The 115137-nt window shown below is 37.5% G+C and overlaps 5 protein-coding genes and 2 long non-coding RNA genes across 10 annotated transcripts; 3 read left to right on the top strand and 4 right to left on the bottom strand.

Annotated features, from left to right (window-relative positions):
• Positions 1-1096: 1096 nt before the first annotated feature.
• On the bottom strand, positions 1097-2722 carry LOC127944559 (thyrotropin subunit beta). The gene is made up of 2 exons (XM_052540580.1): positions 2317-2722; positions 1097-1357 (listed from the first exon to the last, which is right to left on the bottom strand). The coding sequence occupies exons 1-2, from the start codon at positions 2476-2478 to the stop codon at positions 1118-1120; spliced, it is 402 nt and encodes a 133-aa protein (XP_052396540.1). The 5' UTR covers positions 2479-2722; the 3' UTR covers positions 1097-1117.
• A 14189-nt stretch (positions 2723-16911) lies between these two features.
• Positions 16912-27015, bottom strand: LOC127945053 (alpha-1,3-mannosyl-glycoprotein 4-beta-N-acetylglucosaminyltransferase C-like). Its single transcript, XM_052541578.1, has 4 exons — positions 26625-27015; positions 24895-25009; positions 23730-23847; positions 16912-18790 (listed from the first exon to the last, which is right to left on the bottom strand). Exons 2-4 carry the CDS (start codon positions 24994-24996, stop codon positions 17643-17645), a joined length of 1368 nt encoding a protein of 455 aa, XP_052397538.1. The 5' UTR covers positions 24997-25009; positions 26625-27015; the 3' UTR covers positions 16912-17642.
• Positions 27016-27710: 695 nt separating this feature from the next.
• Positions 27711-37386, bottom strand: LOC127945172 (AP-4 complex subunit beta-1). Of its 2 annotated transcripts, none has more exons than XM_052541766.1 (11): positions 37261-37386; positions 36817-36943; positions 35856-36080; positions 34052-34182; positions 32711-32858; positions 31098-31594; positions 30831-30914; positions 30518-30621; positions 29907-30114; positions 29471-29743; positions 27711-28646 (listed from the first exon to the last, which is right to left on the bottom strand). In XM_052541766.1, the coding sequence occupies exons 2-11, from the start codon at positions 36927-36929 to the stop codon at positions 28237-28239; spliced, it is 2193 nt and encodes a 730-aa protein (XP_052397726.1). In that variant the 5' UTR covers positions 36930-36943; positions 37261-37386; the 3' UTR covers positions 27711-28236. The 2 variants fall into 2 exon arrangements, with proteins under 2 accessions (XP_052397726.1, XP_052397727.1); XM_052541767.1 differs by having other exon boundaries at positions 37248-37374.
• A 691-nt stretch (positions 37387-38077) lies between these two features.
• LOC127945069 (UHRF1-binding protein 1) lies at positions 38078-69287 on the top strand. Its single transcript, XM_052541614.1, has 21 exons — positions 38078-38271; positions 50277-50439; positions 50545-50583; positions 51593-51684; positions 52198-52387; positions 53981-54121; positions 55163-55333; positions 55648-55828; positions 56211-56297; positions 56870-57040; positions 57279-57424; positions 58413-58554; positions 58698-58891; positions 59885-61113; positions 62657-62841; positions 62926-63050; positions 64452-64608; positions 64701-64975; positions 65053-65161; positions 65265-65350; positions 66248-69287. Exons 1-21 carry the CDS (start codon positions 38228-38230, stop codon positions 66356-66358), a joined length of 4038 nt encoding a protein of 1345 aa, XP_052397574.1. The 5' UTR covers positions 38078-38227; the 3' UTR covers positions 66359-69287.
• A 709-nt stretch (positions 69288-69996) lies between these two features.
• On the bottom strand, positions 69997-101870 carry LOC127945074 (NACHT, LRR and PYD domains-containing protein 12). The gene is made up of 14 exons (XM_052541629.1): positions 101687-101870; positions 100271-100361; positions 99790-99897; positions 98582-98689; positions 98348-98399; positions 95406-95592; positions 88682-90428; positions 82090-82263; positions 80849-81022; positions 79926-80099; positions 78369-78542; positions 73380-73553; positions 71496-71670; positions 69997-71345 (listed from the first exon to the last, which is right to left on the bottom strand). Exons 2-13 carry the CDS (start codon positions 100315-100317, stop codon positions 71511-71513), a joined length of 3279 nt encoding a protein of 1092 aa, XP_052397589.1. The 5' UTR covers positions 100318-100361; positions 101687-101870; the 3' UTR covers positions 69997-71345; positions 71496-71510.
• Positions 90349-99935, top strand: LOC127945102 (uncharacterized). 3 transcript variants are annotated; one of them, XR_008150515.1, is made up of 5 exons: positions 90349-90457; positions 94240-95223; positions 95452-95490; positions 95819-96022; positions 98529-99935. It is a non-coding gene; the product is annotated as an uncharacterized LOC127945102 (long non-coding RNA). The 3 variants fall into 3 exon arrangements; XR_008150514.1 differs by lacking the exon at positions 90349-90457 and adding an exon at positions 92259-92297; XR_008150513.1 differs by lacking the exon at positions 90349-90457 and adding an exon at positions 92851-93097.
• Positions 101871-106833: 4963 nt separating the features above from the next.
• Positions 106834-108552, top strand: LOC127945106 (uncharacterized). The gene is made up of 3 exons (XR_008150519.1): positions 106834-106917; positions 108161-108199; positions 108290-108552. It is a non-coding gene; the product is annotated as an uncharacterized LOC127945106 (long non-coding RNA).
• The last annotated feature ends 6585 nt before the right edge of the window (positions 108553-115137 follow it).

Below are 115137 nucleotides of genomic sequence, written 5' to 3'. Positions count from 1 at the left end.
GTAAATTATAGATTATTATAATTATTTTATTTGCAAATATAAACCCATTTTATGAAGGCTAATTACAATTATATCTAATTGTGTAAAATTATGTTTGTTTGTATTAGTTATATTTTATTTATTTATTTATTTATTAAGGAAAATTCTAAATCACAATAATTAATGCAACAGTGAATCAGTATGGGATGTTGGACAAATAAAGGAAAATCAATTATATATTTAAAATGGTAAATGTCCTAAACACAACAGAAATACACTTTCACTTGGAAACCACATTGCTATGTTATGACCATATAAATAATTGGACATTTTTTTAATGATCTGTTCTGCTTTTTAGTCAAAGCTTAATGAAGGCAAAAACTGATTGTGATAGTTGTGGAAGCGGCACTGAGAACATACATCGCACAGATCCCGAATTTGCATACATTTTTCATAATATGTCAATGCCAAACCAAATTTTATGATTCATGTTTATTTTTCAGTTTTCACGACATTATTTATATACTTTGGTAATAAAATGTGTGAGTCATCACCATCATCAATCAGTAACAGTTTAAAAATACATTGTCCTTAGACACATGCATACGTATGTAGTTGGCAAACTGTGCAATTAATATATAAATATATTTTGCAAGCCTTTCTGATGTAACCTAAGAAGTCAAATAAATTGCTCTCATACATAAAAGATCAAGGTAAGAATAGTTCATTGTTATGTGGAGATTTTAATTGTTATTTTAGTTTAGTATGTTTATTCTGGTGCTCTAGTAATGTTTTTTCTATGGAAGCATATGCTTGTTTTTTTTTTTTTGTTTTTTTTAATGTGTGAATATTATTTTTACAGAGTTACAGTAAATGAGACTTTAGTGATGAATGCAGACATTTATAGTGAAAAAGATACAGACAGGAGAACCACAATGAAAAAAGACTGTCTCTCACCTACAATATTCATCAAGACATTATAACTGAATTTGGTATGTGTGTGTATATTATATATACAGCATTGTTACAAAACCAGTCACATTGTTTACTCTCTCTATAGCTGAAATGAGAAACACTTTCTAAAAGAAGGTTATCAGAACTGAGTTTTATTGTGAGGAAAGCCCCTTGTCGACTGATGTCAGACGGCACGCAGGTGCTCGGAGCATTTGCTGGGAGTGTGTTTGGGCTTGTAAACACACTCGTTCCTGGTAGTGTTGCATTTTGTGCAGCGGCACCGGCGTGCCACCGGATAAAAGAAGAGCGGGTCGATGTGGACAGGACAGCCGGGCATCTTAGCCGAATGATAGACCACAGAACGATGCATGCATCCTCTCTGAATCAGGAAACGCTTGCCCACAAATCCTCTGAGGTTTGTGTCCTGTCACACACACAAAGTAGTACAGTATAGAATGTTTAGTATATTTATATCTGCAATATATTTAATCTAATCTACATGAATGCCAAACAGAATGTATTTATGCTTATTACTAATTATTGCCTATCGTGTATTTCTACTTGTTGTTTATTGTAATAAATAAAGTATATTTCCTCTAAAACCAATGAGATAGTGTGCAGAGAAAAAAATCCAAGATAATACAAAAGAAGAAATCAAAAGCTTTGCTCCATCTTGCCCATCGATTCTCAACATGTATTGAGATGTACTTTTATATATATTTATATAATGCAATTTATATTGAGATGTACTTTTATATAATGAAGAAAGTGTGTAACATTATTATGATCTGATTTCACATGTCGTCTTTTGATGTTTAGGTTCATAAACAACATGGACAAAATATAAAATGGCTTATGAAAGACAGCTGTTCTTATTAGTGGTGTTTCACATGTGTGTAATGTCCCCAGAACAAGTCATTTTTTATGAATACTACTCTGATTTTTCTGATTCACTTTCTCTTACTCTCTCGCATATATATATATATATATATATATATATATACACACAGACACACACACACACACACACACACACACACACACACATATATATCTTTGTTTCAATTTCCTTATGACATACAAACACACACCACATACACAAAAAGCATATGCTAGATTAACTATACTTTTAACATAAGTTATTGCTTTTTCATGTATGATTAAATATATTCAATGGTAAATTAAATATGATCTAAATATTTCTTATTCAGGACCAGATGCTCTGCACTTCATTGTCAAAGAATGAATAAAACTGAAAGCGTCGTTCATCATGAAACCTGCTTATCTCTGGTATGGAACTGGTCAGTTGTCCGAATTGTTGTACACATTATTAGATCCCAGAAGCATGCTCCATGATCGTATTGTGAAGCTGCCAGCTCTTACCTGTGTGAAGCACATTCCGCTGCACATGGTGGTGTTGACGGCCATGCAGTGACCGCACTCGTGTCTCTCCACGTACAGCGTGTAGTTCTTCAGAGAGCAGGCCAGGAGAACATCTCCTCCCAACACAAACAGCAGACTGCAAAACAACATCTTCATCCTCATTGCCTCTCCAAACACTAAATCTTCCTCTGGAGGATTGCTGGTGTCCTGGTCAATGTAGTTGAGAATCCTTCAATATAACAAGTCAGATTTGGATTGGGTCAGAGTTGCTCGTGTGCTTTTAGACTCACGCTAATCCCATATGATCTGTGTGCCTCTTATCTCGCGGTGTGGGGAGGGAGGGTCTTCAGGGTGATCCTCCAGACTGGAAATCAACGTGACACCGGGCCGAATGGCCAGCCGCGCACAGCCCCGTTCATCTCTTGATGTAACTCTTCAGGTAAAACCAAGTGTTCGGTGGAATTGGTAATTCTGCATCGCTATTTATCATTTCAAACAAACGCATCCCAGTGAGAATCAGGGAAAACATCTTGCATTTTATTTTATTAGCACCGTGGCTTTAGCATTTAAGAATAATTGTATCTTGATCAAATAAATAATAGCAAATTTTACATCTTTAGATCTCCCTTTTATATGAACATCTAAACTTCATCACAGTTGCAATTTCTAAAGATCAGTTATATACACACACACACAGATTAACCTATCTAAAAATTTTGATACCCTGTCTAAAATGTATTAAGTAGTGCAGCGGTTTCAGATATTTTGTTAATGTTACTGATCACATTTGATGAGTTTTGATCACTTTTCTAAATCGCCAACGGATGTGTTCAACTGTTAATCATTTTGAAACGTTTAAAGCAGGTAGGGTTAACCTCACGGTAGTGCTCTGATTCGTGTCAGACTAGCAAAAAGCACAGTCATCGCAAAATCAGACTTTAGCACCTCGTTTTACTTTGAGATCATTCTAACTCCAATTTAAAATGATAAGAAATAGTTGAATAGCTCTCACACTGTTGACATCAAATCTTTGCATAGCAAATAGGACAGGAAAAACAGGAATCTAACAATGCCTTGAAAAAAAAATATGAAGCATGTACATAAACCCAAATAGAAAATAAAACAGCTATCAGATAAGCATGTGTCTTATTCTTTGTCCAGAGACATTGATGTCTTATATTTTAGAGCAGTCAATGCAATTTGGGAATGAAATCAATTAAATCTGTATATGGTATGTGTGTGTTTGTGTGTGTGTGTGTGTGTGTGTGTGAGAGAGAAATCAAATAAAAATCAGTTATAAAGATGTGACTCCCATTGTAATCATTAACATCCTGTGTAAGCGTAATTTAATGACACTTTTTTTCTCTCTATAACTGTAATGGATTACAGCTACATTTAATACACATCTTACATCTTTAATATAAAATAGAAATATAATTTATTAACTCTTTTTTTTGTCTATGTTTTTATGTTACATTGGGTTTTTGCTAAGCTTTCCATGCAAACTGATTTCTCTGTATCAAGCTGACCAACTTTCAGCTACTTTCTGTATTATTACAGTCATGTTCGTGATGCGTTTCTCGCCATGTCCCAGTTCTGTTGGCTAAATGGGGCTGTGTGCGGAGACAGCAGGCATGTTTCACGTGTTTGGTTGATTACCTGGACAATGTTTTGCTGTTCTAATCCCCACTAATGCTTCCCTCTCCACTGCTGGGACATGTGCGGCCACAGCATGCTTCCAAACCTCAGCTGTAGCAATCGCACCGCACCGCACCGCACTCACGCTCAAATACACACAGAGAAATAAAACATCACAAATAGCCCAATAACTCAAAGAAAGTGTCAGGCATAAATATATGCTTAACAGGTTACACATACAAAAATGTGCTTAATGATTTCAGTCTACTGAGTTTATTAAAAACAAAAATATATTATTTATTGAATCATTTATAAGACAGAATAAACCTGACTACATAATTTTACCATTTAAATAGTTCCTTAAGACAATAACCGCACATTATTACTTTTTATAGTATTTTGGGGTGTAGTGTGACCTTATTCACAATACAGCACGCCTTGAGTGCCTTATTGCTTTTATAAAATGGTTAGCACACAATAAAAAAGTCCTTCCACTACAAAATCCTGACAGTAATAGTAAACGGCAAGAGAATGTTTAGCTAAAACATGCCTCGTCTTATAGAGATCAAACTAAAACTTTTCGTCTTTTAGTATAAAACAGACAAATTGGTACAGCGCAAGTTTTCAAGTGTACAGTGTAAATGAACACAGAATCACATCTAAACAGACATCTACACTCTAAAAAATGCTGGGGTGTATGGACTAATCCAACTTTTGGGTTAAAAATGTTATTAACAAATTCAACCCAACATTTTTTAGTGTAACAAATAGAGTAATATTTCCTCCACACTTTGGAAACTGTGGACTTTCACAAAGATGCGTGCATTGCACACGTCAACATATCTCTCACACAAGAAGAGTTTCACTGATGGGAAGAAGGCTGTGGTCTCAGAATTAAAGGCAAATTATGCAACATAACGCCAGCATTCAGCATTTTGCTGAAATACATAATTCATGGAACAGTTTTGACACTATATTATTGATTGTTTATGTTGCTCAGGGTGTTGCAGTGATACACAGAACCGTGCTTCATAGTGAAAACACAGCTGGTGACCAATCAGAATCAAGGACTGGAACTAACCGATTGAAAATATAGCTAAAAGTACTTAATGAACTGTTGAACTCGGATTCTCCTGTCATTAGATGTGTATATGATTTCATTGCATAATTCATCATGACACCTGAAAGAAAACATGTTAAATTCAATAGGGCTACCGACAATCGATCAGACTGTTAAAACCAGAATTAATCTTTTTCGTGCTCGTGATATGTATCTAGCAACTATCATGTAAAGGTCATATAAAGGTCATATGAAAAAAATATATATATATTTATAATGTTAATACATTGTGACATTTGTGTGTGTGTGTGTGTGTGTGTGTCTTATATTCAACAGTTTACCGAAACATTGAAAACTGATTCTGTTTGAGTAACCAAAATCAATGAAAAAAAAAAGGCAAAATAAATGGACAGAGAAAGTCAAACAAAAATAAAACAATATAAATGCTATACATTTTAACAGTTAAAAGTCTGTACTGAAAAATGCAAGGTTGAAAATTTTGGTTTGAATTAAGTCAATATATATAAAAATTAAGAATATATATATATATTAAGTCATTAAGTTAAAATAATAGGATACACACATTAATTTTACACATATGCTATAATGTGCATCTATGCATTTTTGCTGATGTTACTTTAAGAAATTATTCTCTGATTTGACCCTTGAAAATATTTGTGTATTTATGTGTACATGTAATCAGGTTGATTCATATTAAATATTGTAAAATATGTATTTAATAGATTTAAAAAAAAAAACAACTCTGCAAAGAAACTTTCAAACTGGTATATAAAATAAATACAAAGCTATACAGTCGGTCTTCGGTTCAAATGTTCAGGTCAACTGAGCAGTGAAATATGACAGACCGAAGGAGAAAAGCCTCACCGTGGGGTCAGGCGTGTGTTTGTCTTGACCACAGCACTGACTCCAGGTGACTGTAACTGAATCAGTCTATGTTTAGTGCACTCTCAACCTCAATAATCAGTGTCGGGGTTAGCAGACTTTATATAATTAGGATGTTATTTGAGCCCTTTAGAACTGAAAGATTCTCTGTGGTGCTCAGAAGATGCCAGGAGGATAATATATGGTTGTGCAATCAGTTACATTCACAGTATCCTGCCAACAAGTCGTCCTGGTCACGTTGTGCTAGAGACATGGAAGTAAACGCTAGAGGGCAACATGATACACACTGGTCGCTTCGGGATAAAACTAGGTCACAAGGATTCATGACCCATCCCTTTTTTTTGATGTCTCCTCCACAACTTCTGAGGGACAGACACATTTCAGCCAAGGTCAAAGGTGAAAGAAGACAATGCATTATTTATTTATTTAATATACATATAGATATTCCACTATACATAACGTCTACTGTATATAACACACATACTGGAGGTCAGAAGTTTGGAACAAGGAAAAGAAAGTCTCTGTTTTTGTTTGATAAAAAATACAGTAAAAAAAAAGTAATATTATAAAAAAGAAAATTTAGTATTAAAATAACCATTTTCTATTTTAATTTATTTCAAAATTTAATTTATTTTGATGAAAAGAAATATTTTATATTGTAACGTTTGAAATGTCCTTACTTTCACGTCTGACAAATTTCAAGCATTCCAGTGAAAAAAAAAAAAAGGAGTTAATTTCTTTTTTTAAATCTTTCTTACCCTAAACCATTTGTACAGTATTATTTAAAAAAATTAATCAATTATTATAATTGTTAACTGTATAATATTTCTGTATTTTGACTTTTTCAAAAACACCACCTGTGTACATAAATTGATTGATACTACAATATTGTGGCAGACTGCCAGTGTCCCGACATCAGTCACCCCTGGCAACACATACACAGCAGCTGGCCAGCAATCTCCTACTTAATATAAACACCATATATACACTGATGGAGAAGATTAAGACAGAGCATCTGCGTCCAGACATTTGTGACTGTCTGTATGGCTTCGGTTTGCTTTTCCACCTTACAGAAAGCGATTAATGAGAAAGAACCAGGAAGAACTGGGGAACTCTCCGCTGGTCAAGCTTGATCCCTACTGTCTGGCTGAAGTTTGCCATCTTCACTCCACCTTCTAGTGCACTTTCAAAGGAGAAGGCTAAGGGGACCATCCCTTTATTTGTTCTCACTATTGCACAAGAAATAAATCCATTCTCCAGGCTGAATGATTTGGCTGTCTGCACCTCTTTCCCCAGTGACACAAAGCCCCCCCAGAGGCAGGTCTTTCCCCAATTGTGGAAGAAATCATTTACCACCTTGCTGAGGTCTTCGTGCGGCAGCAGCTGTCAGAAGTCGATGGATGGCCAAAACCAAGTGGCTGGGGAGCTTATGTGCCTACGGATGGATCATTGCTTGGATAAAACCTCTTGAGCCAAGAGCTTCAGCACTACAAATCCTCCATAAAATGACAGATTAGTATGATGTACTTTAGAAGCCTATCTTCACACATCTGAGGTCGTCGCAGAAGGAGAAGAATGGGCAAGTGGTGAGTTGAAGTGTCTCCTGGACTTGTTGCTAATGGTGAGCCACAGTGGGTGTATTAAGCCTCTCATAAAAAAAAAAAAACCCCACACACACACACACACACACACACAACTTGACCCCAAATAACAAGTAAATTAGACCAATCTCTAGTTTTTAGATGTCCACGATACTATCTGAGGATTTCCAGTCATACTGCTGAAACTGCTCTCATTAGAGTTACAAATTACTGCTCTTATTTGATTGTGGTTGTACCTCTCTATTAGTGCTATTGGATCTTAGCTCTGCATTTGACACTATTGACCACAACCTTCTTTTGGCATCAGTGGAAGTGCATTAGCATGGTTTAAATTATACTTATCGGACTACCATCAGTTCGTAGAAGTGAATGAAGAGGTATTATATCAATGTCAAGTGAGATATGGAGTACCTCAAGGCTCAGTACTAGAGCTATTACTCTTTACATGTTACTCTTAGGAGATCTCATCAGGAAACAGGTTGTTAGCTTTCACTGTTATGCTGATGATACTCTGCTCTATTTCTTAGCGACCTGGTGAAACATCCCAATTTTGAAAAACAAACAGAATGCGCAGTCAATATATATAACAAATGGATGAGTAATCTCTTGCTGCTAAATTCTAAAAAACAGGTGTTAATTATTGGACCTAAAACCTCAGCATGTAGAACACTAAGACTTGATGGCTGCTCTGTCAGATCTTCGTCATCAGTAAGGAATCTAGGTTTGCTATTTGATGGCAGTCTTTCCTTTTTAAAGCCACGTTTCAAGCATTTGTAAAATGGCACCTTTTTTTCCAATCTTAAAAATATGTAATTTTGACCTATGCTCAAAAACAGAAATGTTAATGCATGCGTTCATGACCTCAAGTTTAGATTATTTAATGCTTTGAGTAGTTGTTCTGCAAGCTCAAACTCCAGCTGGTTTCAAAATGCTGCAGTTAGAGTTCTTACTAGAACCAGGACATATTAGCCCAATTCTGTCAACATTGCACTGGCTCCGTATTAAACATTTGTATAAATTTTAAAATATTACTACTAATAAAGGCTTATTGCATTTAAGTCCTACATGTACGCTGCAATTTGATGCCTGGAATATCAAAATCAATTGTGGCTGGCAGATCCTTTTCATATTTGACACCTAAACTGTGGAAATAACCTACGTAACATACTCTGTCAGACGCACTGTCAATTTAAATCTAGATTAAAGACCCATCTCTTTAACCTGGCTTATACTGACACATTTCTAATTCAAATTCATTAAAAGATTTTTAGCCTGCAAAAAATGCAAGCGGGAACACACTTCCCATAAAACACAATGTGCTTGATACATGGTTCAAAGAATGGCAACTACGCTAATATTAGTCTATTTATTTCTTACGCCAAGGTCACCATAGCAACCAGATCCAGTCTGTATCCAGATCAGATGGTCACTGCAGTCACTCGGATCCAGCTCAGATGGTGGCTCAGCACCTAAAGGACCTCTACAGACCAAGACAACTACAGGTGCTTCTCGAATTAGAATGTCGATGAAATTCACTTATTTTAGTAATTCAACTCAAATTGTAAAAGTCATGTATTAAATTAAATGGACACAGCCAGAAGTAGTCTAAGTCTTTGGTTCTTTTAATTGTGGTGATTTTGGCTCACATATAACAAAAACCCACTAATTTAAGATCTCAACAAATTAGAATATGATGACATGACTAATCAACTCAAAACACCTGCAATGGTTTTCTGAGCCTTCATAATAGTCTCTGACAATCATTGACACCCTTCACAAGGAGTGTAAGTCACAAAAATGCATTGCAAATAATCTGGCTGTTCACAGAGCGCTGTATCAAAGCATGTTAAGTTGAGTGGAACGAAAAATATGCACAACCAACCGAGAGAACCGCAGCCTTGTGAGAATTGTCAAGCAAACTGGATTTAAGAATTTGAGTGAACTTCACAAGGAATGCACTGAGGCTGGGGTCAAGACATCAAGAGCCACCACACACAGAATTGTCAAGCAATTTGGCTATGGTAGTCGTATTCCTCTTGTCAAGCCACCCCTGTACCACAGACAATGTCAGAGGCATCTTACCTGGGCTAAGGAGAAGAAATGGACTGTTGCCATTGGTCCAAAGTCCTTTTTTTCAGATGAGAGCAAGTTTTGTATTTCAGTTGGAAACCAAGGTCATAGAGTCTGGAGGAAGGGTGGAGAAGCTCATAGCCCAAGTCGCTTGAAGTCCAGTGTTGAGTTTCCACTGTGTGTGATGATTTAGGGTGCAATGTCATCTGCTGGTGTTGCTCCATTGTGTTTTTTGAAAACTAAAGTCACTGCAATGGTGCACCCGTTTACCCGTAATTTTGGAGCACTCCATACTTCCTTCTGCTGACCAGCTTTTTTAAGATGCTGATTTCATTTTCCAGCAGGATTTGGCACCTACCCACACTGCAAAAAGCACCAAAAGTTGGTCAAATGACCATGGTGTTGATGTGCTTGACTGGCCAGCAAAGTATCTATGGGTTATTGTCAAGAGGAAGATGAGAAACAAGAGACCAAACAATGCAGATGAGCTGAAGGCCACTGTCAAAGTGTAATGATGAGACAGAGAGGTTCGGATCCATGTGCAGAACTTTTAATGAGAATGGTCAGACAGGCAATGACCAGCAACAGCGTCAGGTATATAGGGATAACCAGAATCGAAAACAGGAACAAGCAGATGTCGGGGGCAGGCAGCAGAGAATCAGAGTCGGTATAAACAATCCAAAGGTCAGGTACACAGAGAGATCAAACACAAGGAAAATACTCGGAAATGACAGACACACCAAATCAAGAATTCACAGAGAGTGCTGCTTATATGTGTGTGTAAATGAGGTGCAGGTGTGGCAAGGAGATTGACTGAGGAATGATGTGCAGGTGTGGCAGGGTGATTGTGATGCAGAGACTCATGGGAAATGTAGTTACGGTGTGGTGCAACAGATAAGAGGTGCTAGAGTCCGAGTGACATCTGGTGGTTAATGTGGAATTGTCCTGATTGGAGTGCCCTCTACAAAAGTTCATGGGCACTCCATGTAATGATCGTGACACAAAGAAACCTGGGCTTCCAGACCACCTCAGCAGTGCCACAAACTGATCACTTCCATGCCACACTGAATTGAGGCAGTAATTACAGCAAAAGGAGCCCCTACCAAGTATTGAGTACATGTACAGTAAATGAAAATACTTTCCAGAAGGCCAACAATTCACTAAAAAATGTTTTATTGGTCTCATGAAGTACTCTAATTTGTTGAGATAATGAATTGGTGTGTTTTTGTTAAATGTGTGCCAAAATCATCACAATTAAAAGAACAAAGGACTTGAGTCTGTGTGCACTGAATTTTATTTAAATTAAATTAAATTAAATGTATGCATTTAGCAGACACTTTTATCCAAAGCGATTTACAGTGCATTCAGGCTATCAATTTTTACCTATCATGTGTTCTTGGAGAATTGAACCCCCTGCTCTACCAATTTAGCTACAGGAACACAAGTTCCTTTATTAGATTTATACACAAGTTTCACAATTTGAGCTGAATTACTGAAATAAATGAACTTTTCCATGACATTATAATCTGAGATGATATATGACAGCAAAGGAACATTTATTATATAAAATTAATAAATATCTCAGGTTCTGCAATATTTCCACTTCATTCAATTTATGATGATCTTGTATTTCAATTTATGATGATCTTGGAATGGCCGGGGAAGGGCTTCGAGCTCAGGAATGGCCCAAACCTAGAGTACCTCCCAAACAGCAATTGAATAAATGGACAGCCACCAGATTAAGAACACCCCCAAAATATAGCATTGAGTAATGGCTGGGGCTGATTTATTTTTTCTGTGGTTAGGTCTGATATGGTAGGGTTGATTTTTGGATTGGAATTTGAAGAGATCGTGAGCTCAGAGCACCTAAGAAAACCGAAGAAAAAAACTAGAATGACCATGGCGTCGAGCATGTGAGCTAGACTGAGGGGTTGGTAATTTGTGCGGAGGGTGTAGATACATTTTGTGAGGATATCTAGCATTATGGGTTTTCTAGCGTCAGGATGGGATTGCTGGATCCCTTTAATCAAAAGGGAGGTTTGTGAATCATTTATTTCAGGTGAGGGAGCACAGAACATCAGTTTGTGGAAAAAAACTGGACTCCGCTCAGGTAGCCTTTGATAGAACCAACTTGGAGACCCTTGGTGCCGTTCAGAAACGAAATGAAAGAGGTGATGAAAGTAGGGAAAAAAATATGTGAACGGAATGTTATAAGTGAGGTGAAATGCCTTGATGCATCTCCACTCATTCACGCAGGCATTGGGCCTGCCCATTAGCGGAAGTACAAAGAGGGTTAGGATGGAAATAATGGTATTGCTAGATGTTGGCTGTGGGAAAGTAGAAGGGTTTTGCTTTTTAGATAAATTCTAAGTGATCACACCAGTAAAAGATGAAATATTTCCCGAAATTAATCCTGCCAGAGGAATTGCATGAAACTTATGTCTGTATCATCTCTGCGAGGTTTAGACATGCACAGTAAGGCAAATGTAATGTCTTCAGATATTTCAGTGTGGATGACGACTCTGGAAATAATGCCTTGGCTTTGGTTAAAAAAAATGTCATCTTCATCCGACAGAATTACGTCATAATGTCGTTAAACAAATTATTGCCCCAAAACCTGTGTTTAGCGTCTTCACCTGAAAATTAATTGATTTTCAATGCATGGTCTGCTGAAATAGTGGAGGCGGCCTTAAACTGAGCGGGACACTTTGCTCCATCTGACTAGTAAGACAATTCTCAAATAACCATTATGATGAGTTTTGTTCCATCCACTTAAATGATAAAAGTACTTGCACTGTAAAAACTATTAAGACTGTGTCTGTTCCCCGAATAGTGAGGTCAAAATATAAATATAAATATAATGTAGGATCTAGAAAAAAATCTTATCGCAATTAAACCAGAAAAATGTAAAGTAAATGAACAAAAACAATTTTTTAAGTTTGGGCTCATAAATATTAGATCACTCACACCAAAAGCAGTTATTGTAAATAAAATGATCACAGAAAATAGTTTTGATGTCCTCTGCTTGACTGAAACCTGGCTAAAACCAAATGATTATTTTGGCCTAAATGAGTCTACTCCACCAAACTACTGTTATAAGCATGAGCCCCGTCAGACTGGTCGTGGCGGGGGTGTTGCAACAATATATAGTGATATTCTCAATGTTACCCAGAAAACAGGATACAGGTTTAACTCTTTTGAAATACTTCTGCTAAATGTTACTCTGTCAGACATGCAAAAGAAATCTAATGTATCTCTTGCTCTGGCTACTGTGTATAGACCACCAGGGCCGTATACAGAATTCCTAAAAGAATTTGCAGATTTCCTCTCAGACCTTCTAGTTACAGTTGATAAGGCGCTAATCATGGGAGATTTTAATATTCACGTTGATAATGCAAATGATACATTAGGACTTGGAATCGATCTTACTGCTATAGATATTGTACCTCAAAGTGATGATATTACAGACCATTTCCTTGTATCGTGCATGCTGCGTATAACTGATATTAACTATATGTCGCAGCGATACTGTCTGGGCAGAACTATTGTTCCAGCCACCAAAGAAAGATTCGCAAATAACCTGCCTGATCTATATCAACTGCTATTTGTACCCAAAAATACACATGAATTAGACGAAATTACTGACAACATGGGCACCATTTTCTCTAATACATTAGAAACTGTTGCCCCCCATCAAATTGAAAAAAGTTAGAGAAAAACGTACTGTACCATGGTATAACAGTAATACTCACTCTCTGAAGAAAGAAACTCGTAGTCTTGAACGCAAATGGAGAAAAACTAACTTAGAAGTTTTTAGAATTGCATGGAAAAACAGTATGTCCAGCTATGGACAGGCTCTAAAAACTGCTAGGGCAGAGCATATACACAAACTCATTGAAAATAACCAAAACAATCCAAGGTTTTTATTTAGCACAGTGGCTAAATTAACAAATTACCAGACGCCACCTGATTCAAATATTCCACCAACGTTAAATAGTAATGACTTTATGAATTTCTTCACTGATAAAATAGATAACATTAGAAATACAATAGCGAATGTAGATTCTACAGCATCCAACACTTCAGTTTCATCCATCGCACCCAAAGATAAACTGCAGTGCTTTACAGCCATAGGACAGGAAGAGCTAAATAAACTTATCACTGTATCTAAACCAACAACATGTTTATTAGATCCTGTACCCACTAAATTACTGAAAGAGCTGTTAACTGTAGCCGAAGAACCGCTTCTCAATATCATAAACTCGTCGTTAACTTTAGGACACGTCCCAAAACCATTCAAGCTGGCGGTTATCAAGCCTCTTATTAAGAAACCAAAACTAGATCCTAGTGTACTGGCAAATTATAGGCCTATTTCAAATCTTCCATTTATGTCAAAAAATTTTGAAAAAGTTGTGTCTGCTCAGTTGAGCACCTTCCTGCATAAAAATGATCTGTATGAAGAATTTCAGTCAGGTTTTAGGCCCCACCATAGCACAGAAACTGCACTTGTTAAAATTACAAATGACCTGCTCCTTGCGTCAGACCAAGGCTGCATCTCATTTCTAGTCTTACTTGATCTTAGTGCTGCGTTCGACACCATAGATCATGACATACTCATAGATAGATTACAAAACTATACAGGTATTCAAGGGCAGGCTCTAAGATGGTTTAGATCCTACCTGTCCGATCGCTACCATTTTGTTTACTTAAATGGGGTGTCATCTCATTTATCATCAGTAAAATATGGAGTGCCACAAGGATCCGTGCTAGGTCCCCTTCTATTTTCAATATACATGTTGCCCCTTGGTAATATTATTAGAAAATACGGAATTAGCTTCCACTGTTATGCTGATGATACTCAGCTATATATCTCAACGAGACCAGATGAAACTTCTCAATTATCTAAGCTAACAGAGTGTGTTAAAAATGTAAAAGATTGGATGACAAATAATGTTCTCCAATTAAATTCGGATAAGACGGAGATATTAATTATTGGACCAAAAAACACTACACAGAATCTTGTAGATTACAATTTGCAACTAGACGGATGTACTGTTATTTCTTCTACAGTCAGAAATCTGGGTGTTATATTAGACAGCAATTTGTCTTTTGAAAATCATATTTCCAATGTTACAAAAACTGCATTCTTCCATCTTAGAAACATTGCCAAGCTACGAAACATGTTATCTGTTTCTGATGCAGAAAAGCTAGTTCATGCATTCATGACCTCTAGACTTGACTATTGTAATGCACTGCTAGGTGGTTGTCCTGCTTCTTCAATAAACAAGCTACAGGTAGTCCAAAACACAGCAGCTAGAGTCCTTACCAGGTCAAGAAAATATGATCATATTACCCCAATTTTACAGTCTCTGCAGTGGCTACCTATTAAGTTCCGTATCAGTTACAAATTATCATTACTTACCTATAAGGCCCTAAATGGTTTAGCTCCTGCGTACCTAACTAGCCTTCTACCACGCTACAACCCATCACGCACCCTAAGGTCACAAAACGCTGGACTTTTGGTAGTTCCTAGGATAGCGAAGTCCACTAAAGGAGGTAGAGCTTTCTCACATTTGGCTCCCAAACTCTGGAATAGCCTTCCTGATAATGTTCGGGGTTCAGACACACTCTCTCTGTTTAAATCTAGATTAAAAACGCATCTCTTTCACCAAGCATTCGAATAATGCAGCTCTTAAATTGTGAGTGTAATTGCATCTGATCAAATGCACATTCTTATTCATTAGCTTGGGTTAAACTAATTTTACTTTGTTGGATCAGCAGCTATGCTAATGATGTCTCTATTTTGTTTCTATGTTTTGCCACGGATGTAACTAGGATTTACACAAGCTCCAGTCTGGATCCAGAACACCTGAGAAGAGATGATGCTGACCCTCAGGAGGACCCCAGATGATGCTAACCCTGAATCAACAAACAGAACTAACAATTATTGCTACATTTGTGACTGCATCATATAACAATTATTAATTAATAATATTAATAATGTTCATCGTCTAGCTGACTACATCTTGTATTAATTTTTTCAAAAAGTCCTGTCAGTCTTCTGATTCTGAAAATTATTGTGTGGCGCGATAAAAAATGAAACTAAACAAAAAAACTCATGGTGCCATTGCATTCTATTACACACTATGAGCATGACTAATCCCAGTGGTCCACTTCACATTGCTTCTATATGCAATTTTAACTCACACTTTCCTATTTACGATCATTCTGGTAGGACGTGAAGGCAGCATCAGTGAAAACTGAGAGACAATGGTAGCTTTAGCAACATGATGCATAATGCCTTCTTCTTCTGGAGCTGGAGCTGTTGGCACTTTTGTGCAAAACTTGCTTTATACTGACCCTTATTCACAAAGCAGTCCAGTGTAAAATTGTTCGCACAAACATAAACTAATTCCGATAGAGTTGAGAGAGCATTTTCTTCAAAAACAAAATTAATCCACCTCGTCTTCAGTGGCTCAGATTTCAGGAGTTAATGGAGAGAGCTTTGTGGGTTCATTCGTCCAGCTACAGAACACCTAAAGTGCTTGGGAGACATTCTCATCAGTGCAGCAATGGCGGACTGTGTACAACTCACTGTGAACTCACTCAGGGCAGTTCTTTGTTGAAACGGCAGTGTCTGTCAACTTTCGTGGGTGGGGCCTGTGGCTAATGTTATGTCACAACAGCAATGCTGAAAACAGGTAGTTAGGAGACACTTATTATTTATGGAGATTTAAAAAAAAAAAGGAGTGGGTGGATTAATATCATTGGTTGTTGTGTACACCTACTGCCAACACACATTTATGTCCAAGCAACATGTGAAATTGAATTTTGCATAATGGTGCCCTTTAAATTATCCAAATGCAAAGTAGAAGCATTTTCACTAGTGGTTTCAGATATGTATAATAGTATATACTATGGTGTAGATACAATAATATATATTTCACAAGGGTAACCCAGTACAGTTAGCATGTCATTATCTCAATTAAGACCCATAATGCAATGTGGAGTACCATCCTGAAGTGTTTTATTTAGCAATGATGACTGACAGACTGCAAATGATCCTGTTAATTACGAACGATAAGAACATAATTTAACATAAAATATTTGTTGAAAATTTCTGACTATTTGAGTATTCCAAGAAACATGAAACCAGTTTAATTGGCTGACACAGAAAACAGTTGAGTATACAGTTTAGCAAATTTACAGAAACATATTATAATGCAAAACAAAATGAAACAAAAAAGACAATCTAACAGACAGAGAACATATACTCATATTCACTGAGTGAAAATCAGTTTGTATGATGTGTGAGGTTTGATAAACCAAACGTGCTGATCTAATTGTCAAAAACAAGGTAAGTGTAACACAACATGATATATTGGTATAAAATGCATCATTTTCCCCAAATACTGAGCCAAGTTAATGTGTGTGTGTGTTTGTGTTGAATGTAAATTAGTATCAGCACTTTTGCCCTTAGAAGTGTTTGGGGTGATAGAACTAGGGCATTGTATTTCAAAGTCATCACCCCTAGGGGGCAGAATGATCTTTAAAAAACGTCCCTTATTTTAAAGGCTTGTAAATCTAAGTACTTTGACTGTAAAATGCTTTATTTGGGCTGGTTGTCAAGTCAACATTTCTCATTTTTGTTTAAAGCTGAAGTACTAAAATAAAAACTAAATTAACTAAAACTTAAACATTATACAGACATATTTAATAGAAAAATAATAATTGACAAAACACCCAGCAACATTACTAAACCTTTACCTTAAATGAAAACAGAAAATATGAAAATAAAGTTAATTCAAATTATTAACAAAATCTGAATACTTCAGTGTTCCTAACCCTGAACAAATAAATGTAATTTCAATTTAGCTTCCTAAAGAAAATATACTGTGCCAAATTAAATGTATCTTATTTATAATATTATTTTATGCAGTTTAACAATATCATTCCCTCACGCTTGTATCCTCACACAGAGATTACTAAACATGACTACTTTAAAGAATTCATGCCTTTGTAAGTAATGATAAGGAATTCACACCAGAAATATTTCAGAGGGTTTCGGCAGCTTTAACAGTCCAAACCTGGATCTTGCGTACAACAACCCAGCTGGTTTGGGCTGCAGTGACTCGGATTCGTAGACATGCCACGGTTGCCGGCACAAGTTTCTGGACTGCTGGTTCATTAAACTGGCCTTGCTGAAAAGCACCCAGCTTGTCAAATCCGGAACACTCCACCTCCGACTCCTTTTTCACCAGCGTTTTTCCGAGTTCCACTTCAGCATTGGCCAGCTCATCTTTCCCATCCAATCCTGTATGTATTTGGACACGTGAGATGAGAACAGGTTCATGAAAGACCACTAAAATATAGTTTTCTGGGACAATAGGGGATATACCCCAGAAATACTCTAAGCCCTGGCTGTAAGCTTTGTCGATTGTATTCGTCTGATAAGTTTCAATATTTGTGCTAATGTCTGCTGGAGGGTTATCAGCAACTTCTTCAACAAAGTCCTCATCCTTGAGACGATTGATCGTCCCCTTAAATGATGAATAAGAGCCCATGTGCTGAAACAGAGATGGGCGGAAACGAATGACTTCTTCCTGCATCAACAATTTGTGAAAATGCGACAGCAGGAAGTCGCAGGGCATCTCTTGGTAGAAGTTATAAAGGAATCGGGCCAGAATGGGCAGATCTCTGGACTGATAGAGTTTTCCGATGTAGCCCAACTTGGAGAATTCCAATGTGATCCACTTTGAGTTGCTCATCGAATGGATGTGCTCACGTATACTGGAGAGAAAGTTCTTCGAACAGCTCACGTCATCCTCCAGCATGACATAGTATTGGGAGAGATTACTGCTAAAATGGAGCAAATAGGAGTAGTCCACATTTTGCTTCGAACGGAAGGACACACGGTCAGAAGCATCATTGAAGTTCCTCTTCAGTCCTGTGAGGGGAGGATAGTTGTCTTCATTGGCATGGATGACAAGCAGTTGACCCTTGGACAGCCGCGTGTGGAATTCATTTGTAATCTTCTCCAATGTCTGCTGGATCCAGCTCACATCAAAGTCAGCAAGAAGGACAACGACGACCATATGATCCAGCTCTTCCTCTGAGGAGGCCGAGTAGATTGACTGAAGAGTGTCCTGAAGATAACTGCCCTTTTCCCTCTTCACAGATGAGATGCCCACTGTCAGGTACTCTGAAAAATGAGGAAACACAAGGGCGTGAATATAAAGTTGTTTTCTGGGATCACAGTTTCTTATTCAAGATTTTGTTTTGTTTTTCAGATAAAATATTCAAAGTAACGTTTTTTCTTGCTCCACTGGCAAATAGAGATAGATAGATAGATAGATAGATAGATAGATAGATAGATAGATAGATAGATAGATAGATAGCTAGCTAGCATTGGAATGACTTGAAAGTCACAAAATAAACAAACAACCGTGAACACGAGGACCAAGATAACAGAAACAAAAGCAAACATGAACAATGTCAACCATTACATTTAACAACTGACCAAACACGGAAAACACAAGAGCTATAGTCAAGGTCAAATATATCGGCACCCTTGGTAAATATGATCAAAGAAGGCTGTGAAAATTAATCTGCATTGTTAATCCTTTTGATCTTTTATATTATTTAAATGACAAAAAGCTAAGCTTTCATTGGACAATAACAATTTAAAATGGGGGGAAATATAGTTATGATATAAATGTTTTTCTCAAATACATGTTGGACACAATTATTGGCACCCCTAGAAATTCTTATGAGTAAAATATCTCTGAAGTATATTCCAATTCATATTCACAATTTTGAGCACTCCAGGGTGATTATGAACATGAAATTATCCAGCAATGGATAAAAAGAAATATAAATAGGAGGAAAAACGAAGCCCAAAAGCCCTTTATCACCCATCACAATGAGAAAAACCAAAGAATATATTTCTGATGTGCAGCAAAAGATAATTGAGCTTCACAAATTAGTGAATTAGTGAAGGGGCTCACCTAGCTCATCCAAAAACAATCCCCAGCAAATTCAGTTATCATACACAACGGGAACTTCAAATGGGACTGGCTTCTATGGTCAGATGAAATTAAAAAAGAAAGTTTTTTGCAGCAAACACTCAAGATGGGTAAAAGTGTACCCCATGTGTCCAATTAAATATACTGCTGTATTTTTTATGTTGTGGGCCTATATTTCAGCTGGAGGTCCTGGGCGTCTTGTTTAGACACATGGCATCTTTGACTTATATCATCAAAAAAAAAAAAAAAAAAGCGACTGACTCTGTTAGAGATCTTATAATGGCCAATGTTTGGATCTTCCAACCGTACAATAATCCAAACACAAACCTCAAAAACAACAAAGCTCAAAACCAAGCTTCTGCTAAAGTCATTCTAGTCCTCTGACCTGAACCCTACAGAAAATGAATGTGGTGAACTGAAGAGAAGAAGCTGTGAATCTGGGATCTGGAGTGATTCTGGATGAAGGAATGGTGTCTGATCTCTTGTCAGGTGTTCTCTAACCTCATCAGGCATTATAGAAGAAAACTTAGAGCTGTTAAACTGGCAAACTGAGGTATCAAAAAGCATAGAATAAAACGGTGCCATTAAATGTGGCCAATGTGTATTAGAGAAAAACATTTATTTCATAATGATATTTCCCCCATTTAAAATTCTTATTATCCATTAAAAGGTTAGAATTTTGTGATTTTTAAAAAAATTAAAGATCAGAAGGATTCACAATGCAGATACATTTTCACAGCCTTCTGTGATCCTATTTACCAAGGGTGCCGATATTTTTGGTCATGACTGTATACAGTATATACACAGGGGGCTAAAAAGCTTAACAAGATAATGATACACTTGGGGATATAACCATGGATGAACCACTTAATGAAAGGATTACAAGTGAATACAAAAGCTGACACCGGAAACTGGAACACAATTCCAATTAAAGCCGAACAATAGACAACTCTGGGAATATGTATCGTAGGCAGAGCTAGTGAAGCTGGAGACCAGGGCAGAGCTGGTGAAGCTGGAGACCAGGGCAGAGCTAGTGAAGCTGGAGACCAGGGCAGAGCTGGTGGAGCTGGAGACCAGGGCAGAGTTGGTGAAGCTGGAGACCAGGGCAGAGCAGGTGGAGCTGGAGACCAGGGCAGAGCTGGTGAAGCTGGAGACCAGGGCAGAGCTGGTGGAGCTGGAGACCAGGGCAGAGTTGGTGAAGCTGGAGACCAGGGCAGAGCTGGTGGAACTGGAGACCAGGGCAGAGCTGGTGAAGCTGGAGACCAGGGCAGAGCAGGTGGAGCTGGAGACCAGGGCAGAGCTGGTGAAGCTGGAGACCAGGGCAGAGCTGGTGGAGCTGGAGACCAGGGCAGAGCATGTGGAGCTGGAGACCAGGGCAGAGCTGGTGAAGCTGGAGACCAGGGCAGAGCTGGTGGAGCTGGAGACCAGGGCAGAGCTGGTGGAGCTGGAGACCAGGGCAGAGTTGGTGGAGCTGGAGACCAGGGCAGAGCTGGTGGAGCTGGAGACCAGGGCAGAGCTGGTGGAGCTGGAGACCAGGGCAGAGCAGGTGGAGCTGGAGACCAGGGCAGAGCTGGTGGAGCTGGAGACCAGGGCAGAGCTGGTGAAGCTGGAGACCAGGGCAGAGAAGGTGTAGCTGGAGACCAGGGCAGAGCAGGTATAGCTGGAGACCAGGGCAGAGCAGGTGGAGCTGGAGACCAGGGCAGAGCTGGTGGAGCTGGAGACCAGGGCAGAGCAGGTGGAGCTGGAGACCAGGGCAGAGCAGGTGGAGCTGGAGACCAGGGCAGAGCAGGTGTAGCTGGAGACCAGGGCAGAGCTGGTGGAGCTGGAGACCAGGGCAGAGCAGGTATAGCTGGAGACCAGGGCAGAGCAGGTGGAGCTGGAGACCAGGGCAGAGCAGGTGGAGCTGGAGACCAAGGCAGAGCTGGTGAAGCTGGAGACCAGGGCAGAGCAGGTGGAGCTGGAGACCAGGGCAGAGCAGGTATAGCTGGAGACCAGGGCAGAGCAGGTGTAGCTGGAGACCAGGGCAGAGCTGGTGGAGCTGGAGACCAGGGCAGAGCAGGTGGAGCTGGAGACCAGGGCAGAGCTGGTGAAGCTGGAGACCAGGGCAGAGCTGGTGAAGCTGGAGACCAGGGCAGAGCAGGTGGAGCTGGAGACCAGGGCAGAGCAGGTGTAGCTGGAGACCAGGGCAGAGCTGGTGAAGCTGGAGACCAGGGCAGAGCAGGTGTAGCTGGAGACCAGGGCAGAGCAGGTGTAGCTGGAGACCAGGGCAGAGCTGGTGGAGCTGGAGACCAGGGCAGAGCTGGTGAAGCTGGAGACCAGGGCAGAGCAGGTGGAGCTGGAGACCAGGGCAGAGCAGGTGTAGCTGGAGACCAGGGCAGAGCTGGTGGAGCTGGAGACCAGGGCAGAGCAGGTGGAGCTGGAGACCAGGGCAGAGCTGGTGGAGCTGGAGACCAGGGCAGAGCTGGTGAAGCTGGAGACCAGGGCAGAGCAGGTGGAGCTGGAGACCAGGGCAGAGCAGGTGTAGCTGGAGACCAGGGCAGGGCTGGTGGAGCTGGAGACCAGGGCAGAGCTGGTGGAGCTGGAGACCAGGGCAGAGCAGGTGGAGCTGGAGACCAGGGCAGAGCAGGTGGAGCTGGAGACCAGGGCAGAGCTGGTGGAGCTGGAGACCAGGGCAGAGCAGGTGGAGCTGGAGACCAGGGCAGAGCAGGTGGAGCTGGAGACCAGGGCAGAGCTGGTGGAGCTGGAGACCAGGGCAGAGCAGGTGGAGCTGGAGACCAGGGCAGAGCTGGTGGAGCTGGAGACCAGGGCAGAGCTGGTGGAGCTGGAGACCAGGGCAGAGCTGGTGGAGCTGGAGACCAGGGCAGAGCAGGTGGAGCTGGAGACCAGGGCAGAGCTGGTGGAGCTGGAGACCAGGGCAGAGCAGGTGGAGCTGGAGACCAGGGCAGAGCAGGTGTAGCTGGAGACCAGGGCAGAGCTGGTGGAGCTGGAGACCAGGGCAGAGCAGGTGGAGCTGGAGACCAGGGCAGAGCTGGTGGAGCTAGAGACCAGGATGGAACTGGAAACCAAGATAAAACTGCTGCCTACACTGACATCGGCAGAGGGCTCCTCCTCCACCTCTCTCACAGAGGAGGAGGATACGCTCAGCACAAGTGCTCACTCCACAAATTTGTTAAATGTCTCTTGAGAGCCATCAAAGGAAAGTTGTGAGCAAAGTGGTTTTTAGCAAGTCCAGAGAAAATCAGATCTGCACTTTTATTATTAATATTATTATAATTTGAGGCTCATATATGAGTCCATGTATATGTATGTTACCATAACTTACATTATACTCTTATTACTACACTGATTCAGCCGATACTGCTTGCAAAACAAGTCCCTTTAATGAGTTGATCTTGCCACATGCTTTTGTACTGTTGTATTTGTATTGTATTGTGTGGTGAGTTGGGTGGGGCCGAGGAGAGCCATGGGAGCAGAGCGAGGCCAGTGCCATGAGCAACACTCACAGAGGAACTCAGGAAAAAGAGGAGTGATGACAATGCAGGACGAGAGAGGACCAGGCCTGGACTATTCATGTCTTATATATATATATATACAATTACCTCTATTTCAAGATATGTTCTCAAGTAAATTGTTCTTGTTTTAAGAACAGCTTGTACTTTTACTGGAGAACAAATATTGCATGCGTGTGATTTTCACAGTTTCACAGAGGGGTTCAAACAGGAAGCAGTCTCACACTCAAAAACAAGTAGAGTACAAAACTTGATGCAATGACAGCTGCTCACATGTACAAAAAAAAATCAGTTTAACAAGTGTTAAATAAATAGTGTTTGGATAAATAGTATTATTTATGCAGCATTTACAAAATGGACATCGCATTTAACTGCAATTCCTTTAAGTGACATCTGAAGCATTATCTTCTAGATCTGTTTGCACCAAAAACAAAACATCTACATCAGGTACGTGGAACTCAATTCTGGGAAGGCCAAACCCTTGTAAAGTCTAGCTTAAAACCCTAAGTAAATGCAACTGATCCAGCTAAGCGAGTCCTTTAGGCTTATGTGTTTTAGACGCTGCTGATCAGATCTAAATGCATGTAGATGTAAACAGATAACTCACTCTTGGACTGCTGGAAGACTCCTGCCAGAACTTTAATGGAAACATTGAAATGCAGGTAATGGCCTTTAAGATCTTCCATCCAAGTCTCCTTATCCCAGATCCAGGTCAGTGACGACCCCTGTAGCAAACAATATATATTAATAATTAATCTGCTCAGAACTAAAAGGCAATAAAGGTCCAGAGTCTGTCACTATGTAGATTTCCCCTTCAAAAGTTACTAGTACTGTATGTACACTAGAGGTACTAATATGTAACTGTTACTATGCAACGTTTAGGGGTCAAAAAGATACAAAGGTGTGCCTTTTGTAAGGTACCACTGCAGTTTTTTTTTACAGCTTTTGTACCCTTTTTCCTGAAAGTGAAGAGAGCTACAAACATGTCAGGAAGTTCAGCATTAAGCAGTTAGTCCCTGCTGTTCTAACCACACCGTCATGTGAGTAAATGGCCTAATTTGATCACCGACAGCTAAAAGTGAGATAAACATTTTCAGAAGTAACAGGAAAAGATATATATACTGTAGGTCTTGTCTTGATACTTCATACATTTTGTTCGTTATTTCGTTATCATTTATAACCAAAAACAGAGAGAAATAAACTTTCTGTGAAATGTTTAGTTTCAAAAGTGTGCTTCTTTGTTTCAAATACAGTGTGACTTCTTTTATTATTTTGTAATCAATTTCATACCAATACTGTCACAGAGTTACAGTCTCCGCAGCATAAATAACTTAGTTCACTATTCTCTTACACTGCCTTTTAACGTTCAGCATATTACGCCACTTTCAGACCTGATGTAATGTCTTGGGAAATATTCTGTTGTGAGAGAAAAATCTTTAGCGGTGTGACTCAAATGTACCGGAAACTCCATCGAGCTACAATATGAACCGAACAAGGGCACCTTGTGGTGTGCCAAAGTCTGAGACTAACCTTGTCTGAGGACATACAACACAATGAGATTCTTAAAATGATACTTCACCCACAAATGAAAACTCTCTCATTATTTACTCAAACTAAGCTCATTCCAAACCTATTTGACATTCTCTCTTTCATTGTGGAACACCTGATTGTGGATAATCAGGTTTGGAGTGCCACAAGTGTGTGTAAATGACAAAAGAAGGTTGATTTTTTTGTATATATTTATTAATCATGCTACAGACACATTCAAATACCTCAAAGCTTCCCGATTCTGGTTTCCGCATGTGGATGTAGACCCTGGTCAAAATGAAAAGACCAGCAGCTAGGAGGAGGATGTTTTTCAGATAGCATCTCATCACACACCTTCTTCTGTTAAGAGACACAGACTCTTTAATACTGTAACACCAACATTAAACACTTCACCTGGACCTCCAAATGCTGTTTTTCCAATATGTTTGATTGTCTTTAATCAGTAGTTGCACTGTTCAATTATTCACATTGACCACGTTTGAATTATTAACGGCCGATTATGAACCATTCAGCTCACACATTCAACAGCATATTTGTTGTTAATAAGTATTGCATATCTGGTTAGAAAGGTAGCATCACCACAAGGCTGATTTAGACAGCTTTAAAGCTCCAATAATAGATTTTGTATAGAGAGCAGTTCATAAAAGCATGTTATCAAAAACAGAAGCATGCACATTTCCAGTCTGAATGCCTCTGAAATGTCTTGCTCTACAGAGTTTAACTGCAAGTGTGTTTTATTGTGTTTATCTTCCAAAACAATTTGATGTCGCGTTGACTGTAACAAGTTCATGTTTTAGGTCTGAAAGTTGATTTAAGCTAAAGGTTATGGCTGCTTTAATGCACAATTGATATCTATTATTTTAATTTGAAAAACCCAGATATAGCTATTAAGTGGAAATACTTTCAAAATCCTGAAAAGTGATTGAGAACTGGCTGTGTAGTAAAGGAATGACCGAATGTTTGATTTGTGATTATGTATTGTAACCCCAGTGATACAGGCCTTTCTTTAAACCATGACTGATCTTTCCTCGTGAGCAAAGTGAATTTTGCCTAGGCACAACTACCATTATGCACTCTATTTGCATTGAATGAAAGCACACCCAGTTACAGATGCATCATTTGTCATTATGTCTGAGGTCCCACAAGTAGAGAGTAAACCAGGCAAACTAGTTTTAGTCTTTTAGGTGAAGAATGTGTGAATCTGGACTGACACCACGTTCCTTAAAACTAGGTAAGTCTGCAGTTTAAACAAGTTATGGCAGTTGTTTTGTTTAAAAGCCTCTATCAGGTTTTACAGGAAAAGTATAATCTGACGATCCTTAAGCCTTTATAACCAAAAAAAAAAAAAAAAAGTTTACTCAACTAAGTTTAGGCATCCCATAGGCATAATGGTTTTTATAATGTACAGACTGTTTATTCTATCGCCCTAAACCAAACCCTACCTCTTAAATAAACTTAGTTTATTTTTACATTAGTTTTACAAATGAGGACGTCCCCAAATGGAGTTTTTTTTGTGTTTTTTTTTTTTAATTTAGTCAGGTTTAGCACACTTTTGGGTACAAATTTGTCCCTGAAATATGGTCAAGTAGGTACACACACACACATACACACACTATAGCTTATTCTAGTTTATTATTATTATTGTTATTATTATTATTATTATAGTAGGCTAGTAGAAATCTCTAATTTCATATAGGGTCGATTATTTCTTATTTCTACCTGCGAATAAATAAGAAAAAAACTAAACGTGACCTAATTTTAAATTCGGAATGCAAAGATGTAAAAATATAAATATTTGAAATGAGTAAAGCCCAAATTCCACATTCGAACGTATAAAAAATAAATAGAAAAATAAATATCAAATCGAAAGTATGGAAAACGGACAGGCTGTGCTTGCAAACGTCTTGCCAAGCAGTGTAGATTTTAACACTCGGTTCATATAAAGTCCACTTACCTTTATATCACCTATAGTCTTGTACAGCAGAAGTCAACATTCAAAATATGTTGTCTGTGAAGCGAGAGAATCGCGCGTGTCTGGAGGATTCACACGAGTTACTTCACTTCCTCGTGTCCTGCAGTCGCTCTCGAGCTTTGATTCGGTCTCGATTCTCTTCAGTGAGGTGTGCTGTGCGTTTATCCGGATGACGACGATCCTCGCGCGCTGCTGTCAGCTTCAAAGACAAGCGGGCAAAGGTTGAACACAACCTGTCAGGTGGGTAATTCAGTCATTTTAACATCGGGGAAATTAATGCATCGTGTATTAAAATAGTTTCAAAATCATTTTGATCTCTTGGCTTCATTCTAGACTTTGTTTAGTAATAGAGTTACATCATGACAAGACCTACCCATCTATCTAACAAACAAGTAAATACATGCAAAACTTTATTACTTCAGTTGAAACACCTCTTTCCCTGGGGACTTCAATTTAGGTTTAGTCCTATTAAGTTGATTTGTATTCAGGTTTAAGTCCACACACACACATCTCTCTTCTGCTATTTACTTCTGGTTTTTATACTGAGCTTTTGCTTTCCTTGTATCTTTGCTCTCCTATGCCTTTACACACACACACACACACACACACAAACACACACACACACACACACACACACAGTCAACAGTCAATTCTTGAACTTCATTTCTTAGAAGCATGAAGAAAAGACCTGGGTCCAGTTGCATGAACTTAGCCTCTATGTTAAGACAGTGTCCAACAGTTTTTCACATTTGATAAGACACTAAACCACAATCGCCTAAACCGGTTTCCTCTTTCTCCTGCCAAACCTTCAACTAGTTCAGGCAGATTAGACACTGTTCGCAGATCTCCAAACTCGCACCGTGACAAACTTCAGTGATGCAAGACCTTAAAAACAATAGAGTAAGAGTTAAGCACAACTGAATCACGTCTGTCATCGTTTACACACAATAACATGTGCATGTGCAAAACCGGTTGTAAGTGCACAGATGCCATGGGTGGAGGAGACGAGGAACTGTCAATTCAGATGATCTACATTTTTATGTAACCCAATAAAAAAAAATATATACACACTTTCTACAATTTATTTCATTTTGTTAATAGTCTTCTAAAAATGCATATTACAATATATTACAAGTATATTCATATTAATGTGTGGAAACAAAAGGCACCGGTTTTGTATAACAGACCATATATATTTACTATAAATAAACATTGCTTTATCTGCAAGACGTTGAAAAAGAAAATTATGCAACTAGGTGCTAGACAGAAGACAGCTGCTAGATCAGAGTAGCACAGATGTGTAATGTTTGACTGTAAGAAGCGCTCAGGATATCCAGTTCAGTTCTGCTGGGGAACCTGCATGAAATTGCAATCGTATGAACTTCCTGAAAGATAAGCTTTGGTTTACTGCACCACGTGTGTTTGATAAATTCACGTGTGTAATGTGCATGTGTCTTCCAAATCTAACTGAACAGAATACGTCTATTTTACTGGAAGGCTTTTGTATTTAGAAAGAGCGTTCGCTTAAATGTGTTAAATAAAATGCTCCAGGTTAGATACTGTAATAACTGTACATTGTCCTCAACTTCAGAAGCTATTCTAGATTGAGAGTCTGCAGCACACTCTTGAGGACTGAAACAAATCGTCTGATGCCATGCTGGTTCACGGGCTGCTGTTTGACAGAGAGCACCAGGCTTTCGTCAGTGGCCCCCTGCAGCAGTTCGGCCAGGATCAGGGTCCGGGTGCTCCTGGTGTAAATGTAGGCCTTCCAGGGCACAGTGTCTGCGGGCGTGAAGGCCAGAGTCTGGATCTTCTCCAGCTGTAAGGAAGCCTGTAACGTGTCCGGAGCCGTTCTGGGGCGAGAGACACCCAGAGCTTGTCTGTGGAGAATCTCCAAGTCCAGCCACATCTTCTCAAAGCTCTCGTGGGACAGAGGAGCACCCAGAGAGAGACTGAACTCCTCTTCTGTGTCAGCTGGGCCGGAGAGGGTCACATCTTCACTTCCTGTTAGTCACAGAAACACGGGTGAGGTGAGACCGTAACACCATGTTATATCAGTACTGCATTTATGATGCAATTATTAATGTACAATACTGTAATATTGGTAATTATAATATTTATTTATTATAAATATTGTATATTTAAATCAAAATTCAAATTATGTAAATAAAGAATATCATGATTATTATTATTATTAACTAAAATGTTTTTTTATTGAAAATTATAACCATTATAAAATAATGTTTGTTTAAAGCTGAGGTACAACAATATATAATATAGTGAACTTATAAATAAAATATAATAAGAAATTATACAGACATTAATAAAGAAAAACAGGTAGGATGAGACAGTTGTATGATGTTATATTAGTATTTTATTTATTATAAAATTAAGTGTCTAATATTACAATTTACTTATGGTTTAATTAAAATCACAATTAATTAAAATGATGTAAACAATTAAACAATTGTTATTGCCAGGATTATTATTAACTAAATATATTACTACTGAATTTATACATTTAGAAATTAAATTGATGTTATAGGTTAATTATATTAAAATAATTAAAATAAAATAAAACTAATATAAGATATAAAAGAAATAAAAAAAAAAATTACAAACTAAATATACTAAAACTTAATAAAACATAAAGACATCTTAATAAACATAATAAACATCTTAAACATAATATAAATAACACAAAACTAAATTACTAAAACCAATTAAATTAAAGAGAAAATATTAAAAATAATTCTAAAAAAATAAAACAAACCTATATAGCATATCATTAATGCTAAAATAAAACTGTTTATAGTACTCGTCTTTACCTGGCAACAGCTCCTCTCCTGCACTGTAGGACGGCTGGTCAGCGGCTGATATAGCATCAGTCTGAGGGCATGAATCACGTCCAGCCAGCGGCCTGAGGGTGTTGAAGGTAGAGGCCCACTCACTAATGGGCTCTTCCTGCCGTCCCGTGAGAACACTCATGGACGGATCAGATTTGGGTCCGGTTACAACCCTCCTGGTCTCTTCAACTCCCCTCTGAAGAAGTCTGTAGTACAGCAGAGCCCGGTCACGCACACACACGTCGCTCTCTTCCTCTGCGGCGGGCCAGAGAACATTGCAACTCAATTACAGATGCAAGAAGCTCTTGACTAAATGTGTCAAAGGACAGGAAACCTCAGTGACTGTATCTCAGAATTAAAGATGTGTGTGTGTGTACATATATACACAGATGCATGTCTGCAAACGTGCGCTACACACCGATACAGTAATGTAAAAGACGGCCCAGCATGTCTTGAGTCTCAGCGGAGCGGCACAGGAACATCTTGACCGTGGCGGTCAGCAGCTCCATCTTCACGGTCGAGGACAGCTCAGTCTTCAGCCCGTCTATATAACCCTCCATCACATAGGGGGCGCTACCCATCTGATCACCATGTGCTCCCAGGAGCCATAACAGAGCCTGCTTTCCCTGAGAAAAACAGGAAAAGGGTGTAACCTTCTCGTCTCTGTAATAGAAACGTTACCAAACCATGACATCAGCATGATCGGGAGGTCAGACATGCCTTGGCTCTCTCTTATACGGATGTGTGATAGGCTGCTCTGGGCTTTAGCTGTGTGGTCTTCTGTGAAGCTCAAGAGAGATCTTTAGCCACTGCATGCAGACTGTGAATCTGAGATGATCTGAAGGCCTGTAGTGCCAGACGGATTCCCTGATGGTGTTAAGAGTATGCTAAGATGCTTGTGATTATTTTTGTAGATAATTATACACTGGCAGTTTAATGGGATTGTGAAGAAAAGGCATCAGAAAGTGGCAGACACGGCTTGCTAGATGTAGATGGTGAATATAAAAAAAGGCAGCAGAATCGTCTCACCTCACTATCTTGAGGACGGTCAACACCGGCCTCGACGGTCTGACACACAGCCGCTGTACTCTGAGGACACAACCACACCAGATCCCTGAACGTCTGGATCACGGCTACACACACACACACACACACACACGAGGGGGAGTTGATTCTGGGAACTGATAATGGCCGTTAGCAAACAAAGCATTCATCCAGGCTGGAGAAGGTTTGTGAAAATCAAACAGTACCTCCTTTAGAAAAAAAAAAAACTTTCCTCATTAACTAGAAGATATAAAAATCACAAGCACGCAGACAGGTGTGGCTCAGATTTCTCTCGTACCTGACGTGATGTGATCTTGTTTCAGTGATAGCAGGCCGGTCAGGATATCAAGACACTTCTCACTGTATGTTCGTGCTATGCGACCTTAAAAAAATAAAATAAAATACTTATAATAAATTTAGACATAACAGTAATAGTCATTTTAGCAGAAAGTTGCCAATTTTGTACCCTATCTGTGTAAAATGCTTAAAGCAGCCAGTTTGACATTTGCTCCTCAAAATAAAGTTTCTGTGTTTTCGTGTTTTTCCGTCTCATGAGATGTGGTACCTATAGCAGCGATGGCTGCCTGGGCCAGTTCAGGAGACACATCAGTGCAGTAGCTTCTCAGCTCCTCCAAAACCAAATACACATTTTCATCATTCACCAGCTCCACCAGGATCTCCATCTTGCGAAACTTAATGTAACTTGGTTCAGAGTATCCACAAAAGAAGCGTTTGTAATGCGTGGCGAAAAGGCCCGGCTGACTCCGCATGACCTGCTGTACGTGACAGAGGCCAGTGAAGCAAAGCTCGCGTGACGCAGCGCTGCAGGTGGCCAGCAGGGGCGCACTCGTGCGCAGGAGGGCGTCGTCCTGCACAGCACGGTGGGCGGAGGCTAAATGAAGGAAGAGGCGGAGCGTGGAAACTGCAACGTGTGCGTGAGAGCTTTGGAGGAAGGAGTCTAGTAGGCTGAGGATGTCGAACAACTCGTCGTCACTACGAGGATGATAACGTAGCAGGAAGGTGAGGACTTCACTCTGAGCCCAGCTGTCCAGTTCCTTCATTCTGAAGGAGAAAACACAAGTGGTCATTAGACAATCTGTTAAAGAGCTCAAAGACAATACATGATGCTTTCCAAAACATTGCAAAAATGTTGCAAAAATGCAACTTTGAAATTGTTAACTAATTGATGTGTTGATATTGTTCACTAATACAAAAAAAACAAACAAAAAAAAAACATTAAAATAAATTTTTGGAAATGGAAATAAAAAATATTCAATGAAAGACATTTTTTACTAAAACTAAAAAAGTTGAATAAAAAAAATAAGTTTAAGCTAAAGTAATATAATTAAAACTAAAACTAATGCCGACAACAAAATAACTAAAATCTAAACTAAGATTAAAATGAAAACTGGAAATATAAAAACAGGAGCTCATTGAAAATCGATGAATAATATATTATATTTATTGTGGCCAGCCTGACGCACTCCTGTGCTATATTCATGCTGTCTGATCAGCATCTTGATATGCCACACCTGTGAGGTGGCAAAGGAGGAAGTGCTCACTAACACAGATTTAGACAGATTTGTGAACAATATTTGAGGGAAACAGGCCTTTTGTGTACATAGAAAAAAGTCGTACATCTTTGAGTTCAGCTCATTAAAAATGGGAGCAAAAACAAAACTTTTGCATTTATAATTTTGTTCAGTGCAATAATATATAAATATACAAATGCTGTTTTAGTATTGAGATATATTTGAATTGTATATTTGAATGTTACATTGAATCTTTTTATTCCAATTTTACTTTCAGTTATTTTAGTAAATCAATTCAACTACATATAAATGAGAAATGCTGCCTTGGCAACTAGCTGAAATTAAGTTTGTTTCACTAATGGAGTTTTACCGATTAAGAAGCATGAATTAACATATTCAAGGTGTAAGGAAAATATTTAATTTTTTTACTTGACAAAGTAATTAAACTAAAAATCCTCTTGAAATAAATATAAATAAATATATATTTTTTTTCTTTTCTTTTTTAAACTGTACCAAACCAAGATGGATTTAAAGTGCACATTTTTTGCACAGTACTTAACACATGCTTTAATTTTTGACATTCTTAAAACAAACACGACATGTTTGGATGAACCATTTTACATAGTATATGGCAAACACGGCAAACCTGTTGAGAAGGTGATGAGCAATGGGTTTGTTAATAACCACACCACCCTCATCTTTGAGAATTTCCTCCAAGGCACGAAGACAGTTCACTACAACCACAGGGTCTGGATCCCTCAGAAGAGCATACAGCTCATTCACTATCCTGCCATCTAAAAGACACACATCCAGAACATTTATTTACATGTATTCCTTCGGCAGACAGAGACTTAAAGGAGTAGTTAAAATTTGCTGAAAATGTAGCATTACATCACTGCCTCAGCAATGGATGCTCTGCAGTGAATGGGTGCCGTCAGAATGAGAGTCCAAACAGCTGATAAAAACATCACAATAATCCACAAGTAATCCACACCACTCCAGTCCATCAGTTAATGTCCTGTGAAGTGAAAAGCTGCTTGTTCTTAAGAAAGAAATCCATCATTAAGATGTTGTTTCTGGCTAAAACACGAGTCCTATAGTCATAATACTGTTTCCTCCGATGAAAAAGTTATCTTGTCTTAATCAGGAGAGGAATCTGCACAGATCAAGCTGTAAAACAGCTCTAAACAAATATGTAAGTGGATTTTGATGTGAGAAGACAACAGGGTATGGCCTTTTTTTCAGGAGGAAGTGTTATTATGGATTGTGATCTTATATTTCAATCAGAAGCAATGGCTTGAAGTTAAAAAATGTCTTGATGGATTTGGAGTGGTGTGGATTATTTGTGGATTATTGTGATGTTTTTATCAGCTGTGTGGACTCATTCTGACGGCACCCATTCACTGCTGAGGATTCATTGGTGAGCAAGTGATGTAATGCTACATTTCTCCAAATCTGATGAAGAACCTTACTCATCTACATCTTGGATGGCATGAGAGCGAGTAACACATTACACTAATTTTCATTTTTGCTGTGATTCAGACATTCTACATTCATTATATAAAAACATTAACTGGACCCTCACAGAAAGACAATTCAAAGCCCCTGTGTCAAAAATACACTGTGCATCTAGGAAAGACAGGAAATACTACTGAATTGTTCTGCTGTTTAGAAGCATCTTGCTAAACATTTCCTGGTTTTGCCCCGCTTTTGCTGAAAAGTAGCTGATTTCGACACAAAATGCAATCCAACGGGTTGTCTACGAGTATGTGATATGTTCTGTTGAAAATATGTTCTTTTCAGTTAAGAATCCTTGACATGCTGTCAGTCATCACAATCACCATAAACATTCCTTTAAAGGGAACGGTCTTGACCCAAAATGATGAATCTCTCTGCTTATGTCTTTTTATGCATGTGTATTAAAAAAAGCAAGCAATATTCATCATATTATCCGTACAATTTAGATACAAAGAATACTTGACTCTACCTATCTCTGTGTTGGGCTGCAGACTGTGCATTTTGGCACAACCAAGCACAGCGACTCTCCTTACGTAACTGGCCTTGTCCCGCAGAGCGGCAACAATGGGCTGCTCTATGTACTCTGTCATCCCCGGCATCCTGAAAACAAGCAAATAAAGGGAAGCGTGTCATTCAGGACAGGTAGACACAGTAGCTTAGTATTTACTGAAGAAATATTCCACTGTAGACTGTTTTACCGTGATTTTCACACAGTTAAATGGTGTGAAGAAAATGTAGGTGAGCTGCTCATGAAAAACTCTCAACCATGATTCCATGGTTCCCAGGCACGTTGTTGGAAAATTACTAGTCTGTTGTTGCTAGGTGACTGCTAGGGTGTTGCTAGGGTGTTGTTTTGTTTTGAATGGTATCCGAGTTGTTGCTAAGTGATTCCTAAGATGACTGCTAGGGTTGCTAGGGTGTTGTTTTGTTTTGAATGGTATCCGAGTTGTTGCTAAGTGATTCCTTAGATGACTGCTAGGGTTGCTAGGGTGTTGTTTTGTTTTGAATGGTATCCGAGTTGTTGCTAAGTGATTCCTAAGATGACTGCTAGGGTTGCTAGGGTGTTGTTTTGTTTTGAATGGTATCCAAGTTGTTGCTAAGTGATTCCTAAGATGACTTCTATGGTTGTTAGGGTGTTGCTTTGTTTTGAATGGTGTCCGATTTGTTGCTAAGTGATTTCTAAGAGAACTGCCAGGGTTGCTAGGGTGTTGTTTCAGAGTTTTGTTTGGTTGCAAGGTTGTTGCTTGTTAGGATGTTCTGGGGCATTGCTTGGCTATTGTAGTTTAATCACCACCACAGCGTCTTGTCTCCATTGGCAACATGCTGGATTTGTGTTGATTGCAAGTGACGTCACAGGTAGCGGAGAGTGCAAGTAGCAATTGCAAGTGACATTGTAACTTAGTTTCTTTTTTCTTGTCTTCACTACCTGGCTACTGTTGTAAAAATGTTGAGAGATTCAAACAAAAACGTATAAATAAATAGAAAAAATAAAATAAAATAAAAAAATAAAGACGGCAAGTTACGTCGCTAGCGGAAGCACAAGTGTCTGAGAGTGGAAGCGTGCAAGTCTGAGAATGCAAGTAGCAATTGCAAGTGACATTGCAATTTAGTTTCCTTTTTCTTGTCTTCACACCTGGCTACTGTTGTAAAATGTTGAAAGATTCAAACTAAAAGTTATCAATAAATAGAAGAAAATAAAATAATAATAAAGACGGCAAGTGACGTCGCTAGCGGAAGCACAAGTGTCTGAGAGTGCAAGTCTGAGAGTGCAAGTGCAAGTCTGCAGCCAGACCCTTCTCGGTTGCTAGAGTGTTGCTAGGCTGCTGTTGTTGTTGTGTTCTGAGTAGGGCTGCAACAAACGATTATTTTGATCAAACCGCTTATTGCAGGCTCTAAAACAAAAATATTTGTCGAACATTTTTTATTGCAGACGTTGTCGACAACGTCAACTAATCATTTCAGCCCTAGTTCTGAATGATTGCTAGGTGATCTTGTGTGGTTGCTATGGCGTTACTTGTAAGGGTGTTGCTATGATATTGTTGCAGTATTCTGGCAGGTTGCTAGTTTATTGTTAATGATCGCTAAAGTGTCCTGGGAGGTTGCTAGGGTGTTGAGTGTAGCAGAGCCCAAATGTTGCAGTGTTTATTGCTGGGGGAATGTTGTCGCCAAGTTATGGGTGGTTGTTAGGGGGTTTCTAAAGGGGGGTCAGGAGGTAGCCAGGATTATAGTTTGAGTGCAGACAGAAGAAAATAAATGATTTCAAACCTACAAACCTGAAGTTGCTCATGTTCCTCAGGGCCAGGCCTCGCACCATGGGATTGGGATCAGCGCAGTCCTTACGCAGCGTGTTGATGGCCAGCAGCGCCAGGTCAGGCTTGTCACTGGCGTAGGTGCACATGTACAGATAAACCAGCTTCTTCTGAACAATGTCCACTGTGGCACTGGCTTTCACCATGTCCATAAATAAAGAGGAGACATCCAGACCCTGAGTCATGTACCTACAAAGAAACAAACAACAGTCTCAGAAATCACTTTATGTCTTATTTGTCAACATTTAGTTCTGTCTAACTAACAAAAAGGGTTAAGGTGGACAGTACAATGAATAATGACTGGAATGTTATTCTGTTTCTCGTAGACTCTACAGTTGTTGCTTCCTAAGGCTTAGAATATATGGCTGCTTCATGATACTTTTTATGGTCAAAGATTTTTAACCAATGAATTTCCATGACTTTCCATGAACCTGTCATGTGCAATTACCGGATAACATTTAATGGATAAGAAATAATTCAGAATTCATTTGCTAATAAATCATTCAAACTGATTTGTGAACTAGTTCAACTGATAAATTCAGTGTCAGCTCAAAGAAACAATTTGTTCACACCACTATTTCTTGCAAACAATTTATATTCTACTACAAGCATTATCTTGCTGATTCATTATTTATTACATTTATTTATTTAAAATGATTGAATAATTTCCTATTTTAAAGTGCTGATATTTCCAGGCTTTCTGTGATTGTTTTGTGCTTTCTGTCCTTTTGGTACTTGACAACATGTCATTGTATTTCATTCATTTTCACTGTATGGAAAAGAGCAGTTTTAACATTCTGCTAAATATGTTTCTATTTCACAGGATAATATGAAGGTGAGCTGGTGATCATTTTAATTTATGGGTTAGATATTCATTTGTACTTTTAATAATTGTCTCTTTCAGTAAATAAAAAAAACCCCTGACCTGATGACTTTGGTGATGTAGTTTTTGTACCGGAGACGGTCTGATTGGACATGTGGATTGGACAGAGCTCTCTTAAGCTCTTTCACCGTCTCCTCCGAGCCAAAATAAGGCATTGTGCTTCAGGAGCCTGCAACCAAAGCAGAGGAACACAGTGTGAATAAACTGAACTCAACTCAAACCCTGTTTCCTCATTCATTTAAACCTGCTTTTATTGTGATGCAAATTAATTGTTCGCTAATTATGTTTTTTTTTTTGGTTTGTGCCTAATCATAACAAATACATAACAAGTGTCAGTCTGATAGCACAGAGACACAAACTAAATCATCTCCATCATAGCATCTAAAGTTTATACTGAAAACAAGACGAATCTTCTTCATTTCTAGAAGTACAAAATGTGTTTTCTGCACACACAAAGGGCAAGTAAGACATACGTGTGTAACATACCTCCTATATCAGTTTATAAACAGCAAAACAACATTCAACAATCATCTAAAAAAGAAAAGTAACAGCAAGAACTGAATGTTAGAAGAATCCATCAGGGCGTTTTTATGTCAATCAGGAAGCGTGAAGCCTGGAACAAAAATCAGCTGTTTACTTCCGGTCAAAACATGTTCTAACATTTTTAAATAAAAGGTATTTTTAAGAAGTGTAACCTTTTAAAGCTGTATCTATAAGCTATAAACTATAGTAACTTTTCTAATTTAGAAATTTTTAAATAATGTAATTTATGTTGTACTCAACAGCCCTTTTCTAAAATTATATATTTTTTCTTGATGAATAATTAATGTTGGATAATATGCTAAAGCAAATAAAAACCAAGATATTAAAATATTATTAATATATGTGTGTATATATATATATATATATATATATATATATATATATACATATATATATATGCGTTCACTTGACGTCATATATATATATATATATATATATATATATATATATATATATATATATATATATATATGTATGTATGTATGTATGTATGTATGTATGTATGTATATATATATATATATATATATATATATATATATATATATATATATATATATATATATATATATATATATATAATGTATATATGTATAAATATATACATATATATGCATTTAGCAGACGCTTTATCCATATATGCGTTCACTTGAAGCTTCATTACCAAGCAATATTAAATACTTAGCAATAAAGCTCTTTCTGACTCTGGGTCTCTATTTAGTAATGAGGACTTTTATTTTGACGTGCAGTCGGCGGACGTCGCGAGGCGGCGCTGCTGATGTCACGGGCGGCAGCAGCAGCAGCAGCGGGTCGTGAGCGGCGTGTGAGTGTGTGTTTGTGTCTGTCTCTCTCTGTGTGTGTGAGAGAGTGTGTGATTGCCGAAGATGCTGGAGAGGTAGCTGCTCTGACGGGATGGCCGGAATCATTAAGAAGCAGATCCTGAAGCATCTGTCCAGGTAAGACACGGCTGGAGTGTCATGTTTTGATTCATCAGTGTCAGATGAATGGCTGTCGGTCTGATCACGGGTCTCACAGCACTAATAAACAAACACACATGCGCTCGGTGTGAATGCAGAGCCTGTGCGTGATCTCACATCAGTGTGAACGCAGATTTGACAGGCAAACAGATTGCAGCATCAGTGCTGGGATAAACACACACACACACACACACACACACACACAAACCCACTGGGCCTGTGAAAGAGTAGAGTCAGGTTAAATTTGCCTTATCTCTTGAGGTTAACTTGGGAAACTCATAAACAGCATGGTAGGTAATATGCAGGTATTCTGAGCTGGTAAGTGAAGGTTGCAGGTTTGAATCCTGCTGATCAGTGGACTCATCACTGTGTCTCTTGGTGATTTTGTCAAGATGTTGGACGTCCTGAAACATTATTCATAAAAGCACTTCCATCAGTCCAATTCTGGTCATTTTCTTTGGGTTTTAGGGGTAGTTGATGGTTTATTTAGTCGCCAGTATAAAAAGATGAGTGTTGTTTTATTTATTTTTTTAATTCTCATTTTAATTATAAAGTTTGAATTAATTTAAGTATTTTTTTTTCTGTTATTATTTCTGGAAATATTTTATTTCAGTTTGTTTTTTAGCACTGCAAGTTAAACTTAATATATAATTTTAGTTATATTTCATTTTATTTCAAGTAACTCTTTTTTTAATAGTTAATAATAATAACTGTAATTTTGGTGAACTTTACCTGTGTAGTGTGTGTTGTAAGATTCTATACAGTAAAGACAGAAGAATCTGTTTGGCTGAACTGGAAGCCCTTTACCTTTTTCCTTGATTCAGTTTTAGATGAAAGATTGTCCTGAAACAGATTTGGTCCAATGAAATCTGGGCTGAATGGTTCTGTTACTCTGTAAAATGGCAACTTGGCCATAATAAAAGTTCATGGTCTCCATTTTATCCTTGGCATTTTAATGCTTGGTTTGAATTGTTGGTACATGATTAGAGAAAAGGGGCTGGGGCATTTTTTACTTGAATAAAAATCTGCTATATTGATAATATACCATATGGAAGCCCGTTTCTGCCACTAAATATAAAATAAAACAAGGTAATTGTGAATTTTTATCTCATGATTCTGACATTTTTCTCAGAATCGCTAGTGCTGAAGTCAGAATCGCAAGCTCTAAAGTGAGAATCGCGAGCCCTAGAGTCTGAGTCGCGAGTCCTAGAGTCTGAGTCGCGAGTCCTAGAGTCTGAATCGCGAGTCCTAAAGTGAGAATCGCGATTCCTAAAGTCAGAATAGCGAGTCCTAAAGTGAGAATCGCAAGCCCTAAAATGAGAATCGCGAGCCCTAAAATGAGAATCGCAAGCCCTAGAGTCTGAATCGCGAGCCCTAGAGTGAGAATCGCGAGCCCTAGAGTCTGAATCGCGAGCCCTAAAGTGAGAATCGCGAGTCCTAGAGTCTGAATCGCGAGCCCTAAAGTGAGAATCGCGAGCACTAAAATGAGAATCGCGAGCCCTAGAGTCTGAATCGCAAGTCCTAGAGTCTGAATCATGAGTCCTAAAGTGAGAATCGCGAGCCCTAGAGTGAGAATCGCGAGTCCTAAAGTGAGAATCGCGAGTCCTAAAGTGAGAATCGCGAGCCCTAAAGTGAGAATCGTGAGCCCTAAAGTCTGAATCGCGAGTCCTAAAGTGAGAATCGCGAGTCCTAGAGTCTGAATCGCGAGTCCTAAAGTGAGAATCGCGAGTCCTAAAGTGAGAATCGCGAGTCCTAAAGTGAGAATCGCGAGTCCTAAAGTGAGAATCGCGAGCCCTAGAGTGAGAATCGCGAGCCCTAGAGTCTGAATCGCGAGCCCTAAAGTGAGAATCGCGAGTCCTAGAGTCTGAATCGCGAGCCCTAAAGTGAGAATCGCGAGCACTAAAATGAGAATCGCGAGCCCTAATGTCTGAATCACGAGCCCTAGAGTCTGAATCGCAAGTCCTAGAGTCTGAATCATGAGTCCTAAAGTGAGAATCGCGAGTCCTAGAGTCTGAATCGCGAGTCCTAAAGTGAGAATCGCGAGTCCTAAAGTGAGAATCGCGAGCCCTAAAGTGAGAATCGTGAGCCCTAAAGTCTGAATCGCGAGTCCTAAAGTCTGAATCGCGAGCCCTGAAGTGAGAATCGCGAGCCCTGAAGTGAGAATCGCGAGCCCTGAAGTGAGAATCGCGAGTCCTAGAGTCTGAATCGCGAGTCCTAGAGTCTGAGTCGCGAGTCCTAGAGTGAGAATCGCGAGCCCTAATGCCTGAATCGCGAGCCCTAATGCCTGAATCGCGAGCCCTAATGTCTGAATCGCGAGTCCTAGAGTCTGAATCGCGAGTCCTAAAGTGAGAATCGCGAGCCCTAAAGTCTGAATCGCGAGCCCTAAAGTGAGAATCGCGAGTCCTAGAGTCTGAATCGCGAGCCCTAAAGTCTGAATTGTGAGATATAGGCCTAAAGTCGCAATTCAGATTTTTTTTTTCTCGGAATGGCCAGCTTTTATCTCCCAATTCTGACTTTATAGCTCACAATTCTGAGAAAAAAAGTCACAATTGCTAGATATGAAAAAAAAAAATATATATATATATAAATTCGCAATTCTGACTTTATAACTTGCAATTCTGAGATTAAAAAGTCGCAATTACCTTGTATTATTTTTTATTCAGTAGCGGAAACAGGCTTCAATAATACCAGGATAGAGATATAAAAATAACTCTTAAGTTCATGTCCACAGTAGAGAAAGACCGTCTGAGATAATTTGTCCTTCTTCAGAAGCCTGAAGTGAACTCCAGTGTTTTGGCTCTGATTACCCAGCAGGCTCTCTGTGGGTGTTAAAACACATGCTAGTTCCTGCTGTTCTCAGTCACAGCTGAAGCTCAGCCAGCTCTCCCTCATTCAGATCAGCCTCTCCACAGCTCACTGTGTCAGCTAGCCGTCAGGCGATCATGCTTGTTTAAACAAACACATACTTCCAGACCTTCTCCTTACAGGGCTTAAAGTTCTCCGGCACCTTGCCAGAAAATACTGGTTCACACCGTTCCGTGCGGCATTTACCTGCAGAAAAAAAGTCATGCTACATTTAAAAACACTTGTTAATGTCACGTTCCAGTTCATGAGTTCACCTTACAATGCAAGAGAGGAACACAGCTTTCACGCTCAACCAAACTAACATTACTAGTCAATCAGAAGTTTTTGCTCTTATGAACACGAGACTTGCATTAGCTGATGATTGGAAAAGAAGCCTGGGTCTCGAGTGCGACACACTGAAAAAGCTGCGAGGCGCAATGGTCAAAGATTTCCATTTACAAACCCCTAGTGTTTAGTATGAGCTCATAATTTTCCAAGTTTATATAGCTTTCATTCTTCAGGTAAATTATATATTCATGAAAATATATATTTGAATAAGGAAAGCGATAACTTTGCCATAGTATCCTTTCAAATGTTAAAGGGTTACTCCACCCTAAAATGAAAACGTTGTCTTTAATCACTTACCCCCATGTAGGGCTGGGCGATATATAAAAAAAAAAGATATCTCGATATTGTCAAAATTTTTACAATATTCAATATATATCTCAATATGTTTGCATTTGCATTTAAATAATAAAAAAAACATGATTTTCTTTTGCCCATAAAAAAAAACTGAAGCAGTGCAAATTAAGTACAGAAAGTGCATTCTGTCAACTTTTTAGTGCATGCAATTCACAGTTTATAAGCAACTGGGATAAGTATTTTATTTTAATTTTTTAAAAAGTTTTTAAGCTAAGAACACAAGTCTGTCAACTGTCTGCAATTTTAATAGAAGCTCTGTGGCATGAAACTGTTCCTACTGACATTAAAAACCCTCTTAGATGGGGAGCTAGTTGATGAAGCACATAGATATTTCTTATATATAAATATATATAAATGAATACCAAAGACTTTTGCATTCTCTCTGTCTATATTATGGAAACTGGTAAACATATCAGTGAAATTCCCCAATAGTAATTCCAAATGGCCATAGCCTATGTTTCTCTATTCAAACATCAGCGGTCGAGTAAGTGCATTTATTTTGCGATCACAAATGCAAACAATACAGTTGAGATCTCACGACAGAACACAGACCGGCTGAACGACGCTTTCATTAGATCGCTCAATTCCAGCTTGTTAGTGTTTTCAGATTATCGTCGGCGGCTCTTCCGCAATGAGGAGTGAGCACGTGCGCATGGTTGCCAGATTGCTTAAAATAAGCAAACACCGGGCAGAAAATGTATCCTTGTAACAGTGGAGCTCTGATTCGGAGATTTAAACTCTTGTTATCTGGCAACCGCTATCAGCTCTCGTAGTAGAGGGGCGTAGAGCAGTCAGCAGTTACAGGTTCCTTTTTTGTACATTCGGCGTGTTCTGTTGGGAAAGTATGCTTGAATTTGAAATATTCTATATTCCCAATATATTCAAATTTTACATCATCGTCAAAATTATTCCGATACTATCGCTAATATTCGATATATCGCCCAGCCCTGCCCCCATGTCATTCCAAATCCGTAAAAGCTTTGTTTGTCTTCAGAACAAGAATGTCATTCTGACAATGACTTTTCATTATTTTCTGGACCTTGAGACTATTATTTACTGGGCAGTCTATGAAATTGTGTTCCGAAGACGAACAAAGCTTTTCCGGGTTTGGAACGACATGGGGGTAAGTGATTAATGACAACATTTTCATTTTAGGGTGGAGTAACCCTTTAAAGTTGCCACAGTTATTGCATTCTTTGCATGTGCTGCACTTTATTTGTACTGTTTTGTTTTATTTGTTTATTTATTAGAATTTGAAAGATAATAACAATATTGGTTGATAAGTGAGATCTGAAAAGAGTAGTGCAAGCCCTTTGATATTTTGCAGTATCTGTACGAACTCTAAGTTAACATTTACATTTTTTTTGTTTTTGTTGTCATTTGAACTGAACTGTAGTTTTCTGTAGTATTTAATGTACCATTATATCATTTGTACAAAACAATTTCAGAAATGTTTTGTTTTAGATCGTAGGTCATCTTGTACTCTGTCAAGGACAAAGCTAACCAGCAAAACATGATATCAAAGGCATCCGAAATGTTAGATGTGTTTGCACCATATTGTAGTGAGAAACCAATTTTTTTTTTTTTTTTTTTTTTCTGTTTCAATTATCCCTCCATAATCTATAATCTGAGCCTGTCAAGGGCTAATGGTAATGACAGATACGTTACTAGTTAGTTTCAAGGAAATAATTTCTTTTATGTGTGTTTGCCAAATAACCCTGTGTATGTGGTCATATTGAGGGTTAGGGATTTTGGCAGACCTCTATCTCTAAATATGAAAATCTGACATGTAGTTCATAATTTTTGAGACACATCCCGGACAATCCCACATGAATAACCTGGGGTTAAGTGCTGTAGTCATATGACAACTCGTGGATTGAACCATCAACCTTCTGCTAATCACGCTGTAGAGAGAGACACCATAAACTCAAACCTGAAGTTGTATGGCTTTTAATGCATGCCGGTCACTTTTGAGTCTTTGAAATACATATTTTAAGCAGTTATCCTCCCAGAAAACAGAATTTAATACTGATGACTCGTCTTGCACTTAGGGGCGTGTGCTAATCATTGTCCAATCAGATCTCTCTAGAATGAGAACACTTGCAACTGACCAGATAATCATGGTTTGTGATTGTGTCATAAACTAAAGGCCACTGACTATTAAAAAAGACAAGCCCTTTAATATACCTGGCCTAAATGAAATAAAAGAAGGACAATTGCTCTCATCAAACCATTTCCAGGGGTTTATAACCATAACAGCCCAAGGATTTGATGTTGCAGTCTGTCCTTTATAAAAGACTGGGATTTTTTTCTGTCATCTAGTTTGCGTTTTCTGGGATAGAAGCTTTTAGCGAAAGGAAAATGGCTTGCGTGACGTTTAGCTGTGGTTTCTTCACAGAAGACTGAACTCACATTACTGACACGTTTAGTTTTCACACTGTTTAGACAGAGATCGTAAGAAAAGAGCAATGTATAATGATGGTGTGAGAAGATATGACCAGATAGACATGATGCAGCCAATTCAAGTGTGCTTTTAGTGGGTGTATTATTATACTCCGAAGTAGGACTGGGCGATATATGAAATATTTAAGATGATTCTGCTTAAGTGATATAGATGGCCTGATGTTGTTCATGCATTTTTATTGGTCATTAAATTTGTCAGTGTTTACCCTGTTCTTGGAGTATCTTCCTCATGTATTTCTGCTCTTGGGGTCTTGGAGTTAAATGAGGAGTTTTTGATTAGGAAGAGTTTGTAGTTTTCGTGTACCTCCGGGAACAGGGTTGAAAAACTCAGTGTGTCATAAGAATTGTAGAGATTAGATTCGTTTTATCAGTAATGATAAAAAACATATAAGCGATGTTTGTTTTATAGAATCTCAATTTAATCTTATGCAAAAATGGCAACGGTTTGTTATATTTGAATATTTTTTGTTTTTTTATTTGTTCACTTATTGTTTGTTATCACTGAAAATGTTTCCGTAAGTCATTGTGTAGTATTTTTGTGTTAAAAACTTACGCTACACTTCAAAAGTGTTCAAAAGAGTTTTTCCCCCAAAACATTCCATTCATCAAAGAGTCCACAGAAATATGAAGCAGCACAACACTGATAATAATCAGAAATGTTTGAGCAGTAAATCACCACATTCAAATGATTTCTGAAGATCACTGAAGACTGGAGTAATTCAGCTTTACATCACAGGAATAAATGGCATTTTACACAATATGTGCACATAGAAAACAATTGTAGTAATATTTCAACATTTTACTGTTAATTGTATTTTTGATCAACTAAATGCCGGCTTGGTGAGAATAAGAGAATTTTTTCAAAGCGTAGTGTGCATGTGGGTAAATGTAGATGTTTTTTTTTTTTTTTTTTTAAGTGCATATTAGTTCATTTATGTGTTCATTTAGTTAAAAGTCAGAAATTGGCTTGTATTATTAATTTAAGCTGTAGTTGAATTTTAGTTGCCGTAAGTGTTTTGAACTATTTCTGAGCTAATATGTAAATATGTTTGAGCATATACACGTTTTTTAGGATCATTATCACATGATCCTTTAGAAATCGCTCTGATATGATGATTCATTATCAGAGGTGGAAACAGTTCTGCTGCTTAATATTTTTTCAGAAATATAAATATTTTGTAATAACAGTATACACAACACCTGGACAGTAATTTGGGGTCAGTATTTTTTTTTCTTTTTCTTTTTTTAAATAAAATCAATACTTTTATTCAGCAAGGATGTGTTAAATTGATAAAAAGTGATAGTAAAGAAAATATATTATTAGAATATATATTATTAGAATTTTCTTTTTTCTTTTTTGAATAAATGCAGTTCTTTTTAACCGTTTCTTCATCAAATATATTAGACAGCAGAACTGTTTCCAACACTCATAATAAATCAGAATATGAGAATGATTTCTAAATGATCATGTGAGAGACTGGATGTTACATGTGACTCTGAAGCCTGGAGGAATGATGCTGAAAATTCAGCTTTGCATCACAGGAATAAATTATTTTTTAAAGTATATTCAAATAGAAAACTATTATTTTAAATTGTAATAATATATCACAATATTACTATTTTTTCTGTATTTTTGATCAAATAAATGCAGGCTTGATGAGCAGAAGAAACTTCTTTCAAAAAGTTAAAAAAATAGTATATATATAAATACACACACACACACACACACACATTTTATATATATATATATATGTGTGTGTGTGTGTGTGTGTGTGTGTGTGTGTGTGTGTGTGTGTGTATGTATGTTTATGAATATTTCAAAAGGATGACACAAATGTATATTATTTGTTTTGCTCTGTCACCCAGCCCTACTCTGAAGTGTCTAGAGCAAGAGCAAGACAAAGAGTGAGAGAAGCACACACACACACACACACACACACACACACCTGCTTCACTCTCAGGAGACAGACACAGTTTCCAGACAGCAGTCTGTTGTTTGTCACACAGTCCTCTGTTCTCTCAGCTCTGTCACATCTTCTGCTGCATTTCTACTCACTGACTTCATTTATTATCTCAATCTTTTAGTGTCATTTAGATTCTGTATTCATATTTTGATTTTTTTTTTTTTTTACATTTTAATACTTTTAATGTTATAAAGTTTTTTATATGTTAAAAGTCTATTCAATGTGTGTTTTTGTTATTTTTATATTTTTATTAGTTTTTATTTTTAAAAGATGTCTGCATAGTTTAAATTACTTTTTCTTTTTTAAATGTATTTTTATTTTAGTACATCGGGATGAGAGATGTTGAACTAGTAGTTGTAATATCTTTATTTGTCCCTTTACAAGGCAATTTATGCAGCATCAGACCTCACAAACATACAGATTTATAAAATACAACACCATAACCAACCATAAAACATTTACGGTACAGTACACAGTTCATATACTATTTAAAAAATCATGGTACCCTTTACCTTTGTGTTTCAGATAAGTATTTACACTCAAGACTGCATTTGAAGCAAAAGACCTAGAAGCTTTAATCATAGCAAAAGTTAAAACGGTTTCAATAAAAGATCTAGAAAACATTACCAATATAGATTCATCCACATCAAAAGACTTAATCTTCCTCAATAAATATAACCATTTTTGTGCTTTTGATACAACACGATTTGTGTTTTCCACCCAACTAAGCTTATCGTCAATAACTGTACCCAAATACTTGTATGAACTAACCTTCTCAACTTCTTCTCCCGCAATAACTACTTTAGATGGAGTATCAACAGAATTATCATATCTTTAGTTTTGGAGACATTAATTTGTAGATTAAAATAATTCATAATGGGCCCAGGCTCTGTGTCACCCTGTTTTAACAGATTTAGCACCATATGTATCATCTGCATATTTAAATAATATGTCCGTCTGAAAACTGGCTACTGCACCTGTCTGTATATAGAATAATAAATGAGCATGACGCTTGCCAGTATCCACATACAGTGTATCGAATGTATAGCTGAAATAAAATAATCTTACATTTTTTAAATATTTTATTTTGGTTAAGGTTTGTTTTATTTCAAGTACTGAGATCTATCTCTATATACTGTATATAGGCCTATGTGCACTAAATGATTGTGATACTCTGTGATGCTAACAGATTAATAACAGTCATATTATTCCCAGTGTTGGGAAAGCTCACTTTCTACATGAACTAGTTCAATTCACAAATTTTAAAATGAACTAGTTCAGTTCATAGTTCAAACTACAAAATTTTGAACTAAGTTCACACAGTTCCAAAAATGAACTAGTTTCATTGTTCTTTTTGCTGCGACCTATTATTTTTCAAAATTATTGCAACAGCCCATATAGAAGCACAGACAGCAATTATTTTATCAGTTTTAACAATGAAACTATGCGTCAGATTTCATCTTCATATCCAATTTTGAATCCTTATCCAACCAGGGTTTACATTAGCATTGAGGGGACAGCATTTCCCCCTTGTTGCTTTAATGCTTTGTCTCCCATTCTCACCGACCTTGTCATAAACATCATAAAATTCTTTTAAATGATCATACGCCTTCTTGCTACATGCTGCTGTTTCCTCGATGGCTTTTTTTTTTTGATGACGCGTCACGCATGCGGCAGACGGCGGTGCGACACTGGTGCTGGTGTTGCCAGATTGGGTGTTTTTCCGCTACATATTAGTGAAGTGAAGTGACATTCAGCCAAGTATGGTGACCCATACTCAGAATTTGTGCTCTGCATTTAACTCATCCGAAATGCACACACACAGAGCAGTGAACACACACACACACACACTGTGAGCACACACCCGGAGCAGTGGGCAGCCATTTATGCTGCGGCGCCCGGGGAGCAGTTGGGGGTTCGATGCCTTGCTCAAGGGCACCTAAGTCATGGTATTGAAGGTGGAGAGAGAACTGTTCATGCACTCCCCTCACCCACAATTCCGTCCGGCCCGAGACTAGAACCTACAACCCTTCGATTGGGAGTCCAACCCTCTAACCATTAGGCCACGACTTCCCCATAACTTCCCCATAAGACCCGTTTACGGTGTGTTTTAGCCGGTTTTTCGCCTGGAAGGCTCTATAGAAATCTGGCGTGCCGTTCACAGACACCAGAATGAACGAGTTGACAGTAACGTTCATCAGGCATTAATACAGCACGTTCAGTTCACGTTCGCCCAAAATATGAACGAGTTCATGACCTATCCTTCAATGAACGCGTTCAGGCACAACACTGATTATTCCACACTGAGAGTGTGTTTCCAGATCGGACTGAAAAGTGCTAATGAGAATTGTGGTCACTGTAGAGTAAAGAGCAGCATGAACATTCTCCAGAGCTGCTGCTTTTGTGTTCCGCTGAAGAAAGAGAATCACACAGGATTCATTAAAGCATCACAGAGTGTCGCATGATGTTGAATCGTGACTAGAGTGCTGTGGTAATACTGTATGGCAGTGTTTTCCCTCTCGTTGATCTTCTGAAGGCTGGGTTAATCTTTGAAGTCATTGAACAGATGGAGATTTCCCATTCAGATGCATGAAACCCTTCAGCTGCTCTGAGCTCTGCATCTTCAGTGAATGTGCTGGTTTTATCTTAGGAAGTGTAAAGGCTGTACAGTGAATATTAGATGTGCTCTGTGTGTGTGTGTGTGTGTGTGATCCCTGCAGGTTTTTAGGGCAGGGGTTAGAAACACTCCCATGGGCTGAAAGCAGTCTCACTGCAGGCCTGCTGTAATCTCATTACTCAGTGTTAGTCAATGACCGTCTGTGTGATGGGGGTTCAGCTCAGACCTTAGTACCTAAAAATACAGCCGAGAGTTCAAGGAACACGAGTCTTACGTGTTCCCATGACTTCAATGCTTGTAGCTCACTGGTCGTTGAGTTTTGTCCTCGAACACAATGACATGACACTTTTATCTGTATTAGATCTGTTTATTTATCAGTTAACACATTAAATCTGGAATGAATGTGAACCGAATATGACAAGCATGTTTTTAATTGGATTTCACTTTGTATATTTTTGAGGGGGTAATAAAAAAATTGTCAGGGTCATACTTCTGCTCCAATATAGCAATAAAGACATCCTCATTACGATACGATTATGAAATAGAAAACCTTTAGTTTAGCACAATGTTTTTTATTTATTTATTTTTCTATTTGAGCAGACCTGCTTATTAATATTTGAAATAATTTGATCGATCGTGTGTCTTAAGATCGCTTAAACTAAAGGGACGGTCGAACTGTAAAATGACATGTGGTGCAACTCCCCTAAAATGTACCGTATTTTTCAGACTATAAGTCGCACCTGAGTATAAGTCGCACCTGTCCACAAATACGTCATGATGAGGAAAAAAACGTATATAAGTCGCATTTATTTAGAACCAAGAGAAAACATTACCGTCTACAGCCGCTAGAGGGCGCTCTATGTTTTCAGTGTAGACTACAGGAGAACTGAGCAGCTTAGAGCGCTCTCTCGTGGCTGGAGACGGTAGTGTTTTCTCTCGGTTCATGTCAAATTAATTTTGATAAATAAGTCACACCTGAATATAAGTCGCAGGACCAGCCAAACTATGAAAAAAAGTGTGACTTATAGTCCGGAAAATACGGTAATGATATTTATGAGTTAATTATTGATTAGAATTATTCAAATAAATAAACATAATTAAATTATTTTAAAAATGTGTTCCTAAATGATTAAGATGAGTGTTTTAATTGTATGCAAATATTATTGTTTTTTCACTTGATTGTTACACCACTTGACATTTTTTGAGTCATCAAATTCCAACTAGTGTAAATGTTTTTCAAAATCATATGAAACTGACATGAATATTTTTGTAATAACTTTTTTCTTCCCTAGTTCGCTAGTTTTACCCCTTTATCATACATACTTTATACTTCGTATACTTTTTGACTCCTAGCTCTTAAAGCATTTAACCAGAGTTTGTTTCGTCTTGTGCAGGTTTACTAAGAACCTCTCCCCGGATAAGATCAACCTGAGCACGCTGAAGGGAGAGGGGCAGCTGTCCAACCTGGAGCTGGATGAGGAGGTCCTGCAGAACATGCTGGATCTGCCCACCTGGCTGGCCGTCACCCGCGTCTACTGCAACAAGGCTTCTATACGGGTAGATGGAGGAATTGTTATTGTTCTCCTGCTAAGAGTTCATTGGAAATGATCAGATATTTAAACAAATTCAGTGTTATTTAAGTGTGTGTGTTTTCTCTGTCAGATACAATGGACAAAGTTGAAGACCAGTCCCATATGTTTGGTAAGAATCTCCCTGTTAATGTGTTTCCCCTCTTTTTTGTCATCTCTCGGTCACATTCTGTCATCCCTCTGTTTATCACATGATCTCCAGTTGTTTTTCACTTCTGCAAAAGTACCCTTGTATCAGTTTTGTGCTTTTCCCTCAAAAGCTGCCGCGTCTGATGAGGTGTCCAACAGTGACCGCAGTCTTTTGCAGTGGCCGTGTACACCGATCATTTCTCCATAGTATTAGATTTGAAACATAAGCAAAATCATAACAGTTGATTTAAAGCAAAAACAGTTGCAAATGTAAAAATACAGGAGAGTGAATGAACTACTCTTGTAAACCATTGTGAACGATAAGGTTGAATAAATCTGGGTTTTTCTTAACCCTCATAACTGTAGTATTTAGTAGAGGGGAACCACATTATGCAAATGTTACTTTTTGCAAAAAATTTGCAAAATTATGCAAATTCTATTTCTTTTAATTACATTTTGTTTTTAATATTTATTTATTTAAAAAGATATAGCTATTAAAAATAAAGTCTCACCTTCTGTGTTCGGGTCCATTTTGACCCGGGTATTAAGTGAGGCTTAAAGTGATCCCGAATCTTACACATGCTCTCTTGGGACTACATTTTATGGATAAACGTGAAAATGCACGCCTATTGATGAACAATTGCAGCATGGAAAATGGATCAACTTTTTCCTCCTAAATTTAAAGTGTTCTTCTAAACGATTTTTTATGATCTATTCAGATATACAGTACCTTCTCACGATGACTGTTTTATGAGCTGAATTCAAAACTGGTCTGCAGATTTTGAATGCTTTATGATGGTTAATGCTCTACCATTACAACATCCCATATTAACTATCATTATATTGTTAACTAGTTAAAAGTTATCTAGATTCCTAAAGCATGCTGCTCTGGAGATCGCAGGGAGATTCATATTTCAGTGTGGTTCATCATAAAGAAGTAACTGACAGCCTCAGAAGTTCTGACCTGAGCTCTGTTTCCTCTCCCTCTGCAGTTCCTGGATAAAGTAGAAGTTGAGATGAGGACCTGTGAGGAACCCCGGCCCCCGAACGGCCCCTCTCCGATTGCCATTACTGCAGGTCAAAGGTCAGAATGATCTGCAGTGTTCCTTTTAGTAAACCAGATCCAGTGTTTTAACCTCACTATGATCTTTTCTCCATCATGCACATTGACGTTCAGATTCATTAGTCAATATTGTTATTTGTGAATGATAATGGATTGATAATGCAGAGTAAATCATATCGCATCATTTGTGCAGCAAACAAATGATTCCTCAAATGGTGAGCATAAATTAGATTTGTCCCCATGGGCCCTTAAAAAGCCTTCAATCTATGTTTATCGCATGTAAAGTCATACATTTTTTTAAATATCTTAAATGGGATTAGGAAAATCTTAATTTCTACTTTAGAAAAAGAGAAATTGTGAAATAGCTTAATTATTTAACTTAAACTAGAAGTGGTTTAAATGCACATTTGAAAATAAAAATATGGCACCTTTGCTCCTACACACTTGCGGTTTCAGAGCAGTTTACAGTCAATGTATAGCCCACATTCATGCCAAGCAACTGCTTATGAAATCTTCTGTTTCTGATCTCTGCAGTGAGTATGGCTTTGCTGAGAAGGTGGTGGAGGGAATGTCTGTGATCATCAACTCCATCACGATTAAAGTTCAGGCCCGAGCGTTTCACGCCTCCTTCGAGCTCTGGCAGCTCCAGGGCTGCAGTCTCAATCCCAAATGGCAGAAGAGCGACCTGCGCTACACACGCATTACACATCCTAAGAGAGGAGAGGTACAGTACAGAGCTGTTTTGACAGTGCTACACACCAGTAGAAGCAGGTTTACGCTTCAATCCTCTTCATGATGGGTCTCCTTGGAACACCTGACAAAATGTGCAAAAATGTCTTTATCTGGTTTTTGTGGCATTACAAAGAGACGCAACACCTTTCAGTATTAACTGTCCGTTTCTTCATTTTAAAGAGCTAGTGAATCATTAAGGTGAAAAATCACAATGGTTGCATAATCCAAAAGCAGCACTGTCATAGTGCAGAGATCAACAGCTGTGAGATCAAAGTGTTTTTACACATCACTTCCCCTCCTCTTGTTCCTCTTTCGCTTGCTTTGCTTCACTCGGAGATGCACATGATCGTGAAAAAGTCCCTTCTCAATTGCTTTTCCAAACTGCCATTAGATGAAGAAATCAGGCCAATCGTTCTGAGATATGAAGAGAGTTTTATTGAGGTTGCCAGATCTTCTGATCCAGTAATGCAGTTAGATACACCTGAAGATGTCCCCTCATGGTCTGTCGTTACAGAGCTCTGCTTCTGCTAGTCCGCGTCTCTCAGGGTTATGCCACAGCATGTGTTTCAGCAGTCAACATGAAATCAGACTCATACAGTATCCTCTATACACGTCTAGTAGTTTTATCACCTACTGTTGAAGATGCACAATACATACATATAAAAGAAATGTTATATAAATATAAAAATCACAATTTTGCTGCAATTAACACTACACTGATTTTACCAGATTTGAAATGAGAAGCATTTATAAGCCTATTATAAATGATAAAAGAAGCTTTAAGGACAAAAACTTGAAGATTTCAGGAAATAAAATAGAGAAATGTTATAAAATGTCATAAATTTTAATATTAGTCTTGTACTTTTACATGTGTAATATAAAATACAATTATTATTAGTCTATTATTACATACTCATTTTTATTTTACTCTACAACAGTATTATTACGAAATGTATTATTATATATTTTTTATCTTTATAATAATCTAAATAATAATTATTTTGTCATTCTGAATAAGTCAACAACAACATGAACACATGAACACCCAAGTTGTGAGTTTTTCCTGAATCAAATAAAACTAACAAAAATTTTATATACACATAAAATATATACTATTTATATTTGCTGTTGTAAGTAATACATTGTTTCTTAAATCTTGCAAATAGACTAATTTAATGACAGTTAACATATGAATGCAATTAAGATTATTACAATAGATAGAGCAAATCAGTTTAATTTTGAAGAAAGTCCATTCAGTTGCCATCTAGTAGCTATTTTCAATCTTAAAAGTCAATGTGGAAGGACTCGGACCTTAATGATAATTCACCAAGCTTGCATTTACATGATATATGTCAACAATAAGGTCTGACAGTAATGTTATCATCAACTTTGATTGTTTCGCTGAAATCAGGGGTCTGTTATCTGGATTTTTTTGTTTATTAGTTGATACGATCCAGGATTGTTCGATTCTTTAAAGCTCATCCCAGATTTGCAGATAAGATGTCTTTGCAGATAAGGTCATTGGTAGGTCAAGGCAGGTCTTGTTCATGTTTTTCACTGAGTGCAGGGTCTCATCTTCCCGCAGGTCCTCACGTTCAAAGAGATCAACTGGCAGAGTCTGCGCATAGAGGCGGACGCCATCGAGAGTGACGAGCAGGATCTGGGCAGCACCCCACTGCGCCTCATTACCAATCAAGGGCGCATACGCATCGCTCTCAAGCGCAGGGTATGGTTTTGATATTTGTTTTGGAAACTGATGGCTGTTCAAACATCTTCTTTCTTCATAGTCACCTGGGAAAATGAGCAAACTAGTCCTAGGGTTTTCTCTGATCGTATGACCTTTCATCTTGCATGGAAGATATTGGTCATTTTTGTAAAAAAAAATGAAAAATGTTTTGTGATTGTTTTATGACCCATTTGTTATTACTGTAAAATAATATAAATTTTTATAATTTTTATTCTGGTAGATTTTTGTCATAAAGATACAATGATGATCCAAATGCAGCTTTATTAGTGGCAAAAGATCAAAATGCAGGAGAAACAGTCCAAACATGGGCAAGAGATATCCAGAAAACAGGCATCAGTCAAAAAACTGAGACACAGGAAACAAGGGAATTGCTCAGAATCGCAGCACACAATAACAAGAGTCTGCAAAGACGCAGGGAAATACACGGGGTATAAATAGACAAAGAGAAACAGGGAAACAAGGGGTGGAGCTAATTAAACACCATGGAAACTAACAAGGTTAACCATGGAGGCAAGGCAGAGGGGCAAACAGCAGATGAGACCGGGCAAAGAATTGTGGGAAATAGAGTCCAGGATGGAAAGTAGGGAGGAGTGCCCTCTGGTGGATGACCAAGGCACTCCATCTTGTGATCGTAAAAATACTAAATAAATTAAAATATGAAAATACAAAAATAGTATTTATTAAAAATAGTAATAATAATTGTATTTTATGCTACTACATATTAATAACTAGCAAAGAGTAACAAGTGAATATTAATATTTACATTGTTGTTGTTTTTTCTATACTTTCAAACGCTTCGCTTTAAAAGAAAAACAAATACAGTAAAATAATGTTATAATGAGCTGCATGGATGTTGATGACCACTTTGAAACACGCAGGGTATATTTTTAATGAAACCGCAGCACTCACGATAAGTGCACTAATCCATATCGCCAGTTCATTTTTATTTCAATGTATGCTGCAGCCCTAATCAGAATGACATCATGTGTATTCAGTGCTGAGGTGTCTTCTTCCTCTCAGGTGAAGGACTGCGATGTCTTGGCCTCTAAGCTGCTGTTTATCCTGGATGATCTGCTGTGGGTGCTGACGGACTCCCAGCTCAAGGCCATCATCCACTACGCCAAGTCTCTGAGCGAAGCCATGGAGAAGTCCGGCCAGCAGAGGAAGAGCATGGCTGCTGAGACACTACAGGTGCCACTCTCTGCCCTCTAAATCTGCCTCACAACTCTTATACAGACAGATATAAGAGTGGTCCATTAGATGCTCTTCTTATCAACTCTGTTTTACGATCATATATGAAAACAAAACCTTATCATCTTAAGCTGCAGCTGGCTCAGACATGACTTTTGCTGGATTTAGTGTAGCTTTTGAAGACAATTGCAATTACAAAACAGCTCAGCAAAGTAAATGTAATGTAAAGCCCTTTATAATATATTAAATCCCAAGTCTGCCCAGGCGCAGGCGCTCCCTGTGAATGACTCAAACTTCTTGTATTTGTGCACCAGACTGCACCTCCCTCTCCTGGGATCCACTCTCTGTGGACCGAACCTCCTCCACCCGAAGCGGTCGGGACCCCCAGCACACTGGCCCAGTATTTTGACCTCCACGATGTCAAGGAATCATCCTACCACACTTTCATCTCCCGACTCGACCTGCATATCTGCAACGACAGCTCTTCAGATTCCGGTACTGAATTTTCATCACAGCTACCACAAAGAGACATAAAGTCATCCAAATTTAAATTCGCAAACATTTTAATTGTCATTTACTCACCGTTGTGTCATTCCGCACCCATACCTCTTTCTTCTTCTGTGGAAGACAAAAGAAGACGTGTAACAGAATGTTCAAGCTGCTCTCTTGCAGACAATGAAGTCAGTGGGGCTGTTAATGTGAGATAGTGATGCATTTTTTGCCTTTTTATGGAAAAGAGCAGTTTAGGCATTCTAATAAATATTGTCTTTAGTGTTCTTTGGAGGACAGTAACTCATGCAGGTTTGGAGCCACACGAATGTTTGAATGAACTACACTAACGTATGGCTCACCCATGTGATTTCTCCTGTACACACAGATGAAGCTCCACCTCCAGGGATGCAGGGTGCGATGCAGCTGACCTTTCGGAAGCTGGGCTGTGATTATTACCCGTTTCACAGGCCAGGTGACTCTACTGGCGTTCATATGAGTCAAATTAAACCTGCTCAGAGGTTTTCATTGTAGTTTTCTGTCTCAGACTTAGAGGTCATACCATACAAAATCAATACCATTCAAAATTCACACTACTGTGGTCAGTGAGATTCTTTTAAAAGCTGATCAAGGCTGCATTTATTTGATTAAAATTGTGAAATAATATTACAATTTAAACAACGTTTTTCTGTGTGTATGTAATGTAAAATATAATTAATTGCTGTGATCAAAGCTGTATTTTCAGCATCATTACTGCAGTCTTCAGTGTTCACACGATCCTTCAGAAATCATTCTGATATGCTGATTTGATTATTATATTATTATTGATTATTGAATAAAAAGTTCAAAAGAACAACATTTATTTGAAATGGAAATCTTTTGTTACTCTACAAATGTCCTTTTTGATCAATATAATGCATCCTTGTTGAATAAAAGCATGATTTTTTCATCAGAGCTTTCATGCTGTAGGTTATAAGTGTTTGGTGTCAGTGTGTTGTGTGAAAGGTGTAGGATGTGTAGTTGACTGCTCAGTGCTGTGCTGTACAGGTGATGGCTGTCGGCACTGGGAGCGTCACTGCGGGGCGATGGAGTCTCGAGCTCAGTGGGCCGCCAAACTGCTGCTGGAGTTTCAGAGGAGGATGGAGGAGCTGGGCATCCCTGGACCACATTCAGAGCCAAACGTGTCCGCTAAAGACTCTCCCGCCAAAAAGATCAAGGGTAAAGGCAACTCGTCCTGAATCCAACTATACATTTTGGTGTTATTGTGGATGTCATTTTTCTTCAAAGTGTCTCAACTTGTTCCTTTTCCGCTGATGTTCCCTCAGTTTTCTCTCAAGAGCTACAGTTCTTACAATATGTACCTCAAAAAACTGATGTGTTTGACGTGAACGTGTCTGGTTTTGTTTGCTTTATTGTGCTAGTTGATATTGAACCGGTCTTATTTTATGTTGCGCAGATGGAGAATCATGGTCCAGTTTCAGTCCTGATCGTACTCCGAGCTCTCGGCGTACTTCAGCAGCCGTCCCGTCCTCAGGACCCCCGCTGAAGAGGCTTCGCTCCAGCTGTATGGTGATCCGCGTGGACGACCTGGACATCCATCAGGTCTGACACATCACGCTTGAGAATGACAGCCTTTATACTCTCGTTTACAGTGCAGTGCAAAAGTCCTTTTGTTTCAATTTGTTGTATTTTTATATTAATTATATACGGTAACTATATTTAATTTCCAGGTTTAATTTAGTTTTTGAATCCCGTTTGAGGAGAATGTGTAATTTGAGCAACGCTTTAGCCATCTACATATTACAGCAAAACTTTTATTGTAAAAATATGTACCGTATTTTATGGACTATAAGTCGCACCTGATTATAAGTCGCATCCGTCCAAAAAAACGTCATGATGAGGAAAAAAAACATATATAAGTCGCACTGGACTATAAGTCGCATTTATTAGAACCAAGAGAAAACATTACCGTCTCCAGCCTCGAGAGGGCGCTCTGTGTTTTCAGTGTAGACTACAGGAGAACTGAGCAGCATAGAGCGCCCTCTCACGGCTGGAGACGGCAATGATTTCATTTGGTTAATTTCTCTTAGTTCATTTTTCTCGGTTCATGTAAAATTAATGTTGATAAATAAGTCGCACCTGACTATAAGTCGCAGGACCAGCCAAACTATGAAAAAAAGTGCGAAAAAATCTGTTTTTTTTTCTCATTTTTCCGGAAAAATGTTCTGTATACACAGAGTGCTAAAAGAGGAAGTGCATGATTTGTATTTGTTTTGACTCTTTTACCACAAGCTTGTATAGTCATGCTTTTTAAGTGACACACGTCAGTTCTGTCCAAAAATAGACTCGCCGGGCAAATGAAATCTGCTGATGTCATCCCTTTTTCATCACACGAATAAAGCAGCATGTGATGTGTTGCTGATGTTATGCTGTTGTTTTCAAATTAAAAGCAGAAATGGGAAGTTCAAGGGCGCAATGGGAGTTTCTTTGAGCCAACTTGTGCATTTGCCCAACAGCGACTGTCTTCTACAGATCAAGTCGAGAAGCTTAAGTCAAAAGATAAATAAATAAGACCTATCTGTTGCTGTAGGTGTCCTCTGGAGGCCGTCACAGCAAGAGAACACAGTCTCTTCTCTCCTGCAACCGCAAATCCTTACACCTCCCAGACAACACTCCTGCGATTCACCTTCAGTTCACTGAATACTACTTCCCTGATACCCCTGGACTTCCTGGTGTGTTAGCTATGATTTTGCATGCTCATTGATCACTGTTTTTAATGCATGTCATTAATATTATAAAAAACTCACAGTCTTGTTGGGGGAAAGTGTTTCATTTATCCAAGTCTAATCTTCTCATTTGTATTTTCTGTCTCTAGCACCCTCCTCTAATCTTTATGCCCAGCTGAATGGTCTACAGTTGTATCTGGACACTCCCAGTGTCTTGTGGATGACCCTGTTCTCACGGGGTCTACACAAGACGCTAGATCAGGTCAAAGCTTTCTACCACCTCCAGGACAGCAGCAAGACGGATGAGCACATCGATATCCGGCTGGATGCAACACACCTGAAGGTAAACCAGCAGATCTGATGTGCTTTGAAATAGGGCTGTGCAAAAAATCGAAAGCGACTTTCATGTACATCTCATCAGTAAAGACGCTCCTGTAATTAGAAGTATTATCTCAGGGTTGCCAGGTTTTCACAACAAATCCTTCCCTGTTGCTTCTCAAAACTAGACCAAAATTATTCGCGATTCCAGGAAATTCCTAGATAAAAAAAAAATTGCTTCCCGGGGTTAAAATATACGTTTTTTTTTTTTAGGCATGGTTGTCTTGTAAAAAAAGCGCATTTTAGGGGCTAAATATCACGTTATTGGGATTGGGGTTGCTTCGAACCTCGGACATGAAAAACTACCGCAGACTTGGCAACACTGGTTCAGGTGGAGCGGCAGTTACTACACAGAGCCGTAGTCCACCGACAACTAACACAAAATCACTTTCAAAATCGACAAAGAATCGCCACCGATTTTGTGTAGATTGTCAGTGAATAACGGCTCTGTGTAGTAAATGCCAACCAATGTTGCCAAGTCTGTGGTTGTTTTTCATGTCCGCGGGTCGAAGCGACAATACCAATAACGTGATATTTAGACCCTAAAATGCAAATTTTACCAGGGCAACCATGCCATAAAGCTTACATTTTAACCCCGGAAAGCAATTTTTTATCGGGGAACCTCCTGGAAATTTTGGACTAGTTTCGAGAAGCAGCTGGGAAGGATTTGTTGTGAAAACCTGGAAACCATAATCTGAACGCACGTGCTGAAGATATACTTCTAATTACAGGAGCATCTTTACTGATGAGATGTGCATGAAAATCGCGTTATATTTTTTGCACAGCCCTACTTTGAAAATAAGGTTTTGTAAAAGGAAATAAAAAGATTTTTCCTTTTCTTTATAAAACACATTCCTATTTTTCATTGACCCTTGAAAAAGTTTAATAGCCTCCGTTCTGAAACAGACATCTTGGTTTTTCGATAAGTGTTTTAGCTAAAACTTTTTTTTCTGTTCAGCTCATCATTCCTCTGGAATCCTCTATTATGGATCACCCGGACCGTCCTCAGTCACTGAGTGTCAGTCTTCCTCAGCTCGTCCTCAGCAACACACGCCACGCTCCTCACGGTTCCCATTCGGACCTCAACAGCACCTACAGCAGCTTCTCGGTCCGCCCTTTCTTCCGTCCCACGGCGAGCCAACCTTTCCCTCGCGATCAGAGTGTCCTCCCTCCCCTGCCGTCTGCATTCCTCCAACACGGTCTAGAAAACGAGTCCCTGTCATTAGCACACAAACGCCCCTCTCGCTCTCAGGACGTCTGGTCTGTCAGTCTGTCCCGAGTGGCTCTTGGATTTGAAGGGGCTCGTCGAGGGCCCAGAGGGAAAGCTCTTCCCTTTGTGGAGCCCTTTGCCATGTCTTTGTGGATGTGCTGCCCTTCTGCCTTCAAAAAAGACTCTTATTGTTCGAGTATAGCTGGCAATTCAAAAATCCCCAATCAATCCCTCCTAGATCCACCTCGGGGTGTAAATGACGTCATATCTAATAAGACTGACCAAAACTCTCCAGTGGCCTCCATTCATATCTTAGCCCAGTCCATCACTCCTGTCAAAATGTGGCTCAACCACTACCAGTTTGTAGCTCTTTTGCGGATGAAGGACTCTCTTACCCGACTAGCTGGAGATTTGACCAAGGACGTCCAGGGTTTGGGACAGCCTGAACACAAACGGTCAGATCCCTCTTCAGTTTGTGTCTCAGTCCTGATGGAGGCGATAGAACTGGCTCTACTGCTTCCTCCAGCAACATGCGAGCAAGAAGAAGAAGAAGCCCATTCTCCTGAGGAAACGGACAGTCCCAGCTTGACCGACTCTGATCTCTCGCCATCCCACCAGGCGGGAGGGAATGAAGATCAGGAGGATGATGCCGAACAAGAGGGTTTGGTAGAGGAGGCCTGTGAAGCTATTGAAGAAGGCATGGATGGACCAATGGGGCAGGATGAAACTCGAGCCATTGTTACTTCCACATCTCCTCCAATATCTCCAGGGAATCCCACATTACTGTCCCGTAATAGCTCAACTTTCAGCTTGGAGGGCGAGCTGTCCAGTGCCCTGACTGCCACCAAAGGTGTCACCAAAGACGCACTCAGCGCCTCCCTGGATCTCACCAAGGGTGCGCTGTCCATCACGAAAGATGCCTTCAGCATCCTGAGCCGAGGATCTGGCATGACTAAACTCTTCGCTCCTCAAAACAAGTAAGATCTACATTAGTAATGCGTGGGTTGTCTCATAATCAGCAGGAATTTTACTTTATTTGCAAGGGTGGGCTGGAGCGGGCCAAATAATTTCATAAAAGCGGGACCCCTGGGTTGGAAAAAAAACAGACCCGTGCATCGCTAATCTGCATTTGGTCTCGATTTTATGATTGCATTGATATGGACAATCTGGTATTTCTTATAGTGGCTGAAACTGATAATTTTAAGGTGCTTTCACACCTATATATATATATATATATATATATATATATGTATATGTATATGTCCAGTGGCATGCGAAAGTTTGGGAACCCCTTGCAGAATCTGTGATAATGTGAATAATTTGAACAAAATAAGAGAGATCATACTAAATGCATGTCATTTTTATTTAGTACTGTCCTGAGTAAGATGGTGTACATAAAAGATGTTTACATATAGTCCACAAGACAAAAGAAATTGCTGAAATTATTGCAATAACCCCATTCAAAAGCTTGGATCTTAATACTGTGTGCTGTTACCTGATGCTCCAGAAGGAAACAAGATGCATTGAGAGCTGGGGGTGAAAACTTTTGAACACAATGAAGTTGGCCAAATTTGTCTTATTTTGTTGAAATATATATATATATTTTCCATTTAGTTCTGCCCTTTGTAAGCAACAGAAGATACTTGTATGTTTCCCGGGACACAAATTAAGTACAATTTACCTTGATCTTCATATTCCAAAAGTTTTCTTAATGCATCTTGTTTCCTTCTGGAGCATCAGTGAATGTTTGAATCTTTTTTAATAGTTGTGTTTGAGTCCCTCAATTGTCCTCAGTCTGGAAAGATCTATCTCAAAATCAAAAAGTCACTGCTGGAAAGGGTTCAAATATTGTGACTTGTTTTAACAATTCTGGTCGTGAAAGCGAAACTGCACCAAGAATAAATCAACATTGCAATAATTTGCATCCCTTTTTCAGAACAAAGCAATGAATCTACAGATGTGAAAGCACCCTTACTGTTCATATTTGATTTCTTTCAACTGCTGATGAAAAAAAAAAAAACGTTTCTATTGCTTGGCCATAGTTGACTCCCTCCTAGAAATCATCGCCTGATCAGAGCCGCTTAATTTTTAATTTGTGGTGAAGCTTGAAACAATGTCTTTTTTGTTTCTATCTGGCCATCTTTTAGACGCGCTCACATGCAGTGCACACAGTACATGACTGAAAAGAGCTGATACTGCTTGTGATAGATACCTATTCTGGTGAAGGTCTGTATTTGGTCTTAGGAAGAACATTGAACTGTATTTGAAGCAGTTTAAGGCATAGTTAAAGTAAATTTGCTCATTATTATGTCGGCCTGTAGTCTTAAATCGACAGTTCACTTAAAAATGAAAATGCTTTTATAATTTACCCAATCTCATGTTGTTATGAATCCATGGAATGGCATGAAGAGAAGTAATTAATGACAGTTTTAATCTCTTTAATGTGTTTAATCGTTTATGCTCAACACTTTCTGCCAGTGTGGTTAACAGCACGTAGTTCAACTCAATTATCTTCTGTAGGGAGCAAAGTGCACAGCCGGAAGAGTCCAGTCCCTCCATAATGGGAAACCTGCGGCTTCAGTCCATGAAACAGTCTCCTTCCCAAAACTCCTGTGACAGTGCCGTTTTAGAGGGGAGTCTGGCGGACGATGGCCTGTCCATTGATAGTGACATCAGTGAAAACTTTGTCATCCTCATGGACTCGGGTACAGATGCACTTTTATTTTAAAAACCAGAATCAGGAGTGTCAGTATCCTGAGGTCATGTGTGTTTATGTGTTCGTGGTTCAGAGTCTGGTGTGGAGTCGCTGCGTCCCAATGGTACGGGTGTCTCCGGCAGCTGTGTGAGTCCAGCTCCAGGAACAGACCTCAGCAGCTCTCTGTCCCAGAGCACAGAAGACATCGCAGAAGATAGGGTGAGTTTAATCTAGCGTACTGTAGCACATACAGATGGCTAAACACCTGCCACTTGTTCTCTGTGTGGAAGAACTAATGGAAATGCATCGTGAAACTTCATCTTAAAGAGCCAGTAAGAGGAAAATTCTGAGCTTCCTATCACAGTTTATAAGTCCTGTACATTAGGTTTAAATCCATCCAAGGTTAAAAAACATTGTCATTTTGTCAAAATATCATTTTAAAATTACCTCAATTCTCAGAGATCCCCAAACGGTTCGCGCGAAGCTGTTCAAAAGATTCAGTTTCCTTAAACCCCATCTTTCGGTAGCATACTGTGTTCTGATTGGTCAACTGACATAGTTTTAATTGGTTGTTCCTCACACAACTTAACGGTAAACTATGCGTTACCATCTGTTTGGGGTGAATTATGTCTTATTCCTCTCACCGCGAAGCAAACAGTAAAATAAAAAACTTGAACAGTCTCGCTGCTTTTTCTTCTGTTGTGTGCGTATTCAAGCCGTGCTTCAGTTTGAATCTGAATAGCGCTTTCAGCGTGGGGGCGTGGTCACATTAGATATAATGAAGGGAGACGTGAAAAACAGACATCGCGTTGTTTTCATATGGATTACTTTATCACAGAATATCTGTTAGCAGCACTTGTTACACTTCATTTTAATGACGTGTTTGTTAATGAAGATCAGCACAGAGAAAGGCTGCAGACAGCACACATACTGATAAGACGCTCGGGAGAAAACAGACACATAACTTCATAATCATACTTCGCGTTGTGATTCGGTGATGCTCGTTGTTCTAAATGAAGTTGGTAATGAACCCTCTTTTATGGCCAAACGCTTTGAAAATCCCGCTGTACTCACCGAGATTAGAAAAGCGGTTATCATTGAAATGTTGTGAACAGAACAAAAGGAATTTGTTGTACTGCTCTGGTATTGTGCTAAAAATGAGTTTTAGCCATTTGTTCTTCTGATCTTCATTATTTGGCAGTGAAAATAAAACAAACTTTTGCCTTTACAATTAAAAACACACTGTCTCCTCGACATGATGCTCTCACACCAACCAGAGCGTCTGTGTGGGGGTAAGCGGAGACGGTAGGCGGAGATTATTATGCAAAGTGTTCTAGTGACGTACATAGAGATGGGCAAAAGATTTGAAATCTATAACGACTCGTTTCAGCGATTCAGAGTCGACTCCTTACTTTAGAAGCCAATAACTTTATAAATCGTGTACTTTTTGGTTTAATTATTTGCACATTGTTTACACTGATGGACAGCTACATCATACACTGTAATACAGGTCATTTTTGATTTGCCATCTGTGTGGCTCTTTAAATGCAGTGCTTATGGTGAAAATCTCTGAAAAACAGCAAGATAATGTTTCATTTATACAATCTGATTCTGTTTCAGGTGTCTGTGTTAGTTCTGTGTCTGAGTCGAATAGCGTGCCTGACGGAGAAGTGTGGTGAAGATATGGTGGTGGCGCTGGAAGCCCAAGAGCTTGAGCCTAAACAGTATGGCAACCATAAAGTCACAGACCTGCTGACGGGACAGCCATTGACTCAGGGTTAGGATGCTAAATCTGTCCAGAAATCTGAATGGCAAAACAATCATTAAGATGAACTGACACATTTGCTCTGTATTTTGCTCTCACCACAGCCGGTTCTTCCTCTCCGAGTGCTCCTCTGTCTCCCGGGCCCCGGTCTCTCCCCTGTCCCCCAGCAGCGGCCCTCAGGATGGAGATGGGACCCCGTGCGGCCAGACACTCTCCTCTGTCTGAGAGCGTGGGCTTCATAGAAGTGTGCCTGACCGGGTGCAAAGCAGAGCTCCTGGCTTCTACCCTAAACACGCTGGCACCCTTCCTGGAGGACGAGCTCAGCGCAGACCCCCAGCCGATGAGACTGTGGTTACGGGACACTGCTGTTACACTAAAGGTGAGGATGAGAGCTACAACAAAGTGAGACGAGACACAGGCAGTGAATCATGTTTTCTCTCTCTCTCTGTCTGACAGGACGATGGTCCTCGTGTGTACCCGACCGCTCCTCAGCCAGTTCCTGTGCACTTCTCTCTGGACGGTATTGTGCTGGAGCGTATGGATGATGGGGTCCTCAGCTTGAGACGTGAGTCCTCTGGGTTTGGGTTCCAGCCGCTGCTCAGATTACAGGATATCTGTCACCGTTTAAACGAACGTTTGCTTCCTCTGTTTCACTTTTACACATGCAGCTGCGCAGAGCCAATCAGGGATCGAGACAGACGGGGACAGAGATCGAGCTGGCCAATCCTGCTTCAGAGCTGAGGAGGAGAACAAGGTATGAGATCTCAGAAAATTGTTATACACAATGTAATTTTGCATGAATGTGTTTAGCATGTTTGAGTCTTTGGTGTAAAATCTGATCCTGTTATAGTTTTCAAATCCCATTTTCACTCATATTTAATCTGAACATGGCATTTCAAGATGCCTGATAGCATAGAGAAATGAAAGATTGAAAGACTTTCGACGTTATTGACCTTAAACCTGAAGCATCACGCATCTTGACTCCATATTTTAACTATACACAAGTGTGAATGAGCGTTGTGTGGTAAACCATTGTCACCACGTAAGAAAAAACATATGCTTTGGTAAATTATGAAACGAGTCAAAATTCAGAAATGGAACTTGAAATGTACATAAAAAAAAATAAAAAAGTGGAAATTATGAAATTATGAAATAGTAGTCGAAATTGAGATAAAAAGACAGCTAATTATGATATTTGTCTAGTTTGACTTTTTAGCTCATAATTTTGTTATATCAACTATCATAATTGACTTAATTCGTTTTCAACTCTTTTGGCATTATTATAATTTCGATTTATGTTTTTTTTTTTTTTTTCAATTTCATGTCTTAATTATGACTTATCTCAATGTTGACTTTTTGTCATTTCTATTTTTGTTTTTGTTTTTTCATTTTAAATGTCTCATAATTAAGACTTGATATCTCTGTTTTGAAACTGTATCTCATAATTGACTTAGTATCTCATAATTAAAAATGTTCATAATTGTGCTTTTTATGCCATACGGTAATTAATTACATGAAGAGTCTTGTATTATTTATGGATGAAGGTGTAAATTTCCATTAGCATGTTTTGCGAGGTGTGTGTGTGTGTGTGCTTCGACTGAAGGTGATAAATGTTGAGTCTAGTTCTGAGTCTGTTTCTCTGTCGGTTCAGTCTCTGGAGTCCAGACTCGCTGATGTCCAGTCAGCTCTCCAGGAAGCTCTGTCTGACCGGGAGCGCCTGCTACAGGAAGTGATGAAACACAACCCCTCCTTCACCTTATGATGAACAAAGGGAAAGAAGCCAGACTTGAGTCCAAACACCTTGTAGATAATCCAGAAGAACAAGAGGTTTGGCTCTGCTGACTCGGTTCTCTGCATTATTTCATCTCTTAACGTCTGAGAGTGAAGTCACATGTCGTCCAGGTCTCTTCAGTCTCTGTCAGTTTCTCTTTCTCCTCTCCTCTTCACCAAGTGACTGAAGTCAGCAGTGGAACGGCACAATTCATCATCTCTTCACTTCTGCTCAGCATGCTTTTTGCACATTAGTCATTAATAGTTTCAGGACAGGACTGTGTAAAGCTTTTTGGTTTTATAGATGAGTCCGAGCTCTGTTCATAATCTAGACAGCTCCCACATGGACGGTAATGCTGGGCTGACATTAGTGATTAACTAATATCTTCATTTTAAACAGCCAATATCCATTGTCCCATGAATTGATCTTTAAGTCTATGCTATTTTCTGTTAATGCGTGAACAAACTACAACAGCACATCTAACATAAGTATGCACCCGTGCAAATACATAAATCGAAACAAATCAGTATAAACTGCATTGGATTGGAACTGAATTGAATCTAGAGCGCACTTTCAGAGGATGTGACTTTACACCCCAGATCAGTGTCCTGTGCGTCTAGGTTTCTGAACAGAGCTGTGGGTTTGATTGAGTACTGTGTTTCTTATTGGCTGTATCAGTGTGTGAAGTACAGCTGATGTGTGTGTTCTTCATGAAAGGAGCTGAAGCAAAAGCACTTTGACGTTAATGCACTGTATATATCACAGTTTTTATCCGAGGTTGAGTGTAGAAGAGATGGTACTTGTACTCCCCAACACATGCTCCGAGTCACTGCACTGAGACATCACCTCCAGTGTAGGATCACCGTTCTCAAGCCGTACACGTGAAGTGATCGTAGAGAAACATTAATAACAGTGCTGAGTGTGTGCACAGGTACTTCACTTTGATTCAGTATTGCTGTGCTCACTTGTGTCCATGTAACACACATTCTGTCGAGACTTATGACATTGTAAACTGGGTTATTTCATGAAAAACATTAGTTTTCTTTGTCATAGTCTGTTACACTAAATAAGTCACTTTGAGACATTGCACTACTCTATAGAGTTTAATTATGAATGTGTATGCATATGTGTTTGAACTTTATTGGCATGCTATGGTTTCTCTTGACTGGATGTCTATTAACAAGTACATCAATGCATTAGACAACTTTTATGTTTTATGTCAACAATAATGGAAGTGATATAACTTTTATGGTTGGATTTAGTTTAGTTTTTTTTAGTTTTTTTAGGATGATGCATTGCAGTTTTTATTATTATTTACAAAGCGTCCTTTCTAACCCCCTTTTAAAGTGTTCAACTATGATTTGTGATGAAAGGATGACATGACAAGTGTTTCTGTGTGATGTCCCGTACAAAAATCGAATTGAACTACAGGTGTTACAGCATTTTGACACATTTCTGATGTGTGCTGTGATGTTTAGGACTGTCACGAGACGCATTTTTGAGGTAAATCAGTATTACGAGGCATGATGTTTTATAGGAAACATCTAAACGGATGTGTTTCCTCTTGGCCTGTGTGTGATCAGCATCTCTCTCATTCTTCAAATGTTTGGATCAGCCAGTGTCCGGTTATTTACCATGATTTTGAAAGTGCTTTTTCTGTTTCTGTAGAGCTCCGGTGTCTCATCGTGTCTCTGTGCTCCAGCTTTCAGTACAATGTGTAGCAAACACTAAACCATCTCTGTTAGTGAACCAAGATATTCCTGTCTTCCAAGAAAACGGTTACAGTAGTCTAAGCTAAAGACATTTTCCTGTAGATTGTAGAAATGGAAATATTATTCATACGATCAAAAATAATTTAATTCAGTGCATGGAAGAAAAAGAAGAAAAGCTCTTTTTTTTTTGTGTTAAATGCATGACTTTACTTGAAATCTTTCATAAGTGCAACATCATCAAGCTCACAGATTGTTGAGTGAGGTTTTTTATTTGATTTTATTTAAGGGTCATTATTACAGTAGTGTACTGTTGATGAGTATTGCCTGTGATCAGAATAAGATATGGTGAATCTAGACCTGATTTCACTCATTGTATTGATTGTTTTAGTTGTGTAGGTGGTACTTAGTTTAATTCTTCTAATTCTGTGAGTATAGATGAATCATTATTTGTCCAGTACAATGAATGTTTTGTTCAGCGTGGATCAGAACGATTGGTCTGCTCATCTCGGAATGAAAGTTGCTCGCGTTAATGTTGTGCGATATATTTGTAAGAAACGGAAACATCCTTACATAAATGCTCATTTCATTTTTCAGTTTCAGACAAGAACTCGGTGTCTCAGATTGTGCTCATATTCTCTAAGATACCAAAGTCTGTAATCAGAAGTCAGAGATTTCAATATAAATTTGACCATTTCACATCAAAATTCACCAATTGATCTGAGCTGCCATCCATATTCATATTACTGTCAACAGTTATCTCTATTTTATCAAAGGGATATTTAGAGAAAATGCTTATAATTGCATAAATATGGATTCAGATGGACACCTGGTACTCGTGTCTTATCCAGAGTAAGGCCGGATGTGTGGTGAATGTTTTATGCAGCAGATACAATATAAGATTATCAGGTTCATGAGAAGTTTTGAATTGTAGAATTGAGTTGTGCTTGGTTATCTGATGTCTCTTATGGTACGTATCCGTCACTGTTCATGTCCTTCTGACCTGCTATGGTTGAAATTCAAGGGTTACGTTTGACCTTTGATCTCTTCATGACCATATTCTAATGTAAATTCATATTTCTATCACCACCATTAAAGTCTTGGAACAAAACATTACAACAAAACTAATATTTTGTTGGTTCTGTGAACCATAACTGTATTATATGTCAAGACCAGTGATGATCAATAAAATGTTGTTTCTTAAAGTTGAACTTTGTGTATCTTCTGCCAGTTACTCTCTCTAATGTCAATACACTTATTCAACTGAGAAATGGCCAAAATAGTTCTGTTTTATAAGCTACTGGTAATATTAGTCCAAAATAATAATTCAGCAAAAATGTGAGTTGAGTAACTTTTTTCAGATACAATATTTCCTATTATTGTGTCCATTCCTGCTTCACCAACAAGAATGGGTGATGCTAAAGAGATGGAAATGGCTGCACATTTGTTTCTTTGACGTATAAGTCTATAACGGGTGCCAAACATAAGGCCCGCAGAGGTGTCCAATCTGGCCTGCAACATGATTTAAACAAAAGTATAAAATAATAAATAAAACATAATTTTGAAAATTAAAGTGTATTCACTACAATATTTTATTTAGAATTTAGAAACAATTGGAAACTTATTACGTATTTATGTTATGTTTTGTTTTTACTTTATTGAACAATGTAAACTTTACAACCATAAATGGCCTGGTAGAAAAATGCTAAATTTCTTATACAGAAAACAGACAAGCATAACATAAGGAGAAGAGGAAGAAGAGTAAATAAATAAAAATACTAGTTTTTTCCAGCAAGTTTAAGATTTTCTATTAAATTACAGAAATATAAGGCATTCTTTTTCTTCATGTATTGACATAGTTCCTTGTGAAATACATAGACATTTGGAAGAATATTCAGGAATCAGTTTTTATGTAAAAAAAAAAAAAAAAAAAAAAAAGAATATCCCAAGATTAATAATAATAGAGTTGATTGTTTTTTTTTTAGGAAATAGCCAGTAATGCATAAGGCAAATTTACAATCATAAAAAAAGATGTTCAGTAGTTTCAATTTGATCATCACAAAAGGAACAGTTCTTAATGTCAAGACCAATTGGATATCTCAAAAATTCTCTAGAAGGACTTCTTTCGCTTTTGGTGCAACTGGAAATTTCAAATATTTAATTCATAAAATTTTACCTTTAAATATTTGTATATTACATTTTTATTTGAATAAAGGGGATATAGTTCATTAACAAAAACATTCCAGATAACAATATTAGATAAATGTTTGTTAGTAATAGAAAATCCATCCTGACGTACCTTAAACTTAAAATATTTCCATTTCTCTCTATAAGTTTTAAAATTTGAATCTTCATTTATATTATTAATTGTAGCTATATTTTCATGAAACTGAACTACAGTCTGACTCCACACCAGATCTAAATTCAGAGACTAATCAGAAATTTAACCTGGATTTAACTGAACCATCAGGTTTAAACCACATGGAAACTTGAATACCAGGGCTTTAGTGCACCATACTTCTATCAATTTAAACACACTACAAAAGTCAAGCAGTATGGGATTGTAATGGTGTCTCAGGTATTATGTAGGAGATCTGTCACGCCATTTGTCTATCACCATATTAAAATCCCCTCCAAAAGTAATATCTTTAGTAGGATACCTTGTGGCATAGTTCCTTAACAACTGTTGTAATTAAAGTAAATAAAATTTGGCTTTAGTTATGATTATTATATTAACATATATTTCCCAAAATCAAAACATTTTCATTTATTTCAAAAACACAAATCGGGGACAGCAACTGGGGGTCCAAGGACAACAATCGTTTTTTTTTTTTTTTTTTTTTTTGCCATCAGTGATATGCCGTCTTTGTGTTGTTTTTATATTCAAATATTTTATGTGAAAATATAGATTACAATAAAAATATATATATTATACATTGTAATGTTAAGTTTGATTACAAAATAAAAATCATTTTATGTGAGTGGGTGGAAAGTAGGCAGTGCCTGAGATTTAGAGCAACTGATATTATTCATCAGATTCAAAAGAAATTTAGTCCACTCCATCTAGATTATTACAAACGCAGATAAATTATAAAAATATCTGTATGTGTGTACATTTACAATTCATTTCATCAGAGACTTTCATGTTGACCTGGCAAGTAATGCTGTCTGTATAGTAGAGTATCCGCTCTTGTTATGACAGAAGATAATGGTTTAGTTTGTCTTTTGTTGATTGTTGAAAAGTCACAGGAGGAGAAAAAAAATGGATACTGTAAGACATTAGAGAGAGAAAAAATGTGAAATTAATGCAAAATTACATAATTTTCAGTGTTGTAAACATTGAACTAACAAAATTTACTTCCATAATGATTTTCTCATTTTCATATTGAACACATTCTTAGGGTACAACAGTAACTTACTGTAGTGTCTCCAGTTTAAACGGCTGATGCTTCAGCTGAGCGGAGAGCAGACGTGCATCCTGTATCTTCTGGTTTATTGTCACTGAGTATTAGGTCTCTCAGATGTGAGGGGTTTGATCTCAGAGCTGAAACCAGAGTAACACATCCTTCTTCTGGAATACTGCAGTGACACAGCCTATAGAGAACAGTAAGAAAAATTTTCTTAATTTTTTTTTAATGTGGTAAAGTGTGCATTTCTGAGAGGTTTCTGATTTCTATATTCAGTCTATAGAATATAAAAAAGAATTTACAAAATATTCAGAATAAAAAATATATATATATATAATATATTTTGTCCCATTTCAAATATAAATTATATTATATTTATTGACGTTAACCTAATGCTGTGTTCCAGAAAGACAACTTGGATATAATAACTATGATACAATACTAAAATATAATATATTATAGTGTACAATATTATACATAATAATATATAATGTACTTTTCATACAGTACAGAGAGAGATAGAGACACGGTATTCCAGGTCTAATACATACATAGCTGGTCTTCGACATTTACATGCATAAAAACAACTTCATTTAACTTCATTTTTTTTCTTAAAATAGCCTTATGAAATGTTTTTCCCCCTCCAGGACTGCACTGAGAGTCATGCTGAGTCCACTTCATGAGCATATGACCATTTGATTTGAGTAAAACTAGCCTTACATCACAGAACTGTAAAGGTATTCACGTTAACACGTCAAAATAAAAGTCAGGTTTAATTTAAAGACAAGTATTTGCGAGAAATGTATTATTGTTCAGCAGAATGTACATAGCCTACTTCTATTATTACTACTAAAATTAAACAAACATTATTTTTAAGGAATAATCACACAACATTTCTTCCATGTTTTATTTTTTATAGTAAATCCCGTTTACCAAAAAATTTAGTTTGCTTAATTTTCAATAATTAAAAGAAAAACTAAATGAATGTTTTATGCCTTCATTTGTTAACCAGAAAATGTTTAATACATAACAGAATTTCAGATTTTTTTTTTTTAATTCATAAGGCTATTTTAAGAATAAATTAAGTTGTTTTTATGAATTTAAATAATTAGACATGCCAAAACACATTTGGTAACAATAAAACATATGGTGAAGAAAAAATAAAACATTTCATAGGGCCCTAAACATGTAGTTTCTGTTAAACTTTTAATTGTTGTTAAAATGTATAAGTGTTATGATTTAAATCAATTAGACATGCTTTTTGATCAATACAATTAAATTGAACCATTAAAAAGGAGATGAGAAAAAAAATAAACAGAAGAAAATGTAATCCAGATAAATTAAAAAGGAAAAACGGAATCTGGGAAAAAATAAAATGGAATTTGGGGAAAAATAAAACTGATAAAAATAAAATGATTTCATAGGGCCCTAAAAAAGGAAAGTAAAGTAATAAGTAGTGAAGTTACTTTTCAAATGCAGTAACTAGTAATCTCATTACAATTTACAGAACTAGTAACTAATTATATTTTTTGAGTAACTACCCCAACACTGATTATGAGACACCTGGATGACATGAACACAATCATTAATTATGCCTTGTAATGCACCTTATAATGCATTGTACAATCTCATGAATAATTGTACCTACAGTTAATACACTTATTATAATGTATTGCAATGCATTATATTAATAATTACAATGCATTATACCCTTTAATAATCTTTATAATGCATTATATACAAAGGCTTTAATGTTACCGAATAATCTGTCCTGTGTATCTTTTTAATGTTGAATTTTGATTACAAAAAAAGACCAATGCAGTCAACTTTTATAAGATAATCACACTTCCTATTTTCTTCAATTTAGTATGGATCCTTCAGTGAAACTGAACTCACAGTAACTTCTCCAGTTTACAGTCCGGATTCTTTATTAATTCTGAGAGCTGCTTCACTCCTGATTCTCCTGGTGTATTGTAGTTCAGATCCAGTTCTCTTAGATGTGAAGGGTTTGATCTCAGAGCTGAAACAAGAACAGAAAAACCTTCCTCTCCAATACAACAGTTAGACAACCTGTAGAAAGAAGGAAAGTTTTTCCAAATTATTACGAATTTTATTAAGTATTCTACAGTAAGTGTTGGACTGCATTATTACAGGGGTCATGACATTAATAAAAAAATAATTTTATATCTTATATCTAAATTTAAATGCAACCATTAAATATCCCGAAAGTAACATAGCTAAAAACATCATCCTCAGCACGAAATAAGCATTCATTTAAATTATTTAATTTGTTTAGTTAATTTGTGACATTGCAAAGATCAAATACATCCCAAAATCCATGATACTTTTTTCCTCAAAATGTAATCAATCCATTGAATTAATATATGTTATTTTCCATATTGAAACTGATAAACAACATAGTAAGTTGATCCACATATGACAGCCTCTGAACTTGGTTAATACTAATTTTAGACCTATATACAGGTACTGGATTAAAAATGCATTCATCAATCATCACTCCCAAAATGAATTCAGAAGGTCATCTTGTTAATGCTATAAATTAATTACATAAAAAATAAAATTTCATCATGAACATGAACAAAAATATCACATTTGGCCACAGAAATTCCAAAATGATATTTCCCTTACATTCAACTTCCAAAAGTGCACTCATCTTTGCCATGTTAAATTCATTTAGTTGACTATTGCTATGTGCTGTATTAACAAAAAACCTTAATGGTATTAATAAAAACACTAACACTGACAATCTATGCAATATCGCATTCATAATCAAATGTGATTCATCTAATGAATGTGATATACCATAGATTGTCAGTAATCTACGGCTCTGTATTAAATGCATCTGAATAATTTCCATCTGAAAGCACGTGATGGAGATTTACCAGTACTGATAATCACAGACCCGGCTTTACTGATGAGATGCACATGAAAATCACATGCAATTTATTGTTCAGCCCTTTCTAGTTGATCAAAAAGTACAAAGTAGATGAGGAAAACTACTGTAGGATGCCGGGTGTATTCAAAGCGGCGTCATTACTGTCTAGAGTGTGTGGAATGGTGCGCTGTGATTGGTTGTTACTGTATAGAGTGCATGGAATAGTGCGCTGTGCTTGGTTGAGAGGATATATGATGTCACATTCTGCAAAAAAGGGAGACTGGCGTTTGTTGCGGTTTGGAAAAAAGGCAGAAAACATGACCTTATAACTCTGAGAACATCAAATGTTGCATAAAATTAAACATTTACTTTTCAATATCGACCAGATACAATACTGATTTTGGCAGACACTATTTATTTATTTTTTTAATAGCATTTATTGCATTTTGGAACCAAACTCTTTAATACACACACACACACACACACATGTTCACATTTACAACTTATTAGGTTGAACTTTGTTTTTATTTATTTTATTCCGTGGTCCTTATGAAAGTTGTAAAAGACATGTAAAAATTCAACTGTGCTTACGACCAAGAAAGTCAGAAATGCACCACATGTATCCACTAATGCTTATGCTTAATGTTTATTATTCTTTTTTGTTGCTATATGTGAAACTATGACAGGGAATCATGTGTAGAAGTTTGGGTGGCACTTTATTTTACAGTCCTGTTCCTCGTGTACATACTATGTACTTATTAATGTTATTACAAATACTATGTAATAACTAGGTACTAACCCTGAACCTACCCCTAAACCTAACCCTACCCCAATTAGTTACCTAATATTAGCACTTAAAATAAAGTGCAACCGAAGTTTGTGTCAGTGTGCTTTGTGTAGGGCTGCAACTAATGATTACCATATTTTTCGGACTATAAGTCGCACCTGAGTATAAGTCGCATCAGTCCAAAAATACGTCATGACTAGGAAAAAAACATATAAGTCACACCTGATTATAAGTCGCATTTATTTAGAACAAAGAACCAAGAGAAAACATTACCGTCTACAGCCGCGAGAGGGGACTGCAGGAGCACTGAGCAGCATAGAGTGCCCTCTCATGGCTGTAGACGGTAATGTTTCTCTTAGGTTCATTTCAAATTAATTTTGATAAGTCTCACCTGACTATAAGTCACAGGACCAACCAAACTATGAAAAAAGTATGACTTATAGTCCAGAAAATATGGCATATGTGTAATCGATTAGTTGACAATTGTTTCGATTAATCTATCTTTTTTATTGACAAAACACACTATTCCACATCCTGCCCAATTCTGTCCTTAAAAAACAAACAAAACAAAAAACCCTATGAAAAAATACTGTATTGTTAATATATTCTAATTATGTACAAAAGAGTTATAAAGCACAGTTTAAATAGAAAGTTTAAATAGACAAATGAACAAAGGACAGTTTCATTTTCTATATTAAATAGTAAGATGATGATAAAGATGTGCAGGAACACACACATTAACTCATAACACAGTAACCTCTTACCATTTTTTTACTCCGTAAATGTAAGAAATTTCATATATTTAAATTTAGTCTGTTATCCCTTTACATTTACTATCATAAAATACTTGTTGACTTTTACATGTTGATATTTAAACCTAAATTTAATGTCCAATAACAGATATATAAGCAAAATTAATATTATTGCACTGAATATTATTTTGCTCTCTCTTTAATGTGTTCCATCTGACTCGTTCAGTAAGGTCTGAAGTTTAATGCAGACTCTTAGAACGAGCCTTCATGCAAAATAGAAACATTCCCGTCAATATTAAACATTTACAGAAAAGGATTTTACTGTAAAATGCAAAAACATATCTCACACATTAAACAGCACAACGATCTGTCAAAGCGCCTGATAGGGCATGCCATGTTAAACATTACACTAATGCATTGAATAATGCAGACATGAATAATCGATAATAAACTTCATTTTCGATTAATTTTATTGATTAATTGTTGCAGCCCTAGCTATCTGAATGCATTGTTCTACTCCAGTGATGTGTTGCAGCTCAACCTTGAAAGGCAAATATATTACCTATGTTTTATCAAATGGCATTTTTGCAGGGCTTGTTTAGAAATATGGGGAACAGTCTGCAGGATAATCAACAGCTTTCCAGATGAGAAGTGTCCTCAAAAGATTTATGACTCACCTATGTCCACCACACCATGTTTGAATTGGTGCTAGAATTATCTTTACTGTTAGCCTATCAAAACCTGTTGATATGTCTACTGACAACATGACTAAAAGTAGTAGTGTTTTTGTATTCTTAGTTAGATTGAGGTTAGCTCCTCTTACTCATTTTCTATGGCCTTTGAAAGTGTGGAGAAATCGGTCTTATTGTAAACTCTGTCAACTAATTTAACTCCAAAATTGACACCTGGGCCCGTATTCATAAAGATTCTAAGAATCCTCTCAGAAAACTCTTAATTTAGCTTATAAACTTTTATGTAGGAGTCTTAGCTTAAGAGTGATTCAGGACCGATCTGAGAGCAACTCCGAGTAAGGAAAAGACAAAAAGTTTCATCTTAGTGAGGAGGCGGGGTTGACCCCGTTGCTATGTATGACACAATCTTTTGAAGACTGTGATTGGTTGGTTGTACAAGAAGGAAAAAAAGAGTGATTTTAAGTATAGGATGTATTCTTATTCTCACTTTGAATTTACATGCGTAATTTTTCCTATTTGACCGTTCTCTCTCTCTTTCTCTCTCTTTCTCTCTCTCTCTCTCTCTATCTATCTATCTATCTCTCTTACAAACACACACACACACACACATTATATGTGTGTATATAAATCTTTTTTTTTTATTTACCATGCTTTTAATTTCCTATAAGGTATTTGATTGGCTTATAACTTATGATAAAAATTTTTCCACTCTTTCCAATTACAGTGATTGGTGTCCTATTTAAGTGCAGTTTGAATGTTGGTTTTAATGTATTACGCATGGAATCAAAGCCAAGAAGGGCGAGAAAGCCAAACTGGACAGAGGAACAGTGTTTACTGTTAGCCCAGTTAGTGGATGAACACAAGGCCATTCTTAAAGGAAAATATGGGCCGGATGTCACAGCAAGGGACAAGAAGCAGACATGGGAGCGTATATCACAAACTATTAACGGTTTATTCCTCCTGCTTGTGTGCACCTATAAGCCTGCTATATTCATAAATGTAGTTTTATGGGCCTGCAAGGTGGGAATGTCCAGAAACGAAATGAACTGTGACACAATAAGATGTTCTGAAAGTGCTGTAATTGTTTGTGTGATCACTCTGCTTACAGAAGGTTGTGACAGACCCAAATCATCACTATTGCATTGTTGCATTTTCCCAGTTGCCAAATATCGTAATGTAATGATTACTTTAATTTATATATTAAATTATATTATATTAAATTATTTTATAATCTATACCGTCTTATTAACTCGTTGTCATCCATTGTCTGCAACACATTTCTTCTGCCTCTTCATCTTTCTGCCATTTTTTCCTCTACTAAAGAAACTCTTAAGCCTCTTAAAAGTCCTCATCTGTGCTCCTAACAATTTTGACCTTAAGACCTCTTTTAAGGGTTAAGATGCTTTCTGAATTACTTTTTTCTTTACTAGGATTTTTTCTTTAATTTTAAGAGTAAACGCCCACATTTCTAAGAATTTTCTTAGAATTTTGTCACTAGGAGCTACTTTTTGAGATTCTTTATGAATACGTGCCCAGGTCTTTATTGAGCATATTGGTCTCTCTATATGTTTTAACTGTAATTCCCCAACAAAACTTTGGAAACTTTGTACACTCAGATATACTCAAAGTGCCAGAAAATTATTTGTACCCTCAACTAGTCTCATGTTCCCACACTCTAAATCTTTTACGCAGTTCAACCTGAAATAATTGTCAAACATAGAATAGCTTAAGAATAACAAAAACGATAATAACACTCACTGTAGTTTCTTCAGTTTGCAGCATGGATCCTGCAGTAGATCAGAGAGAGAATTCACTCCTGAATCACCCACTTTATTTCTGCTCAGATCCAGTTCACTCAAGTGTGAAGGGTTTGATTTCAGAGCGGATACTAGGACGTCACAGCCATTCTCACTAATAATGCAGTCACACAGCCTACAGAGAGGAGAAACACTGCTCACGATTTCAGTTTAACACATGAATTTCACAAAAATATGAAGTTATAAGTTGTAAGAGTATTATAAATATTTGAAATGAAGTGACGTGACGTTTGGGCAAGTATGGTGACCCATATTCAGAATTTGTGCTCTGCATTCAACCCATCCAACTGCACACACACAGTAGTGAACACACACCGGAGCAGTGGGCAGCCATTTTTGTTTTGGCGCCCGGGGAGCAGTTGGGAGTTCGGTACCTTGCTCAAGGATCTCAGTGGTGGTATTGAGTGTGGAAGAGAGTGCAGGTTATTTACTCCCCCCACCTACAATTCCTGCCAGATCTGAGACTCAAACCGACAACCATCGGGTCACAAGTCTGACTCTTTAACCAATGGGCCACAACTGCCCCCATTTTCAGCTGAATCTCTGAAAATGTAAAACGTTCTGAAAATCTTAAACTACCATTATAACTTGTAAAGCACCAGCAACACAATCTACTCACTCAAATATACTTAACTGATGGTAGCCCACCAAAATAAAATGCAATATAATGCTGATTTTAATAAAAAAATTTTAAAAAAAATCATAAAAAGAAAATTCATATAAAGAAACTTTTTTTAGTAAAAAATGTAAATATTAGCATTGTATTTTTATTGCATTTTATTGCACTTAATTTCTTATTTTGTTGCTTATATTATTTTATTATTATTTGTATATAGTTATATTTAATCGGTCACACTATGTGTGAGCACCAAACCAAATCTCCAGGTGCTCACATGAGAACCAGACTGAAAAACTTGACTTTATTTTTACTTGACTATTTATTTAGCAAAACACACACACACACAAAAAGATATTATGAAGAAGGTTAGTAATCAAACTGTTTTGGATACTATTGACTTCCACTGTGTGAAATTAAGTAAATAAATAAATACATAATACTGAGATATTTTCTCAAATGATCATGTTTTATGTTCCACAGTTTTAAAGTACATGAGGCTGTTGTAGCCTTAAACTTTCTGTGCAATAAATAATAAATAAAATTATATTGAAAAGAATTCTAAAGCTACTTTTTTTTGTTTTTGATGCTATTTTGATGCTTTTCTCATTTAACAATAATGGCTTTAAATTATGTTTTGGGGGTAATTTAGTCAAATTGATGTGCAATTAATTAAGTTAATTTATCGCACCATTGTGTAATTAATAAGATTATATATTTTAATCACTTGACAGACTTAACAGTACTTTACAGTAAACATGGTAGTAAATGCCTAAAACCATCTGCATACAGTATATGACACTTGGTATCAAATGGGTTTGTTTATTGATTTTGCTATATCAAATAAGAATTTGTAATCACAGAATAAATTGTAAAACTTACTGTAACTTAACCAGTTTGCACTGTTGATCCTTCAGTAGACCATAGAGTAAACTCACTCCTGAATCTTTCAATTTATTCCTGTTCAGATTCAATTCTCTTATATGTGAGGGGTTTGATCCCAGAGCTTCTACCAGAGCAGCACAACCTTCCACTCCAATATCGCAGCATTCCAGCCTGCAGAGTACATAGAGAATAATTATTTTATTCTATTATTTCAGTATTGTAGTAAATCTTCATTTGTATGAATGTGTGTGAGTAAATATACATCTATTTGTAACTTCAACACAATTATTTATTCTGCTTATGTTAGTAAAACAAATATAAATATATTGTACTTCCACTGAAATTATGGCATAAGTTTGAATGAACATTAAACATACAATAAGTCATTGTTCCATGAAAACTACAAGTTATTCTCATGTTCAAATGTTAAATTCCTAGAGGCCCGCTGCCCTGCAGAGTTTAGTCCAAACCCTGCTCCAACACACATACCATATAGTTTTCAAATCCTGAAGGACATGATTATATGGATCATTTAATTAGGTTTAAAGCTTAACTCTGCAGGGCTTTGGCCCTCCAGCAACTGAGTTTTGCACTCTGTATAAACCCTGTTGTAGAATTTTGAAAAGATGGAGCAGTTCCAAGTATATTGGTTCATGTGCAATAGCAAGGCCATTGATATTTTTTCCTCTACAGTGATGTTAGTCGATCATAATTAATTGCACTTGGTTATGGAAATTTACTACACACTGAACAGCTGTTACAATAAAATTGTTTCTAATATTGTCTAGATAATACTGTAAGAGGAAGTAATGTAACAGAAATTAGATGTAATATAAATAAAGTAAGGACTGTGTACAAAGAAACGGGTGAGTAAGACAATTAAATACCATGACAAAAATTATTTAACTAATGTCACTCACTGTAGTTTCTCCAGTTTAAAGCATGAGTCCTTCAGTAAATCACAGAGCAGTTTTGCTGCAGGGTCTCCTAGTGTATTACATTTCAGATTCAGTTCCCTTAAGTGTGACGGGTTTGATTTCAGAGCTGATGCCAGAGCAGCACAACCTTTCTCTCCAATGTGGCAGTGATACAGCCTATTGAACGACAGAATACCAATACTTCACAAATAAAGCCCAAAACATGTGGTTATTTCAGCAGGTTAAATGTTATCGTCATGTAAGTCTAAGTAATGTGTCATTGAATGTTTATTTACACTGGGACCCAAATAAGTGGAACAACACTAAAATCTCGAATTAAACATTTGAACCAAGACACATAGTCAAATAGAACACACAAGAATTATTTCAGATTCTGTGTAATTTATTAACTGCTTTTCCACTGTTGGGCCAGGGCGGGTTAGAACTATCAACAGGCGAAGCCAGGCTGAGCAGGGGCAATAGTCTCAGACATCAAGACATGACGCCAAAATTAAGCTGCATCTCCACTGTCAGGAAAGTAGTTCTGTTGCATTACCCTAAAACCTGGCCTTAACACATATACCTGTAACAAATGTCACACACCCCACCATTTAACCAGTAAAGGGAAACTTTAATCAGACTATAAACAGCTGTTTGTTTGTTTGTTTCCTGTGGTCTTTACTCAAAGATTTAAGACTCCAATATCAATATTTATCCAAGAGAAAGATGTAATTAAAGAGAAAGATGTATTAATATAATAAATGTAAAACAGAATAAACACATAATTATGATCATATAAGATTGTCTCTGGTATTTTTATAGGCATAACATATTTATTATGGCAATGGTTATCATACCCTTTAGCAATGCATATAAAATGTATAAATAATATATCATGCCTTATGCAGTGATCCACATCAGATCATAATCAGAAGTTGTTTTGTTTTTAAGTGATTTTAAATGTCTTAAATGTTAGCTGGTAGCCTCAAACCATCAAAAATCCTCAGATTTTAGCATAGGTGTTAACACTCTCCTTTGTTTATGACCATGCCTCAAGCACCAGTTTGTCAGCTTTTGATAAAGGCACACCTTATCACACTCACTATATTGGTCTGACAATGGAAGTGCAGCTATTGATCATGTGACTCTGTACAGACATTCAGATGTTCTTTGAATTATTTTTCAATAATGCTAAAGAACACAATCATCAGGTAACTCATCACGTATATTAATTGAAATCTTACTTTAGTGTCTGTAGTTTACAGTGTGCATTCTTCAATCCATCAGAGAGCTGTATCACTCCTGAATCCGTCAGGATGTTTTTACTCAGGTCCAGCTCTCTTAGATTGCAGGGGCTTGTGCTGAGAACTGAAGCCAGTGCTGAACAGCTCTTCTCTCTCAGATTACAGTCACTTAAACTGTGAGAGAAATTATAGCATAACAATGCATCAAAACACAATGTATCTCTCTTCCTATATCTAAAACCTCACACCAAAAAGATGCGTCACAAACCAAATCCTAGCAAGCCTTAACACACAACATTTTAAACTCCAGTATTGGAAAGGTAAATTTTCAGATTTCTTAGATTTTTATAGGATTTCAGTATGTCAAGAGGGTGCTTTTCTAAAAAGTTTTGTCTTTCACTAAATGTTACTGATTGACTTTCATATGATGCTTTTTAAAGATCATCATTTTGTGTATTTGGTGTAACAGAATGTTGACATGCTTTAATGTAAAAAAAAAAAAAAAAATTCAAATACTGCCCCACCTCTCTCAAACCGTCGTTTTCTATAAAGTGCCGCCTTCTGACAAGCACTGTCTTATTTATTTTTAATAAGCCCCTTTTAACTGTCCTCTTTTGTTGTTTTAAGAATGTTTTGTAGGCCACTAATAAAAAATAGGACTGCTGTACATTTGTTTGTTGCAAATTAACAGACCACGCAATTGAGATGTTTATTCGTTGGGGTGATATTGCTGTCAAATAGAAAAAAGGTTCCCTTCTCAATAAACTTAACTGCACAAATTGCATTAATTATACTTTAATTTCCTTCAATAAAAAGGAAATTGAGTAAGATGTGGTAAAAGATGTGTGAACTTGGGGAAGGAGAAAAAAAGCTGGACCTTGTCTTTATAGCATCACTGCTATAGAGCAGATAGCCTATGAGAACTATATTAAAATCCCAGGACACCCCTAGTCTGAATGTTCACTCCTATTCATTACTCTGCATTAGAGGGCTGCATTGGGTTTTGGCTCCTGCGGGACCCAATGCAAATCTCACGGGAATGGGCAATTTTACCTTTGCTGTGGGTGGTATTGGGCAGTCATAACATTTCGCAGGAGACCCGCAGGGAATGGTGATGTGTAACGGTGCGGGCGGGAGTGGAACACATAGGTTGTAGGAGCGGGTGGGCAGGCCTGGTCATACATTCAGCAGAAGCTGGCGGGTGCAGGTTTAAAAAAACACTTGTGTGCAAGGCTCTACTCCGCATTGTCTGACATGAATATTCCATTCATTCATAAAGAAACAGCAGTGATTCTACAATGGGTTACATTTAAGAGCTATTGAGTTAGAAAATAGAGTAAATGAAATAGCCTATAAGGTGAGTTGTCTGATTGACATGACACACACACAGAGAGAGAGAGAGAGAGAGAGAGAGAGAGAGAGAGAGAGAGACGTGAATACTCAAATTGAAGAATTCTGTCATTCAGGTTTCTAGATTCTAGGTTTATGCTTACTATTGTCATATTTAGGGCTGGGCGATATATCTAACGATATGAACATGCACATCTAATCAGTAAAGCTGCTTCCATGATCACCGCTAAAATCGCCATCACCTGCTTATAATTGGAGTGGCATTTAATAGACAGAGCCGTAGATCGCTGACAAGCTACGCAATATCGCGTTCATTATCTTAGATGAATCACCTTCGATAATGAACGCGATATGGCATAGCTTGTCAGTGATCTACGGCTCTGTCTATTAAATGCCACTCCAATTATAAGCAGGTGATGGCGATTTTAGCGGTGATCAAGGAAGCAGCTTTACTGATTAGATGCGCATGATCATATCATTAGATATATCGCCCAGCCCTAGTCATATTATACATTTTGCATTCTGCTCTTTTTCTATAGATTTTAAGTATTTTGATTCATACAATAATACATTTGTTTAAATCCGATACTTAAAAATTTATAGATAGAAACCATCACATAATTTGTAATGGGTTTTCTGGTTATAATGAAATTGTATTGGTTTTAATGGAAACTGTAATGGTGCTTGTTGGTCTCTACTTGTAATTGGTCACCTTCTGTTGGTGGCTTTTGTTAAAACCACTAAATCCTATAAATTTAATATGTCCCAAAACACACTACATGATACCATTATTTAATGGTTTTAATGGTTAAAAGTTGATGATTTGTAACAGTATTTGTAGTGGAAATCGTTAGAATTTCTGTGATGGTTTCTATTGTTTTTGTCAGCAGGGTCACCATGGGTTTTGTGATTTTATTTGGCATAAATGTGACAGAATTGCTCTAATATTGTGAGATAGTAGTGACTGTTTGTAGTAAAATCCAGGGCTGTTTTTCACTCTGTCTGTCCCTGTTCACTCACACATAACACAATACTCTACACAGCGCAAAACTTCACATTTAAACAGTTCATAGCAAATACTTAAACTGTTAAGAAAATATGCTTACAGTAGTTGATTCTGAATAAACGCCAGATTACTGTAGCAAAGTTGGAATGACCCATTTTTATTTTATTTTTAGAAATAGACTTTGCACAACCAGCCTTGTAGGGTAATCTCCTAGGTTCACAAAACTGCATAAAATTCAAATATCTGGATTGTGCTGTTCTGCTGTAAATAAATCTTGACCAATGATTCCTCATTGGAAGCCCAAAGTGCTTTTGCACAGCAACACATAGCATCTCCCTGACATGGCTGCATCACCACTACTGCGCTTCCTCAAAAACACGCCATCTTTCTTTGCATGAACATTTGAGTTCCATTACACAAATATTTCAATATTTGAGTGCCATTACACAAATATTTGCCATTACACAAATATAACAAAATGTGGGGGCATGTTTAAATGAAGCATTTTAGGATCAGCCTTTTCTTTTGGTGGCAACACGTTATAATATCTTTCGTTAATAAATCATTAACAAGCATTTTATAATGTTTAAAAAATAATTAGCTAATATATTTGCAAGCTAGAAATATGAGATAATATGCTTGTGAATGTTTAACAAATGTACTAATTAAACAGTCTCGCATAGCCAGACTTTCAGACTGACGGCAAAAGGTCTGGGAGCCTTGGCCGCTTTGAATGTCAGACTTCCAAGAGGCCATATGAGTGACAGATAAAGCAATCAGTCAAGTTTCGGTTTGTGCTGTGACATATTTAGGGGCATGGAGATGTCCCTACAATAACAGATTGTGTGTAAAACTCTTGGAAGTATTTAAAAAATACTTTGGCACAATGTTTAAATATTTCACATACTTTTTAAAAATCTAGCGTTTAACTGATCCTGATATGCAGTCATTAACACAGTTGTAAACATGTCGGCTTTCTTCTTTCGTGAGGGGGTTTGGCATCACGGCCTCTTTGTTTCCAGGCAGAACATTAAAGAATGCGACAAACAAGTCTCCCAGAAATCATCTACAACTTAACCAATCATATGACAACTTCGTAACCCCCGAAGTGTTTCCAATTTTGTGTAACTTCTGCATCAGAGGTTCAACCAATGGTGCGTGGGCGTGAGGCTGAGGCTGAGACTAATTAATCATTATCTTTATAATTATATAATGTCAATTAATATGCTAACTAATGTTATTAAATATTCAATTTCTTGCAATTCATGCATTTCTTTTAAATAATCAAATGATTTTGTTATACTGCTATCATTAAACAGAATAGTCCTTGAATCATACATTAATGAGAGGGGGAAAAACACTTAAGAAAATACTTAATTTATTATTTATCAAAACAATGTAATATAAACTGATTGAAACATGTTCCCTTAACTAAGCACTACACTGCTGACCATTTAACCAACCCTTAAACCTGACCATACAAACAAACCTGTCCCTAACCATATCACACCTCAATAGCACAGCAAAAGTGCTGTGCATTAACAAAAGCTTTTAAAAATTGTATAACATCTGTTAAAATATTTTGTAGATTTTCAAGATGTGGATTAATATATAAATTAGATGTTTAATGTAATTGTAGGCATTTCAATTTACATGATATATATATATATATATATATATATATATATATATATATATTAGTGCTGTCAAAATTAGCGCGTTAACGCATTCGATTAATTTGAAATATTTAATGCGTTAAAAAAAAATAACGCAATTAACGCGGTTGCAGTTTTTTTTATTTCCAGTTGTGGCCTATGTGTGTTCAACGTGCAAAGAAATATGGATAAGACCAAGGAAGGACTTTTAGACGGAAAGTTTCAGTATAAAACTCTGCCGGATTACTCTTCAGTCTGCCACAAGAAACATTACTCTTCATTTAGTCTGCCACAAGAAACAGCAACATTAAAATCATGAACTCAAATGTCATTGTTTAAAAACAAAAAAACAAAAACAATGACTGTAACAGTGCGTAAATCAGACCTTTCTGTAATGCTAACGTTAATAAGCTTAAACGAAATAATTGTGTAGCGGAGTATTTTTGTACACAGTGCCGCGAACTGTCAATCACTCCTGTGCGCGTGCATCACTGTCCTCCTCAGCTGCAGCAACTTGCGCTCTCTCTCTTCATCAAGCTTTAAAACAAAAAGGGGACAAAAAGATCATATTGTCTTTGTGCATAGGCTATAGATTAATTAGATAAATAAATATCTAAATTTGTGCCTTGCCGTCTACGGTATTTGTTTAGAACTTAGAAAAAAGATGCTGCAGCCAATGAACAGCCAGCGGGGGCTGCAGGACGACTCAACCTCCGCAGACAGTTTTTAATGTTTATCAGACAATAAATACACACCTTCTCCGGCCACGTTGAGTTGTTGACACTTAACAGTGGGAAAAGCGACACATGCGCTATTCACTTGTATAACTTAAGGGTGAATGGGTAATGTAGTTTCTGCTCTGGGTGGGATGAATTAGGAAGCTCGCATTGTGAAGGGCGCTCTGAAAATCGGCAGTGCAGGTAAAAGATTAAAACCTCTATTAAAACAGATGTCCAAATGAGCGTACCGGTACGCTACAATCACGTCCTGGGCGCACGGAGAGGTGGCGGTACGCTCAAGAGCTATATTTGGAAGTGGCGGTACTGAGTACCGGTGCGTACTGGCCCACTGAAAGCACTGGCAATGACTATACTTTGGAATTTTTTTGCAGTCCACTTAGAATTCAACATGGAAATCATGTTTGTTTTTTATTGGCATTGATTGTTTTGAAATTCAAATGGTACTTACATGCCTGTGTTTTTATTTCTGTAATGGCTTTCAAGCCAACAGTTAATTTGGAGGATATTGATGGTTTATTGCAGGTATGTTGTTTACATGAGAAAATCTGTGTTACAAGTTAAACAAAAATTCCAATAAACAATCATATTTTGAATTTAAATAGTTTCTTTGTCTTGAGTTTACATTAATTATTTACATTTTACATTTACATATCCAAAAAGTTTCAGTCTTTTAATTGCGATTAATCGCGATTAATTTTAGAAAATTGTGCGATTAATTAGTTAATTTTTTTTAATCGATTGACAGCACTAATATATATATATATATATATATATATATATATATATATATATATATATATATATATATATATATATATATATATATATATATATATATATATATATTAGTGGTGGGCCGTTATCGGCATTAACGTGCTGCATTAACGTGAGGCTCTTATCGGGAGATAAAAAAATATCACCGTTAATCTATTCTCAAAGTTGGGTTGGGAGCTGGGTCTATAATACGCGAACTATGATGACTTTCACCTTGATATTTTAGCACGGATGTATACCTAACCGAATTGCACTGTAGGGGACGAGAACGAGTCTTCGAACCTGTGTGTATGCCTACTGTGAAATAAATGACCACATCAAACGTGACGTGCTAAGATGGATGCAGCTGAAGCCGCCGGGTTTGCTTCAGGGAATTTTTTTCATATGTGCTCATGTTTTCATACAGTCTATTGTGTGCTCTGATGTAAACAAGCACACATTTGAAGCACATGAGGAACACGTGAGAGACGAGCTGAATGAAAGCACATTCACTCTCTGACAACAGATGGCGCTAAACTGTAGAAAATGCAGCCCTTACCCTGGAAACCTCATAAATAAATTTTTCTTTTTAATCTGCACTAACAACATGCCCTAGATATTGTTTGAAAGTGTTTTGACTATTGTTCATTAACACTTTACATCAGTGCTTCATTAATCTTAAGTATTCCAATATTCATTCAAAACCAATCATAAGCAAATCAAAGTATGTCCTAGCTATTTTATGACTGCACAAAGTTTTATAGGAAAAATTACATTATTAAAAATGCCAACAAATAAATGTTAATTTAACAAAATTGTAAATGCATGCAAACATAGAATGATTACAGGACAAAAGTTGATTACAGACTGAAAGTTTAAGACAGAAAAATAATTTTTTGTTTTATATTTGTATTCTACTAATGACTGTCAAATTAATTTGTAATTGTCATACTGTACTACACAAAAATAAAATGTACATGTTTTTTGCATATTTATTTATTATTATTGTCCTAATATTTGATGTTTACGGGGAATAAATCAATTAAATTAATAATGAAGTAAAAAATTTTACAAAGTAAAATACTCACTCAGATTTTCTAGAGGCTTTGATGACTGGCAGAAGCTTCTGAAGACCATCTTCAGATGGTTTGTAGTTTCTCAGTATAAACTCATCCAGCTCCTTTTCTGAGTTCAGCAAAACAAACACCAGAGCCGACCACTGAGCAGGAGAGAGTTTGGATCCAGACAGATCACTGGCACCTGTTCTGCTCAGGTATGATTGAACTTCCTGTATGAGTGAATGATCATTCAGTTCATTCAGACAGTGGAACAGATTGATGGATTTCTCTGGAGAGGGATTATCCCTGATCTTCCTCTTAATGTGCTCAACTAAATCCTGTTTGCTATCAGATCTGCTTCCTGTCTGTGTAAAGATGTCTCGTAAGAGAGTCTGATTGGACTCCAGTGAGAGCCCCAGAAGGAAGCGCAGGTAAAGGTCCCAGTGTCCATTTTCACTTAGCAAGGCCTTGTTCACTTCACACTTTAATGAATCAGTTATGCTGCCTTTTGTTTCTTTGTCTTGAATAAAGGACATAAATCTGAATAAAGCAGCAAGAAACTCCTGAACGCTCAAATGTACAAAGCTGTACACCTTCACCAGGTGCAGCCCAATCTCCTCTCTGAAGATCTCAGTACAAACTCCTGAGTAAACAGATGCTTCTTTGACATCAATGCCACACTGCTTCAGATCCTCCTCATAGAAGATCAGGTTCCCCTTTTTCAGCTGTTCAAAAGCCAGTTTACCCAGTGACAAACTGCTCTTCTTGGCCTGCTGAAGATCTACCTCATATTTCCCATTATATTTCTGGGTCTTCAGTTTGGTTTGAAAGATAAGGAAGTGTGTGAACATCTGTGTGAGAGTCTTGGGGATCTCTGCACTCTCTGCTTCACTCAGCATCCTCTCTAAAACAGTGGCTGAAATCCAGCAGAAGACTGGGATGTGGCACATGATGTAGAGGCTCCTTGAAGATTTAATGTGTGTGATTATTCTGCTGGCCAGACTCTGATCACTAATTCTCTTCCTGAAATACTCATTCTTCTGAAGGTCATTGAACCCTCGTACTTCGGTGACTTTGTCAACACACTCAGGAGGGATCTGACTGGCTGCTGCTGGTCGAGAGGTGATCCAGAGGAGAGCAGATGGAAGCAGAGTCCCCTTAATGAGGTTCGTCAGGAGAACATCCACTGAGGCTGACTCTGTTACATCACATATAATGTCATTGTTCTGGAAATCTAGAGGAAGTCGACACTCATCAAGGCCATCAAAGATAAAAAGGACTTTGTAGTCATTAAACTCTGTTGTGCTCAATTCTTTTGTACCCAAAACAAAATATTGAAGCAGTTCAATCAGGCCCATTTTTTTCTCCTTCATCAAATTGAGCTCTCTGAAGGGAAGTGGGAATATGTAGTGGATGTCTTGATTAGTGATTCCTTCTGCCCAGTCCAGAATGAACTTCTGCACTGAGACTGTTTTTCCAATTCCTGCGACACCTTTAGTCAGTACAGATCTGGGTGTGTTTTGTCCAGGTAAGACTTTAAATAAGTCATTGCAATTGATTGGTGCTTCCTGTGTCTCTGGTCTCCAGCATTGTCTCTCAATCTGTCTCACTTCATGTTCTTTATTGACCTCTCCACTTCCTCCCTCTGAGATGTACAGCTCTGTGTAGATCTTATGAAAAGTAATGGAACATCCTTGATTTGATATTCCTTCATTAATTCTCTGATATTGTTCCTTTAATCTGGATTTGTGTTTTATCATACAGAAAGATGCCAGCTCTGGTGAGCAGAGGAAGATGGAAGAAAAGGTATACAATTAAATATACTACAAAAAAGAAAATTTGAGCAACATCAGAAAAAAATGTGTAACAATTTTCATCAGAAAACTTGTTATATGTAGGGTTGCAGGGGTAACACTTTCACAAGTCAATTATTTTCACACTAATTAAGTCGCATTGTCTTTGCTCTGTGATTTTCGTCCTTGCATGGAACACAAAAGGAGTTCCCTTTGAATTATTTTTCAGTCACTATTTTATCAGTAATTGATGCTATGGTGAAACTCCTTTAACCTATCTTTCCTGATAATCTTATAAATCACACCATTGGAGCAATTGGCAAATGGTGTATAACCCACACAAACACAAAATTGACTTAAATAATGGCACTTTTCCACTGCATGGTATGACTCATCTCGGCACAGATCAGTATGGCATGGCATGGCCTGGCTTCGGTGGGATTATTCACATATTGTTATTGTTATGACACCTCTACTGCCACGACTCCTGAAAAACTTTTTCATTCCGTATCATTCCATCAATATCTCGCTGGAACCACTCCTCTGTTATAAACAATAGGAACTGTACTTCCTCTACAGACAACAAAACAGCCACTTTTTGGTTGTTAAAAAAGGTGCACTCATTCAAAACAGTTTCATTCGATCCTTCGTGGACTGTGCTGATTTAAATCTAGCGGTTCTCTTGTGTTTGTGTTGCAAGTTCAGTGATGCAGGTAGTGATGACAGCAGCACGAATTCTGTGCCTGACACACCTGCCATTCCCAAGGAAAGAGCATATTTACATAAAAGGGAAATTTACAGCTTATGTGTGCAATGTTGTGTTCCTTATGTGACTGATTCAGCCAGCTGTTGGATGGACATGAGGCCATATCCATGCAGAGTCAGCTCTCCAAAGCACAAACTGCCCACATTGTGTGGACACAATATAAGATCCAAAATCTGAGGGTCGATGCAGGCTCCTGAACCTTCCTGCCCTGCTCTGTGGGGCAGCGAGGTCATGAAGGCAAGTGACTGCACTCTGAAAAAATAGTAGAGCACGACCGATATATCGGCCGGCCGATATTATCGGCCGATATGAGCTTATTGCATTTAAATCGGCATCGGCGTTTATAACGGCCGATGAAACATGAGAAACAGAAGGCGTTTCTCAATGTCAAGGATACTTCCTTGGTTGGACTGATCCTTCCAAGTCACTTCCTTCAAAGGCTAGGTCAGAGTCCTCTTTAGCATACGGAGAACACGTAAATGGAACAGGCTAACAAGTGCACGTAATTGCGTCATTACGTCAGTGAAAAGGTCCGTTTGAATAACGCTGTGAATGGTCTCATTAAATTACTTTGGACAACTTAACTAGTTATTTATAAAATAAATGCCGTTGACGCAACCAATTGTTAAATGACGGTCCGGTTCAGTTAACCATTTGTATTAGTAATTTGTACTGGCATTTAAACGTCAAACTTTACTTATATTTACTACAGTTATAACAAATGTTTGGTAACGTAAATAAAAACCGTTAATGTTCGACATTTTTTAATTTTTGAACTAACGTTAGATAGCAAAGCTGCGCGCATAGGATTGTGGGTGATTTGAGAGCGCGAAGGATACACATATGCATCCTTTCCTGTGTATGGCATATTCTTTGAACGAAGGACTCAGTCCTTGGTTGAAATTCCGAGGATCCTCGACATTGGAACAGTCCTTCGACAGGCTTTCGAGGATCCTTCCTTGACATTGAGAAACACCTAGAGTCTCATGCATAGTTTGCCCACCAGAGGGAGCTCCGCATTTGCAGAGAGTCTGCAACTCCACTATAGAAGCGATCAGCCAAGCCATGGAGATGTACTGTTTTGACGGTGAGTCTGTCGTTCATCATGTGAGATGATTTAGTTCATACACTGTATATAAAAACGGTGTGGTAGTTCTAGCTAACGGTCCTATCATTATCACTTCTAAATATTCTGTAACATCACTTAAAGCCGCTAATGCATTGCTATATTAGATTAGCCACAAAGCTAATACCATGTTTATCAGTGGAAGAGCGCTAACGTTAATAAGAGGTCAAACTATAACTTTAGCGTTTATCTTATTCTAAATATATCTGCAGTGTTTCCCACATAATGACCACGTAAGGGGCCGTTCACATATCGCGCCTAAAAGCGCGTGGAAAACGCTAGGCGCGCCGCTTTTTCCTTCTCCAAAGCGCTCCGGCAGAAGCCATATACAGCTATGATCAGCTGTTCCTTCATCTTGGCTCAGTTTTCAACGTTGTTACGGGAAAGGATGAAGCTGATTGGTTAGTTCTTGTCACATGACCCGCGGTGCGCTTGCTGCATTCTGAAAAGTTGAGATGTTTTTAACTCAATGCGGTGCGGACGCGCCTGGAAAAAACGGGTGCGTCGCACCGCGTGGACGTCGTTTCCCTGCACAAAGAGAAGAGGAGAGGATCTACGTATACGTGAAAAGAAAAGGAAGAAAGTAAAGCAATGCAAAAACATAAAGCGAAAGAAAGGGGACCTTACAGGAACAAGCTCACATCAAGCGCAAAACAGCGGTGTTTGGAGAAGCTCTCAGGCAGCTCCCTGCAGCAGCACAGAGACCTAAACAATTTCCTCAGTGCACACATATGGACATTGGGAATTATATTGTTTACGATGTAAGTCACTTTGCATTCACGCTGTTAATGGCTTAATCTAACCCGGACATTTACATCTCGCAATCGCATATTTAACTACCCTAGCTAACCCAGAACTGGTTTGTCCACTTTGCAGCCCCCAACAAAAAAACCTTGTACAGTATGTGTCATTGGGTTAAAATCAAATTATAACTGAACATACACAGCTTTAGCCTACATCAAAATATGTTGGAAACGTTTGTATACATTGAACATCTCGTTACAATCTAGTGTTCAGTCGCAGTTAATTCTAAATGCAATGTAATTACAATACGCTAAAACGCATGTGAATAAACTTACTTTGGCCAGTACAACACTGTTTTCAACACCTGCTGTAGATGGACCCAGCCACAGCAGAAAGCCTCGTAACTTTCCAAAGATTTGTGACTTTTAAACTCCTGCATTGTGTAGTAACTTAAACCAAAAAAATATATAATTCCCTATGTCCATATGTGTGCATGGAGGTAAATGGCCCAGGTCTCTGTGCCGCTTGAGAGCTTCTCCAAATCCCGCTGTTTTGCGCTTGGTGTAACCTAAAAAAAAAAACTGTATTCCATTGTTCCTATGTTTTCCATATGTATCATGTAAGGTACTGCAGCAGTTTTTAACGCAACAGTAACTTCCAGGCATGGTAAAACAGTGCAGAATTGCGAGAACCTCCTCTTAACAACACATGTAAACAATCCTGTTTCGCCGCCGGTATCCTTCCAACATGGCGGAGACTGTGATATCGAGGGAGGGGCTTTGTGCTATGACGACAACTTCTCATTCTCAATAGTGTAGTTACAGTAACTACAGTAGGTGCGTCAGAAATGATTAAACCAGAGGGGACATGTAAATAAATATGAGCTGAACACGCGCTTTTTTCTTTTTTACAGATTGTTTCAAAGCAGCTTTACAGACATAACAGGAAAATGTTGTAATAATATGGTTAAATATAAGTAGGTAATATGTCATACCTATTGCTTGACAAATATATATATATATCAAAATGTCTCATTTTTGCCTATGTAGGAGATCCCTGTTTATTATTATTATAATTCTAATGATGACATGAGTAATGATACACGGTGATATTATTAATACACATACTTATTCTTTCTGTCTCTCTTTCTGCCCTACAGATGGCTGAAAAAGGTGAATGCTGTAGCAGCAAAGTGTGGGACTACTTCTGCAAATACTTTAACTTGAGTATTATAATTCATTTACAGTACACACATAGACTGTTAAAACCAGCTTCAACTGGAAGAAAGTAAAAGTGTTAAATGTTTAAAATCAGACTGTTTTTTTGATCATTAAAAAATATATACTTTTGATGAGCAATTGTTTAGTCATTGAGACCGTAATCTAAGGCTTTTTTTTTTTACATTAATCCCTTCTGGAAAATGGTTTATTCAGCCCACATACATAGAACAGGCAGATATTTTGCTATTGAATGTTGTGTAAGTGCAGTTTATAGGAAATGGGTATAATATCCAGTTTATTTTCAAAAGCAAAATATCGGCTTATAAATCGGCTCTTTTTGAGTTAATATCGGCATTGGGCCCCAAAAATCCATATCGGTCGGGCTCTAAAAAATAGTAACCTAAAAATTTTATAATCTAAATTAACACATTTTATTCAAATCTAAAATATTATTAAACATCACTTAATTAATCATTAATTTATAAATTACATCATTTATAATTAATAAGCTGATCTAATAAAGACATGGCACAGCCTCTACTTAGCTTGTGCTAATGCTTCAAAAGCTGAATTGTTTGCAAATGGTCAGTCATTGCTCATATCTGTCCCACGGCCACTCTCATGAGGAAATCTTAACCTGTTCACCCTTCAAAGCTAGGCCGACTTAATTCTGCTCTAGCAGGAAGGCCTTTACGCTGAGCCATGCCCTTTTGGATGCGCTTACTTCTTAGCCCCTTCAGTAAGCAGTTATGGGAGATTGTGTGTAATGTCTGTGCTTGTAGAGGTCCCCTGAATTTTATGACTGGTATTATATATCCTTTACTTTTCAGTGTTGGAACTGTTCCGAGCCAATTATGTGGCATGATTGGATATGGTTTTCCATAGCATCAACAACTGACGCAAAGCTGAGTGAACTATAATATGTAAATAAAATTTTCTATTAAACATATACAAGATTTCCCCATAGCATCTACTACTGATGCAATGTCTTGTTCTTGGGGAACTAAGGTTACATGTGTAACTAAAGATTTATTAAATATTAAACTTAACAAATAAAATGTGAATGCAATAGTAATGCAATAGTCATATGACCCAGAGCTCTTACTGGTCTGTAATGTGGTAGCAATATCTGTATACTTCTTCTTCCTCAGGACAAGCAGTGTAACCTTCAGAAGCCCCTCTCTGAATAGGTGTTGATCTTCATCCTCCTCCTTCTCAGAGTATTCTGAGTAATCTGCATTCAGTAGTCTCTTGAACATATTCAGCTCAGACAAGATTTCATGTCCAAGATCCTGCAATCAGTAGATGTTTAAATATGTCAGTAAAAGAGAGAATAAACATTTGTTAAGACATTAGTGAATAATCAGAAACTAAATGATGATTATTATCATTGTAAAATATTACTGTCACACTAAACTGAGAGAGACAAAAGGGTCACAACTCATGGGTTATTATCAACATACACTTCTTTTACTGATGTCAATCGTGTGGAAAGTACAGCCCACTACTTTATTTCAGTTCAGGGAAGAGAGAGAGCGGAAGGATGACTGAAGCCCTTGGCAAGAGACCACCACCCGCTACAGAGAAATCACAAATCAAATCCGATAAGAAAAGGAGCCGAACCAGAGTAAACATCAGCACTGCTTTCAATCACTGGAGATAACTGATGGACTTGAAAGAAATGAGGTTCGACTCCGAACTTGCAACATTTCTTTTGGATTGGTAAGTAAGATGCTGTTAGTATTTCGCTAGAAGTTTGTTTTATATGTTTGCGTATTTTTTTCGGGAAGTTATAACATAGAAATGTATTGAAGGCTGTTCGATAAACATGCTAATGTTAGCCATGGCTAACCGTAGCTGGGTTGGATAATTAGCTAGCTATAACTTACCCACAGATCCGATCTGGTTTTCACCTGTTATCTACCAAAGCCCGTCTCTACCAAGCTGATGCTAAAATGTAACATTACCTAAGAAGCTCTGGCAGCTCTGGTTACGTTGGTTGGCGCTAGCTTGGTCAACATCAGCTGTCTGATGTTGACCAGTGATGTTGACAGAATGCTGTCTGTCAATTTAATTCAAACAATGTGTATATACAACTCAAAATGTAATATGAACAAAACGAATAGGAACATATTCACTGGTAAAAGTGAAGGGGAGTAGCTTGAAGATGTCATGTTTCAAAATCACTTGACATCACCCAACGTTCCTCTGGAGGCAAAACGTCCTCTTAGGCTTCGGCTATGGCTGTAGTGTTGTTGTGAAAGTAGGGGCGGAGCATAGAGACTATGCCGTTTCTCGTTTGTTACTCTAGAGTAGACCAATTCACTTTATTGAGGCATACTGCCCCCATCTGGTATGGAATGTGGAGTATGACTTGATTTTTTTTGCCAGACATGACAGATGGCAACTTTAAAGTACAACTTGATATTTAAGAGAGGGTGACAAAGGGTTCAGGGAATCTGTAAGCTTACAGATCCTACACAAGTAGGCTGTACACCTGTAGGCTTACAGGTCCTACACAATTGCTTTGTGTAGTTTCCGCTATCAAGTAATATTTCAAATTCTCTCATCCTGATGTTATCGAATGTTTTTAACTGTTTTTGATCGCCTGTTTTTATGAACAACTGGATGTTGTTCAGCCAACCTAAATAGGGTGAGCTTAACACCTGTTTATTGCAGGGGTGCCCAACCCTGCTCCTGGCGATCAACTGTACTGCAAAGTTTAGCTCCAACACACCTGAAATAACTAATTAAGGTCTTCAGACTCAGTTAAAAATTAAAGGCAGGTGTGTTTGATTAGGGTTGGAGCTAAACTTTGCAGGAGAGTCAATAGCCAGGAGCAGGGTTGGGCACCCCTGGTTTATTGTTATATTACTCTAGCTAAGTGTACATGGGAAACCATGGCACAACTAAACCAAAACTGCTATCTGCTATCAGAGAAAGTAATGTTAGTCAGCTTATATTGTAGTAGTGGTCCTGACCTCTGACCAGAGATAATGTTGCTTTATTCAAGTGTGTACAGAACTATGGGGATAATAAAAGTACTTTTAGAATGAGCAAGCATAGGAGCGGCCATCTAAAGTATCAGTCAATTACCTCTGTCTAATAACCAAGACTGACAAGCATGTGAGAGTGAGGTCCGCAAATGACCAATGCGAGATCTCTGAGCAACATGAGAACAAAAACAATAAATAATTGAATTTTTTCAATTTTTTTTTTATTCATGTGTCCTCGTAATCTTTAATCAAAAACGTTGACCTCCCCTTAGTCTCAGTGTCAAACGTCCTGCCCATTGACCGTGGGCTAAACATCTGATGCATATGGGACACAAAAGTGGAAGCAATTCATGAGTGTCAAAGTCATCATCAGATTGGTTGAATTCTACAGGTTCTTTAACATTTCACCTGAAAACAAAGATACTTTGGCGCCAAACCCCTTCACGAAAGAAGAAAGCCGTCAAGTTTATAACTATGACAACGAGTGCTTATCTCAATCAACTAATCGCTGGATTTTCACAAGTACGTGAAATATTTAACATTTGCGGCATATAATCTTTATAATACGTCCGGGAGTTTTACACACTGGTCTGTTATTGTGGCAACATTTCCACATCTCAAAATGTGCTGATGAACAAAATGAACTGTGATTGGTTGTTTGACATGTCAGTCAAACGGCTTCATGGGCTGGCCAAGGCCAATGAAAGCTGCCATAGATTCCAGACCTTCAGTCTGAATGACGGGTAAAGCCACTGATCATCGTCTTCATCCTTGATAAATAAAACATTTATTCATGCTTGGGTGTCCGCTGTGAATCCAGTGGAGAGAATACCCCCACAACTAACTGCAAACTGGCATTCAGACCTGCCTCCAGTTTGTTAGCAGCCCCCAGCTTCCAACGATCCAATCAATTCCCGAAGGACGAAAATAATTACTTTAATGCCAGCCCTCATAAAACATGGAAATCTATAGTGAATCAGGTATTTCCTACGTAATGGAGAAAAAATGTGCACCCTTTAACCTGGAGTTTTATATGAAAAAACACCCATACCTTAAAAATGGAGTCCAGTTGCTTTCTGGATAAAGATTCCTCCTGTACTCCACTGTGGGGGGAACATTAAGATTTCTGTTAATTTCCTGTTCAGGCATTCAATTCACAAATGCATGATTAAATTTTACATTTGAGGATTTGTTATTATTTGTAATCATCATTTGTTGTGTTCTCTCTCCAGCACTAGACTCCTCCAGCTGTAAACCACTATTCTCTACTTCCAGCTGTTCTCACCTCGCATCAGCAGAAGTGTCTCCTGAACTGAAGTTGGATGGTTCACACGCTGACTGATTACTCTTCATAGACACAAAACTGGGTTCAGGAGATTCTTTCTGTATCAGACTGAAACACAACAGCACTTTTTAATACACTCTTTTAAGCAGTGTTCACAAAAAAAAAAAGAAAGGAAAAATGTTAGTTTCAAAAGTAAAAAAAAAAAAAGGAAAAATGTTAGTTTCAAATGAAAAAAAAAAAAAAAGGAAAAATGTTAGTTTCAAATGTAAAAAAAAAAAAAGGAAAAATGTTAGTTTCAAATGTAAAAAAAAAAAAAAAAAAAAAGATGATTTTATATTTTCAAGAAAAGGTTGATGATTAAAGCTTTCTTGTGATGTAACCATTAAGCAGAAGTAATTATATATAGTCATGGTACCTTGTGTGTACACATCTTAAGTTATAAAAAAAAAGCTTTTGTACCTTTTAGAAATATTGTGTAAAAAAAAAATCATAAATTACAATATCATAAAAACTGCAATAAGAATATGTAAGTACATAAATCAGTGTTCAAATCTGCCTCCCAGACCCAGATTCAACACTATCAGCTTACAACAATAATTTTAGCGTCGAGTTGGATTTCAGTAAAAAATATATACTGTATATTATTTTGTCATTCAAGTGTCATTTGCACTAAGTGTCATTCACTTTTATCGTGTTTGTGTGTTTTCGCGCATGTTCCAGTGACTTATTTCTTATTAGTTTTCTAATAACTTATCTTTGGTGATGAAATGATGGGGTTGCGTGATGTTGTTCCTGAGAGGTGTGTAAAGGGTGTGCTTAAGTGACGCGCAGCGGAGCTATTCTGGCCTCTGTGCTACTGGCCCGAGGCTATGAGCCCCGCCCGGCCCTCTTTAAGCCCTGGAACGCACTGGCCCGACAGTGGAAATTAGGCTTTTGAGAATATATGACCCTTATGTTATCAGTCTCATCTAACAACTGTCTTTGCCAAGGTCATGTTCACGCTCAGGTCAAGTTATTTTTGTGTTTTTATTAGCTTTGTATTTGTTTTGTTTTTTATTATTTTAAAAAACTACAGATGGGTTCAACTCAGTTCACCTTCAGTAGACATTTGTTACAAATGCATGCAGTTTTTACAATTTACTCTGACAATGAAGCAGACAGAGCTGTTCCTTCAGCTCTAAACATGGAACTGGGAAGATTATTCTCACCTCACATCAGCAGAAGTGTCTCCTGAACTGAAGTTGGATGGTTCACACGCTGACTGATTGCTCTTCATAGACACAAAACTGGGTTCAGGAGATTCTTTCTGTATCAGACTGAAGCACAACAATAATTAAACAATGTTTTTAGAGTGTTTAATGTCATTATTTACGGAGTTACACCTAAACCTCTCTCTCAGATACAGATTCTGTCTTTCTGCAGGACGAAGTGACATGAAGCTCTAAATTTCTAGTTTCGAAAGTGACAATACAATGAAGAAACTTTCTCTTTTTATAATCCTTGAAATAAAACAACATGAGTGAGTAAAGGACAACATAATCTCCATGTTCTATTCCTTTAATAGTCTATCTGTACCGATGCCGTAGTAATTCTGCCACTTATATGTGCAGTTGGAAACTTTGATTAATCATTATTAATACTAGTTGTATCTAATTACTTCAAGTATATATAAAAACAAAGTTTTCTCACCTTTTACTTGTTTCACCTTCTTCAGGGAGACTTTTTCTGGAAGCCATGGCACCGTTAATGTTTTTTTTTTTTTATTATATCTGTATAGAAACTGAACACATATATATTGGCTAATCAGATAAAAGCAGCAGTAGTATTTATTTAAAGTATATGCACCAGTATGTTTGTGCTTCTGTGGGTTTATTTTTTTTTTTTTTTTTTTCCTGGAGATACCCATCAGACCACAACTGACAAAAGTTTCTGCTCCCATAATGTGATAAATAGTACAGGAGTACAGACAACCATTATCGGTGGTATTACCTAGTATTAAATATTGTTATTATTTGAATGTTAAAATTCAGAATTAATTTTTACGACGGCGTTTTAGTGCCACAGTATAAAAAGTTGGAGCCCACTTCAACTTTCAGAACGTTTTATTAATTAAATAGGCTACATGTGAGGACTAAAAGTTTGGACGCCACAGACGTTGGGTGGTGGAGTAGGCGGTGGAATTTTCACAACTTTGGAATTTTCACAAAGAAAACGATCTGATCATTAAAGAGCTTGGGGAAAAAAAAAACATTATTGTATTGTATAATTTGTGTTTCGCTATAAAACTGATTTTGAAAGCTGAGACATTAAAAGTAGGCTGGCGCACTGCAAATAACGAATGCAATGGAAGACATTAAATATTATTTCCAACCATACTGTCCCCGCGAGTATGACACATGGAATGATTTCTGCTAATAATCCCACATGTATAGTGTATTTTATTAAAGCGTTAAATAAGAGAGCTCCCCAAAGGAATGTCAATTGGGTGTGTGAGCTGATAAAAAGTTGTTCCTGTCCAGTCTGTTAATAAATATCATATTCTTGACATTAAGCTGTTTCAGCGAGTCTTTAAAATGGACTCTTCCTCATCCCATATGCTGCCACCACTCGACGCAACAATATTGAAAACAATCCAGCGGTAGCTATCCTACAACTTCTCCCGGTGCTCTCAATCCGGGACATTTACATGGGAAATAAAAGGCCTACTCTCAAAATAATATAACTTTAATTTCTAAGAAAAAAAAAAAACTTTAATTTCTAAAATCTGAATTCTCGAAACATTTCGACTTTATTCTCGTACTATTTTGGCTTTATTCTCGGAGTATTTCTCGAAATTGTACAACTTTAATCTCGTAATCTTAGATTTTTTATTTTATTTTATGTATTAGTTTTTTTTACGTGGCACTAAAACGCTCTCGTACAAACTTCCTTGTTCTAGAATATTCTAGCCCTAAAAAAAACTGCATACAAATTACATCCTGACACAAAAATACCTTAAATTAACACTTGCAAACATGTGACAAACAACTACTTTAGCTGCTGCTTTTGTTTTGAATCAGACAAATTCTGAGATTTACTGTGTGAATATCAAACTTTGATACTCACGTAGGCTATGTTCTTCTCCCTGAGGAATTCCCCTGGCTTCTGATTGTTTCACTTTCATTTACTACGAGGGACCAGCAGCAAACAATACACACACGTCACAGGATCATAGGTGTATTAGGCTATGGGCTAGGTGCACAAGATGGCGGAGGTGAGCTTCAGCGACGCGAGTGTGTGCGCGTACTTATTTCCGGTCTTGCGACGCTCGCATTGACTGTAAGGGAAACTTACATACGAAACTTGGCTAGATGTATATAATTAAAGATTTTCAAATTTAACAGCGGATAGTGGTATATCAAAAACGTGGGGAAACATCCTCCCTATATTTTGCGTACCTCTGTGTGGAAATTCATCAAGATACAACGCGGAGATTGCTTTATTCTTCTGTTGATTATGCGGATCAGCGTCAGTTCAGGTCCACAGGAATTTCTTTTTTCAAACACAAACCTCTCAAATATGCAATACTTTTCATTTTCGAAGATCTGGTTTTGTTCTGTTATGTAAGATAAATGTTTCTGACTGTCAAACAAGACGCACAGAGATTTCTGATAAAGCGTTTTATTAACTTTATTTGATATAATTTATAACTAACTGTACAATTAAACGTAATATAATTATGGTAGGTTTGCCTTAAATAAAAGATCGCTGTTTGCATTCATGTGTGTTTTTATCTGTTTATTTGTTTTGTGAAAGATCTGCAGCATCATTATCTGTCTACAAGTAGCCATTGTTATTGTTTTGCATTAATTATCAGATTAAACAGATATTAAAATTAGTCACGTATTATTTACTGTGTCAAATAATCTTGTGAAAATAACGATGAAACAGACTGATGTATGTGTACAATTGAGGATACTTCTGAAGATAAATCGCAGCCCACGTCTCACGAGGTAAATATTTATATTAAAAATAATAATAACAATGCAAACATCTTCGAGAAATAAGTAATTTGTACATTTACATATTTGGTAAGATAAAATACATTATAGCTGTGTATACACACCATGAGTTCAACTTTCATTTCGTGAACAGTAGTGAACATTAGTGTATTTAATTCATTCACCGGACTGAAACATACAGGTTTCAAATCCACTGGCTCAGTTAACATTTGTAGTATAGTGATAATAGCAGTGTTTATCTTATTTGCATATGAAGTGATATTATAAATCCTGTAAACATATAGAAGGTAATATTTGGACTTCTCTGGTTCTCTGCACTGACTTTAAGCACAACCGGAAATACACGCACACACTCGCAAGACCGGAAATCCAAGATGGCGGAGATATGCAACTAGCTTAATTCCAAGAACGCAAAGACCGGTCTTGACAAGTTGCCTGGGAAGAACGAACTCAGGAGGACGTGAGAACACAGAACACACTCTTAATTTGAGATGCTGCGTTCTTGCTTAACTGACCGCAGAATCACAGCATAAGCAGTGGCCAATGAACCATAAATATAACATAACATCCCAAACAAATGTCATAAATATTAAAACATTTTATACAATTATGGATATTATTTACATATAATTGTATAACGTTTTATTATACAGCGTTAAGGACCATTAGGACTAACTATGCATAGGGCCCGAGATCTTGTGCAGCGCCCCTGCTTGCAGGCAGGAGTATTTTTATTATATTTTATTATTTTTATTTTCACTCACTAAATGATATAGCCAGATATTGTAATGGTTGTAGAGAGGCAAGACAAAACTCGAGAATGAATAAAGAATGAATTTATTGACATTTATATATATATATATATATATATATATATATATATATATATATATATAATTCCAAACTCCAAATGTGTAAATATATATATATGTATATAATATCAATACCAACCAATTGAATGCTCTCCCTTCTTTCCTCAATTTCCTCAATACACCAGCGTCGGTGTGTGAATGAGTGTGTGAATGGGTGAATGTGAGGCAACTTGTAAAGCGCTTTGGATGGCCATGAGTCTGTTGAAAGCGCTATATAAAATGCATTCCATTTCCATTCCAATTGATTGGCAATTTGTCTGTTAAATTCTTCCACTTTACTGAAATAGTTATCGGAGAACAATCACTGTTGTGTTAACATAAATATCAGTAACAAACGGGTGGACTGGGGATTGCTCAAAAATAATTAAGAATATACTCTGACCTGCAATGATAATCCAGACCTGAAAGGAAGACCTGAAAGGAAGACCTGCTCAGCCTCCTGTAAGGAGGCATTCCGGAGGACAGCCAGGGCATTTATGATGGCTGAAAAAAAAAATATATATATATATATATAGCTCAGTCTATAACAATATTCAAATGATTAAATGTTAAATTTACTTATATAGTGACTTATTTGCTTAGCTCAAATAATCAACTCTCATTCTGTAATGAGGCATATTAATTTAGAAGATCCAACCCATTGAGACGCAAATGCTCCTACGAGCCTGCTATTGGCTGCATTGGGTTGTGCTGCAGTCAGTCTTTAAAAGCAGGAGAGTCCCCAAAGCAGTTGCATGCTTAAAAATAGGGCTTTAATGGAGAGGGAAAGTGAACAACAAAAAATTGTTAAATTATCCATTATTTATTTATTTCCATGAACGAAACTTAATTAAAGCTAGTTAGTTAAGTGTTAGTGTAAGTAGACTATAATGACAGAGACATGTTTCCTATTTTCATAATATACTTAATATAACATAGGTTTGTTCATTCAATGCAAACATAATCCAAATCCAAACACAAACTGTCAGTCTTTTTAAACAAATTGATGCATTTGTTAATACCAAGTGGGAATGGTGAATGTGTCTCAGCTGACCTCTTGTGATCAGATCATCAAAAATGATCATATTTATACCAGGTGGAAACGGCAAGTTTTGACATGGTTATGGATATATTGGAGATACTGTAATGCCATCGCTGCACTGAGAGCAGCGAATAGGGATGGTTGGATCGATCCATACTTTCGATTCTGATGTTGTATCGAAAGGATTGATCCTCATATTAAAATATTGATTCTAAAGTGCATTTTTAACCATTAATTTGATCAACTTATCAAGAAATTTGGTGCATAAAATAAGCTTCTAAAGACTATAAGTGAATAATTGTGTTGGATAAGAACCATTTCTTCCACTCATACCCAGCAAAGATTTGATGTCAGAGAGACGTTCAGATCATGTTTGTTCAACATCCCTTAGTTCAGAACCACTTTTGGAAGTCTTCTGTACGTGCAAAACTGGTTCAATATCTGAACGTCTGACTGAGACCCTACTGAAAAAAGTGAAACATCAGTGCAATCCATTCAAAATATATATTTACATTGGTCCAATGGAAAATTGTGATTTTCAGTTTATACCTTCTGTTTTTACTTTGCCTCAAAGTAAGTGTTACGCCCTTTAGACAAACTTTAAAATATTACTTTAACTTGAATTGTAGTTTAAGGTTAAACCAAAGTTTTGGGGTGTCATGTTATCACGTGACGTCATTACGTCTCGGTACATCTCAGGCCGGGTTCACACCGCAAGTTGCAGCAGAGCAGAAGCAGCGCGTTAGCAGCAGGTAGGCAGAGCAGAAGCAGCGCGCGCCTATTTTGCTTTCACACCGGCAGCGGAGGCAGCGCGCAACTGAACAGCAGATTTTGGTCAGAGTGCTCTATAATGGGTACGTTCGCATTGCTTTATTTCCCCATTTAAAATACATTTAAATAAAAAGACTTGGCAAGAAGCTTTTTTAATTAATAATTTCATTGTTACTTTTGTTGGATCTTTGTTTTGCTGTCTTTGTTTTCCGTGCAGTATACGTGTTGTTGATAGAAGAAAGGCCATTGCGCTATATTTGTTATTAAGGAGACTAAAAAGACGCAGACTTTGGGTTCATCCCATTAACCGACGTAGGAGAGAACATGGTGCATATTACCATCTTGTCACTGGGTTTGTTTGCAATCAAATTTACCAAAAAACACCCTGAAAACCAATTTAATAAACGGTTTTAAATTATGTGTATTGTAAATGGTTCACAGCCTTGACTTCCTGCTCATCTTGAAATCAGCATTTACTTGTTTATTATAAATGCATGTATCACCTGCTTTTGTTATTTGTGTGCTTATGTGTAATTTAGAAATTGTAAATGAATGGTTCCAATTGAATCAATTTTGAATCAAATATTGAGTTGTTTGCTCGTGTGCCAGCGAAAGCGTCAAAAACACTATAAAATGTATTACCATCTGCAATAAGAGCCGCTGCAACTTCATCCCATGCTTTTTCCTTCTCCTGCAAGTCTTTATAAAGTACATTGTGTGGATCATAAAGAACTTGATATTTCTCAACTTCCACGATGAGACGAGTGTCGTCCATTATTGTCTTTCCAGGTGCACTCTGAAGACCACTGCCTGTGACACCACGTGCTGTTGTTTATGATTGTCAGCACGACATCCGTTCTTCTGCCAATATATAGTCCTAGTTAAAAGAATACGACAACTACTAATAATAAATAAATCTCCAAGGCTAAACTAGCAATATAAATTATTTAAAGTTGTTTTTGTATTTCGGCAAAATGTCTATTTTTGGATAGAACTGTAAGTACTTTAACAGATTTTGTAAAAAAAAGAAAAAGAAAAAAAAACAATATATGAAAAAATATATAATAAAAAATTGAAAAATATGTGGTTTAAAATATCATAATTTTTTTAATGTAATTTGCTAAGAACACAGTAGATATCATTAATGCAAATTTTGGGCAACATTCGTTTAAGTACATGTGTATTTTGGCCATGATCATGATCATTTTGGCCATGGTCACTTTATCTTCTATACATATTTTTTTTATAATAATTTCCTTTTCGTAACATACTCTAGTTCTTGTTAAAACACCCTAGATGTGCTTTATTTGTGCAGTTAGAGCACTTTTTGTGTGAAATCATATTTATTTTGTCTATCAAAGGTGTACTTTCACTTTAACTGAGCGTCAGCAGAGCAGCAAAAATAGACCCAGCGCCGAAACGATCGCGGCACTGCTGCTTCTGCTCTGCTTCTGCTACGCTCTGCCGCGCAGCCTCTGCGTGCGGTGTGAACGCTCTCATCTGTTAACATAGGCGCCGAAAAAAATACGCGCTGCTTCTGCTCTGCTGCAGCTTGCGGTGTGAACCCGGCCTGATCAGTCGTTGAAAATTTCTGCTGTCCGCCATTACCTCGTTTCGCAAGCAAAAGACCATCTCCATGTGCGAGTCTGCGAGAAAACTCAATTAAACAAGGTAAGAGCTCGAATGTGTTTTGCTTGGTGACAACATATCTGTTTTTGAGGAAATTAACATTAAGTCAAAGAACCGGGAACTACTTTACAGACGTCGGGGTGTTCTGTGATGGTGTTTAAGAAATATGAACCGGTTAAAATTGTCATCTCGAATTTTTGCTAATCGCACTATGTGGTCGCGTAGTTAAAAAAATACTAAACTTATAATAATCGTGTCTAGATCGCTATTAATTCAACTGAAGAGCCCCGCCAGTGTCTGAACATGTTTAATCGGTAACGGGTCCACTGCTCCGGTGCTGTTCACTGCCGCTCAGACAGAGCTGCAGCCGAGCCAAAGTTTCGGCGGGATTAGAGTAGGGTGCTCTAGGGACAGACTTTAGGCGGGCTTTTCACCAATAGCCTAACACTAACTGTATTGACTCCGTACTCGTGAGCTTGTTGAGACGGGTGAAGGAGCACGCGCTTCTGAACCCGATCGGTGAACGCTACGGGTCGGACATGGAGCCTGTTTTAAAGCTCTAAAACAGCTAAAAATGGTGTCAACCGCTAGATCTACATCTGTGCTGTAAAGATTTCCGTCTGTGCTGGTTCGGTTTTTAGATTATTAAAAACCTTAGAGCCTTGAGGCTTCTACAGTCTACAGTAATGTATATTATATACATTTATATAAATTTACGTTTACCATGTACTTGCTAATCAAACACTTTATATGAACAAACTACTAATATATAAAACACAATCGGTCTTCCGACCTTTTACTATTGTTAATTGATATTGATTTGCGCAAGGGAGAGAGAGCAATACAGCGCTCGTGCTGTTTGAAGGCGATGAGAGTGCGCGCTGCCTCATTTTGATTTAACAAATTACAACGTGGCCACAATAGAGTAAAACGAGGGAACAAATTAGTATAACCTGCTGAGGTTTTAGTAAAATTATTTTTGTTAACTAGTGCACCCTGTGAACCTGCTCAGATTAGAGATGGATGACAGTGTTGCCATACACATTTATAAATTCAGTGTCCGTTTTGCCACAATGGTTATATTTTCTCTTAACCTTCCTAATGTTAACTTACTATTTACTACTTGTATGTATTTGTTTATCACATATTGTATTTGTAGCAATGGTGAGAGCAATGACTGATTAAAGAGAAACACTTTAAACTATAATTTATATAGTGACTAACGTTAATGAAAATAATAATCACTGTCCCCTATAAGTTCATGCAATTTCCTTTTTATTCACAGGTGCCCTCTTTCTGGAATCATTAACTGCTTCAGAATTTGGTAGAGTATCCACACATGCACACCAGGCAGTGAACATTATTTTTATGAATATTATAATAATTGTGCCTTACACTTGTATTTTCATTGAAGTCCAAAGCCCCAGAGGATGCCTTGCCAGCAAAAAAAAGTAAAGAGACCAAAGAGAGGAGAAGCTAACCATATACCCGACATTCCAACTGGAGAGACTCAAGAAAAACTGGAAAATGAGAGACACTCACTTTTAATAGAAGTAAAGAAACGAGACAATCGTGCAGTGGTAAAGGACAAAATGGCCAAAGCCTTTTCACTGCAAAGACAAGAAATTGTGGAAAAGGAATTGGGTGTTGAAGAGTTTGCCTGCATTGTTCACAGAGGATGAGGCATGTAATATTTTGAACTATAAGTAATGGCCTGTAAAGTAGAGGATACTAATGGCCTATTATAAGAAATCTGCAATGAAATATTAACATTTTGTTCAAAATGAAATGCATTTAAACAATTTTATTTTTGTAATTTTGTATTTCAGAATGTATCTCACATGTAGATGTCATGTAATCGTTATTCTGTGTTTTGTTTCATTTAATATTTTTAAGATGAACGCTGAATTTCTCCGGATTACAACTGTTCTACTTCAGACAAGATTCCTGGCTTCTTTGGACAACCCCCACAGCAAGCTGATCGAGCTCTTCAGAAGGAAAGCAGGAGTTATCAGAGAGAAGACCCAGAAGATAATTAAAGTTCTTGATCTGGTATGTACTCCGGTATTGTGTATAGATAGATCTAGATTCATTTGTATGCCTATCCTTTGATCCTTTGTTTGCCTTGTAACTTGTATTCTGAATTAGAAAGTTACAAATATGGATTGAAATTAGTTTAAAAAAATTATAATTAAGTGTCATTTTACTGGATATGGTAAATGCACTCTAATCCAGTGACACTCTCATGGTTTTATTTCCCTCGGAGAAGTTATCATATGTTGGTTATGTGTCCAGTTTGGTCACTTAAAGGAGCTATATCATGCAAACTTTTTTTTTTACTTGATTCATGCAAATATTAACATCCAAAAACACTGCACTGGGCTCTGCATTTAACAGTATCTTTCTATGTCAAACTTCAAAATATTTTTTTAAGATATTTTCCTATTAGTATTGTTAGATCGTTACCTCGTCAGCAAGCTGTATTTGTGAGTTTACAAACACACGAGAATCCATCCTGAACCGCTCCTACCTTCACCGTTTGGACAGAACCAAAATTGGTTCTGGTGAAAAAGAAACTATTGAACCACACAAAATGCAAGGCTATTAATAAAATGTTTAATATCACGATACCGATAATATCACGATATGGCGATACTGCAATAATCAATATATTATCAGTAATAATTCACAATATATCATGTTTTTAGAAATAAGAATATATTTCTTTTTAATTAAATTAATCTCATAATAAAAACAACTGTCTTATCAGTTGCAACAAAACAGTCACAGACACTATTTTTGTTTTGCTGCAGATTATTTTTTTCACTCGGGAGAAATCGAGTGTAATCAGGGATGCTCGCATGGTCGCGGCTTGCAGCGTGTGAGCGGAATTACAAGCCGAGCCGAGCACGTTACAAGCACCTCCCGATAATTTTTAAACATGTTTTTTCACCAGCTGTCCCCTATTGCCAAATCATACACAACCCCGTTGATGGGGCTATACTTCATTGGCAGCAATCATACAGCGGGTGGATACACGGTCACTGTCACACACACACTTTTCTCTCTCTCCCATTCGCAACATGACGGTCTCTGTGTTTAGCGAGAAAGCCCACGTGCTAACTATGTTGTGCCAAAGGTAACATTTTATCATTTGTATATGTACCTATAGTTGACTGTGAAAGACTTAAAGCAGGATAAATCTTCTTTTATATTGTTCCTGCAAAACATCACAATTATGTCTTTTCATGCTACCTTTATACTTTAAGACTTCAGGTAAAGACCTAAGTATGATCACAATTACTGTAACTCTGTCCCCATCTTAGTGTTGTCCATGTTTCCGATTTAAAATGTAAAAATATATATTTGTGTGTGTGTATTCCTCTAGAGCCTTGAAGTCAATATGAAAAGATTGAAAAAAGATTGTCTGCTGAAGTGTCTAATTCTCTACTTTGGGGAAGACCTGGACCAACTCATTAAGGAGTATCTGGTGAGTAGTTTTGCATGAATCCATAAGCTTTTATAATGATAAAGGATGCACCTGACACATTGCCAACCTTGCCCATGTGGAAGCAAAAGAAAGTGTTTCTGGGAAAGTGCTAATTTGGTCATATTTTGATGAGAAAATGCTGCTTTTTTTTTTGCATTATTTCATTACATTTTAAATTAGCTAGAGACCAAAACCAAGTCGTCATTAGGGCGTTTTACTTACAATTTATAATCATCCTACTCGAAAACTTGCTTGTCTCTGGCAATCAGACGACTGTGAATCCTGAGTCTTGTCTATATAATATAAACCAGCTTAATCTCATCATCAACATTTTTTATTTGATTTTGGGAACTGTCTGTGTCCTTTTATGTCGGTACATTGGAAACTGGTTTCATCAGAATAACTTGTAGCTCGTCCAGAAAGGTAAGAAAAACATCATCAAAGAACGAATCACTCGATGTAACCGGATCTTCTTGAACCTGTTCACCAAATCGAACTGAATGGTTCAAAAAGATCCGGTTACATCGAATGATTCGTTCGTGAACCAGATATCACAAACTGCTTTGTTTTGAACTCTCTCTCAAAACAGACACAGAAGAGAAGACAATGATGAATAAAGTCCTAGTTTTTGCTATTTTTGGACCAAAATGTATTTTCAATGCTTCAAAAAATTCTAACTGACCCTCTGATGTCACCTGGACTACTTTGATGATGTTTTTCTTACCTTTCTGAACATGGACAGTATACCATACACACAGCTTCAATGGAAGGACTGAGAGCTCTCGGACTAAATCTAAAATATCTTAAACTGTGAACTGAAGATGAACGGAGGCCTTACATGTTTGGAACGACATGAGGGTGAGTTATTAATTATATAATTATGATTTTTGGGTGAATTATCCCTTTAACTTTTAAACAGTTTTACAGTTATTAAAGGCTATTGCATTACATTACTCAGGTTTTACATATTTTACTGTTTCATTGATTGGTAATGTGCTCAATATTGATGCGGGACTCTTAAGCACTTGTTTTTTATTTTATTTTTTTGTTAATCTAGCCAGGTTTGTACAGTGTAGAAACTGTATTGCACTTAATTGCTGTTACAAAAAAGGTCATTGCATATTTACTGTCACAGCTGTGGATGTTACATGGTCTGCGAACATGTTTTAAAAGTAAAACATGTAGCAATCGGTAAAAAATTATTTATGTATTTGTTTTCTTAATTTTATTTATTTTCTATTTTTTGTAGATGGGTATTATGTAAATATGTTCATTAGGGAAAACTGATTGTTTATTGAATAGTGGAGAAGGGGTAGGTTTTAATAAGCTTATGCTTCATCCTACTCCTTTTCGGACATGTTGGTTTCATATTATTATCATTAATTGTTTGGTTTGTTTGTCTTTTTATTTTCAGTTTACTTTCTTTTGTTACTTGTTTTATGTTTATGTTCGAAATAAAGCATTCATTCATTCAAAAAAAAGAGATGTAATTCTTGCAGAATTTAATTTCAGTCCTTTTGAAGTTAATTTTTGTGTCTTTATTTAAGGAAAATGAGCTACAGACCGAAACAAACAAGGTATTTTGTACAACAAAACTTGAATATGGGAGCAACTTTGGGTTTTTTATTGAGGCATTATAATATTGACCTAAATTTATTGACTTTGTTATAATTAAAATTGATAGTTTGTTCTGAGTAAAAAAATCAACTTAAGAAAACCTAATCTAATAACTTGTAACAAAATTACATCAATTTTATTAATTTTTTCCAAAGTAAAAATTTCAATTTATTTGATTAAAAACTGAAAATATTAGTTTTTCCAAAAAGAAAAAAATAATTAGAACCAAAGCAAAATTTTGATTTACATCAAGTAAAAATGTAGTTTCAACTAAATCAAAAAAATTATTTGAGAAACTAATTACATCTATTTAAGTAGCTTATTTCAAAGTAAAAACTTAACTTGGATGTAATTGTAAATGTTAAGTTTTTCTAAAATAAAAACACTAGGTTGTATCAAAGCAAAAAAAATGACATGTTCTTTGTAACAAACAATATTATTACTTTGGGTTAAAGTAAAATGTTGTGTTGGAAAAAATAAAAATTTTGGTTTGACGTTAAATCAAAATTTATGGTTTTAACTAAATCATAAATACAATTTGAGAAAATCTAAAAAAATTAGCTTTAACAAATTACAGCAATTTTTTTTAAGTTAATCCAAAGTATCATTTTTTTCAGTGCACGTGCAAAACTAGTTCAGTATATGAATGTCTCACTAGAGACTCTCGTGGATGTGCAATGTAGCAGTAATTCTCATCCAGCACCCATATGTGTGCTCTCCTCACTACTCTTCTCTCTGTACACCAATGACTGCACATCTACTGACCTCTCATTCAAGCTTCAATTTGAGAGAAGACATCACACTCTGCCTCATTCAGGACTTTGACAAGTTTGCTTACCAACAGGAGCTCAAAAAGCTTGCTATCTGGTTCAGTCACAACAACCTGAACACACTCACAACAGTGGAGATGATCGTGGACTTCAGAAGAAACCCCCTTGCTCTACACCCACTCACCGTCATGAACAGCATTGTGACTGCAGTGGAGTCATTCAGGTTCCTGGGCACAACCATCTCTCAGGACCTGAAGTGGGACAATCACATTGACTCCATTGTGAAAAAGGCCCAGCAAAGGTTGTACTGTACTTCCTTTGCCAGTTAAGGATGTTCCACCTGCCACAGGAGCTGCTGAAACAGTTCTACTCCGCCATCATTGAATCCGTCCTAAGCACTTCAATAACTGTCTGGTTCAGCTCAGCTACCAAATCTAACTTCAGAAGACTACAGAGGGTAGTCCAGTCTGCTGAGCAAATCATTGGTACAGCCATCCCTTCTCCTTCCTTTTTTGTATATATTGTAATTTTCTATTTACTTATTTTTATTATCTGTGTCTTGTCTTGCCACTGTCATTCTGTTTGTAGTGTGGAAGCTTCTGTCTCCAAAACAAATTCATCGTATGTGTAAACATACCTGGCAATAAAGGTCTTTCTCTTTCTGTCTTTCTAAATTATTATAATTAAATTTGTTTCTGTCTGTTCTACATAAATAATAATTTTCTGCATCTTGTGCATAACGCTGAATTTGAGTCACGCACAGAACACAAGTGATGCAAACTGCTCCAGTGGAGAGGAGTTACTGGATCTAAAACCTTCAGATGATGCACAGTGTCATAATCCGGTCACTGCACATCCGTTTATTCACCACACAGACTTTCACACGACACATTACACCCTGGACTACATTTCCCATAAACCCCTAGCTAGGGGTAAGTCAATACCTTCATTATTGAACCTCACCTGTTTCCTATCAGTGACACTATAAAGGTTGCACTCATCCACACTCACATTGCGAAGTCTTGTTTAGTCCTGTCTAGCATTTTTGAGCATTTTTCCAGTGTTTGTTCCTTCCGTGTCTGATTCACATCTTGGATTGTTATACCGCCTGTGATACTCTGCTGCCTGCCCCGACTACTGCCTGGTATTGTTATTGATTCTGGATATCCCTTGACACACTTGACACTGTTACCTGAATTCTACCTGTCTGGCCATTCTTAATAAACTACTGCATTTGGATATGAATGTCTCTGACTCCATGCTACAGAAGACTTCGCCATACCAGGATCCAGTAGCAGTATCCTCTAGTTACTGAGATGTCTGTTCTCACTTCAAGGTCAGCATATCAGTACCATCAGACCCAGTAGATCAGTTATTGCACCTTCGTCAAGGACCCTATCTACTGAAGAGTATGTTCAACAGTTCTGTGAAAAATCATATCAAGTAAAGTACTATGTTGAAGTTTTGTTTAAAGGTCCCCTTCTTCGTGATTCCATGTTTCAAACTTTAGTTAGTGTGTAATGTTGTTGTTAGAGTATAAATAATATCTGTAAAATTCTAAAGCTCAAAGTTCAATGCCAAGCGAGATATTTTATTTAACAGAATTCGCCTACAAAAAACGACCCGTTTGGACTACAGCCCTCTAGTTCCTGCAGTAATGACGTCACTAAAACAGTTTTTTGACTAACCTCAGCCCACATGAATTCGAAAAACAGGGGCCGTGGCCTTGTTGCGCTCCGACTGAGAAGAAGGAAGAGCTGTTTGTTTTTGTTGCCTTGTCGTTGAACCGCTGTTATTTTCATTTCTGAATCCAATCACGTTTGTTTGGGCTTCCCAGGAACGCTGTACTTTGAGATTAATGGTTACAATTTATGTTTAACTCGGTTCCCGAAAATTATAATGCACATGAAAAACTATGTGCAGCTCATTTTGCTGAGGACAACTTTCTCAATCAGTTTAATGCCGGATTCGCACAAAGATTATTCTTGAAAGATGGAGCAGTTCCCTCTTTGTCTGGAGAAGGCGTTGTTTATGGACCACAACTGGTAAGTGTGTTTTATTATTACATTTACCATCTACAGTATTATAAATCTTCATGAACAAAGTCAAGTCACCTTTGGTCTTTGTGAACAAAGTCAAGTCATTGTTGGTCTTCATGAGCAAGGCCAAGTTGCCACCAATCTTCATGAACTAAATCAAGTCACAGTTGATCTTTATGAGCCCAGTCAAATCACCACAGATCTTCCAGAGATTCAACATGTCTCAGCTGAACTTCTAAAGCCTCGTCCCATCTCAGCTGATCATCCAGAGCCTCGTCTCATCCTGTCTGTTGCGCTCAGCAATGTTCTCTCAGCCTGTTGTGTTGCTGTCAAGGAGACTGTTACT

Source organism: Carassius gibelio, chromosome A23 (assembly GCF_023724105.1).
Source record: "Carassius gibelio isolate Cgi1373 ecotype wild population from Czech Republic chromosome A23, carGib1.2-hapl.c, whole genome shotgun sequence".
Taxonomy (NCBI): domain Eukaryota; kingdom Metazoa; phylum Chordata; class Actinopteri; order Cypriniformes; family Cyprinidae; genus Carassius; species Carassius gibelio.
This window is presented reverse-complemented; position numbering and strand designations above follow the sequence as displayed.

What these genes read in the sequence shown, in the direction of transcription:
- LOC127944559 (XM_052540580.1), bottom strand. Translation starts at nt 2,478, where the DNA reads ATGAGGATGAAGATGTTGTTTTGCAGTCTGCTGTTTGTGTTGGGAGGA. An exon ending in GCGGAATGTGCTTCACACAG is followed by an intron (nt 1,358 to 2,316) that starts GTAAGAGCTGGC and finishes TGTGTGTGACAG; the next exon opens with GACACAAACCTCAGAGGATT.
- LOC127945053 (XM_052541578.1), bottom strand. Translation starts at nt 24,996, where the DNA reads ATGAGATGCTATCTGAAAAACATCCTCCTCCTAGCTGCTGGTCTTTTC. An exon ending in CAGAATCGGGAAGCTTTGAG is followed by an intron (nt 23,848 to 24,894) that starts GTATTTGAATGT and finishes TGTTTGCTACAG; the next exon opens with GGGTCGTCACTGACCTGGAT. An exon ending in AGTCTTCCAGCAGTCCAAGA is followed by an intron (nt 18,791 to 23,729) that starts GTGAGTTATCTG and finishes CTCATTTTTCAG; the next exon opens with AGTACCTGACAGTGGGCATC.
- LOC127945172 (XM_052541766.1), bottom strand. Translation starts at nt 36,929, where the DNA reads ATGCCTTATTTTGGCTCGGAGGAGACGGTGAAAGAGCTTAAGAGAGCT. An exon ending in GCAGCCCAACACAGAGATAG is followed by an intron (nt 32,859 to 34,051) that starts GTAGAGTCAAGT and finishes TGTGTCTTTTAG; the next exon opens with ATGGCAGGATAGTGAATGAG. An exon ending in GCTCATCACCTTCTCAACAG is followed by an intron (nt 31,595 to 32,710) that starts GTTTGCCGTGTT and finishes TTTCTCCTTCAG; the next exon opens with AATGAAGGAACTGGACAGCT.
- LOC127945069 (XM_052541614.1), top strand. Translation starts at nt 38,228, where the DNA reads ATGGCCGGAATCATTAAGAAGCAGATCCTGAAGCATCTGTCCAG. An exon ending in AGACCAGTCCCATATGTTTG is followed by an intron (nt 50,584 to 51,592) that starts GTAAGAATCTCC and finishes CTCCCTCTGCAG; the next exon opens with TTCCTGGATAAAGTAGAAGT. An exon ending in TGGCTGCTGAGACACTACAG is followed by an intron (nt 55,334 to 55,647) that starts GTGCCACTCTCT and finishes TTTGTGCACCAG; the next exon opens with ACTGCACCTCCCTCTCCTGG.
- LOC127945074 (XM_052541629.1), bottom strand. Translation starts at nt 100,317, where the DNA reads ATGGCTTCCAGAAAAAGTCTCCCTGAAGAAGGTGAAACAAGTAAAAG. An exon ending in GAAGGTGAAACAAGTAAAAG is followed by an intron (nt 99,898 to 100,270) that starts GTGAGAAAACTT and finishes GTTGTGCTTCAG; the next exon opens with TCTGATACAGAAAGAATCTC. An exon ending in TGCAAACTGAAGAAACTACA is followed by an intron (nt 73,554 to 78,368) that starts GTGAGTGTTATT and finishes TTCTTTCTACAG; the next exon opens with GTTGTCTAACTGTTGTATTG.